The sequence below is a fragment of the Phascolarctos cinereus genome, unplaced genomic scaffold (genome assembly GCF_003287225.1).
Source record: "Phascolarctos cinereus isolate Bilbo 61053 unplaced genomic scaffold, phaCin_HiC Scaffold_9;HRSCAF=440, whole genome shotgun sequence".
In the NCBI taxonomy this organism is placed as follows: Eukaryota; Metazoa; Chordata; class Mammalia; order Diprotodontia; family Phascolarctidae; genus Phascolarctos; species Phascolarctos cinereus.
The window spans coordinates 6480149-6593904 of NW_027556402.1; the positions used below are offsets into that span (position 1 = coordinate 6480149).

General features: G+C 44.4%; 3 protein-coding genes and 1 long non-coding RNA gene across 5 annotated transcripts; 2 read left to right on the forward strand and 2 right to left on the reverse strand.

Annotated features, from left to right (window-relative positions):
- The first annotated feature begins 2198 nt into the window (after positions 1 to 2198).
- LOC110222976 (uncharacterized) lies at positions 2199 to 14631 on the forward strand. Its single transcript, XR_002328547.2, has 3 exons — positions 2199 to 3186; positions 3260 to 3484; positions 14033 to 14631. It is a non-coding gene; the product is annotated as an uncharacterized LOC110222976 (long non-coding RNA).
- An 8172-nt stretch (positions 14632 to 22803) lies between these two features.
- Positions 22804 to 81058, forward strand: USP53 (ubiquitin specific peptidase 53). Of its 2 annotated transcripts, XM_021008291.2 has the most exons (17): positions 22804 to 22909; positions 35007 to 35140; positions 35274 to 35659; positions 46668 to 46760; positions 51768 to 51902; positions 54156 to 54269; positions 54358 to 54440; positions 56090 to 56195; positions 56609 to 56755; positions 58871 to 59020; positions 60090 to 60255; positions 60752 to 60904; positions 62251 to 62397; positions 62720 to 63431; positions 65878 to 65954; positions 74588 to 74672; positions 75826 to 81058. In XM_021008291.2, the coding sequence occupies exons 3-17, from the start codon at positions 35516 to 35518 to the stop codon at positions 76727 to 76729; spliced, it is 3216 nt and encodes a 1071-aa protein (XP_020863950.1). In that variant the 5' UTR covers positions 22804 to 22909; positions 35007 to 35140; positions 35274 to 35515; the 3' UTR covers positions 76730 to 81058. The 2 variants fall into 2 exon arrangements, with proteins under 2 accessions (XP_020863950.1, XP_020863949.1); XM_021008290.2 differs by having other exon boundaries at positions 35007 to 35659.
- A 1781-nt stretch (positions 81059 to 82839) lies between these two features.
- ARLN (allregulin) lies at positions 82840 to 83683 on the reverse strand. The gene is made up of 2 exons (XM_021008351.2): positions 83415 to 83683; positions 82840 to 83037 (listed from the first exon to the last, which is right to left on the reverse strand). Coding segments are annotated over exons 1-2 (225 nt in total). The 5' UTR covers positions 83639 to 83683; the 3' UTR covers positions 82840 to 83036.
- Positions 83684 to 95557: 11874 nt separating this feature from the next.
- Positions 95558 to 102640, reverse strand: FABP2 (fatty acid binding protein 2). The gene is made up of 4 exons (XM_021008358.2): positions 102510 to 102640; positions 99562 to 99734; positions 97205 to 97312; positions 95558 to 95865 (listed from the first exon to the last, which is right to left on the reverse strand). The coding sequence occupies exons 1-4, from the start codon at positions 102574 to 102576 to the stop codon at positions 95815 to 95817; spliced, it is 399 nt and encodes a 132-aa protein (XP_020864017.1). The 5' UTR covers positions 102577 to 102640; the 3' UTR covers positions 95558 to 95814.
- Between the last annotated feature and the right edge of the window lie 11116 nt (positions 102641 to 113756).

A 113756-nucleotide genomic window follows, 5' to 3' on the forward strand; every position in this document is an offset into this window, starting at 1 on the left:
CCATCTTTTACCTCAATTCTTACCTAGACTTTGATTACTGAATGCGCACTGCCTCAGACAGAGTGAGACCTGAGAAAGACCTTAATCTAAAAAGGCCTGGGTCTCCCACTGCATCTGGGACCATCTGCAGTCATCCTGATCTCCATCTGCCATGGGACCCCAGTGGCTCCAGAGAAGAGAGTGAGGCTGATGACTTTGTTTTTGTTTTTAGGCAATTGGGGTTAAGTGACTTGCCCAGGGTCACACAGCTAGTGAGTGTCAAGTGTTTGGTCTGAGACTAGATTCGAAGTCAGGGCTGGTGCTCTATCCCCAGCGCCACCTAGCTGCCCCGAGGCTGATGACTTTGCACAACCCTGCCTCACTTAAATCTAATTCACAAGTCAAAGCATCCCCCTCCTGGGGTCATCGCTCCCTTTCTAGAATGAAGGACCTGCAACAGTAGCAACAGCAATCCATACTCTCCAGTAGTCCGCCCAGGGCAGCTGTCCTCGTGCCAGTAGCCTTTCTCTAGGACTCCCGAGCTCACAGGCACACCAGGCCAGCACATACGGTCTCCAGCCACTCCCCTGTGCCCTCCCCCCAGGCCCAGCCAAGCCTTTGTTTGATGATGGCCTCAGTACCACTCTGTCTGCAGTTGTTCTCTAGCCATATGTGACACCTTCCACATGGCCCTCCAGGGGGCCCAGAACAATACAAGTGATGGTGAGCCTGATAACTGGGTTCACAGCAGTTCATGGTTTGCTAACACTGGTCACATCCATTTTATTTATTTATTTTTGGAGGCAAGCAACTTGTCCCAGGGTTTGAACTCAGGTCCCCCTAATCCCCCTCTATCCCCTGCGCCACCTTGCTGCCCCTGCCGCATCCATTTTAAAATTTCAATTTGAAAGTGTCCCCAGTGCACAGCCAATCCAGAAGTCAGTGGCTCTCACAAATGGTAATGCTGAGTAAGAGAACCAATCCCAAAGTGTGCAAAGAACATTCTGAAGTTGCCAGCTCAGGGCAGGGATGTACCAGCAAGCTTGTTCATGCTGGCATTTCCTAACACTGCCACTTAGGAGAACTTACATGACATCACTGCATTTTTCCCTCAGCCACCACCATCTTTCATCTAGGATTGTTTTCGATCCTGCCTTTCTGCTGAAGAAGGCCTTTCCACCTCCACCCGATTTGTTCTGGGGGAAGTCTGGCCACTTGCTTTGTCGTGGGAGAGGAGGGATGCCAGTCCTCTGCCAAAAGCAAGAGGGGGACATGCATGCCATGGCCAATTAAAGGCGCTAGCTGTTCAGTCTACTTTGTGAGTATCAAGTGACAGAAGGAAACAATACAGAGAATGTGGTTTCAGCAAAATTAAAATTCATGAAAAAGTTGAACATTCCCCGAACTACTTTAATAATAGAATCCAATTATGCAAGCACAGCAAGAGATGAGAGCTCTGACGAGGTGAAAGAGAGCGTCTATCCCGTTCTGCCTTCCTTCAACACAGGAACTCAATTTCAGCACAGGACATAAACTTCCTTTGGCTTCTCCATACGAACTGTTATAACGGCAGCTGGAACATTCAGTACATACGGGCAGGTGGGAAGGAAGCTGACCGTTTCCACGAGGGTTTATTTCAGATTCATAAAGGAATGTGCTTATTATTCTGTGCTGGGTGATGTTTGGAAATCTAGTTCAATGACAGGGACTGCTAGGGGTGGGGGGGATGGAGAGGAGGCAGGAAATAAGACTGAATAAAGAGGTAAGGTGAAAACAAAATGTAGAGGTAAGTTTGATTTCACGCTATTTTTTTTTAAAAAAACTACTTGTCACTAAATAGAATTACTTGGAATATTTTTTTTTTAATTGGTAAAGCAACATTTCTTTAAGTATCTACTTTGTTTCAGGCACTGATAGAGTCTGTATGTTAAAAGACCACAAATGAAGTAGTCACTGAATTCAATGAGTTTATATTCTACCAAAGGAATAACATATACACATAATGAGTATGCACAAAATGCCTACAAAGTGAGCACAAGAAGAGGCAGCTAGGTGGTGCAGTGGATAGAGCGCCAACCCTGGAGTCAGGAAGATCTGAGTTCAAATCTAGCCTCAGACACGTACTAGTTTACACTGACCCTGGGCAAGCTGCTTTAGCCCATTGCCTCCAAAAAAAAAAAGTAAACACAAGGGAAGGGAGGGTGGGGTACTAGCAGCTAGGGGAAGCAGGATAGGTTCTTTTGTAAAAAGTAGCCTCTTTGCCTGAACTTTCAATAATCAGTGGATCAAGCTGCGCTGACTACAACATGCACAAAGATACCCTTCATGATGGCAGCCGATCAGATGTGCTGGTCAGTGAAGCAACAGGCATTTGTGAAGTGAGTTCTTCGTACCAGATGCTGTGCTAAGTGCCGTGGATACAAAGGCAAAAACAGTCCCTATCCTCAAGGCGCTCACATTCTAATTCATTAGCTCAGTGTTTATGGGCAGCTAGGTGGAACAGTGGAGGGAGTGCAGGGCCTGGAGTCAGGAAGACTCATTTCCTTGGGTTCAAATCTGGCCTCAGACACTTTCTAGCTGTGTGATTCAGGACAGGTCACTTAACCCTGTTTGCATCAGTTTCCTCATCTGTGAAATGAACTGGAGAAGGAAATGGCAAGAAAACACCAAATGGGGACACAAAGAGTCCAACACAACTGGAAATTGACTCAATGATAAGCTTTGTGCTCAGGCATTTGGAGGATGTTAAGTCCCTCAATGCTTCTGGTTTTGTGTGACTTGATGCTTCAGGGTTTGAACTTTAAGTGAACCACCCCCTTTATCGGCCACTGGGAAGAAGATCAGTTGCTAAGTGGGCCTGAAAGAAGAACATAACAGTCCCTGGAGCTTTTCTAAAACTTCTTTTCCTGGTTGCTATTCATGTCAGGGCTGTTTTGAGGCTTCTTTCAGAGAGAGCTGGGGGAAGACAGCTTGCCCTATCACCTACCCTGGCCACCATATGGACGTGAACAAATGAATGAATGAGAATGTACTTTTAAGTGCTTAGTATATGTAAAGCACTGGGCTAAGCCCTGGTGATATAAAGTGAAAAGTAAGACAGTCCTTATTCACATTCCGTTGGAGGAGACAACACATACTGAAGGCCTCAACTGCAAATTTAGATGGAAAAGTCCTACGGTCCTCAGAGTGCAAGCAGCAAAGTGGACGGTAAAGCATTTTCTTTAATATCGTTCCCACTGATCAGAAATGGATCAGTTTCTGATGTTGTATTGTTTTGCAGTGCCAAGGACTTTCATGGAGAAATCTTCCTCTTCTGAGTCTTTGACTGGGGCTAAGGCTGGGGGTGTAGTCCCCTCACAAGCAGTTGCCAGGCTGCATCTTCACATGGGTTGCTTCTTGACAAAATGGTGGCCAGAAACAGAACCAGTCTGAAGGAAGCTGCCACTCCTGAGGCTCTGGGACTATGTACCTAGCAGTGGGATATCTACTCAAAGGGTATGGGCATGTAAGTCGCTATTTTGTTTGTTTGTTTGTTTTTAAGAATTCTGCTTTCCAGAATAACTGATTCTCAAAAAATAAAAAACCAAAACCAAAACCAACCAAACAAAAAAAAACCCAAAGGGGCAGCTAAGTGGCACAGTGGATAGAGCACTGGCCCTGGAGTCACGAAGACCTAAGTTCAAATCTGACTTCAGACATATAACATTCACTAGCTGTGTGACTCAGGACAAGTCACTTAACCTAAATTGCCCCACCTAAAAAAACCCCCAAAAAACAACCCAAAAAACAAACCAAAATAAAACCAAAACCAGAATAAGTGGTTCAGTTCACAGCTCCAGCAAGCAGTGTGTAAGTACGCCCATCTTTCCTCTCCAACACTGGCTTTTTCCATTTTTGTCATCTTTGCCAGTTTCCTGAGTGTGAGGAGACACTGTAGAGCTATTGTAATTTGCATCTCCTTACTATTAGGAGTTAGCAGCAATTTTTGAATGATCATTAATATTCTTCATGATTCATGAATTATTTGTTCGTTTCCTTTGACAATGTATACACTGGGAAATGATTCCTGATCATTTTTACCATTTAAATCTCTAAATATCTTGGATATGAGACCCCGTGACAGACAGTTGATTCAAAGTTTTATTTCCATTTGATCTTTTCCGTTCTTATCCTCATTGTATTGATTTTGTTAGTGCAAAAGCTGTTCAGTTTCATGTAATCTAAATAATCTGCTTTATCTTTTGTGATCACTTCTATCCCCCCTTGGTAACTGTGAAAGGAACTTAAGACAATTTCCTTCCCTTCCCTTCTGTTCCCTTCCCTTCTTCCTCTGTCTCTGTCTCTGTGTCTATCTTTCTCTGTCTCTCTCTTTCCCCCCACCCCCACTGGCAATTTTTTTTATTAATTTATTTTGATTTATCAACAATCACTTCCATATGCTATTGAGTTGAAAATTTTTCTCCCCCTTCCTCCCCCCACCCTCCCCAAGACGGCGCACAATCTGATATAGGCTTTACATTTACATACCCATTAAACATATTTTCACATTAGTGAAGTTGTAAGTAAAAATTAAAACCAATAGGAGGAACCATCAGAAAGATGCTTTTTCTCCATCCTTTTTTCCCCCCATTTATGCTTTTCTTTTTCCTTTTTCCTTTCTCCCCTTCACTAGTGTTTTGCTTTTGACCACTGCCTCCTTCAGTCCCTTCCCCCTTTTATTATCCCTTTCCCTTTCTTCCCCTTTAGTCTTACTGCTGCTTCCCTCCTTCTTTCCCCCCCTTTTCTTTCCCTTTTCCCTCCTACTGCCTAAAGGGCAAGTTAGATTTCTATACCTAACTGATTATATTATGCCCTTCTTGAGCCAAATCTGATGAGAATAAGGTTCAAACAATGCTCCCCCTCCCTTCTTTCCCTCTGCTGTAATAGGATTTTGTGTCTTTTCCTGTAATGTAATTTACCCTTGTCTGCCTCCTCCTTTCTCAGTACATTTTCTAAGATCAGATTGATCCACTTATTTGGATCCATTTAACCCACTTGATTAGATTTTTTTTTATCATTACATCAAAGTCAACTAATATCCACCCTCTTTATGTATACTCCTTTAACAAGGTGTAATAACAATACAGTTCTCAAGGGTTGCAAGTCTCATATTCCCTTGTAGGGTTTAAACACACCCCCCCCATTAACAACATATTGTATCTTCTGTCCCATTTACCTTTTTAAGTCCTTCTTGAGTCCTGTACTTGAAGATCAAATTTTTTGTTGAGCTCTGGTCTTTTTATCAGGAAAGTTTGGAAGTCTCCTATTTCATTGAATATCCACCTCCTCCCTTGAAAAATGATGCTCATTTTTGCTGGGTAATTGATCCTTGGCTGCATTCCAAGCTCCTTTGCCTTACGAATATCATGTTCCATGCCCTGCAGTCTTTTAATGTAGAAGCTGCAAGGTCCTGTGTAATCCTGACTGTGGTTCCATGATATTTAAATTGTTTCTTTCTGGCTGCTTGCAGCACCTTCTCTTTCATCTGGTAATTTTGGAATTTTGCTATTATATTCCTTGGCATTGTCAATTTGGGATCTCTTTCAGGTGGTGATCGGTGGATTCTTTCTATGGTTATTTTCCCTTCTGGTTCTAGGACTTCCAGGCAGTTTTCCTTTATGATTTCCTGAAAGATACTGTCCAGGCTCTTTTTTTCATCATGATTTTCAGGTAGTCCAATAATTTTTAAATTGTCTCTCCTGAGTCGATTTTCCAGGTCGGTTGTTTTACTGATGAGGTATTTTACATTTTCATCTATTTTTTCATTTTTTGTTTCTGTTTGACTGATTCTTGCTCTCTCATAGAGACATTAGTTTCCATTTGTCCAATTCTAGTTTTTAACAGATTGTTTTCTTCTGTTAGTTGTTGCTACAGATGTGGGTTTGTTGACAATGTTGCCCTCTTCAGAATTTCTTTCTTGATCTTCGCTCTTCTCATAATATGAATCTATGGTACGTTTCTTTTTACTCTTGGTGTTTCTTTATTCCCTGGCCTTTAAAGAGATTCTGGTGTTGTGAGCCTAGGTCTTGGTTACTGGCTTTGTGTGCTGGGGCCTCTTATGCTGGCAATTGGAGGCTGTAGGTTTCTGGCAGCTTACCTCGTGTTGGGCTGGAATCAGCAAGGCTGGAACTTTCAGGCAATTCTAGGTTGCCTGCTTTTCCTTTCCTTTAGCTTTATTCAGCTCCTTTTAGATGGGTGCTGCAGGGTGTTTATCTGCCTGGGGCCCCCTGCAGTGTTGTCTCCCTCATTTCTGCTAATGCACCAGGAGATTCCTTTATGGTGGAGTGCCCAGGCTCCTGGTGGTTTTCTGAGCTGGTTTCCACCAGTTCCCCGCCCTCACTGAGGCACTCGGAGGTCCAGGTGTTGGTGTTTGCCTGCTCTACCACCTGGGCTTCAGGATTTCTTCACAATTGGAGGCTTCAGAGCTCCTACAGCTCACCTGGTGTTGGGTTGGAATCAGCAAGGCTGGGGGCTTTAGGAAGCCTTTAGGTTGTTTTCTTCATCTCCTTTCAGATGAATGCCGCAGGGTACTTGTCCGCCTGGGGCCCCTTGTAGTTCTGCCCACTTATTTTTACTGAGGCACTGGGAGACCTGTTTGCTGGGCTGCTGCACTGCTGCTCCTCATCTTTCTTCTAGTCAGGTGTTCCAGGGTCTTTTTTCTGGGGTGGTATTTTCTGGGTTTTCAGAGGTTGATAGGGGAGAGTGAGAGCGACTACCTTTTTACTCTGCCATCTTGGCTCCCAGAATCGGAAGTCTCTGTCTCTCTCTTACAATAAGCTCATATATCCATTTTGAGTTTGTTGTACTATATGATGTGCTATATATGTGTTATATAATTATCTTCAATGGTTGAAGAGAATTGTTGCCAAGCTATCTTTTATTTTTTGCACTAGTTCTTGTCAAGTAGGGCGTTCTCCAAGTAATATGTTCTCAGGTTTATCAGACACTTGATTTTTGAGGTCATTTGCTTCTGAATCTTCCTTAATCTTTTCCACTGATATACCCTATTTTGTTTAATCAATTTGATGGCTGTATTGTAACATAATTTGAAGCTTGGTGGCACTAGTCCTGCCCCTCCCCCAACTTTGTTCCTAACTTTCATTATTTCTCTTGGGATTCTAGACAATTGATTCCTCCAAATGAATATATTCTTGGACGTTTAATTGGCATACCATCACATCTCTAAGTTGATTTAAGTGACATCATTTTTATTATAGTGGTGTGGCCCAGTCACAAGCAGTAGTGACTATTGCTCTCTTCCATCATTCTATAGCTCTTTAAAGAATGTTCTGTAATGTTATTTGTCTTGAGTGTGTCTTGGCAGATTGCTTTCACATGCTTTATGCTTTCATAATTATTTTGAATGGAATTTTCCTTTTTATCATTGCCTTCTGGGTTTTGTTATCACTATACAGAAATGTTGATTTTTCAGGCTTTGTATTATGTTCTCTGCAGAAGTTACTCTTTGTCTTTTCTGATTCCTTGCAGGCATTATAAATAGTCATATCCTGAGTACATAGGCATTTTTTTCTTCTCTGCCATCTCATAACTTTACTATCCTTCTCATGTCTTATTAGCATTGCTAGCACTTCCAGAACTATGTTAAATAGCAACAGGAACAGGAGGCATCCTTGCTTTACTTCTGTGTTTATTGGTAAAGCTTGTAGTATTTCCCTGTTGCAATAATGCTAACTTTTATTTTTAAATGTATGTTTTTCTCATATTAAAAATGTCCCTTCTACACTTATGTTTTCCTATTTTTCTCTCTTGACAGGACACAATAGTGCACAATTTTGTTTTTGCTTGTCAGAGAGCATAATTGTAACTTTATTGTTTTTTTTCTTTTTAATTACCTGATGCATAGTAAATTTAGTTTCAGCTTCTCTTCTTTCTCTAAGAGCCTGGGGTGGGATGATGAGAATATTTCTTGTATATAGTAGTTTATTGGGGTTTTCCCCTCTTTTCACATTCTTTTATTTTATTGGGTAATTTAATCCATTTAAGTTAAAGTTATGATTGTTAGATTTCTGTTTTTTTCCCTTAGCTATTTTGCATTTTTAATCCCTTTCCTCCTTTAAGTCAGTACTTTGTCCCTACAATTAGTTGGGCTTACACTTTGACACTAAACTATTTCCACAGGCTTCCTCCCTTCACCCCCACCCCTCAATCCTATTTGCCTACCCATCCTAAGTTTTCTGAATTTACTTTAATTTCTTTTTATTCACTATTTCCCCCTCCACACACACACACACACACACACACACACACACACACACACACACTTTCCTTTCCCTTTCTTTCCCCTGACCAAGCCAAGCAAATAGCTCAAAATCTTCCCTCTCCACAAGCCTCTTATTTTAAGTAACAGTCTTTTGCCACACCCTTTTCAAAGTTTTCCTTTGCTTTGACATAATTTCTTTTCCCTTCCAGTCTATTCTGAATTTTATTTTCGGATTCATGTGCCATATAATTTCTGATTAACGTGTTTATTCATTTTCTTCTTCAATCTTTCTGTTGCTCATGAGAGTGAAGCTTAAATTTGAGTTTTCTTATATGCCATTTGTATGTTATAGCTTTATAGGTCTTACTCCATCTTCTCTACTTTCTGCTGTGCCTCAGACTTAGAAATGTCAATTCATAAATAAAGCAATGTCAGGAGAAAGCAATATGACGTGAGGATCACTCTGTGCCCCAACTTAGAAGAGCTGAGCCTGACAATGATCAGCCCCTATTCCCAAGGCTATGCTATCCTGTCTCTGGTGTTATGTCTCCCCTCCTGTTGCATTTTTACCCTAGTTGTTACTTATCTCCTATTTCCTTATTTGTACAACTTTCTCTTCTGTTATTCCCTGTTCTAAAGGGATTTAGTCCATGGATTACTAATTTGACATTTTCTCCTTCCTTTCCCCTGATTTGTTTTCCTTAATTATTTAGTTCTTTAGGTTTTTTTGGTCCCTTGATGATACATCTTGGTACTTTATTTTACCCTATAGATTCATCTTTCTTAAAGCATTTTTAAACAATAGCTTATAAATATGAGATAACTGGTTTCTTTACTTAATTTTTACATAAAAATTGAACAAATTTATCTCTGTGTGTGTTTGGTTTGGAGTGTGTTAAATAATCTGATCATCTCTATTTTTGACAGGAATGTCTCAAACACCCCTCTTTTGTTGAAAGTCTATTACTTTGGGGTGTTTTGTGACTAGACATAGCTTTGCAAGATGTGTCATATTGAGTTGTAGCTTGAATGTTGTGCTTTTTTGTAATATATTATTCCCTTCTTGTCTCTAATTTCTTTTGTCTGTGGAGTAATTCTGGGCTGTTTGATGGGCCTTTTATTCATATCTAAATGTCTTTCACTGGATTACTTGCATAATTTGTTGCATGATATTGGAACTGAGAAATTTAACTATTATAGGCCCTAGAGTTTGGATTATATTATTTTATTTATTTTTTATTGAGATGATCTGTAGATTCAATCACCTAATCAATAGTTTTGATCAATAATTGTTTTTTTCTATATTCAAAAATTAAAGAAGTTTCCTTATATTTTTCTTGCAGTAGAGTAGCTGGGTGTTTTATTTTCATCTTCTTCTGGGAGATTTATGATCCTTATCACTGCCCAACTTATGTTCAAGATCCATAGCTTTGGCTTATATAGCATTTGTATGTTCTTTTTCAGATTGTTGTCTTTTGCTACTCTTCTACCAAATTGTCTTCCGGTAGGATTTTTTAATTCCAAATTCTTTTTCAGGGCCTCTACTTTGGAGAGATTGTCTATCATATGTTCATTTTTCTCTGTTCTGTTGTTTGTGTTTTTTAAAGCCTGTATGAGCTCATTTTCAGACCACCAATTCTTTTCTTTAAAATTTTTATTTCTTAGGGGCAGCTAGGTGGCGCACTGAATAGAGCACTGGCCCTGAAGTCAGGAGGACCTGAGTTCAAATTCGACCTCTGACCAAACACTTGACACCTACTAGCTGTGTGACCCTGGGCAAGTCACTTAACCCCAATTGCCTAAAAAGCAAAAAAAAAAAATTCTTACTTCTCTTTAGAACCATTTTGGAGTTTCTTGGCACAATTCCAGGATCCCTAAGGAGTTCAAAGGATTTTTTAAGGCAGGTTTTTTGGATTCATTTCTCTCCATACACAAATATAATACTTATTGATAGTGTTCTTGGACACATTCATTCCTCTTCTCTTTCTGACATTCTATCTGATTGTAGGTTATAGTTTTATTCAGTTTCTCTCTTTGACATTGGTCAATTGCCTTAGGTTTCTCCTCTCATGCTTTGGTACCTCTTCTTTCCACTGTGCCCAGAACTCAGAGTTGTTGTACTCCCCATATTGGAAGCTCTGGGTAAAGGACTTGCATTATCTGGGTTGTGATCTTCTATCCTTCAGGCCACAATGCTTGTTTACCTTCTACCTGGTCCTATGTTGCTTCCTGTAGGATGCGCTTGGGGGGGCAGGGCAGCATTAAGATTGAATCATTGCAATAGGACGGATGGAAAGGGATCCCTAGAGCCATTGCAAGCTTTGGAGGTTATACCATTCCACCTAACAGAAAGAGAGGTTGGTGGGGAGGGCAGTAAGGACTCTGAGTGAGGGGAGCTGAGTATTCATTTTCTGATATTATTTCATAAGTGCTTCTGTCTTCTCTTGTTGATACATCTTTAGTTTTCCTATGAATGGTGCATCATCCCTTTGATTCAAGGAATGTTTTCGAATTTGAGCTTCCAAGACAGACCAGAGCTGGATGTACAGATACAGGAGTCATCAGCACAGAGATGACAATTAAAGTGACTACAGCTGATAAAGTCACCAAATAAGAAAAGAGTCCAGGGAAGAGCTTTGGGATACACTGACAGTCAGGGGGCATGACTTGGAGCAGATGCCAGCAAAGGAAACTGAGGAACACTTTATGATAGACAGGAAAAGGACCAAGAAAAAGAGCAATAACATGACAATGCCCAGAGAAGACGGATCCAAAAGAAGTGTCGAGTGCTATAGAAACGTCGAGAAGGTTGAGAATTAACCAAAGGCCGTTAGATCCAGCAATTACACAAATCTTGGCAGCTTTGCAAAGAGCAGTTTCAGTTGAGTGAACAGATCAGAAATTAGATTTCAGAGAGTTTAGAGGAGAGTGAGAAGAATGGAAATGGATGCAATTAGTATAGATCTTTTTGTAACAATTAGTGTATCATATAGAGCTTTTTATAGCAATTAGTATGTAGTCTGTAGCTTTTTATAGCAATTAGTGTATGGTATATAGCTTTTTATAGCAATTAGCATGTAGTATGTAGCTTTTTATAGCAATTAGTGTATGTTATGTAGCTTTTTATAGCAATTAGTGTACAGTATGTAGCTTTTTATAGCAATTAGTATACAGTATGTAACTTTTTATAGCAATTAGTGTATGGTATGTAGCTTTTTATAGCAATTAGTATGTAGTATGTAGCTTTTTACAGCAATTAGTATATGGTATGTAGCTTTTTATAGCAATTAGTGTATGGTATGTAGTTTTTTATAGCAATTAGTGTATGGTATGTAGCTTTTAATAGCAATTAGTGTGTAGTATGTAGCTTTTTATAGCAATTAGTATACAGTATGTAACTTTTTCAAGGAATTTGGCTGAGAAAGGGAGGAGAGATTTAGGACAATAACTGGAAGGGATGGTAGGATCCAGAGAGGGTGATTTTTAAACTGCTGAGTCCATTGGCTTTTTCTCAGGCCTTTCACTCCTTGATCTCTCTGCGGCCTTCAACAAAGTTGGTCATCTCCTCTTTCCAGAAACTCTCTCCTCCCTTGGCTCCTGTGATACTTCTCACTCCTGGAGTGCTTCTAATTTATCCACTTGCTCCATCTAGTTTCCTCTCTGAGTGTGTGTGTGTGCCAAGGCCATTTGCCCTCTTTTGCTCTGCATGTGAAGGAGTCATCTTATAGGGATGATCTGTGTGAAAGAAGGAAGGACAGATGGGGACGTAAAGGGGAAACAGAAGACGTGGGCATGGAAGCAACAATGATAACATCGAGAGTTCTGCTTGACCCCAGCCAGCCATTATCTCCTATGTTTATTTTAAATATACATTATTAAGGTCAATGAATAATTTCCAATCACCTTATTATTTACTAAGTTGATTTATTCTTTTCTTTTGCTCATGTAGTGAATTTCAACAAGGAAGTCAAACTTAAAAGCAAGGCTGGCCTGAATATTTTTGTCCTTTCTACAAAGCAATGTTCTCTCCAGGGCGACTTCCTTTGGCCTGAGTGTTTCAGCTGTGTTGGCCAGTATCCTGAGAGTAAAAAAACAAGACCATGTTATTTCACTATTGTATTTCTTAAAGGACTAATTTTAAAAACAAATTAGCCCAAGATGTGAGAGCTCTTCTGTATGTTTTGTAAGATTTAAGGTTGGTTAGGTTCCAAGGAGGTGGAGGAAAACAGTCTTGGTGAATTCCCAAACATGGCTATTTGTCTATAACATCAGGGTCCCAGCTTATACTGTGCACCATACAGAAAAAGAAAATAGTTGCTTCTAAGTTACTCTTAACTACATTCCCTTTCCTTGTTTATATGGCGTATTCATAGCCAATGCACACACAGATCATATTCCAAGTCCATCATTATAACTGATCAGAGATTGCTAAGTAAACAAAGCCTATAGATTTCTTGTAGGCACAAATATCTCTGTTCCCTATGGAAGAACTTCAGATTGTTTCAGAGAAAATTGCATGGCATGTAAAGAATGAAGGAGTTAGAAAGAAAATCTTTTCTAGCTCAAAAATACTATTCTCTACCCCATCTAAATGCCACGTCTAGAATAGTGGAAAAGAAACTTAAGTAGGAGCTACAGCAGCTGAGTTCAAGCCCCAGCCTGGCCACAAACTAACTAGTCGGGGACCTTATGTAACTGCACTAACCTCTCTTTCTCATCTGTAAAATGAGGGAGTTAGATTGGATGTTTTACTGTCCTTTCCAGCTCTAAGATCCTATGATTCTGTGATTTAGGTGGTGCAGTGAATAGAGAGCCAGGCCTAGAGTCAGATCTAAGTTCAAATCCGGCCTGAGACACTTACTAGCTGTGAGATCCTGGGCATGTCACTTCTCCCTGTTTGCCTCAGTTTCCTCATCTGTCAAATGAGCTGGAGAAGGAAATGACAAACCACTCCAGTATCCCTTCCAAGAGAACCCCAATGGGGTCATGAAGAGTTAGATATGACTGAACAACAAGCTGCTGCTACCTTTTCATTACTCACACAGAGCAGGGGTGAGGGGAAAAGGGAAGGGAAATAGCATTTATTAAGTGCCTACTATGTGCCTGGCACTGAGCCATGCACTTTCTAAATATTAGCTCATTTGATCCTAGACACAACTAGCCCAGGCCACTTGCCCTGATTAGTGACCTCCTACTTGTTCATTCCGAGCTGCTCTCTCCATAGGAATGTCTCACCAATTAGAGGGTTAGCTTCTTGAGATGAGGGGTTCTCTTTTACCTTCTTTTGTAGCCTCTGCACTTAGCACAGTGCCTGCTGCATACTGCACTTAATAAACGTTTATTGACTGACTCACTGACATGAGCATCAACTCCAATCTACGCAGCCTCATCTCCTCATGAAATACCAAGTACATACATCTAGGCCTTCTACTCTAGATAAATGGGTTTTCACTCATCATTGCCTTCCCTTTGCAAACCTACAATCACATTTCATTTTATTTTGCTTTTACTAATGCCTTCATCCTGGTCTTTGCAAAATGTTTTAAATTGGGCTTACCCAACAGGTCAGTGCATTTCAAAGCTCTATCTGGCTGATCTTGAGATTATCAAAATCACCATTCCAACTACTGTCAACCACATGCCATCCAGATCTGGTGAATACATGTCATTGTTGTTGTTTGTCCTTTGTTCAAAGAGGCCCAGTGCCATCACAGGGTGATGTCTTGACTTGAACTTGTACTGGATTAACATGAGACAGAGCTGTGCAGTTATCAACCCTGTTCTTTCCTCCAGAGTCATCAAAGTCCAGTGGCAAGACAAAAGTCAAGGTGACCGGAGATGGCCCAGGATATAGTGGATGACCTCAGCATCTCTGATATCTGACCAGGCTCTAAGCTCTCCCCAGAGCCTTCTTCAGCCGCCTTCATGGCTGTCAGAACAAATTATTCTCATCTGCCCATTCTGCCAGGGGAAGTGCTTGGGGTGGATATCCCCATTCTATGATGGGTTTGAGGCCCTTTGATTACCTCAACCAGCTATAAACTGTCTGCCAAGAAGGCATTATGTGGGTGTGGCTGCTGTTTATGTTAAAGCTTCTTGGAGCCAAAGGTGACGATTGAGTGCCAGGTGGACACCAAAGGTGGATGAGCAGCTGGCAAGCCCTCACACCGGAGGTGCCAGTCTTCCTGAACACTCTATACACCCCAACACTCATGGGATGGTTTGAGGCTAGAGATGAATGGCAAATGTACTGTCTAAAATTTTATTAATAACTTGAATATCATGTATGTGTCTGTATATAATACATTTATGTAGCCATTTAAAGTTTACAGAATAATTCCACAATAACTGTGTGTGATGGATTATTATCCCCATTTTACATATGAGGAAGTTGAGGCTAAATAATACCTATCAGCCGTGGTGAGTAAGTGGCACAGTCTTCCTGGTGCCAGCTAGGTGGGCTGGATAATGAAGGCATGCTCATCAAAATTCCAAATGACTTAAAACTATGAAGAATAGTTTACAGGATATGTGAAAGTAGCAGGATTCAAAAACATCTTGATGGGCTGTGATGGTAGGCCAGAACGAACAAGAGGATCTGTTCAAGACAAACAGCTGTTTAAGGACAGGATGAGGGAGGTCTAATTTAAAGCAGTTTACTGGGGGATGCAGGGGAGAAAGGAGACAAGGGTTTTAGCTGATCACCAGCTGGATATGAGCTGCTAAAAAAAAAAAAGCCAAGCAGTACGTGGGATTGTTTTAATAGTGTGGTGACCACATAAAAGGAAGCAATATTTCCACTGCTCTTTGTACCTTCCTCCAGTTGGGCCACACCTGATGTACTGTTTATGGGCTAAGAGACTTGAAGAAACTGGAAATGGTCAAAGAAAAGCAACCAAGATGGGGAAAGGAGTTTGGGGATATTTTAGCCTGGAGAAGAAAAGAATCATGAGAAATGTGGTCACTATCTTCAAACACATGCAGGGCAGAAGTTAAGACCTATTTGGAAATCAAGAGCTAGGGCCCAATAGATGAGGTTACACATAAGGAGGCAATTTTGTCTCAATATAACAGAGGAACAGCCTAGCCCTTAGGAGCGTGAGCAGAGGGCTCAGCAGATGACATTCCTCTGTGGACTCTGAAGTGTGTGAAGACCTTCTGTGGTGGTTCCAGTTTGCTAACTACATGGTAAAGAAAAGCCTCTTTGATTGGCTATGGAACCAGAGCTGGGGTGCATTCCAAAGGCATTAATCCATCCTTTTTGACCTGATGAATCCTGTCTGTCTGACTCTGCTAGGTAAGAGATAACACTGAGGGAGACAGGCCTAAGGCCCTCCCTATCTGAGGCCAACCTATGGCCCCATGCTCTTTGCTTCTATGTATTTATTCTTCCTGCTTTAACGTGAAGGACACTAGAGATGTCTATGTCCTTGTGAGCTTCAAAAGGTCAGGAGAATAGGCCACTAGGAAGTCTGAGAGAGTCCATTCTGGGTTCTGGAGCCAGCGAGTCAGCTCTCTGAGGCAACGTGATGAGCAGTGCCATTCAGGACCCAACTCATCATTAGCTGGAACAGGGACTCACCCAGCAGCAACAGTGCCTTGAGATGCCAGCTCTATGGGGCCGATGTTACGGACAAGCTGCCTTAAGTCTAAGTCTCTCCCCAGAGGCTGAGACTCTCCCACTATTTAGTGGATAGTGGGTCCTCCCAGCGCTGGTGGGAGTAGGAAATATACGTACTTTGTGTTTTGCTACCTGTAGGCATACTGTCCCCAGGAATCAAGATGACAAAGGGGAGAGTGTGCCCCTCAGGTGTGAGGAACAGAGTTATTTATACTTCTTGCTCTATCCTCACAGTAAATACTCCTTTGTAATAGCTAAGGGATATGAATTGGGGCAGCTAGGTGACCCAGAGAATGAAGCCCTGGGACTGGAGTAAGGAAAACCTGAGTTCCAGTCCAGCCTCAGATACTAGCTATGTTAACTTGGGCAACCTTGTTTGCCTCAGGTTCCTCATCTGTAAAAAATGAGCTGGAGAAGGAAAAGGCAAACCTCTCTAGATCCTTGCCAAGAAAACCCCAAATGGGGTCCTGAAGGGGCAGGCGTGACTGAAATGACTGAACACCAACAAAAATGAATTGGTGAAATGAAAGTGGGACATAAAAAGCGAGGCAAGCTTACTGGATTGGAGGCTCAAGTCAGTAGCATCAGAGCTGAGACACTTCTATCCCTCAGGGACACTCCTAGGACCCCAAGCGGAGGTCGCAACTAGCTTCATTAGTGAGTTCAAAGCAACTGCTACAGAAGAAAGAATTTTCCAGGGACCAAAATTGTCTCCTCCCCAAACAGAAGGAGTTGCTGAGCAATAAAGTGGTTTCCATATCTCTGGCAGTGTTCAAGATTAGATTACCATCTGTAAGAAAAGTTTCTATAGGGACTCTAGGAACTACATGGTATTTAAGGTTCAGTCCAGTCAATTCTAAGAGTCTATAAAAATAAACATTGCAACAAGAGGAAGAATCCATAGGTGTCTGAAGCATCACATTAACAATGGCAACAATAAAATTAATAACACATTCCAGGACTTTGTGCTTGCTTTCATCTGGTGACTTCAAAGGACTTTATAAGGTAATGCAATTTTGCAGATAAAGAAGCCAAGACACTGTGGAGAAAAATGGTGCAAGAGTAAAACGAGATTGCTTAAGTTCATATAGGTAGCCCAGTGCATAGACTGCTGGGCCAGGAGTCAAGAAGACATCTTCCTGAGTTCAAATCCAGCCTCAGACACTTACTGGCTGTGTGACCCTGGGCAGGTCATTTAACCTGGCTGCCTCAGTTTCCTCATCTGTGAAATGAGCTGGAGAAGGAAATGGCCAACCACTCCAGAATCTCTGCCAAAAGAAGAAAACCTCAAATGAGGTCATGAACAGTGGGACATGACTGAAAAATAACTCAACAATAACAACAAAAAAATTTATATAGCACCTACCAGGTACCAGGTACAAATACTATCTTGTTTGATCCTCACAACAGCTCTGGGAGAGAGGAGCTATTCTTATCCCCTTTTTACAGATGAGAAAACTGAGGCAAACAAAGGTGAAGTGACTTGCCCAGGGTCACACAGCTAGTGAGTGTCTGAGGTCAGATTAGAACTCAGGTCTTCCTGACTCCAGGCCCAGCTTCCTATGCACTGAAGTACCACCTAGCTGCCTAAGTGTTGGCTCTCTCATTGGAATGTGAGCCCCAGGAAAGCAGGGACTGTCTTATTCTTTTATTTCTATTCCCAAGGGCCTAGCACAGGGCTTCACACATAGTAAGCACTTAATATATGCTTCGTTTGTTCATTCAGTCATTCATTCATTCATAGAACAGCTATAGAGCACTCTTCCATCTTAAAAGCCTTGGAATGCTGTAGCTGGAATGGATTTGGGAGAGCTCTTGAGATGAAACCTGGCCCCTGTATCAATTCAACCCACGCTGTACTTGCTAAGCCTCCTTCCTGAGAGGTCAGTATCTGTCCTTCCCAGTCTGCTCTGATTCCGTCACTCCCTGGAACATCCTCGGCATTCTTAACACTCCCCAGCCCTTGAACTTTATCCTGTTCTACTTTATGGTAATTTCTGCATCACCGCCACCATCTTTCCCTTTCATTGTGCCAGTTGTTTGGTTTGGCAGCTCTGCCCATCACAAGCCAGTGAGACTGGAAAGCTGACATTAAAAAGAATGCTTTGTGGTAAAGGGTCTGGCATCTTAGCTCCCCACATCAAGAGACTGGAACAGTAATACATGGCCAAGGTCTGCATTCCCTTGAGAACAACACACATTACTCTGGGTGATCTGAGACAGAGTTTTGCATTAACATTAGTTCTGGACTGGGAGGCTACCTGCAGGTATAGACAGCACTATGCTGGGGTCAGATCTAACTGGCTTCTAAGAGCCTGATGTTAAATTTTCAGTGTGGATGTTTATACCTCAGAAATCTGCGCTACAATCAGGGCTTGGTTTTACAGACTTCAGAAAGTGCTAATAAAGTGAATTAAACTTAAAAATGTGTGTATACTTTTTTTTTTCCTTCTGGAGAGCCCAGTTGTTACACATTTACCAGCATACCATTGTATTCCTTTATAAACACTGTTTTAGCTCAGTAGGAGTGCAGTAGAAGGCTCAGGGAATGAAGTCATCACCAGGCTGCAGGCCTGGTGACTGGAGGCTGATGCTGATAATAATAATGACAACAAAAATAATAGTATACTTTAAGGTTCACAAAGTGCTTCATCCACTATCTTATCTAAGCCTCACAATCCCCCTGGCTGGAAGCATTGTTATTATAAAGGCTCTTGGGGTTCAGGTTTCTGGGGTGTTAAAGATAACCCCAAGATGAGTGGAATCACACTGTCAGAGAGAGAAGCAATGAGTCAGGAGATAAGCCTGGTTTTGTTCATTAGGTTCTAGTTAGCTATTTCCAGGTGATGCCCTGGTCAGCCATACAGGTCTGGAACTAGATGTTAGAGCTTGTGGTATATAGATACTTGGAGTCAAATGCCTAAAGGTGGTGTGGATGAGGCTTCTAGTAGATTATGAACTTTTTGGGTGCAAGGCACAGGACTACGCCTTGTGTCCCCCTGTAGTCTAGGATGGTGCCCCACACAAGGTCCTTCCTCACTTAGCATACTAAACACTTGGATAGATATGTTGGCCCCCTACAGATGGGTAGGTGATTTGGGCTTCAGGGCATGTCCAATTCTAACATGGAGCCAGCTCCTAGACAGGCCTTGGAATACTCCCAGTTGCCTAGCACAGAACCCTGTTGTGTCCCCTAGCACCCTAGCGATGGGGTAGCCTCCTTTGATTGGTGTCTTAAAAAGTAGGGAGCCTGAACCCATGATTCTTTTCAGCTGTGTTCTTTCTCTACTTCTTGTCTATTGAACCTGGCATGGATGCCTACCTGGCATGGTTCTGGGAGTATGTGGTTTGGTTCTGTTCTGGGTGGTCTGTTCTCATTTTCTAACAATACAAGGCACTAGAGGTGATCCTCATGGGATCAACAGTCGGGTCAGTAGTGAACTTGGAGCCAGGATTGTAAGCAGGGTGGCACAGTGAATCACCCTGACATGCCAACCCTGAGAAGCAGAGGTGTGTGGGATTAAAGACCTGGGACTCTGATCTGTGGAGTCACAGCTAAGCTATGAACCTAATCCCCTTCCCCACTCCAGAGACCGAAGTGGTGCAGGGGAATAGAGGACACAGCATTGTGTCTCCCCTGTGCTGGAGAGAGTGAGTTTGTACATCTGTGGTTATACCACTTGAAGTAAAGATTCCTTTGTAAAACATCTGGGGTTTTCCAGACACTATTCAATTAAGGCAGAGACCATAAGCTCTAAGTGCACGTCAAACTTTGCTTTAAATATCTCCAATGATGAGGAACTCATTACCTAAAAAGGCAGCCCACTCTACTTTCGGAAAACCAGTTGCTAAAACTTTCCCCCTGAAGTTGAAATATGACTGTCTCCACTGGCTATCTCTGGCTTCTAACTTCCTAGGAAAGTCCCCAAGCGTGCCCAAGATCGCAGAGCAAGGTTCAAAATCAGGAATCAAAATCATGGCTTTTGATTCCAAATCCAATGCATTTCCTTTACCATGCACTCATCTATCCCAGAAGGCAGCCCTCAAAGCAATGGCACAAGCCACAGAGAGGCAAATTTTAGGCTTAATATACGGAAAAACTTGTCTATACCTCAAGCCATCAAAAGGGTGGGGAGGGGATGCACTGTACTACTTTGGAAGGGCCTCCTTCCTAGAATTCTTCAAGCAATGCTCAGATGTGACTCTGGCCAAGTCACCAGGACCTATCTAACCCTCAGTTTCCCCATCTGTAAAATGGGGGTAATCGGATTGGTTGATCCCATAACCAATCAGAGATTAAATGTTTAACAATGGTTCTGGGGGGGGGGAAACAGTTCACATGACATGCTTTTAAGATTAAGCTTCATTGTTAACATTTTCTCTGACACTTTCTTAAGTCTAGACAACCAAGGAAACAACAAATCAAGGCCTGATTGGTAGCTGAATATTTAACAATTGGCTCTCCCGAATCAGAGCTATGGTTTTTCTAGTAGGAATGTATGGTTGTGAGTTAGACTATAAGGCAAGCTGAGTGCGGCAGAATCAATGCTTTTGAATTGTGGGGCTGGAGAAGACTTTTGAGAGTCCCTTGGACAGCGAGGAAGTCAAATAAGTCAACATTTAAAGAAATTAATTCTGACTCTTCATTGAAAGGTCAAATACTGAAACTGAAGCTTAAATACTTTGGCCGCATAATGAGAAGACAGGACTCATTGAAAAGGACTGGGAAAGATTGAAGGCTAAAGGAGAAGGGGAGAGCAGAGGATGAGATGGATAGATAGCGTCATGGAAGCAATGAACACGCACTTGGACAGACTTGGGGACAGTGGAAGACTGAAGGGCCTGGCCCGATGTGGTCCAGGGAGTCACAAAGAGTCAGACCAACGGAACAACAATCTCGAGTCCGGAGCCAGCTCTAACCCTCCCAGGTGTACCTCCCAGGGCTGTAGAGTCACAGCTAAACTATGAACCTAATCTCCTTCCCCACTCCAGAGACCGAAGTGGTGCAGGGGATAGAGGACACAGCATTGTGTCTCCCCTGTGCTGGAGAGAGTGAGTTTGTACATCTGTGGTTATACCACTTGAAGTAAAGATTCCTTTGTAAAACATATAGATAATATGAATAACATGCGTGGCAAATCTCAAAGTGCTATTTCAGTGCAGGCTAGGATTATAAATAAAATGGATCCTTTTTTCAGGTGTGGGTTGGGTTACGCTGCTGCCAAGGTCTGTTGCAGCTGGGAGATTTTATTTTCTCCACAGATCACAGCTGTGGAGCTGCTGGGGCACAAAGCCTGCATTTTAGAGGACGAAACACGGCTTCCTGAGGCGTCACTTTGTGTGGATCTGGTATATATATCTATACATTTATCTATGTACAGATATTTGTGTATAGGAACATGCACCCAATACATATGTGATATGCAATCTCCCACATTATTACACAAGCTTCCTGAGGGCAGGGACTTTCTTTGTATCCCCAGCGCTTAGTTACTTAGTTACTTAGTCTGGTTACTTAGTGAAGACTTAAGAAATGCTTGTGGAGTAATTGATGACACTAAGAAGGGACGCGACTTGCCCAGGGTTACGCAAAGGAGCAGCGAGCCCCGATCGGGAGCCTGGCAGAATCCACTGGAATTTGTAGTCTCAGCAATAGAACAATTCTGCTTCTGAAGAATCCCAATGAATACAATCAAAATGCAAAGTTGAAGGAGCTTGCTCAAGACGGACAGAAGCATTCTATCAGGGACGATCTTCTGCTGGTCATTTATGCGACGTGGTATGGTCAGTGCCAGGCTGGACTTAGAGACCGGCAGACCTGAATTCTAATCAAAGCAGCTAATGCGTGAATGCGTGTAAAATGCTCTGCGAATCTTTAAAGGGGTGCATAGATGCTGTATTATAATTGTCATTGCTTTAAAGCTTCGGGCTGGGTGACTATCCGGCAGCCAACAAATGTTAATAGCCTTGCAAACCCTAAAGTCATTTTTAGTTACTGATATATTGTTTCTCTTGCTGCTATTGTTACCCTGCCTCCGTTTCTTCCCCGGTGAAAGGGGTGCAATAGTATCTCTCTCTCCAGCGCTTTGTGCCCCCACCATCTGGAGGCGATAAAAAAAGGTGCCCAGCTTTCCCCAAATGTATGAGCCACGCGGAGGAACGGACGGCCCGGCTACCGCCTTTCCAGGCTCCAGGACTGGAGCCCGGGGAGCTGGTTGTTAAATGCTTGGGGTGAGCATTTGCACCTCGGAAGCCGCAAACTCGGCAAGCCCGAGGCTGGACTTGGTGTTTTGTTGTTGGTCTGCACTAAGTGACGGAGGAGGAAATGTGAACTGTGCAGAAGAAAGGTGGGAGCGTGGATCCGATCGTTAAACGTTTCCTTCCTGGACCGGCCGCGGCCAGGTCTACAGAGACCTGCCAGGGGTCTCTGAGCCGCCGCCCTCGGGTCCTCATTGCGGGGTGGGGGGGGTGTATGGGGGCCGGGGTAGAACCGTGAGGCCGCGAGGCTGAAGGGACCCGAGGGCGGCACGTCATGACCCTGCGCGTGCGCGCGCACCGCCCTCCTCCACCCCAGGGCGCGCGCTCCCAGAGCCCAGGGCGCCCAGCTTCCGAGAGCGAGCTGGGCCGTTGTGCGGCGGAGGAGGACACACCCCTACCACGCGGCGGCGCATCCTCTCCCTCCCCTCCCCCGCCCCCGACCACCCACTTCCTGACGGGTCCGCCCCAGACTCGCGCGGGGGCGGGCCTAGTGTGGGGGCAGGGGGGTGCGTACGTAGTCTCGCGAGACCTTCTGCGCGGCCGCGCAGACGCGGCCGGGAGGCCGCTAGCTGGGGGCAGGGCCGCGCGGCGGCGGGGGCGGGGCTCGGCGGCGGCGGGGGCGGGGCCCGGCACGCGGGGTCTGGGCCGCGCAGGTGTCCGCGCGACCAGTCGGCGCTCCCTCCAGCTTGGGGAGGAGGCGGCGGCGGAGGCGGCGGCGGCGCGCATGCTCCGGACGCGGCGGCGGCTTCGGCGGCGGGCAGTGCCCGGGGCGGGGCCCCTGTGGCGGCGAGGTGAGCGCCCCGGGAGCGGCGCGGGCTGGGGGCCGAGTTTGCGGGGGCTGTGGGGCCTGGCGGCCGCGAGCACTACTTAGGCGCCGGCTGTGTGCGCCGGGGGTGGGGGGCAGCGGGGAGACCCCCGCCCCTTGGAGCTGGGCCGGCGAGAGGGCGTCCTGCCGGGGCTGGATGGAAGCTGGCAGCCGCGGGGACGCCGAGGCGGAGGGCGCTCCTGGCGGGGGGACCGCCGGGCAAACACCCGGAGGCGGGAGATGGGCGGGCCGCGGGGCGGGAGAAGCCGGTCCTGCAGACCGAGAAGGGGCTAAGGCACCCGGCCGAGCAGGGTTATCGAGGCCGGACGGCGGGAGGCCTGGGTCCGCAGAGTCCGAGCGTTTGGGGCAGGCGAGGAGCTGCTTACACGCTTTCGTCGTGGGGCAGCGAGTGGCACCCGGCCCGGGGCCCGGGGGCCAGACATCCGGGAGCGGGGCGCTCCCGGACCTGGCGGGGCGATGCAAGCCCAGGATCGGACGCCTCCACTCGCGGAGCATCCAGCGCCAGGCAGCCCCTCCTCGAGGGGCTTAGCGCTGCCTTCCATCCACTGACCATCCCCTGGACCATCAGGCAGCCGAGCGCTAACGTGCCATACCTCAACCCTGGCAGAGCCGTGGGGGGCCTTGCCCGAGTCCCGCCGCTGGCCCTGGATGCCGGCCGCTGCCCAGCCCTCCACCAGAAGGCCGTGCCCGGAAGTTTTGAAAGGGAGAAGCAGTGCAGCCAAAGCAACCTGGAGGCAGCTGGGCCCACGCTTCGTTCTCTGCTGCCTTCCACACCCCCTGAAGGGAGGGAAGTGCCGGCTGCGCCCTGCCCATTGGAAGCACTCCCCGTTCAGTCCTGGTGATTGTTTCTTTGTAAGACACTGAGTGGGAGTGGGTAGAAATCTGGGCAAGTCACTTGCGGCAGGTTGAGCTCCCGGGCCTGTATGTGGTGTCCGACCCTCTGTGAGCCCATTTGGGGTTTTCTGGGCAAAGATACTGGAATGATTTGCCATGTCCTTCAGCTCATTTGACAGATGAGGAAACTGAGGCAAAGAGTTAAGTGACTTGCTCAGGGTCATACAGCTACTAAGTGTCTGAGGTTGGATTTGAACTGAGGAAGAGAAGTCTTCGTGACTCTGGGTTGGCCACTGTCCACTTTGCTACCAAACTTGAGACACTTACTAGCTCTGTGATCTTGGGCAAGTTTTTGCCTCAGATTCCTCAACTGTAAAATGGGGATAATAATACCTACCTCACAGGGCTTTTGTGAGGATTAAATGAGATGACACCAGTAAGCACCACAGAAATGATTATAGTACTATTGTGATAAATTATTACTAATAGTAGTAGTACTACTACTTCTATTATTTCTACTACTGCTGCTGCTACTACTACTGCTACTACTACTACTGTTACTACTACTTCTCTTCCTCCTCCTCCTCCTCCTCTTCTTCCACCAACACCACCTTTGAGTGCTCTGGGCAGATGATAACATATATACATTGGTAGAGAGAGTGACCGACACTGGAAATTCCTTATACTGGTGAACAGCCAGGTCTGGCTCTCCCGTCTTCAGATGTGCAGATTGCTTTCCAGGGTCGTGTGCTGGTTCATCTAAGTGTCTCTTTGCCTCTCAGTAATTGGAGTTTGCATTTCTTTAGCTCTCCTGGGTTTGCACAGCACTTAACCTGCATTATCCCCTTTGACCCTTACAACAGCCCTGGGAGGGAGGTGCTCTTATCCCCATTTTTTGAGATGTGGAAACTGAGGCTAAGAGCCATTACCTTCCAGACTTGCCCAGGAGCACAGTTCAGTAAGTGGCTGAGGCTGGATTTGAACCCAGGTCTTCCTGAGAAGTCCACTACTGTCTTTACCCACTCAGCTGCCTCAGTTATGAACTGTTCCTATTCATCTTTTCCTGGAGTACAGTTAATGTGCTCTTCCGTTGTTCTGCCATTGCCTAATAAGCATTGGACATCTCTAGTCTCCCACTTCATCGCTCTCACCCGAAGTGCTGTGATGGAGCCACTGGTGTATGTAGGACCTTTCTTTCGGCCTTGTCTTCCTTGGGGGGCATGTACCTCCTGACAGCAGCACCGCCACACTGTGGAGTGTTTTGTCATTTCAGGGTATGAAACTCAAATCCATTTTTAACTAAATCTAGTCATCTTATTTTCCATCTTTTTCAAATGTTTTTCTTCAGATGATAGTGATTAGGCAGATATATGTCTGTGTTTAAAAAAAACTGAAAAAAGATACACTATTTACCTTGAATTGCAAACTTATAATTAGACCATTTTAAATAAACACTGTGTGTGTGTGGAGGGGAGGGGGATAGACTTGATTTATTTCAGTCAGTTGTAGACAAAATACTTTATTCACCCAATTGACGATAAGAGTCACACAGCTAGAAATTATTATGTGTCTGAAGCTGGATTTGAACTCAGGTTCTTCCGGCTCCAGGGCCAGTACTCTATCCACTGCGCCACTCGCTGTCTCGAATATTGGTTGTTCTTGAAATGACTTGGGCCCACAAGCCCTTTTTCTAGTCCCATTACTTTTGCCTTCTCCAAGGCCATCATTGCGTCTTGCCTGGACTATTCCAGTAGCCTCCTAATTGATTTCCTCTGATGTTAGCCTCTCCTCTCTTTAATTCACTCTCCACTCAGTTACAGGAGCAATCTTCCTGAAGATCTGATCATGTCCCTTCCCCAGTGATGAACTTTTGGTGGCCTCTTCCCTTGCCTTTAGGGTAAAACAGGCCTTGGCTTGGCATTGGAGGCCCTTCTCAGCCTGGCTTTGGAAGCCCTTTCCAGTTTCTTTGACATTCTTTGACTTTATCGCCTGCCTGGGCTCCAACCACACTGGCTGCCACACTCTCTCCACCTTCAGCCTGACAGAGCTGACCCCCAGGCCTGGAAAGCACTGTCTTCTCACCTGGGCCTCTGCTGAGCCTTATCTGCTGGCAAGGTTTAACTCGGTGCTGCCACCTCCTAGGCCTGTCCTGACCCTCCTCCTTAGCTGTTACTCATCTCCACCTTCTCCTTGTATCTTCTGTCTCCTTATCTGAGTGACTTCATGTTCTCCCTCAACCTAGTTACATTTATGCCCATGGAGAACAGGGACTTTTCCCATTGGTCCTTGGGCCTTGCACAGAGCTGGCACGTACTTGTTAAATTAAATGTACTTACTTTGTTAGTAAGAGCTCTCTCAAGTGAATTGTTTTTTCTTTAGTAAAAGAATTGCCTTTAGCATTTTTCCTTCTCAGGCCCCAAAGACTATTCTTCAGCCTGGCATGTAAGCCTGATTTAGGTAAGACTATTTTCTAGTGATAAGTATTTCAAAAGTGCTGTCTTCAAAAAAAAATTATTTCGTTTAAAAAATTATCTGGGGTATTATAATTTATAAAATGAGTTGGTATAATTGACATCAGATCTTCCAGGTAAATACGTATTTTAGCTTTGTATAATATTCTGGAGCAAAATCCCAAGGACCAGATGGTGTGGAAATTTTATAGCAAAAAACCCCAAGAAGTTGAAATAAAGTTAAAATTTGATCTGATTTATTTTATGGGAATGTAAACAGTCAGCTCAGTTCGTTTGTTGCATATGTGGTCTTGCTGAAATAATTTGTGATCAGTTTTGGGCAGGAATTAACCTTACTAAAAGTTTTTACTTCCAAGCTAGATGTAAGGTAAAACAGTTTCTTAAGCTCCATTTAAAGAGTGCAGTTACTGAAATACTGAACTGGTCTCATGCTTAGGGCAGTTGCCTGTAAGGTAGTTCCCATGGCAAGGATCTGCCTCCGTGATTAACAAAAGTCATTTAGTTTACAGCATTGAGCATCTTGTAGTCTGGTGTGAGGTAAGACCTGTCATTGTGGGATGTGTGTGACTCTTGTGCTGGGCCTGGGCCCTGCCCATCCAGGTCCCTTCTCGTCCTCTTAGTAGAAGTCTCTGGATTCTTGGTGGTGTGTGTTGTCTGTAACAGGACTTTGAACATCAAGCCTGGTCTGATTGTGGTGAGGCACGGTTTCACAGTTCTGTCATTATTGACTTATTTGTGCTGGGGTGTGTGTGTTTGTGTTTGTATATGTGTATGTATTTTTGGTCTGGATCTGGCATGTTACATTTTTACAAAATAGCATTTTGTTGTATATTTACATAATTAATAGACCTTAGGAGTAAACAGTATTTTCTGGGTCATTGTGGGTATCCTTAGGTTACTTTTTAAAATTCTAAAATAATATGCTTTTGATGGCAAATTGTTTGTTTTACCATCAGAGGTTTTTTACAAGGCAGATCCTCTGTAAATCTCAGTGCATCCAGTCAAATGCCCAGCTCCCTGGGTTTACACTGACTATGGAGGCTAAGTTCCTTTAAGCTGAGAATTTCAATTCTAGGAACATTTCTCAAAGACATAATATGTGCCTGGGTGCAGGGCTAGACTGGGGTCCTCCAGGTGTACAATGGGGAGATTAAAGCATGCTGGCCCACCTTGATCAGAAAACCCAGCTAGGTTTGGGGAGGAGCTGGAGCAGAGGGTGGAATGGTAAGGAGCAGCTTTGTGTGTGAAGATTCCCAGGGAGGACGCTTAAAAAGGAGGTGGGTTAGTTGGCTTGGTGGAGAGTATTTGGGTAAACAGCTGTGGTTGGAGAAACAGAAGCAGGATTATGACAGAAATCGACTACAGACCACCTAGGCAGAGAGAAAACAGGTGATCTGGGGAAATGCCACTAGCCTGACTCCGGGATGGGGGTCAAGAAACGGGATTTGAGTTGGCTGGCCATCTGTAGGACATTCGTTCCCTCTTTCTCTTTCCTCCTCATCTCACTGTCTCTTTCTTGTCTTTCCCCCATTTCTAATTTTGCCTTCCCAGAGGGGAAGTTCTATTCTGAGTCTCATTCTTAGTGACTAAGCAGGAATTGGATGCTAGAAACAAGTTCAGGTAATAGCAAAAGAGTAACAACCGCACGACCCGATTCCTTAAGAATGCTACGGGAGCACAATCTCTGACTGACCTGAGCTTGGCCAGGAAAGATGAAAGGCGACAACAAGCTGGATTTCTTTTAAGCTACACTGGGGATAAAGAGAATAAGAGAAGGATCCGACTACTCTCCAGATGACTTTGAAATTTCAGGGCAGGAGGGACCAAAGAACTAGGGGAGTTGGGAGGAGAGAAAACAAGGAGGTAAGTCATGTATCTGCTCTGGCCAGAGCACATCAGGAGCCTTGGGTTCCGATGAAAGGGGCACCACGTTTTCGGAAGGACATCCGTACGAGTTTGTAATTCGTTCATTCCTTATGTCGAAGGAACTAGGATGTGTTAACCTGGAGGAGAAAGGACGTAGGTCATTGTGAGCTGGCTGCAAGCATGCATGCGCTGAAGATGTCTTTCTTGTTTTTGCAGTATTTACCTCTGTTGCCTTCTTGAGAGAGTCTTAGGTTGTTTGCTAGTTCTCTACTCTGTGTGTGTGTGTGTGTGTGTGTGTGGGTGGGTGTGTGTGTGTGTGTGTGGGTGGGTGGGTGGGTGTGGGTGTGTGGGTGTGAGAATGACCACCCAGATTTAATTTTTTTGGGGGGGTGTTGACTGCTAGGTTTCTTAGTTGACATAGGGTTTTGTGTACTCTTTTTAATTACTTATTAAATGGTTAATAATTGTTCATTTGCAGTATTTATAATCTTCACTCTGCTTTTCAACAATTTCAAAATAAAATACAGTTCAAAAAATGAAAAAGGTGCAGCTGCTTCCCCAGTGGAGTAGGGGGAAAGTAGGAGGGAGAGAATCTGAAAATAAAAGAAAATTTAATTTAAACTCTCTCTCTAGTCCCTCAGGCACAGACTGAGACGACAAGCTGGGTGGGAATGGGATGAAGTACATTCAGGTATCGGGTGTTTTCCTCAAATTTGAAGTATGTGATTTTGCGCTTTAATGAGTGCGTGAATTCTTTGATCCAGGTGCTCTTCCTGAGCTGCCCTTTTCTGAAATTAAGGTTTTTATAAGTGGGCATTTTCTTAAACGGGCCACAGTTGTGGAAGATTGTGTATCAAGAAAAGAAACTGCTTATTTTCTCCAGTGAGAGCAGTGACCATCTGGATTGTAATAGTTAAACTTTCTTCCTTGTTTCTTTAAAGAGTCACAGTGGTTTTTCTTGAGTAAATTATTAACAAGATTTTTATTGTTTTGCATTGAGGAACTGACATCCCAGCCAGATTAGGGTTCCGGGTAGAAGGGGAGTAGATTCCTTTAAGCAGAGACATATGAACATGAACTGATTTTACGTAATAGAGGTTTTACTCTTGTGATAATGTAGGTTTCATGCTGGTGGTGCCCAGGCTTGGTGGCTCTTTACCACAGTCAGCACTCTGTGCAGATCTCGGAGTTGGGCTTTCACCTAGGCTGGGTTTGTCCTGGCCCACATTTGAGAGTAGGAGGCCTATGGGAGACTGTCCTGTGCCAACCATCTCTGCCCCGCCACCACTGGGGTAACACTGAAGACTCTTGAAGTTGCCTCAGTCCCAGGGTTCATGTCAACTCAGAGACTTGTAAATTGAAGTGTCCTAATACTGTTCTTACTAAAAATTCCTCCCCTAAAGAGAAGTATTGGCCATCCATCCCAGCTTTGAGAGGCGACACATTCTTAAAGACTTGTCTAAAAATATACTGTTGCAAGTCCAAGCCTTGGCTTACCTAGGGCCTGATTCGGCTGCTGCTTTCCTCTGAGGACAGTGGAAACCTCCAGGGTGTCAGTGACAAGGGGGATGGAGGAGAAGCCCACAGCTTGGAGAGTGAGGCTGCCTTCTGGAGCACAGTGCCTTTCCCTGCGCTTTGCTCAGCCTAAGCGTGGGGGTTTTTTGTTGTCTGGTGTTTCTGTTGGTTAGAGATATTCACACACGTAGCAAAAACATTAATCCTACACTATCTTAATTTAATTTCTAAAGGATTAAGAAGGAGCCAGAGTTGCTTCATTTGACCTTAATCTGAAATTTTTACTGTTTTCACTAATAAATTGCCAAGCAAATGTTAACCTGGGGAGTCTTCAGATTTTCTCCAAGTACCAAATTGTTTGTTCATGTGAAAGAGAAATTTTATCGTAATGTTTTTATTTATAGTTTTATGTTCATCCTGTTTAACACTGTTAAATAATTTCATCCTATTGGTGATGGCGTGATTTAAAAAGTTGCCATTTATCATCCCATCTCCAGTGAGAATGGTAGGTACAGTGGAAAGACTAGTGGCCCTAGTCAGAGGACATGGGTTCAGCTACCCCTCTGATGCTCACTATATGACCTTGGGCAAATTCTTTTAGTCTCTTTGGGCTTTGGTTTCCTCATCCGTAAAATGAAGGAGTTGGACCAGCAGATGGTTTTGGAGGTGTCTTTGGGCCCTAGACATCCGATCCTTTGAATGGAGCTCTGCCTCTATGCTTTGACAGTCAGGCTCCATTACAGCAGTCACTAACATAGTGTTTACGGTTTTTTTTTTCCTCTTGGAATTTTATTGTGTCATATATCGCTTATACTGGAAGGGCGAGGTTTGGAAGCTCTTTGTTATACTGAGATATTCATTGTAATGGTATTTGTTTTTTCAGGAGGATGTAACCAGTACTACCTCTCCATAGAATCATTGATTGAGAAGTAGAAGGGACCTCAGAGGCCATAGTACAGTCACTTCATTTTTGGCAGATAAGGAAACTGAGGCCGAGATAGGTTAAGTGACTTACCGAAGGTCACAGAGCTAGTGTTGGAGGGGGTTTGGAACTTAGGACCTTTTACTCCAGTCACTGTTCTATCATAGCAATCCATTCAGTATGTTTTTCTTATAATGGAACCAAGTTAGCTGTAGGAAGGTGATGTTAAGGAAGACAAACCTGATCACAATACTAGCATGAGGAGAAGTTAGTCTTATTAGTATGAAAAGTTTTACTGTTTTGAAATCTCCTTTCAGCTTAAAGGATAAAGAAATGACCAAATAGTCTGATTGACTGAAGAATAAATTAAACCAAGCATTGTGTTTAGCAGGCAACTGTTAGCTTTTAATTCAGCGCCTTCAACTTTACGAACAGAAAAGATGATTGAGGCCTCAGTTACCCCTGCTTTTACACATGTGGGGCAGTGCTGTTATTACTAGTAATCGGCAAACAGAAAGGAAAGTGTATTACATAAACCGAACAACATTTCTGGGGAATTCATCATTTCAAATGTTAATGCTCTAGTTTTAAGTTGGTACTGGGAGAAAAAGGGTTCAAGGAAAAACAAAGTGTTGTGAATGCCTTGTCGATATCCACTCCAGCTTGGATGATGTTGGGATTTGTCCTTAAATATCAGACTTGTGACAGATTATTGGTTAAGTTGCTCCTGAATATGGAAGCTGGGGGTGGGGAGAGGTGGAGGGGAGGACAAGGGAGAAATTCTAAACAAATAACTGCTTCTGTGCTTTAAAAAATCCTAGACAGAATAATTGAAACTTAGAAAACAGAAAAATGACCAGGTTGATATTCATGTTAGGGATTTTGTGATTTGCAAAAGGACTCTATAATGTTCATTAGGCTTTGTTTAAAAAATGTAGTGAGGAGCAGCTAGGTGACACAGTGAATAGAGCACTGGCCCTCCAATCAGGAGGACCTGAGTTCAAATCTGGCCTCAAACACCTACTAGCTGTGTGACCCTGGGCAAGTCACTCAACCCTGATTGCTTAAAAAAATGTAGTGAACTCATCTAACGCACTTAAAATGTTACTGAACTTAACTAAAATTTGATTTACACAGATCTTTAAGGAGTCCACAGGTACGTCCAGGGCACCTCAGCAGTGTCAGGCTTTTTGTTTCGTATGTAAATATCACATGATCACATTACTAGATAATTTTTAAAAGAAATTTAAAAATTTTTAAACTGGTTGCCAGAGACTTAAATGAATGAATAAACTCAAAAGATTTTTCCTTTTCCACAGTTCATTCAGAAGCATTTATTAAGTACCTGCTTTATAGGTACGTAATGGAATGTTAGAGGAACTGGAAATACAAGACAAAAACCAAAGGGGAAGAATGTCAACAGGAAAGTTTGGGGTTTTGTCCTTTGTTCTTGAAGAGGACGGTGACATCAGGAAGGTGATTCTGTGACGTGCAAGTGCATTGGATTTAAGTGAGGGAGGGCTGTGCAGTCACCAGCCTCACTCTCTCCTCTGGAGCCATCTAGGACTGGAGATGGTCCACCGACAGGAAATTAAATATGAATTAGATGCAGAGTAATTTCTACCTTGTGCCGTGGCAGGTGAGATTGAGCTGTGAGGCAGGAGGATTTGTATCTTGGAGAAGCTGCTGGAACTGTCCCTGAACTTAATTAAAAAAAATTATGACCTTGATATCAGATTATTATTCTCATAGGATTTGGCTTAAGGAGGGAATAACATACACACTCAGTTGGGTATGGAAATCTATCTTACCCTACAGGAAAATAGTGGGGGAGGTCACAAGACAGCAGGGGGATGATAGAGGGGAGGACACATTGGGGGAGAGGGTGGTCAGAAGCAAACACTTCTGAGGAGGGACAGGGTCAAAAGAGAGAATAGAATAAATCGGGGGTGGGGGTGGGGGGATAGGATTAAGGGAAATACAGTTAGTTTTTCACAATGTGACTACTGTGGAAGTGTTTTGCATAACTACACATGTATAATCTGTATTGAGTTGCTTGCCTTTTCAATAAGGGTAGGTGGGGAGGGAGGAAAGGAGAGAATTTGGAACCCAGAGTTTTAAAAAGACATTAAAAAAATTGTTTTCACATGCAGCTGGGAAATAAGAAATACAGGAAATGGGGTCTAGAAATCTATCCTGCCCTACAGGAAAACAGAAGGGGGAAAGGATAAGAGAAGCGGGGCAGAGATAGAAGGGAGGGCAGATTAGGGGAAGGGGTATTCAGAACGCATGCCGTCTTGGGGTGGGGGGGAGGGATGAGATGGGGAGAAAATTTGGAACTCAAAATCTTGTGGAAGTGAATGTTGAAAACTAAAAATAAATAAAATTAAAAAAAAATAACTATCAGATTAAATGGGTATTCCCATGTATAAAGTAAATATAGTATTACACACAGAACTGTAAATTTCTGTTATGTGCAGCTTTTAAAATTTTAAGTCTCGATTTCAGTATGTAGCATTCAAAGATATCTGGCTTGTCTTTGATTCCTTCTGTCCTTTCTTCCAGTCTCTTCAATGCATTTTTGAAAAGTACTTCAGTGACCCACATTAGCATGAACTCTGTCACTAGAGTTTTCCTCCTGCGTTGGAGAAAAAGAAAAACAAAACCCTTGTAACAAGTATGCAGAGTTAAGCAAAACAAATTCTCACATTGACCATATCTGAAAATGTATGTCTTAGTCTGCGTCATGAGCCCATCCATCACCTCTGAAAGGAGGGGAGCAGCATTCTTAGTCAGGGCTCCTCTGGAATCGTAGTTGGTCATTGCTTTGATCAGAACAGTTAAAGGCTTTCACACTTGTTCATTTTTGCTGGGTTGTTGTAGTATAACTCATGCCCCTAGTTCTGTTTACTTCCCTCTGCATCAGTTCATTCAAGTCTTCCTAGGCTTCTCTAAAACCATCTCTTTGGTCATTTCTTATGGCATAATAATATTACATTAGATTCATATATACAGCCATAATACGTTGACCTGTTCTCACTTAGTCCATTACAAAGCTCTACTATAATGATGATGATGATAATTATTATTATTTTACATACGGGTCTTTTCCCTTTGTCTTTTCATCTCTGCAGGGGAACAGGCCCACAAGTGCAATGGCTGGGTCAAAGATGTGCGCAGCTTAATGATTTGAGGAATAGTTCAAATTTCTTTGCAGAATGTCTGGTTCTCTGGGATGGCTTGTTGATTGCTTCTTGCAGCACAGTAACAGCTCATTGTATCTGGGGGCCATAACTTGTTCAGCACTTCCTCAGGGGAGGGCCATCTGCCTTGTTTTGGGTTCTTTGCTACCATAGGAAAGTGCTGCTAAAAATACTTTGGTTTAGGGATGGACACTTTAGTCACCCTCTTCGCAGAATTCCAGGTTGCTTTCCACTGTAATTAGACCAGCTCACAGCGCCACCAGCCATGCCGTCGTGTGCCCGTATTCCCCCAGTGCCTCTGCCTTTGACCTTTCTGTTGTTTGTCTTCTTTCCCCATTTCCTGAGCGCCGTTGGGATTGTTTCAATTTATATGCCTAGCACGGTGAATAGTGCCCTGGTCTGGAACATGATCTAGCTCAGTCTCACATCTGCTTCGTGCTTGCCAGGTCACCACCCATGGCGAATCGCTTGAGATTTTAGTACTCCAGGTGACCGTTGTTCAGTCATTTCCAGCTCTCCAGGACGTGGTGGCCCATAGCACACCAGCACTGTCCTTGGGGTTTTCTTGGCAAAGATGCTGGAGTGGTTTGCCATTTCCTTCTCAGCTTATTTTACAGATGAGGAAACTGAGGCAAACAGATTAAGTGACTTGCCCAGGGTCACACAGAACTCAGGTCTTCCTGACTCCAGGGCCAGTGCTCCATCCACTGAGCCATCGAGCTGCCTGGTTCTAGGTAACTACCTAAGTCTGAATTGCAGACAAAGGGCCAAGTGGCCTTGGCGAAGGGTGCTTCTTTACCAAACCAGTGAATCACAGGTCCAGTCTTGAGGACTTCTGGAAAACTAAATTTATGCGCCAGTGTGCAAGGGCAGCATAAAATAGATTGTGTGAAATGTTGTTCTGCGTGTTTGCGTTTATGTGGAATAGGAATGTTGCTATTGACAGACCCTAGTGCCTGGAATCTTATCAAATGACCTTCTTATGTACATTGTCTTTTCTAATGAAACTGTGATTTGAACCCTGAAAGCTTGAAGTAGACAGGGAATAAGATTGTCACTGAAATACTTTCCTGTTTTGAATGGGGTATACTTTCATTTTTACAAAAACATCTAAATATCACTTTTAGCTTTTGTGTGTGTGTGGGGGGTTCCTTCTTTCAGTTCTGCTGTTGGCTTTGCTGTGTGAAACAGAATTCTCAGTGGTTAATGTTTACTTGGATATAAATGTTTTTATGTTTCCCTCTCTTGCAGATTGACTCCCAATGATGCAAAACATGGCCTCAAGGGCGATTTCGTGTGTGAAAGACAGACCCAAAAGGAAAACACGAGCAAAATTGATGGCCAGAGGCGTGACGCTGAGCTAGGATTCGAGGGGTTGTCATAGTGTGCGTTTTTGACCTGATTAAGATCGAGACATGTCTTTTTGCTGTTCTTTCCCAAATGCTCTCCAGCTGGATCCACTTGGCTTTTATGGTAAGGCCTTGTCATCTGATTAAAGCCCTGGTTTTTATTTTTTAGTTTATTTGAGCCTCCGCATTTCACGGGCGTTGTAAGAAGATTGGTAAACTCCCTTGATGTGCAAGTCACAGCGTCAAGAAGACATTAACTTGGAAACTCCAAAGGAAAAGGATGGTGGGCTAGCTAGCGGATCAGACTCTTGGGAATACCAGTGGACCGTTGAAGCCCTTACCTGTTTCGTCTTTGGGGATAGTGTGGAGAAATAGGTCACTGACCTTGCACATGGACAAATTGATTGAAACATGGCCTGGGTGAAGTTCTTACGGAAACCTGGGGGCAACCTGGGAAAAGTTTATCAGCCTGGAAGTATGTTATCGCTAGCCCCTACCAAGGGCTTATTAAACGAACCAGGACAGAACAGCTGCTTTCTGAACAGCGCTGTACAGGTGAGGCCTTTTTACTGATTCTTCTTGCGGGAGCCGCCGTGCATGTTATTCATTAAAGTTTGTGAAGTGGTTTGTGTGCAGGGTATCCCCAAAGTCTCAATGCAGTTTTAATGCTTAATAGCTAATAATAAGCTATTTGCTTCTAGATAATTACTTTTTTTTCGGCTATGAAAATTCTCAAAATTGAAAAATTCCCAAAGAAATTCTCAAAGCTGTTAATACTAGTGATCTATGAAAGCTTCAGACTGCACCAAGACTTTTGGGACACCTTATACATATATCATTTAAATACTTAACAAGAAAAGTCATGGTCATTATTTCTTCTCCCCCAACCTTTTTTTTTTTTTGAGAGCATCCTGCTCATCGTTTCTTATAGTACAGTAGTATTCCATCATAATCACATACCACAGTGGATGGTCATCCCCTTGATTTCTAATTCTTTACTCGCAGAAAAGAGCTGCTATAAATATTTTTGTACGTAGATGCTTTTCCTTTTTGTTTTTTATCTCTTTTGGGATATAGACCATGAAGTGCTATTGCTAGGTCAAAGGGTATGCATGATTTTGTAGCCCTTTGGGCATAGTTCCAAATTACTCCGCAGAATGGTTGACTCAGTTCACAACTCCACCAACAGTGCATTAATGTCTCATTTTCCCACATCCTCTCCTGCATTTGTCATTTACCTTTTCTGTTGTGTTAGACAGTCTAATAGGTATGAGGTAGTCATGGTCATTGTTTCTAAACCCGAGTTATTGATTGGGATGGCCCTTCTGTGCACTTTCTCTTCAATACTTCTGCTGTCTGTGCTCGGATTGGTGTCATTACATCCTTTGCTGACACAGTCTACAACTCTTCATAACCTGGTAAATGGACTTTGAGAATTAGCCAAAAAATCAGTCATCTGGAATCTGACCTACTGGGAGCCTTTCCAGATTCAGTGCAGTCCCACAAGGCTTTCCAGCCTGAAAGGACCTACGGAGAGCTTGCGCTCCCAACATGTGGACATAGAGGGCCCCTCTGTGCTGATGGAGGCATCGGAGGAATGCATGGATTAGTGAATGTGCATTTATTATGCATTTACTAAGGCCTCAGACACTCCCTAGCTGTGTGACCCTGGGCAAGTCACTTCACCCCATTTGCCTCAGTGTTGTCATCTGTCGGATGAGCTAGAGAAGGACATGGCAAACCACTCCAGTATCTTTGCCAAGAAAACCCCAAATGGGGTCAGGAAGAATTCAACACGACTGAAAAACAAAGCTGCAAATAGATGCAGATAGAGAAGTCAGACTGTTCTAGCTGTCAAGGAGCTCACATTCTGTTGGGAGAACCATCCATACAGAAGATTTTAGCAGGACCCGGGGTCCTTGGGGACAGTGACCAAGCTGATGGTGTGGCCTCTTCTTTCATGTCATTTGCACTGATCATAGCCGTTTCTGATGCTGAACCATTGGACAGAACTGAGGTCTGGTGACAAGAACCTTCTTTTCTGGGTCTCTAGGAGCTGCAGCCCTTGCAGGAGCAATGCCAGGGTGCACACCCCCGGGGGCTGCTGCTTCCCAGGGTGATGGCTGAGAGCCCTGGCCTGGAAGCCTGGCTGTTCCCAAGGCTTGGGGGCAGGTCCTGGACTGTCTCCATCAGGATCTGAGGGGTTTGTATTGAAGGTGCCGGTTAACTTGTCTTGGCACATGCTGCCTCCTGGCTCTTCCTCTGAGTGCCTGCCCAATGCGTGGCAGTCGGTGGGGACGACTGGCCCCTTGTCTGCAGGAGCCTTCTCCCCAATCCTGACTGTGATGGTTGGGAGGACCGGGCTGGACGCAGGACCAGTGGTGTCTAGGGCTTTGGGGCTCCAGGGTTTTGGGGTTCATTTGCCTGTTGGTGGCAGTTGGCCAGCAGTTGTGATGGGTGGTGATGAGGGAGGTGGCCTCCTCCTCTACAACAGTGATTTCTCCCCTCAATGATGGCAAAGGGGCTGAACTGGAAGTGGATGGTTTAGGGGATACTTTTATTCCCAGGACTTTTGGACTCAGGGCCCCAGGCTTTCTTCATCAGGGTCTGAAAGGAAATGATGGTCAAAGTAGAGGGATGTAGGGATGGTTCAGTTAGCTCGGCACATGCTACCTCCCTTCTCCCTGCCTCTGAGTGTCTGGCTGCTTCGGCCTGGTTGAAGACCTCTAGTGGAAGGTCTTAGAGACAGAGAATTTATGTCAGTTCATTTCTAAATGTATCCAGCAAATCTTTGTTAACAAAGAATACAAAAGGGAAGGGGAAAAAAGCAGCAGTTCAGCAAAGCTCACAGAAATCGAGTCCGCCATTACGTGGAGCGTCCACGTTGGGCGTCATAGTCATGGTGTCACGTTGCCTCTTTTCCTTCTTTGTTTGTGCAGGGTAGTCAGTGTTCACATAAAATGTTTTCGTGCTTTGCTGATTCTTCGTATGCGTTTTTTCTTCGGGTGCAGTAATGTTCCCATATGTTCCTAGATGACACTGGTTAGCCATTCCCTAAGAGAACATTGATTTTCTTGACTGTCACAAGATGAGCTATTTGGGGTACCTGTTCGTAGGATGGGAGCTCTCTACCTTTGATCTCCTTGGGGTAAACACCTAGAAAAGTCTGGGTCAAAGAGAATAGACAGTTGCTTTTTTAAAAAAGTGTAATCTAACTTATTTTCCAGAATGATTGGACCCATTAACTCACTGCTGAACAGTGCATTTGTGTGCTGGTCTTTCCACATCCCTCTAACGTCAACTGTTTCCATCTTTTGTTATCTTTGCCAGTTTGCTGGGTAGAAAGTTGAACTTGAGATGTTAAGATTTGCATTTCTTTATTTAGTGGGTTGGAGCATTCTTTCATGTATTTGTTCATTTTTTAAAAAAGATTTTTAGAGAGGTGTTCATGCCCTTTGTTAAATGTTTAGCACAGTGCCTGGTACATCTACACCTGGTAGGTGCTTAATAGATGCTTGTTCTCTTTCCTTCCCTTCCCTTTAGGTAATGGACCTTGTTCTGACATATTAGTGTTATTTCCCCATAGCTAGTGAAGGCAGTAATGCTTTCCTTTGTCTTGACTGCAGGTTTTTGTCTTGTAATTGTCTCCAGCTTTGTAATCCCACTAGGCACCTTTAACCTGAAAGGTCAGATCTCATTAGTTTAAATTATTTTGTTGTTCAGGTCTTTGGGTCAGACTCTTCAAAACCCCATTTGGGGTTTTCTTGGCAAAGATACTGGAATGGTGTGCTATTTCCTTCTCCAACTCATTTGACCGATGAGGAAACTGAGGCAAACAGGGGAGGTGACTTGCCCGGGGTCACACAGTTGGTTGCTGTCTGAGACCAGATTTGAACTCAGAAAGATGAGTCTTCCTAAGTCTAGGGCAGGCACTCTATCCGTTGTGGTGCCACCTAGCTGCCCTACCCTATTGGCATTCCCATGGCCTGGGAACCTTTGTCTCGGGACTCAAATCACCAGATAGTTTAAGGGGGTTTCAGAAGGGGAGGTTCAAATGTTGCAGTCTCAATTCTGACTGTATGTCATTGATAGTCAAGCAGAAGATGACGCTGCTGTTGCTTGAGATTTTGCTCTGACGTCTTGCCGATTGTTATAGAAGACCCTGTTAGCACTCACTCAATGTCTCTGGTCCTCCAGAGAGGCCATTGACCCAATTTATTGGCTACTGAACCTTGTCTCTCACTTTACCTTAATTTCAGTCGAGACAGTCTCTCTCTTGCCAAAATTACTTTGTATGATGTGTGTACACACACACACACACACACACACACACACACACACACACACACACGCATGCACATTGTCTCCCCCAGTGGAGCTGTGCTGAGTTCTGGGGACAGAAGTGGAGAGAGGAGAGCCTCTACTGTCCTGGAAGTCGTACTTGGTGATAAGCTCCTTGAGCAGGGCTTCTCCTTTTGGTCCTTGTCTTCCTAGTGCTTGGCACACAGTGCATGCTGCCCTTGTTGCTAGGTTGGTGGCAGGTTGTGGGAGGGGAAGAGCAGGTATGGCTCACCCCCATGCTCCCTGACCTTCGTCTGTGGGACGTGAGCGCAGCAGTGTGGCCCACAGTGGAGGAATTTTGCTCAAAACTGAGTGATGGCGGTGTGAATGAGGTGGGCACTTCAGAGCTGTGACGGGCTGGTTTTGTTTGTCAGGATATGAGAAATGTTTCAGCCGGACCCCAACATTGAGTGTTCATTTAGTAGTGAATATAGTAAGAAAAGCTTCAGAGCATGCCCTCCTCTTTTGTTTTTTTGGTTTTTACAACTTCAGCTTTAGTTATGGGTGAGCTTTGCAGCAGTGAAACAGATGCATTTGACTACTGGAAAACAAGCCCTAAATAAAGCCCCCTTTCTTATTGTTGCTTTTGGCTACATCTGTGAAAAGGAGGCTGTTCCTGTGCTGTCCCATTGGGAGAATGCAAATACTGAAGAGCCATATCAGCTCATTCCTTGGCACAGTGAACAAGGGAATGTAATGGAGTGTCTTGTCTCTTTGGGAAAACAGTGGGTGGCAGTCAAATGAAAAGAAATCGGAGAATTCTAAACCTAGCCATGGGGAAGACTTTCTCTTTTTTTCGGGGGGGGAGGTTGGTGGTATTTGGGGCCTTCTCACCCTAGAAAACCTGTGTACCTACATCCTGCTCACAGTGGAACATCCTTCCACCATGCCAGCCCCTTTTACCATTAGTGAGTTCCTCCTTAGAATCCAGTTTGGGGAAGGACCCAAGCCAGCCTCTGTTCCCCTCCTGGCTTACTTCTGACTTAGCAGATTTCAACACTGTGCCTCTGTTTCAGTCTCATCCTTAGCCTCCCTCAGTGCCTAGGGCCTCTTAACGCTGGAGAATCCACACACCCTGCAGCCTCCCTTCGCCATGACAGTCTGCCTTTCCCATCAACGACTGCCTCCTGACCTGAAGTCTCCATTTCAGGGGAAAGGCCCTGAGCTGACTTGTCTGCATTCCCATACCCCTGTTCCCAGCACCTCTTCCACCTTACCCTTTCCCACCTCCATTTAGCTCCTTTTTGCCCTTTAGTATAGTGTCTTCCTTCTTCCGTTAGAATGTAAGCCCCTTGAAGGCAAAGTCTTTTTGCTTCCATTGGCATCTCTAGCACTTATCATAGTGTCTGGCAATAGTAAACACTTAATAAATATTGGTTGATTGTCTGACCAGAATAATTGTGTGGGGTGAGACTCTCCATCAGAGCAAAGCTCTAAAGTGACATCTGGTTAGAAAAAAGGGCAAAAGATGGTACTTATGAGTGTGAGTTTGTCAGCCTGACCTGGCCTAGCTGTCAGTGCTGAAAGGTAGAAAATATAGAGACAAAAATATTGGCCTTGATGATCACCATTTACAGCAGAAGTGATGAAAAGTAGTTGGGACAAGATAACCCAGAAATGGTTTTCATCGTCAAACATTTGCTGTCTTTGCCAAGCAGAGAGATAGCAGTCAAGGACAACGGTGTTTTGGAATATAAACACATTTGTAAAATATGACACAGAAGAATGGCAAGAAGTTACCCATCGCATCACCCTGTAAAAGTATGAAGCAGTCCAGAGACCTCGGTGTGACAGGAAAGGGAGCCATGGTATCACCAGAAATGGAACATTTGTTAGCTTGTCTGTAATGAGTTTTGCAATCAGTGACTGTGGAAGCCCTGCATTTGGTACCGTGTCTGTGACCCCAGTCCCCAGTGAGCCATGGGACTAGTCTGGGCGGCCTTCATCACCCTCACACCGTGATAGCTAGTCACTCTGGTCTGGGCAGCCTTCATCACCCCCACACCTATGACAGCCGGTCATTCTAGGCTGGGCAGCCTTCATCACCCCCACACCGTGACAGCCGGTCACTTTGGTCTGGGCGGCCTTCATCACCCCCACACCGTGATAGCCGTCACTCTAGTCTGGGCAGCCTTCATCACCCCCACACCGTGACAGCCAGTCACTCTGGTCTGGGCGGCCTTCAGCACCCCCACACCGTGACAGCCGGTCACTCTGGTCTGGGCGGCCTTCATCACCCCCACACTATGACAGCCAGTCACTCTGGTCTGGGCAGCCTTCATCACCCCCCACACCATGACAGCCAGTCACTTTGGTCTGGGCGGCCTTCATCACCCGTTAGCCCGTATGATCATTTGTCCTCTGGAGTCACGAAGGGCCTGGGGTGACCACCCCACTTCTTAGGGCTTTCAGAAATTGTTTATCTTTTCTGTTCTCTTAGGGTATACTTTGTTCCCCTGGTTCTGCACATTTCATTCTTCATCAGTTTGTAAAAGTCTTCAAGGTGATTCTTTTTTGTCACACTGACACAGTGTAAATTGTTTTTCTGTTCATACCATCTTTCTTACACCACAGCACTTCTCCAGCGTCTTCATTCACCGCACTATTAAGCCATTCTCAATTGATGGGCATACCTTTAGTTTCCAGAGTGGTGGGGTCTTTTTTGCCGTTATAAACAAAATTGAATAAGTATTTTTATACATAAAAGACCTTTTTCTGTTTCTTTGATCATTTTGGGGTTTGACCCCAGGTTAAAGGGCATGCCCTGTTGAGTAACTTTTTGGGTATGATTGCAAATTGTTTTCTGGAATGGATGTACCTGTCCATGTATCCACATCATTATACGGGTTTCCTACAGCCTTTCCAATATTTATTGTTTTCCTTCTTTGCATCTTTGTCCATGTGATCTGTGGGAGATGGGATTTCAGCATTGCTTTAATTTGCATTTCTCTAATTATTTGTGATTTGTTTGTTTATTTTTTTGCTTTAGGCAATTGGGGTTAAGTGACTTGCCCAGGGTCACACAGCTAGTATGTGTCAAGCATTTTGTTCTGAGGCCTGAGTCAAACTCAGGTCCTCCTGACTTCAGGGCTGCTGCTCTATCCACTGCGTCACCTAGCTGCCCCTTAATTATTTGTGATTTGGAGCAGTATTTTCATATGCTATGATTAGCTTGGGTTTCTTTCCTTGAGCACTGCCAATTCAGATTCTTACACCATTTATCAGTGAGGAGTAGCCTTATTCTTTGACATTTGAGGGAGTTCCTTATATGCCATGGACATCACTCTGCACTGAAATCCCCATGCCTTTTCACACTGTTGTCTGGTTATGGTTCTCCTGTCTTCTACCTGCAGAGTTAATTTTTGGGACCCAAACATACGACTTTTATTGCTAGATTTACCCCTGTGCTCTAGCTTGGCAAGATCCTTTTGAAAATTATCTGTCTTGTTGTTAGCTGTCCCTCACTTGGGTCATCTGCAGATTTGGTGAACGTGCTGGGCCCAGCCTGCTCCATTGACTCTGAAGTCATTAACTTTTTGAGTCTGTTTACTATCTCTTATGTCATCCGCATATTTGATGAGCATGCCCTGTAGGCCTTCATCCAAGTCATTGATAAAATGTTACACAGCCAAGATCCCTGGTGGCACTCTGAGGAAGGTGCCTACTAATCACAAATGTTAGTCTGCTCATTCAAACCATTTCAGGTCTATCTTGTTCTGTTTTCACCTAGCCCATGCTAAGCTCCAATCTCTCTGTCTTTTGCACAAGAAATAGTAGGCCCTGCTTTAGCAAATGCTTCCCTAAGATTTGGGTAAACTCAACCTATACCATTTTCTGACCCTGAGTGCTCTCAGTTGAGTCTTTGGAGAAAGGCAGCTGAGCCTTGTGCGGGATGGAGATCTGAGGAAACAGCGACATTCTTGCCTTGGAATGTGTAAGGGCCTGAAGATAAGGGTGGAATGATGGCTTAGGAAATAGCTAATAGGCCCCCCTCCACTGCAGGAAAGTCAGATAAAGGAAAGTGGTCTGGGAATTGGAGCCAGAATGTGGTGGGAGCAATTAAGTCCTACCTGAGGACTTTACATTTTATCTTGGAGTAACAGATAACCATTGCTGACTTTTGGACCCAGGAGTTACATGGTTAGTTAGACCTTTGCCTGCTAGAAGATTCCTTTGGCAGTTGTGTGGAGATGGGTCTCGAACCAGGGAGACCAGTGGGGTGGCTATCACAGTGTGGGGGTGATGAAGGCTGCCCAGACTAGAGTGACCGGGTAGCATGGTGTGGGGGTGATGAAGGCCATTCAGAGCAGAGTGACTGGCTATAATGGTGTGGGGGTGATGAAGGCTGCTTAGACCAGAGTGACTGGCTACCACAGTGTGGGGGTGATGAAGGCTGCCCAGCCTAGAATGACTGGCTGTCACAGTGTAGAGGTGATGAAGGCCGCCCAGACTAGAGTGACCGACTCTCATAGTGAGGGGGTGATGAAGGCCTCCCAGACGAGAGTGACCATGTATAACTGGAAGAGAGAGGACATGTGTATGGAATTGGAAAGCAGACCTCACAAGACTTGCCAGTGAATGTGAAGGGTGAAGGAGGAAAACAGAGGCCTAGACAGTTCCAGGCTGTGAAGGATCCTGGGTGATGAGGAGGATGGCCGGGCCGTGACAGAAAGAGGAAAGCTTGGGGGAGAGGGGGAAGAGTCGGGAATGCATTGAATTTGAGATGGCAAAGGGATTAATTGGCTTCACTGGCCTGTTGAGGAAATGCTTCAAATCCATCACTTCCCTGTGCTGATGCTGGGGAAACAGTGATTGCTGAATTTGCTGTTCTGTGTATATTCTGGGACAAAATTCAGAAATGTTTCAGCCTCACTGTGGCAGAAGGTCTGGTAGAAACAATTACGCGCCCAGCCTCCTTGTCTCCCAGGTGACAATGCCGGTGGCCCCTGTGCAGCTAATCAGAGATCGGGCTGAGATCTTGCCTGTTAGCTCACTGTTAGCTCATTTCATCATCCGAGTCTCTTTGCAGCCACACTTTTTAGGGCTGTCACTTTCCCTTCTGGCATCCAGTGTGCTTCTTGTGAGCAGAATGCATTGGTTCCTTTAAAATTATTTTGTGCATTTCGGAATAGTGGATCTATTAAATCACTTTGTTCATTTGTTTCTGATTCTTCGTGACCCCACTTGGGGTTTTCTTGGTGAAGATCCTGGAGTGGTTTGCCATTTCCTTCTCCAGCTTGTTTAACACATGAGGAAACTGAGGCAAACATGGTTAAGTGACTTGCCCAGGGTCACACAGCTAGTAAGTGTCAGAGGCTGGATTTGAACTCAGGCCTTCCTGACACCAGGCCCAGCACTCTTTCCACTGGGCCACCTGGCTGCCCTATTAAATCAGTAAGATTGTATTAAAAAAAAGGCCTGATGACCTACTCTTAGCTTACAGTTACTTGGTGTGGATTCCTGGTCTTCAGTTTTCTTATTTGTAAAATGGAGATGAAAGTATTAATTTATCTGGGAAGCCTTGGCATCCGCATAACTATTATTTTCAAGTGCTTTGCAGTCCATTCAGTACTGTGTAAGTAATCCTAATGGAGGGTAAAGATAATGAGGTAAGGAAATTAATTCTTTTGTACTCTTCAAAGACAATGCAGTTTGCAGGGCAAATGCTTTAGCCAGCATTAAAAGCAAAGTTATCAATTGGAATATAAAATAATCAGAATAGAAGCTTTTTGTTCAAACAGAACTTGTAAACAGTCACCTGACTTTGAGTTGGAACTGTAGGATTAACTGGCTCATCTTGACTGGTGTGTGCAGCGGATGGAGTGCCGAGTTCAGATCCAGCTTCAGACACTTCCTAGCTGTGTGACCCTGGGCAAGTCACTTAACCCTGTTTGCCTCAGTTTCCTCGTATATAAGATGACCTGGAGAAGGAAATGGCAAACCCCTCCAGGATCTTTGCCAAGAAAATCCCAAATCCCAGACAGAGGGTTGGACACCACTAAACAACAACAGCTCGGTCATAGTGTCATTAAAAGCCCCGGAATTATTAAGGAAAATTTGAGACCTTGAAAATGTATTTTAAAAGTAATGTGTTACTTACCAAGATTCCTATGCCCAAAGTTTAGAAGGACTTCAGCGCACGCACGTGTACTTTTCTCCCTTGACAGAAGCCAGAGAGGTGCGTGGAGCTCCAGTTACTTGTCACTCACTGCATCCCACCTTCCCTGGCATTTACCCTTTTCTCCTTCAGCATGATAGTCGGGGTACCAGAAGTGCAGCGTCTTGGACTCGATGGGGACTTTCCTTGGCCACAGCACTGCCTCCTTTACCGTTCATACTCTGTCTCATATAGCATTGTTTTACATGAGGTGTCCTTCCAAAAATTCACATAATTTGTTCCTTTGTAACCTTTCCCCTACTGTCTTGCCTTTTTTCATATCAGACACCTTCACTGAGTAGCTAGCTTTTTCTTTTTAATGACTATAGAAATACTCTAATCTCTACTCATAAGATTCTCTACATAATCAACAATTGTATTCTTACCCATGCTTTTCAGTAATCTATGCCTGATTTTATGCTAATCTGGGAAAAAGTAAATAGTGATTTCTGTAAACTGAGCTTCTTATGTGAGTGATCTGCGATTGCTGTTGGCAGAATCACTCCCTTCATTGATGGAGATCCCTGCTTATCTGGGACTCCATGATTGAGGAAGAGGCTCTTTGTGAATGTCTGTGGTCACCCAAGGGCACCCTGTGAATGATGGGGAATTGTAATTCCTAGGCAAGCATCTTCTTCCTGTGGGTGCTTCATCTGTTCGGACAGATGCAGCGCCTGGCATGGAGAAGGCACCGAAATGCTTATGGGAATCCCGCTATCCTGCTGCTCGTGTTCATGAGCTGATTACTGCCTGTTGGAGCCCACTGCCTGCATACTCCAGTCGGCTCGGAGCCAGGCACCTGCCGTTGGGTAGGCCCAGTGCACAGGGGTCCTTGGGCCACTCACACCTGGGCCTTTGCTGCAAAGTGTCCCCAGTGTTTTGCTCCAGGTGTCTTTCTTGAGAAAGTGCTCTTTTATACCTCTTTTCTTATTGGTGATAAAAATAACAATAAATGATTTCGTAAATATTCAAAAATATTCAAAAAGTATTCAAACCCAAGCTGTTTCTTTGCAGAAAAAGTGCCTTCTAGACTCTTCCTCTTAATATCTGACTTTTTTCTTTTAGGTTTTATGGCAGTTGGACGTATTCCGTCGGAGTTTACGCGTTCTGTCTGGACATGTTTGTCAGGGAGAAGCCTGCATATTTTGTGCTTTAAAGGTAAACTCAATAATGCTTAGGAAAGTGGGGCTTAAGTGGTCATTGCTCTGTTTTTGGAGGAAATTACGGGTTTGGATAGGGTTCTTAATGTCTTTTCAGCTGTTTATCTTTGTTTAAGTGTTTGGGATGTGCTTTATTCAGTTTTTGAAGGGATATGCTCAGTCAAAGATGATAAAATAACAGAAATTGATACATATTCAGAAGGATTTGAAGTAATTTTGAAGCATCAACTTACTAATTTTCATTTAAAAACCTATGATGTTAAAATTCTAGCCGATTTGGAAAAGTTCCAGACTAGAACTCCTAGAGGTGGAAGTTACATTCAGCTTTCTTTTGATGAACAGCCAGAAAACTTGTGTCCTGTGTTATTTTTGTGTCCCCTGGCCCCTGTTGAAGTTTCCAGATGCATTTCTAGCTTGAGAATTGATTTGAAGCCATTTGCAGTTCTCAGCTTGTGGCCTCCTCAGTCAGCTCAAAGTGCTCTCTGCTGACTTACCAGTGATTTCTCAATTGCCAAATCGAATGGCCTCTTCTCCAGCCTGATACTTCTGGACCCTACTGGTCCGTAAGACGGGCTGCCTGTCCTCTTTAGGCTTTGGTGACGCTGTTCTGTCATGCTTCTCCGGTGTGATCACTGCTCATGGGTGTTCTCCAGGCTTTGTCCTGGGCCTTCTCTCTCTTCTCTGGACGTACTGTCTCCCTTGTGATCCCATCAGCTCCCTGGAGCTCAGTCTTTATTTCTGTACAAATGATTCCCAAATCTACTTGTTCAGCCCCTACAGGCCCTTGTGTTCAATTCAGCAAGCATTTCTTAAACACCCGCTGTGTGCCAGGCGCTGTCCTAAGCCCTGGGTGTACAGAGACAGTCTCTGCCCTCAAGAGGTTCGCAGACTAATAGAGGTATGCTCACCAGTTGCCATTTGGACAGCATACTGTAGACACCTCAGACTTAGCTTTGCCAGAGTGTGTCATCTTTCCCCACAAACCCTCCTTTCTTCCAAACTTCCCTATTGCTGTCGAGGCCACCGCCATCTTCCCGGTCCATCCGGACCTCCCCCTTAGGGTCATCCTTGATTCCTCATTCTTGTACCCCACAGATCCAATCTGTTGCCAAGTCCTGTCCTTTCTGCCTTCACATTATCTCTCAGAAGCATCCCCTTCCCTCTTCTGATACTGCCTCCAGCTGGTGCAGGACCTCATCACCTCATCCCTGGACTGTGGCAATAGCTGCCTTGGGGGGTTTGCCTGCCTCAAACCTTTCCCTTCCCGGGACCCTCCTCCATTCAGCTGCCCCAGTGGCCTTCCTAACATGCCCGTCTCCCCATGTCATCCCCGTTGTTACCTCCAGATCCTTCTGTTTGGCTCTCAGAGCCCTTCGTGGCCTGGTCTCCTCCTGCCTTTCCAGATGTCTGTACTTTACTCCCAACATTGGCCTCTTTGCTCTTGTTCTGTGTGTTTTCACGGGTGCCCCTCGTGCCTGGAAGGCTCTGTGCACTCACCTCTGCCTCGGAGCCTCCTTGTCTTCCTGAAATCCTAACTGCTTCCTGCAGGAGCTCTTTTGTGATCCTCCGTCCCCCTCATGGTCCCTTCACTGTAGATCTTGTAAGTCTCCTTTGTTCCTTGTTTTCTCCCCTGGTAGAATGTGAGCACTTTAGGGCTAGCTCCATGTTTTTGGATTTCTGTATCCCCAGCACGTAGCATGGTGCCTGGCACTTAGTAGGTGCTTCACAAATAAATGCTTCTGGACTGGCATTCAGGTGGGGATCATTTAATGTTGTTTCTGCTAGAATGTGACTAAATCAATTCATGGTTGTTAATTATGAAGAATGTAGATAAAATATAGATACATATCCACTAAATTCTGAATATTTGAGTCAGTTAAAATTGTAGAAACGAATTTAATCTTTAAGTTCTGATGAAAGTCTTAAAAAAAAGTTACCATTTTGGAACTGCTTCTGGAAGCTCTTTTTGAAAAGTCAAATACTCAAATAAGCAAGTATGTTTTAAAATAGTTTGGTTTAGTGAACAGCAAGTAAATTAGTCACAAAGTTATAATAACAGCAACAACCAGCACCACTTCAGTCCTTGAAGGCTCGGTGATTCTGCAGAGCCCTGCCCCCTCCCCTCTGCCCGTGGCTGGTGACCCAGGAGCTGGTCTTACAGAGTTGCTGGGAACACCTGCCAGGGCTGGGGCTTCTCTGGCACATGGAGGATTTGGGGAATAGGTCTACAAAGCTCTTTCCCTTACCAGTTGATCACACTTATTTTTGAATTACTTCTTTGGAGAAGAAAATTTCCTAAATAGTATCTTGTCCAGTCAAAATGCCAACCTTTGATGAAATTCAGCTTTCTCAACAGACTGTCCTCGATGCTGTTTTTTTTCTCAAGGTAAAATAAGTCCTCGCTCTCAGGAAGTTTATCTCCTAATAGAGTCAAGTCAAACTAACAAGCATTTATCAAACACTTATTGTGTATCAGGCACCATGCCAGTAAAGGAGACCAGATATACACCCGTTGCTATAATGCACATCAGAATGTGATGGAGCAATTAAAGGGGCAGGCGTCTTTCTCAGCTGCAGGCGAAGCAACATAGGCAGTGGGCTTTGAGACCCTCTAAACACCTTGAAGGCAGGAAACACTTTTGATTTATCTTCTTTGTGTCACACGTAATGATCACTTCAGGTTGGAATGAATGGGCAAGGTTGGGGAAGATGCCTTTCTAGGCGTGGAGAATGGGATGGGAAAGGGTAAGGGAAGGAGAGTGGGAAGGACAGGACTGGGAGCTGCTAGGCCATTTGGACTGATGAGTGTGTGAACTGGAGAAGTGAGAAGTAAGATGGGAGAGGTGAGCTGGAGTCAGATTGTGGAGGGCCAAGGAGGTCACAGTCTGTTTTGGAGGAATTGGGCAGTCATCATGTTTTTGTACAGGGGACAGATGGTACTAGAATAATGGTGGGATATGAGGAATCTCTGCCCACTCTTGGGAGGGAAGAAGGGTTATGAGGCCAGGTACAAGGTGACCAGGGCTTAAACTGGGGGAGTGGCTGTGAAATGGGGAAGGATGAGGGGCCCCTGTGATATGGCAAAAGTCGAGTTACTAGGACTTGACGGATGAGGAGAAGGTGGAGAAGGGGGAGTGAGAGAGGGGGAGAGCTGGGGCTGGGAAGGTAGGAAGTCTGGTTTGAAACGTGTGAGTTTGAGATGCCGATGCAATTAGGTCAGAGACTCAGCAGGCACTTGGAAGAAAGCTCTGAAGAAAGGGGACAGAGTGGGGTCCTCTCCTTGCAGGTGATCACTGGAGCCTTGGGAGGGGAGGAGAGAGAGAGAAGAAAGCCCAGCATAGAACTTGGGATGGGGCGAGGAAAAGGAGCCAGGGAGGGAGTCTCCAGAGAGGAGTGGGCGTATGTGCGGCACTGTGGGCAGGGCAGGGAGGCCAAAGGGTGAGCGGAGGCCTTTGGGCTTAGTGACCGGGGGAGGTCAGCTTTAAAAGAGGGCTGAGGGGGACAGGCACATCACAAGAATCTGAGGAGTCAAGGAAGTAGAAAGCAGATGGAGGCAAGCCTTGGCATTTCTGGGGGCTTGCCAGTGAAGGGGAAGAACAGAGAAGAAGAGCTTAAGGTTTTGGTTGTGTGTGTGTGTGTTTTTTTTTTTTAGGGAAAACCTGACTGCTTGTGGTGAGCTGCTGCTTCCAAGAGAAGGAGCCTGGGGGGAGAGGAGGGAGAGAGAGGCAGACAGAGACAGAGAGAGGAGAATTGATTGGGGATGTAGGAGAGATTGCCTGAATGATGGAGTTCCAAGATGAAGGTCGAGGAGGAGATACGGGGTAGCCCATGGTCCTCTGACGGGAGTGGGTGGGGGGATGTAGATTTCGAGGTGCAGAGGCACGGAATTGAGGGAGACGAGGAGGGCAAGGAGCTGTGATCTCAGAAAAGTAGAAATGGGGAGTGTGTCTAAGAGAGTGGGAGAGGGGAATGAGGCTCGGCTGGGCCCTGGCCCTGGACAGTGTTGCATTTCCTTTATGACATGAAACTTGAAAATGATTTTCTGTGATTTGTGTCTAGTAGATGTTGGAAACTTTGTAGTCTTCCATCAGGATTTCTCCACAACCCTAAAAATTGTCATGACTCCTCTGTTAATGGGCACGCACCTAAAACCGAAGGATTTAGTCAGGTTAGGTTAGTCGGGTGAGAACTTAGAAAACTTGTTTTCAAGCATCCCATCCAGTCATCTTATCTTCTGAACATTAAGACTTTGTTCATCTGTAGCCTTTTAGCTTGCAGTGCTGCCATCCCAACTTAGCTCCAGGCCTCTTCTGATAGGAGGTGTGCACAAAGTCAGCCTCAGGAGCCCAGCTCTTGGGTGTGTTTTTTCACTCCTTTTGCCGCAAGAGAAGTTCCCTCGCCTCCACGTCCTCCCCCCTCATTGCCTCTGATTTCCCATGAGCGTCTGCAGCTTCAGGCCACAGTCTGGGAGCACACTTTGTCTGTAAACTGTTATAGAAGTTAATGCCAACTTGGAAAAATACAGCTTTGAAGTTTCAATTCCTATGTTATTGTGCCAGAAATTTCAACTTTATTGTGTTAATATTTTTTCCCAAAATAAGAATTGTATATAAGTTATTACTCTAATTCACTTGTGAAGTAATAGATTTTGGAGAATTTTGTTTAAAAAAAGACAGGTATTTCTTGAAAGTTTTTTTTAATTTGGCTTTAGCAAGCTGGTCTGTGTTCATTTGTTTGTATGTGCTGGTTTTATGTTATTGTATCCCCCCACAGTGAATTCTGTCATCTTACTCAGATGGCTGTGCAGAAAAGTATCTTCGAACTTGTTATGTAAACAGTTCTAAGTTATAATATTATGCAGTGTTGTTCATAAAGAATTTCAGAATGAGTTTCCAATTTGGGATGGCTTTCTGGACGAGTTTTAGATTTCATTGGCTCCTGGGCCACATTTGAAATGAAGAGAGGGTTATTAAAGTCATCTTCCATTCTTCTTCCTGGGGACCAGACGATATTTGCACAGTTTCAGCACAGTCGAGAGAAAGCACTTCCCTCCGATAATATCAGGCACGCCCTGGCAGAGAGCTTCAGAGATGAGCAGCGGTTTCAGCTTGGCTTTATGGATGACGCTGCCGAGTGCTTTGTGAGTATTCTTCAAAGATTCCTGGCATAGGGGAGCTTGTGCATCTGTGCGGGTGCATGTGTGCATGCATGTGTGTGTGTGTGCATGTACATGCAGACGGACTCTGAAGTGGTCACTTTCCCAGAGTTTTTGAGGCAGCTACAAAAAAGAGATTTCTAACCCCACTAGACTAATGGAAGAATACCAGACCTGGCCGGTGGCTTTGTGGTGTCCTGGGCTCAGTGGAATGTGTGTGTAGAATCACTTCTTAGAAGCTGAGGGCTTGGACAGAATAGAACCTTTAAGGCCCAGTCTGGGTTCTGAAGTGCCTTGTTCAGTCGCCCTGACAGCACATAGAACCATCAGTGGCTGTACTGGGTAAATGGAACCATTTTCTTTAACATGGAAAATATGTTTAACAAGATTTTTAAAATAAACGTTCTTTTCAAAGACTTTCTTCAAGTAAGCATTTTAATTTTGCTTGTTAAATATATTAGTAACTTGAGAAACAGTAGATAGAGAGTGCCAAAGTCCTGGATCCCCAGTGAGGCCTAACCACATTAAAATGTAATTGGGAAATGTTTACCAAAATAAAAAAAAATGCATTACAAGATACATAATGTTAATTTGTGGTTTTCTAAGTCTGTACGTGGCCTGCAGGGATAATGACACCACCCTAGTCACCTCTCTGCCTTGGTAAAGGACCAGATTTTTAAAAAAATGTGACTGAGCCTCAAAATTTTCCTTCCTTTTCATGGAATCTGTTACTGCATCTTATTAGTTCCTCCTTCTTCTTGTCTCCTTATTCCATCTCTTCCTTTCCACTTCTGCACCTGTTACTTCAGGTCAGCCCCCCATCCCTGGATTTTTGCAGAAGTTTTCTAACTGGTCTCTTTGTCCTCAGTTTCTCCTTTCTATCTTGAGTACTGATATCAGATTACTCTTCCTAAAATAATCATTTTATTGTCACTGACCTACTAAAAAGCAGTAGCTCCCCATTGCCTACAGAGTAAGGTCTGAATTTAGCCGGGCGTCTAAGCACTTCCATGACTCGAGCCCAGTGTGATTTTCCTGACATAACCCTCCCTGCTCCCGCCAGTCTCCGGTTAGTAAACAGTGCAGTACTTTCGGTATTGCTACCTTTGCGCTTTTGTGGATCTTGCTTCCTGCTTCCTGAGATGCCCTCCTCCCTTTTCACCTGTCCAGAGTCCGTCCATCCCTCCCTAAGAAGTAAACAAGCCCAGCTCCCAGATCTGCTCTCTACCTTGATGGGCCCAGAACACATTTCACTCGGTTTGGCATTCTGAATGTGAACACCAGATACGATGTGCTCTGCAGTCCAGGTTATGCACCTAAGGAATGCTTCACTGATGTGTTCCTGAAAAGCTGTTGTTGTTGTTTTTCAAATCGAATGATTTAAATGCACTAGGAAAGGATTGGAGTAGAAAATAAGTTTCCTATCTTTAAACATGTGGTATTGTAAATCAAAGGATCTCTTTGTAAAGGAAATTGCCTCTCCCCATTTACCTGCTAAAATTCTTAATTTTCACATAGCAGAATTACTCAAAGTGAGAGCACCCATATTGAAGTATTAATGCAAATATCACTCTGAGACTTGACTCTTATTCCCAGCGGCCTGTAGGGTTTGCCCATGAAATGATTTTTCAGTTTGATCATCTAGTTTTTTTTCAGTATTTGAATGTTAGGGAAATAGGAAGCCACATTTTAATTTACAGTCTGGAGATCTGGTACCTGTCATTTATGGCCATGTAAGCAGATTGCCAAAACTGTCTTTTGACTATTTTTTAAAAGCTGTTCCACTTTCGCTTCACCTAGTTGGAGTCCTCATTCTCATTTATGCACTGCCCCCTTCATTTCTCTCTCCTCCACCCACACTGTCTAGTTCTTCCTTATGTGTTCTCCTCCTACCCTTAGAATATACCCTGGGGGCCCGGACTGCCCTGCTTGCTTGGATCTGTGGTCCCAGAACTTAGCAGTGCCTGGCACATCAGCAGCGCTTCATAAATGCTTTTTCATTCAGCCATTATTTGCAGATTTTAAAAAAGTAAATGACTGGGCAGAATTTGCAAGTGAGTTTTCTGAAGTATCTGTTTCATTCGATGCTGTGGATGACATTTCATTACATTGCTCTTAAGTAAATTCTTGACTAATAAGAGTTTTATTTTGCAAAGAAAAACTAAATTCTCTTAAGCTTAGTAACTGGTTTGATCAGATTTTCTCTCTTGTCTTTCTTTTTGCTTATGACCAAATTAGGAAAATATCCTTGAAAAGATTCATTTTCATATTGTGCCAAATAGTGATTCAGACATGTGCACCTCAAAATCCTGCATTCCTCATCGGAAGTTTGCCATGACTCTCTATGAGCAGGTAGGGTTGCTTTTGGGTATTTGGCGTTATGACATTTCCTCCTTCAAACTTCCACAGACTAAAAAGCTGCCTAACTTTTTGTCTGTAGTGTGTGTGCCGGACCTGTGGAGCGTCCTCAGATCCCCTGCCCTTTACAGAGTTTGTCCGTTATATTTCTACAACAGCCCTTTGGTAAGAAGCCGCTTGCTATCTCTCTTTCTCTCTCTCTAGTTGTTGACACAGGCATCAGTGTTCTGTTATGGCCTCACTGGGGACAGTTCGTATTGATGTTTATTATCTTATTCTTGTGGAGGGGCTGGGCCAGTGCTGTCATCAGTAGAGGAAGGTCTGGGTAAGGGCTCTCATCACAACCAATGGAAGAGTGGCACCTTCTCTGCAGCTGGGGCCCAAGAGGGGAAGAGATTTGTCCAGGGCCACTGGCCAGTGTATGTCAGAGTGAGGGCGGGGTGTGAACCCAGGGCTTCCTGAAGCCAAGGACAACTTTCTGTATCACATTGCTTCTCTTGAAGATAATATTGCTTAAAGTGAGAGGAAGTAAAAGGAACACAATTAAAATTAGTCATCTTGTACTTTTGGGGAGGAAGACATGAAATGAAAAAAAAACACATAAAGATGCCTTAGCTTTCTTGGGAAACTTAAAACCAATAATTCCCATCCTTTAGGGTAGAGGAACTGTCAGTTTCAAAACAAGGTGAAATTTTAAGAGGTGATCTGCTGTCCCCTTGGTGGCTGCTTGTGTGGGATGACTGATATAAATTTTATTTGTGCCTAACAGGTGTGATCTCTACTAGAGGTCCTCCATGGCCATGTAGATATGAATCTTGTGCTGAGGAGTGGGTAGAGTACAGAACATATTGGAGATGTAAAGCAATGTGGATTGATTTTCATCTGCATCTCTGTAATGGGAAAAAAGATGAGGTGCCATGAAGATCAGGACAGGAATATTTAGCCTACAGTGCTGCCCCAGGGAGCACCCTTAGGGAAAAAAGTGTCCATCTTTTTCATTATATCATCCCTTAGCTCCTGGAGGGAAAGAACAACAAAATAAATCACTATTTAATGTATTTAAAAAAAAGGCTTAACTGGACTTTGTTTACCTGACTTAGCTAACCCTTTAAGGTGTCATTGTCTGTACTGTCAAGGAAGGAGAAAAGATAGAAACAGCCAGTGTTGGAGTCATTGTGGAAAGACAGGCACACTAATTCAAGGGTGGTGGAGCCATTTAGGAAGGCAGTTTGAGATTGGGCTCAGAGAGTGATGACGCTATCAGCTTGGACCCTGGGCTGACACTGTCAGGTTTACATATCCCCAAAGCGGCTCAGGGACAGGATATTCCCGGGAATAGTCACAGCAGTGCTTTTTGTGGTAGCAGAGAACTGAAAAAAGTAGCTCTCCCTCAGTTGGGAAAATAGCTCAATAAGTGGAATGTGAGTGTGATGGAATAGTATTGCATGATAAGAATTGACAAATTCCAAGAAGCATTGGGTGATGTGTATGAACCGATGAAGAATGGAAAACTCAGGAAAACCACATACACAATGCGGTTTTAAGATCTTAAGAAGTTTTCTGTGTTCTTCAAATCACTGTTCTTATGTCGTAATTTTTTACACATTTTACACATTTTATAATGAAAATCAATATGAAATATAATTTCAATTTATAGAAATCAACTTGAGAGCAAAATTTTCAGGCAAACTTCTGTTCTTACAAAATAAAGGAGTCTAATTTTTGCAGCCAAAGCATTTTTTATTTGTGATTACATTATTTTGACTTTTTAAAGTCTGTAGTTCAGAATTGGAAATATTTCTTTTTGTTTGTAGTAATGAAGTAGAAAAAATGATTGAAAGACACGAACGCCTGAAGCCTGAAATGTTTGCAGAATTGCTGCAAGCTGCAAACACCACTGATGACTTTAGGAAATGTCCTGTAAGTATCCGTTGAGAAAGTGGGCCTGCGCTTCTGGTTCCTGAAGCTTCTCATTTATTTGAAGAAGCTTCAGATCTTTTAAAATGTGTGTGATCCGTCGCCACGTCCTCTACTGAAAACTTTCGTGGTCTCTTCTTGTGGTAGAGAGCCTGCTTGCCTGCCTGAAATGTTGCTACTTTTTAAGAGATTGATCTATCCTTGATTAACTTGCAAGTGATGAGAAATACTGTATTAGAAAACGAAGTTCCTTCTCACTCCAAAGTTTTGCCTGTTTATTAGCCAGTAATAGAAAGTAAATTTTCTAACTAAAATACTTCCAGGATGAACCTAACTTTTTATAATAAAACTTAATGTGTAAAATATGTCTGTTTGCTTTTATTTTATACCTTTCCCCTTTTTTTCTTCCCCTCCAGAGTAACTGTGGGCAAAAAATAAAAATCCGCCGTGTTCTAATGAATTGCCCTGAGGTCGTCACAATTGGCTTAGTTTGGGATTCTGAGCATTCTGATCTGACTGAGGAAGTTGTTCGCAATCTGGCAACTCACCTTTATCTTCCTGGGGTATTTCCATTCATGTCTTTCTATTAATGTTCGGTTCCCCCACCCAAAGTCGGAGGCATCACGGTGGAGAACAAGAGAGTGGGTATGGATGGCAGGCTTGCATTTGACGGTGGCTGTGCTGTGACGTGAGCTTGTGGCCCTGGGCACCCTGCTTCACCTCGGGGTGTTTTCAGGGAAGCCCCTTGTGATTGTGAGCTACTCAGTTATTTTAAAGGGCTCTTTACATTTGACACATTTGATTTTGTTTCCTAGATCTAACTTCTTTTGTCTTTAAGGAGACTTTTGGATGGTAATTCTGATATGGGGAGGTAGTATGGGGTCTGGTCTAGGGCAGTGGAGTAAGAAGCACTGAAGGGGTGTGAGTGAAAGAAGTGGTAAGAGGCCCTGGTCTCGAGAGAAAACTGGGTTGGGAGCCAAGTAACCAACATTTGATCCCCACCACGTTTGTGACCATGCTCAGGTTACTTCTCTCAGTTTCTTCATAGGTAAATGAAATAAAATGAAGGGTCAGATTGGACGGTCTTTGAGATCCCTTCCCATACCACTCAGTGTAGATGAGGGAGCCGTCCTCGGTGAAGTCCTGTAAGATCACAGACTGCACAGAGACCATGTAGTCTAACCCCCGTTGATTTTACAGAAGCGGGGATCGAGGCTCAGGAGGGAAGTGATTTTGCCAAGGTCCTGAAGGAGGCAGGTGGCAGCGTTGGGATGTTTAACCCCAGCTCCTCTGCCTTCTGAGCCTGGGCTCTTTCCTGCCCTACCGCTGCTTCCCCAGCATAGAGGGTCATGCCTCAAAGCTGGAAGGGACCTCCAAGGCCAGCTAGGTCAGCCCCCTTTCATTTTACAGAAAGGGAAACCAAGGCTCATGGAGGTTGATATCATTCAGACAGTAAGTGTCAGAGGCAGGGCTTGGTGCTAGATCCTGACTCCTGAGCCTTTGTTCTTCCCACTGTCCTTGGCTGCTCCTCGGTGAGAAGAAGAGGTAATTAAATCAGATGACCGTGATGACGTAATCTTGTGGTCAGATACTAGCAGTGCTAGGAATGAGTTATGAATAGCACCTACTGGACTTTCCCTTACCAGTCTTCCCTCATCCCAGAACTTCTGCTAAGATTATGGCACACCAATCCCTTATAAAGTTACTGTCTTAGTATTTTCCACTGCAACATTTTTGAATCAGTAGGCTAGCCAAAATTCATAAATACCTAATAGAAGTTTTCACTTATTCTTCACATATATAGGTATAATGCTTGTTAGGCCGTTTTGTTTTGAGATAGAATTTGGAAAATTGGACCTAAATTTTTAAAATTCAGTTAAACATATTAAATGCCTACTACATGTAAAGCACTGTGCTGGGTGATGCTGATAATACAAAGACAAAAACAAAACAGCCCCTGCCGTCAAGGAACTTACAATCTGCTAAATGGTTTCAAATCCATATAGTTTTTACCAACTGCCTCACGGACATGGGCAGGCCATACATATTTCTAAATAAGTGATTGTTTCATTAACTAATTTGGTCTCACCACAGTGACCCAACTCTTAACAGATAATATGAGTTGAAAAACATACGGGGACTAGAGACAGAGTCTACATTTTTAGAAAGTCTGCCTATTTGGGCAACATTTTCACTGTGTCTTTTCAAAATTTGTTCATTACTTCGCTAGAAATTTGGTAGCATAGCATCGATAGAATTAGAGCCGAAAGGGACTTCAGAGGTAATTAAATCAACCTTCCTCATTTTATAGATCAGGAAACCGAGGCCTAGAGGAGGGAAGAAACTTCTAACGTCATGGCCCTTGTAAGTCGCAGAGAGGGGATTTGAACCTAGGTCTTTCTGACTCCAAGTACAATACTCCACCAGTGCTGTCTGAGGGAACTTGCCACTTGGGGTTAGTGTAGTCAGCAGTGATAATGTTGTCACGGTTTGAGTAGTGACAGTACACTGTAGATTGGGGATAGGAAGATTTGTGGTGATTTGGATGGTGATGAGAGAAGGGAGAAGTCCTGTCATGGTGGGCGAGTCAAGGGAGGGATATAGGAAGTCTGTGTGGCTCAGTTTTTTAAAGCCATTTTGTCAAACCGCAATTACTAATGAGTAATCCATTTGTACAGTTGTTTTATAGGGTAACTGATGAAAATGCCAAGACTAGTGAGCTTCATCTTGTTGGTGTGATCTGCTATACCAGCCGACATTACTGTGCCTTCGCTTTTCATACCAAGAGTTCCAAATGGGTGTTTTTTGATGATGCCAACGTGAAAGAGGTAAGTTTTTGAAACTGGCTGGCTCCCTATGCCTGTAATGCTCTGCCACACTTTATTGTAGCAACATGTGCCATGCCTCAGGGAGGCAGGGGCCCAGACACAGGAGGTTGGCCTGTTGTCTACAGTGTTTGGAGATCTGAGGGGGACACTTTACAAAAGACCATTTCACAAGTCCGTCCTTGTGTATGTTGCTGCTGGCCCATTCACAGGAATGGGCTCATCATGTGGTAGAATGACTTTTTCTTTAAAATCTCTTCAGCTGATCCAAGATTTCATCAGTGTGATTATTCTCTTTTTGTTGACTTGGATTTGAACTTCTCCACATCTTAGAAAGTTAACTGGAGAAAAAAGCCTCCCGACCCAGCCAGGTGTCTGGTGATGTGGAGTTCTTGGAGCTGCACTGCGATATTTGTGGGCCAGCAGCAGCCATGCAGTCCATGGGCCTGGTTTCTAACCAAACGAGGTCCACTCTTACACAGCACGGTGCCCCTTGGCATTGACTTCAGGAGTGTAGGGTTCCCACTATGCCAAGGTGGAAAGGGAGGGGCGAGCAGCAGACTAAGGTTGTTGTGGAAGAATTCGGAACATAATTAGCTGGACATTGTAGACTGTTTTGAGTATGTGCTGCTCCCTGAAGCTGTTTTTGTACTGTCCCTACCTAGCAAACTGGGCAAATGAAATATTAATTAAAAATAATGGAAATAACATGTTTATTGGCAGTTCTAAAATTAAAAGCCCTGTAATTTCCTAATGGCTCCATTTATTTTTCTAAACAGATAATCCAGCTGATAATGGAGAACTAGGCCACTAACTTCCTTGTGACTTAAAGGAAAGCCTTTTCCTTTTTGTGCCCTTGACACGTTTTGATGCTGACAGCTTCTGGTGGGATGTGATGCACAGTTTTGTTTCAGGGCCTTAGAGGGATTCAACCCTGGAGAATGGGCCGACCAACCTGGGGAGGCGGGAGTGTCAGGTGCCTCTGTCGTCCCCTTGTTTTTTAGGGTCGTTAACACTCAGCTCATCTAATGACTGTCCTGTAGATAGATAATTTACCTTGAAACCTTTTTAGGTTGGGACTAAGTGGAAAGATGTGGTGTCCAAGTGCACGAGATGTCATTTTCAGCCACTGCTTCTGTTCTATGCAAACCCGGACGGTTCAGCCGTGTCTACCGAAGATGCTCTCAGGCATGTCGTCCACTGGTCCTATTACAAAACCGCTGCCGATGAAGACGCGGGTAATTTTTTCAGTGGCTTCAGGAACCTCGGGGTTAAGATTTGAGGACCAGAGTGCAGTAGGTGTTTAGTAGACTCATTGGGGTGCTAAGGACAGTGTGTCACCAAACGGCACTCTTGGAAATGATTGATTTGATTGGGAGCAGGGATTGTGAACATCTGTGAGCCATTCTTTTTAAAGTTATATGGAAGACTGAAAGGTAATTAGTGCCAGAAATTTGTAGAGATTGTCAAGGCACCTGAAGTCCCAACGCTAGAGATTGTGACTAGACCGAAGCCACCAGTCCCCTGCCCAGGATTGCTGCTGCTGAGGTTGCTGGGTTGGGGCTGGGCTGTGCACGTCTGCTTCAGAAGGGGTCACACTGGGCAGGGGAGGAGGGGGGAGTGTTTTAGAAACAGAAGCCAATGTTAAGAATGCCCAGAAAATAATTATTTTTTAGTTAATAGTTAACAGAGACAGATTCCATCTTTAAAAACTTCAGTGTTTCTCTTTCAAAGGTTTTGAAAGGCCCTCTACTCATAAACCAGAGAGTACCAAAGAAGATGGATATAGTCATCAGGCGAAGCAGAGAATCAGTCCGAAATTGCACGTCGATGATGCCGTGGCTTTGACGCGCGGCCCTGCCCTGGCAAGTGGTGGAAAAGGACCAGGTATGTGTGTGTGCGCATGCATGTGTGTGTGTGTGTGTGTGTGTGTGTGTGTGTGTCTATGAAATGCCATTTTTAAATTTGGAATTCAGCCCAATTCTTTCATGGAACCCCCAGCTCCTAGTGTAGACCCAACTTCCACATGCACATGAACAAGGATTCTGTGTTTCACAGTCTCATTATACTTTAATGTATGTGTTGTTCTTGAGGCCCATTTTTCATTGAGTGATGTTCTTTGAACCATGAACTCACCATTTTACGAGGTACCAGTGGGTTGCCAAACCCTGTAATCTGAATTGGGCCTGTGACATAATTTAGTGGACTCATGATCTCCGTGACAGGAGTGTCCCCCTCACATCACCCCACCCTTGCTGCCTCATCCTGTTCACTTCTTGTTCGTGTCTTTCCCTACATTGTAGGGCCTGAGACTTAGGGCCGAATGGGAGCTCAGAGCTCATCTTGTCTTCTCACTTTATAGAGGAGGAGATGGCGGGGGGGGAGGGGGCAGTGCCCACAGGCCCGGGGAGGGGGGGGCGCCCTGCCCTCTCTGTGTGGCTGACACCTGGGGTGGGGGAGCTGTCCCCACGCCGTGGTTCAGTAACCATGGATTTTTAAGACCCATCTCACGTACTGAGTTTGAGCCGGACTACGTTGTAATGTGGAAATCTCCTGAAAAGTGGGGCACAGTCAATGCTGTGGGGGACGTGGGTGCGTTAGAGCCTTTGCTTGTGCTTGGCCTGATTCTTATTGTGATCAGACTTGGCTTTGTTATCGTCTGATTCCACAGTCAGTTTTTAATCAGGACTGTCATTCATGTGACTTCAGTTTGAAGTGAAACAGTTGAAGGGTGCTGTGTTTAGTTCTGGGTGGGAAACCCCAAACCCTAAGCTTGATGGTGTTCCCCTTGATTTTGCCAGGAATGTAGCTCTTAAGTACCTTTTGAATGCACATTTGGCCTCCAGAGTGGTTAGTCTTGCCCAAGGTAGGAGCCAGACTTCAACAGTGTCTGTGAATGAAAGCTCCAATAACTTTTTCCTTCAGACTTTCAATACCTCATGCCTTTCTTATCTGATACTGGAGCTGTCTACAGTAACTCTTGGTGGCGTTCTGTCACCTTTCGAGGGTCTTACTCCGAAGACGAGCGCACTTTAGCGTTGGGCCACGCTCGTTGCAAGTGCTGGACATGGCTGGCTGCTGAGGCACACACTGGGCCGTCTAATTCTGACGCCTTGGGTGCTCTTAGGGCCTATACTAGTTTCAAATCTTTCAGTGTTAAGGTTTTTCCCAGTTTTTCCAATGGCTTAGGAAATACACGTCTTCCTTCATAATCAGAATGGTTCTTTTTCCAGTCAAACTTGGTCATAGTGACCAGAGGGACAAGCTCAAAGACATTTCCAGAGAATGTGCCCAAAGAGTCGCTGAGCAGAAAAACTTCCTCTCGTCCCAGAGAAGAGAGTTGGAGAGGGAGCAGAAGAGAGACCCTGGGAGACAGCGAGGTGAGCGACCAGGGCTGTAGCAGCTCATTGTGCCCATTAGGCCGCATTGTGAAGGTGCCCCTTCCCTGCTCTTCATGTCATTCTGTTGGTGATTCTCGGGGCTCACAGCCTGCTTTAGAAACCCCTTTGGGGTCGCACTGCCATTGGGTAAGCCGAGGCATTCTCCATAGAGGCCCCCCTGTCCGCCCTTCCCCCCGCAGCCAGACATCATAGGCATCAGACTCAGAGGTGCCTGCCATAGACGGCCCCTTCTTGCAGCAGACAGCACACTCGGTTTGCGTGTTAAAAAGTGACTGCCCAAAGCATTTTCTTTGTTTTTCAGATTTGTCCAACGAGGACCTGTCTCGCTTCAAATCTGGAGCACCCCTCACCGCCTCAGTGAATGGATTTCAGCAGCACGGCAGCCAGCCTGGATATTCTAGCCAAGGGAGAGGGTCTTCTCGCCATGAGCGAGCCATGCCCCAGGGCCGGACCTCCACACAAGCGCCAAGTTCAGTCAAACCCCAGCTGGGGGAGAAGGTGCCCAGTAAAGGGAAAGGCAGCAGTGCTGCCGGATATGACACAGACAGCAGCCAAGACTCTCGGGACAGGGGCAGCACCTGCAGCGGCGGCAGCAGCCGCAGTCGGGCCCGCAGCTGGAAACCAATGAGGGAGACGCTGAATGTGGACAGCGTGTTCAGCGATGCTGAGAAGAGACACGCCACTCCAAGGCACAGAGCAAACAGCAAATCCAAACATGGCCACGATCAGAGAGGAAACAGCTGGTCCAAAGAGGTGTCCAAGCAGAAGGGCCTGATGACCATCTATGAAGACGAAGGGAAGCAGGAGACCGGAAGCAGGAGTTCCCTGGACTCTGCTGGGAAAGGCCCCTTGGAGACCAAGGCTCCCGGGGACGGCGGGCAGATGCAGAGGACCGAGTCAGGCTATGAGAGCAGCGATCGGGTCAGCAATGGCTCCGCCAGCTTGGACTCCCCGCCCCGGGAGGGGAGCAGCACAGCGAGCCCCAGCGGCACGAGAGAAGCGCGGCCCGGCAGGTAATACACTGGGCTGGAACAAAGCTGCTTGGGCTGGTTCAGAGTATAGAAATGCAAAGTCATACTTTTAAAGGAGTTCTAGGTCTGCATATCTTTCATGTTCTGAAGCATTTATCCAAATATAGAGATAATAGTAGTTATCCCTTCCATATCACAACTGTCCCCATAGTGGTTTCGATATATTGCAAGTCTGCATAAGAAATTAAATGGGAATTTTGGGGGAGTTTTGTGGAAGCTGCAGACAAGAATGCCGGCAAAGCCACAGAACCTTTGACCAAATACTTAACCCGCATTTTACAATAGGGTACGGTAAACATCGCATGAAAGAAAAGAACAATTCAGACTTCTCTGGTACGAAGGGAGGGCTAAAAGTTTTACACCAATTTTTCCAGGTTGTGGGGCCGCTCCCATCACCCCCCACGATGTGGAAGGGATAACTGTATAATTCAGGATTAAAAGTCAGGATATCTGTGTTTGGACTAGCCAGCAGATCTGTAAATGTCTTTGGACCTCTTTCCTTACCTATAAAGTGAAGAGGACGCTCGGAGGTCTGTCCCTTCTCTGAGCTTCTGATTCATGAAGGCTTGGATGTCAGTAGCCGGTGAAAGCATCATTCAGCTGAACATTTTGAGAGCATTGGTCAGGAAGATGAAGTATCCTTCGTCCTGCATTTCAGTTCATTTTGAGAGCATCTCTACTGCGGTTGGGTTTTGGATTTTTGTGGGGAGATGTTTCATGTTGGAACAGCAGTTATCTTAGCACCTTTTTGTTCATTCCGAATAGCTGTAGTCTGTAAAGAGCCAGCAGCAGGTCTACTGTGATACATGGGGCTTAATAGTTTTACATTGGCAGTGAATTATTCCTTGCTTGTTTCAGTAATGTGAATTCTGTGATAAATTTCTCTGTAATATTGAAGATCTTGGAATTTTTTCTAGGGTTTTAAACAACAGATGTGAACTGGTTTCCTAAGTGAGAGAACTGACGTGCCCTAGCTCAGCAGTCTTGTCTGAGGGAGCTGTGGTTCTTTGCATTGAGACAAATTCCCTTCTCTTCACCTGTGACATGGAGGTGATGTCACTTGCACGATCTGCCTTCTTGTATGGTAGTGGGGAAAGTGCTTCTTACACAGAAACTATCCTTCAGCCTAGCCGGACTGACAGCCGAGTGCTCCTGCCATTTTCCTTCATGACTGCCTTGATTTCAGCCCTTGACTGGTCCGGCTTTGTGAGCCCATCAGTGTACTTGCAGGCTCACACACAGGCCATCGACGGCCGGGCACCATTTATCCTTGTCCTCCTGCTGGTCTTGGATATGCCGTGCTGGGGGCCTTGCCCTGGGTCTCTGAGCATCTCCTTGTCACCAGTGCAGCCCCTAGGCTGCCCACCCACCTGTTATCCCTAATCTTGGGACATCACTGGTTCACTTGCTTTTCTGAGGATCCGTCTCTGCGATGCTCATCTTCTGGTCCTAGGTAGTTAGAATGTCAGTATTGACATGTTAATGCTGAAAGATGCCCCCATCCCTGCAGACACAGAACAGGGTCTCATGGGATCCAGGTCTCTTGGGCCTTTTTCTTAGTTTCATCGGAGTCCTGGATAAAGTGCCAGGAAGTTCTCTGCGCAGGTGCTCAGAGCCTGTCCGGCACCACACTCCATAGAAATTGCCCTCTGCTGGCAGACCCTTGGAAAGCCTGGGATCACGCATGCCACGGCCAGGGCCTGCCCAGGCCTCAGGGAATGGCTTGTGGAGGGAGAGCTTGTTGGGGAGGACTGAAATAACTGAAGGGAGACTGTTGGAAGAATAAGTACACGTTAGCAAATCAAGTGTCATGCTAGTCATACATTCCTTCCTGCCTTTTTATCGAAATTGGCCATCATGTGATTGCTTTGTAGCTCATGAGTCAAAGGAAGGGGTCCTGCCACACGTTTCTTTTGAATCCTTTTTGGTCGTTTGTCAGAAAAAGCCGAGTGTTTCCAGTGCAGTTGGGGGCGGAGCAGGGGTGGGCATTCCTACTGTCCCCTGGCATTCCAGGACATGCCAGGCTGGCAGAAGAGGGCGCTGCTCTCTGTTAAAAGGTAATGTCTCTTCATCTACATTGCATCTTCAGAAATCTTAAAGGGAAACTTTTACTGTTAGAGTAGAATTACAAAGTCCATTTCTTGAGGGAGAAAATCCACAGCACCCCTGGTCAAGGTGAGGACCCTGGTTTTAATGCCTTATCGTTTTATTTGAAATACTTGGCATAGCACTTTATTTTCCATCTTCTTCATACATGTTCCATAGTAATCAGACTCCACTGTGAACAGTGTAAAGATTGAGTCATGTAATTCTGTTTTATTGGGAATATTGTTAAGAAAGATCTGAAGAAAGAAAATAACATGAATAAAAGAATTTCTTAATGCATTTGTATTCTTTTTAAGCCAGATGTTTTGTTTTATTTTTACAGTAACCAGATTCAGTCAAGTAAACCGAATGTAGACAGTTTGCAGCATAACTCCCGACAGTACAAAGACCATCTGGAAGGTAAGAATTTTATTTATTAGTAGCAATGAAAATCAAATGTCATGTTTATATTCATCCTTGAGAGTTGCTGTGTTCAAGAAAGCCATGCCCCTGCCCCCAGGCCTGGTGAGGAGTCTGCAGGTGGCCAGCATGGTGGTTGGGTGCTGGGCCTGTCCTCACAGCCTTGCCTGGCTGCTGCTGGTTCTGAGAATAAGCATTGATGCAGTGCCTGCTATGTGCCAGGCACTTTGCTAAGTGCTCTTTATAAATACTGTCTCATCTGATTCTCACAATGACCTGGTGAGGTAGGTGCTGTTATTATCCTCATTTTACAGTTGAGGAAACTGAGGCAAACAGAAGTGACTTGCCCAGGGTCACACAGCTGGTAAGTGTCTGAGGCCAGATTTGAACCGAGTCTTCCTCACTCAAAGCCCAGGGCTCTTGTGCATTGCCCCACCAGCTAGCTGCATCAGAGAGCTATCAGAGGAGGTGGATTTCATGTTTTAAATAAGATTGGAGCGTGTTAGAGTATAATTTCTTCAGATGTTTCAAGAGCTTAGATATAAACTGTGAATAATTTGTTTCATTTTATAAAAAGTGGCATATCTCATTTTCATGAAATATATTCATGTAAAAAGAAATCAGTATTCTTTTTGTGGGGCACTGTGGTTTTCACAGTATTTTTGGCTTAGTTTAGAATATTCAGGATGAAAGCAATATTAAGATTTCCACCTTCTTTTCCTATGTTCTTTTGTGTGATTGCTGAAGCTTTTGGAGTATTAATAAATTTATTTTTGACATGTCTTTAAAGTTCCAAAAAAACTATTGTGAGTAGTTGGGAGAGAGGAAATGACTTGGAATCCTCCACCTTTTTGCATAAGAGAAAGTCCTTACTCTTGGTGTTACAGAAATCATTGTCTCAGTAGGAAGGGAACTGAGAAGCTGCCTAGTCCAGTCTCACAGTCTGGAAAATCCCAAGGCCACATGTGGGATAGTGGCTGAAAGAGCCCTAAGCTGGGAATTAGATGCCGGGTGTAGGTAGGCCAGCCGCCCGCCATTCACTAGATGAGGAACCTTCTCGGCTTCATTTTTGTCATTATAACATGAAAGGGGGGAACCGGAGGAAAGGCTTTTCTAGCTCAGATGTTCCACCGATGTGTGAAGATCATCCCCAATGGATGTCCACTTATCCTCAGCCAGGACGATTCCTGGGGTACTCACTTCAGAAACCCTAGTTAGGTGTTCTGCATTGGCTGATTATACCAGTGGCATAAAAGGCTCACTTCTGTGTTTGCAGTATTGGAGTTGTCCCAAAAGTCAGGAGTCAGCTTTGATTATGAGGCTTTCTGTCTTGACTGCAGCAGGCAGCATGCTAGGGCCGACAGCTTCTCCTGTCCTCATGCCCTCATGAGAGAAGGAGGTCAAGGGCAGAGGAAACAGATGATTAAAGTGGCAGCTTTGAGAAACTTCCTCATCTTCCCATTATTGACGTTTTAGATACTTTTCTTGTGTAGAACCTCAGCGCCCAGAGCACATCAGCCTTTCTCATCCCCAGTTCACAAAAATAACATGTATGTTTCTTTACTTGGTTCAGTTATATTTTTTTTAATACAGAATGTAAGACCTTTTTTTCCCCAAAGAACATCCATCCCTTCTCTAGTTTTCCCTTTTCTTTTATTCTTCATTCAGAGTGAAAAATAGGTGTATTTGTTTAGACTTGAAAAAAAAAAGCCAAGTCCTGGATCTTGTTTCTAGAATTGTAGATGTTCATAGATATGCCACTGAATGTGATGAGACCTTAAATTGTTTGCATCAGATGATGTAATAGTGAGAGGACACATTTACATGAAGGAAATTAAATTCTTTTCCCACATTAAAATGCCTCACAGGGTCTAATAAGGTCCGATGAAGGTTTCTTTTGCTGAGAATCAAAGGAAACAGTTAAAAGGTTGACCAGAAATCACCCTAGAAGCCAGGGAGTTTGAGCAATAATCATAAACTCACTATCAGGCATTATTTGGCTCCTGGTTGTCATAAAAGAAGGGGTGCAAAGCTTTGGGTGGTGTTAACATTTCATTGCTGTACAGCATTTTTCTTTATTTGTATTTTAAAATAGTCTACACTCAGGCACTTCTACAATTGTGTGTTAACCTAATAAATTGTAGTGCAGGATTGCCCTCTGCTGATGCAGACCGCTGCTTCCCCATAACTTAATAGGATCTTTGAGAGTTGCTGTGGCCAAAATATGGCAGCCTTTGGCAGCTAGCCCATATGTGAGCATCTCTGAACTTAACAAAGCTGGTCCTTGGGCAAGAATTCCCCTGACATTTCCTGTCAAAATTTTAACGGATATAGGCCATTTCTTCTGCTAAACATATTGTTTGATGGGTAACAGACATAAAAACCATCACTGGGTCAGTCGTAGGCTCTCCACTTTGTCCTAGGACCTGCTCAGGCTTGCCTAGCTCACCCCCTTGAGTGCCCCAGGAGAGTGTGTGAGGATGACTGATGGTAAGTTTAGTTAGAAATTCTAAGCCCACCCTGATCCTGGCCATCCTTGCCTTGAGAATCACATTTTAAATGAGTTCTTCTGCTGGCCATTTCTATGTGGTGTAAGTTTCATGCCTAAGAAGCCCATATGAGGTCTTTCAGAATAGCGTTCTTCTTCTGCCATCAAAGGACACCCACCTTCCCGTCCAAATATAGATGCTTTGTCAGTATTGGGTGTTGACGTGTTTTTCTGCGGCATGCACTAGAATAGCTGGACATTGAGGGTTTGGCAAGGAAGAGATTGTACCAAGGAGCTCTCAGGCTTGATCATCCCAGAGAAACAGGAAGGTAGCATGGAAGCTTCCCCGCCTCCGCCCCTCAAAGGCACATACCAGTCTGTGTATATAACATTTGCAGGGTGGTGGTTGTTGTTTCTTAAAAGTGAGGAAGTTTGGGACTGACTGTCCTTGCTGCTACTATATAACACAGCTGTTTTTAACTTTGTAATATCATTTTTCCCATTTCACAAATGTGAATAAACCCATCATATTGTCCAGAGGGGTGCTTTTTTAAAGATAGAAGAGGCTTTGAAAATGTGAGGGGCTTCAGAAATGATTTTACCGTACTTGGAAGCCATCCTTGAACAGCAAGCTGTAGAAGTGTGTTTGGAAGGGTAGACAGATCACAGTGTTTTGTTCAGGGATTACTGTGTGTTGGGCCCTATGCCAAGCACCAGGGATGCAAAACTAGGCAGGCAAAACCGGCCCTGCCCTCTTGGAGCTTGCAGTGTGCTAAGGGAAGACAACCCATCCAGAGGAGCTGAGAGGCCACAAGGAAGGGTGCCCGTGCTGGGGGAGGTGCTGGGTAAGGAGAAGAAAAGTGGAGTTGGGAGGGAAGCGGCGCCTGGCTGGGGTGGTCCCTCCTGAAATTGGGGTTGTGGCGAGTGAGGCTTCAGGATGGAGGAGTTTAAAGAAATTGTAATAATAGCATTACTGTGACGTGTAGTTTAGAATTTCCATTGTTCTTTTCTTTAAAGATTGTTTTCTTATTGGGCCTGGGTTGGTTTTTTCTTCCCCTTTAAAACATTTTACCCATTTAGGGTGCTCTAGAACAGAATTTGCCGATTGAAAATGTTCATCTGCAAAATGAGGGGGGGTTACGTGAAGGCCCCTAAGGTCCCATCCAGCCCCAAACTTCTGGACTCATTCAGATCCCCCCTGGTCCTCTGGTCACACAGCAGCCAGCGCCTTTGTTCATGCCTGGAGTATTGCACCAGCCTCTAGGCTCGCTAGGTCTCCCCCCACCCCGTTCTAGGCTGCTCTCTACATGGCTGCCACCATGATCTTTGTGAGGCGCAGACCTGACTTTGTGACTCTGGAAACTCCAGGGGCTCCCTGCAGCAGCTGAGACAGAAATGTGTCCCTTTGGTTTAAAGCCCCTCCCAGCGTGACCACAGCCTGGCCTTCCCGCCTCGTCAGACATCTCCCTCCTGTTGTCTTTGCTCTGGTCACACTGGCCTTCTCTCTGTTCCTCCCACATGACACTGGACGGTCCATCTCCACGCCTTTGCCCTGGCCTTCTCCTGTATCAGGAGGGAACTGCTTAGCCCCACCTTCTGCCCTGAAGCCTTTCCTGACACCTCCCCCGCGAGGCCTCCCTCCCTAGCTGCTCTGAGTGTATTCTAGACTTCCTCACAATGTCAGCTCCTTGTTTCGTTCTCTGTACTGGTATTCTTAAGGCCCTGGCACCTGCACTGTTGTCTTCTGGGGGAGTCAGACCATGTCCTTGGTGACCCCAGTAGGTGCTCTGTCTGCACCCTCTGGAGGGTGGCGACTACAAATTCCAAGTCAGTGACAGGTTTGAAAAGTGATCTTGAGGGGCAGCTAGGTGGCGAAGTGGATAGAGTACCAGCCCTGAAGTCAGGAGGACCTGAGTTCAAATCCGGCTTCAGACCAAACACTTGACACTTACTAGCTGTGTGACCCTGGGCAAGTCACTTAATCCCAATTGCCTAAAAAAAAGAAAAAAGAAAAAAGAAAAGTGACCTTGAAGGCCATAAAGTTGGTCTTTACTGTAGCACCTGTAGCATGGCTGGAGGCGGCACTCACTCGGGCCCTGGGCTCGGGAGGCCTGGGTTCTTGGGGTCTCACACTGGCGTGGCCAGCAGCTTAGGCTGTGGCTTTAGCACCTTTCTGTAAAACTGGAGCGCAGCTGCCCTGCCGGTCTCACCGTGGCTGCTGAACCTCAGATGAGGTAAGGGATGCCACCCCAATGAGGCATCTGACCTTTGTTGGAAGTCAGCCTTCTGGGATGGCCTGCCGAGATCACCTGTGGGGAGCTTTTGTTGTTTCTTATTTTCTTCATACATGGAGCTGAAACCTGCTTCTACAGCTTCTGCATAATCCTCGGGGCCAGCACACAAGTGGGTAAGGACTGCAGTGAGGACAGGGGACCAGTTCCCTGGGCAGGGCCCTGGATTGTATAGTGAGGGCACAGGGACCCTCAGGGGAATCGGCCAGCAAGGCCCCAGCTATACGAGCAGAGAAGTGTTTGCAGGGAAGGTCTGGAAAAGTGGCTAAACAGAGCAGCTTGCCTAGGGCCAAGAAACAAAGGATTTAGTTAATTTTTTTGGACAGTCATAGCTTCATTCTTCCCAGTAACCTCTAGCCTTTTGATCTGGGCCTCTGGATGGGCCCTTGGCCATGGCGGGGAGACACACGATGTCTTCCTGCCCGTCCTACTTCCTAGAAGGGACTAAGTCTGTGGTCCTTTGCCCTTCTTGCTAGTAGCATTCTGGAGAATTTTGTGTGATCCCTTTAAAACCAAGCTAAAGCATGAGTCATGTGACAGCTGCATGCCTGAGAGAGGTGCGTGAGAATAACTGTCCTGCTTGGTTGGCCCCACCTAGGGAAGCCTAGTTCAAGGGACAGGGGACCCTCCCTAGGCCTCTTCCTCAGAACTCCAGTGCAGTCATTGACCCTTGTAGTGGCCTGATTACCTTGGAATGGGGATGACCTCTGTGGCTGAGCGATCAGCCAGCAGGGAATGGCACTGTGCCATGGGCAGGGAGTGGGGTGGGCGCTGAGGTGTGGCAGAAGATGGCGCTGCCATATCTGGGTCCCGGCTCTTCCAGATTCAGACTTCGCGCCCTCCCTCTTCATTCCTTCGGTGATCCCTGTTCCCCTTCTCCTTTGAGGAGGAGCCGCTCTGGTCACTCACTAACCTCCTGTTTCTGTGAGCTGTTAGAGGTTGGGGGGCCCGGCCCTTTGTCCAGCAGACTGTCTCAGTAGCAGGTCCCAAGAACAGGCCCTTTGGGATTCCCTGACTGTCCAAAGGCATGTTTGGTTTCATCTGACAGATTATTTCTTAGCCTTCACACACATACACGGTGTATTTTTTTTCTACATTTGGTAATGAAACTTTTCACTGAAAAGAAGGGTTTATTGGAGTGCCTTTATAAAAAGCATGTTAAAGCAAGACAGTGTCTGCTATAATAGACAGCTCCATCAGGCTGGTAAAATGTTTTAAAAATGTAATATTTAAAAGGATAAACATCAGCGAACAGGAAAATGCACTCATGAGACTGATAGGCTTTTTATAGTGTTGCTATGCCTCAAGAGGCAGCTAGGTGGAGCCCCAGTGGAGAGCATGCTGGCCCAGTAGACACTAAACTCCTCCCTCCCTCCCTCCTTCTTTCTGTCTCTCTTCTTCCCTTCGTCCCTGAATCCTCTCACATTTCTCCCTCCCGCCCCTCTGTCCTTTTTCTGCTATAACTCTTTGAAGGTGGTAGAAGATTCTGGCAAAAAGAAAAGTTTCTCTGAATGCATGGTATTTGGGAAGGTAAGATCCAGTTTTTGAAAAAACAGATTTGTCAGAAGTGAACCCTGACCTTAAGATCCAGTTGTCTGGCCTAATATTTAGGCTCTAAACTCCAATTACTGGATTCCCTGCAGACACTGGAGGGACTCAGCAGACAGAGGCACCACCGCTCAGCCGAGCTTTCTGAGGCATTGCCCTTAGGAACATTCAGTGTTTGCTGCATCGTCATGAGGATCGAGACCTGATCCCAGGCACGTGCAGCCCTTCCTCGAGGGGGTGGAGGGCTGCAGGTGTGGGGCAATGTCCGATTTCATCAGCGTTGTTTGGATGAAACGTCTCTTGGTTTTGCTTTTCAAGTTTCCATTTCAAGGGTGGGTCATGGGTAGAGGAGAGGGAGAGTGTAGGTAATACATAAACGTAGCGTCAGACACCGAGGCATCAGTTTCTCAAGTACGCTCAGCGTTTGGAAGGAGCACCCCCCACCCCCACCCCGGAGCTGGTCGGCCGTGCAGGAGCTGGGACTCTTTGGTTGGAGCTGCAGCTCACCGGCCCGTGTGCTGGCCGTCTCACAGCTGAGCACAGGCTGGCTGAGCCCGGCTGGGATAAGCGGGGCCCACCGACAAATGCCTTCTGTATCTCAGGATCGAGGCAGCAGCCTGACCTCGACTCCTTACTCCATCCTTATGCCACTGAGCCCGGCCCTTTGGTGGCCTGGGCCTCTGCACCCTCTTCTGACAGGTCTCTCGGTCCCTTTCAGCTGTAGATCACTGCACTGAAGAGCTCTCAGTACAGTTCAGGAAGCATTACTTAACTTCCTCTGATCCCAATCCAGTCCAGACACTGTGGATTCAAAGATCCGCTCCCTGGGGAGTGTGGGCAGGGGCATCTCCACTACACTGAGGAGTAAATGGGCTCAAAATGAGGACAGTCATGAGGGAAGGGGGAAGACGCCGGCTGGGAAGGCCTTCTCAAAGGCAGTGCCTGGGCTCAGCCTTCAGGAGAGCCTGGGGAAGTCGGAGGCAGGCATGTTTGGAGGCCCCGCTGTCAGGGCGGTGGCTCAGGTATTTCACGGGGCTAAGGCCCAAGCCTGCTTAAAATGACCGTTGGGGGCTTTAACAACATTTAATCCCAGGAAATGTGTAAAAAGGATATTTTGTTACTAGAAAGAAAAGTCTGCCTGTCGTATTCTGAACATGAATGCTACAGGTGGTCACTTGTTCATGAGCATGCTTCGAGACTCAGTTCACACTGGGTGATTTGGGGTGGGCTGCACCATCCAGAGGAGTCAGCAGTTTGGTGGGGTGGCCAGACAAAAACTGATGATGTCTCGGGTGCATTAAGAGGCCCAGGGCTTACAGGAGCAGGAAGGGAAGGTTCTACTGTCCTCCGCTCTCTTCAGAGCATAGCCGAGGACTGTGTTTGGCTCTGGACACCATGACTTAAGAAGGGCCATTGATAACTGGAGTCCATGCAGAGGAGGGCCACCAGGAAGGGCCCTGAGGTGATGTTCACTGAGGATGGACTGAAAGAACTAGACACAAGGGGCATCTGGGTGGTGCAGTGGGTACAGCTCTGGCCTTGGAGTCAGGAGGACCTGAGTTCAAATTCGGCCTCAGACACTTGACACTCACTAGCTGTGTGACCCTGGGCAAGTCACTTCACCCCAACTGCCTTACCAAAAAGCAAAACAAAAAGCAAAAAACTGGACACATTTAGCTTACAGAAGAGAAGATTGGGGGAGACGCACTAGCTGTCTTCAAGTATTTGAAGAGCTCTCTAAGATAAAAGAATAGAACCTGGTATAGAAGTTGCAAAAGGCTGGTGTAAGCTGGAGACCAGGAAGGATGCTCACAGTGGGAGCTGTGACCAGGTGGGAGGCTTCCTCTGCTTGGCCACCTTTCCTTACTTGTTAGATGTGCAGTCTGTGGGATTCTTTTGTTGTGTGCTTTGGCCTCAGTGGCAGCTTCTCCAGAGAGATCTGGTGGTAGGAATGGCTGACCTCTGGAAGGCACTTGAAGATTTAGAAATCATTTTGTACAGATTTCACGTGAGTCTCCTAACAACCCTCTTAGGGAGGCACTACAAATGATGCTTGTTTTTTGGCTGAGAAAACCGAGGTGCAGAAGACCTTGGTGATCGTGCCCATGGCCAAGTCCATTTTGGATCAGGGCTCTCCTTGCCTGGCTGGTCCTCTGCCCAGAGCCGTGCTGCCTCACCATGGCAAATGAGATCCTGCAGTGCCTTGGGGAGGCTCCCTGTGAAAGCTCTCCTCTAAGAGAAGGAAAAAAATGGAATTCTGTGAGGAACAGTTTTAAACATTTGGTGGGGTTTTGTTTTTGTTTTAGATTTGAAAGAAAACATCAGGATTTCAGAAGTGGCCTGTGGACCCCCTGATTTCCATCTACAAGTAGATAATCCTTTAATGAAGAGGTAATAATGGTGGAGTTGCTAAGCAATAAATCCTAAATGATTGCATGGAGAAATCCCTTTTCTTTAATCTTGCAGTGAATACAGTTCTTTATAAATGCCTTTTAATGTTTCCTAACAGTAGGTAGCCATGCAGTGTTCTAATCCCTACCTTTTGGCGGGAGGACAGTGCTGTTTTTTTTTTTTTAAGAGCAGGAAGTATCACCCGAGAGAACCAGTTACATATCATTTGCAGATGGGAAATACCCGTTGAGCCTTACCGTTCTTATAAGGGGAAACCCCAAACCAAACAGGCACATTGGGATGCCAGCTCCTTCTGTTATGGACTTTTTTTTGGTCTTTGTACTTCTATAGTGTCCCCAGCACAGTGCCTGGCACATAGTAGCTGCTTATTAAGGACATATTGATTCACCTTTTCCCTTAATGATGCTATGTTTGTTTTAATATTGCTTATATAAAGATTGACCTCTTCAATCACTGGGTTGTTTATTTAGCTGTAGGCCTCCAGCACTGAAGATTTACGATTTCCTCATTTCACTGCTGGTAGAGAGGGCTGCCCCATCCTCTGCATCTCGACTCTGAGAGTTGCCAGGGCTATGACAGGTTAAGTGACTTGGCCAGAGTCAGTCAGCCAGGATGGATGAGGAGGGACGTGGACCCCGGGCTACCTGAGGCCAGCGCTGTACCCATCACACCAGGCTGCCCTCTGGGCTTGGTTGTTGTTTCCTTTCTAGGCCAGATTTCAGCCTCAAAGAAACCTCTGACTTGCAAATAGTTTGTTTTCATTGATTATGACATTTCTGGGTCAGATGGCTGACTTGGGTAATAATGGAAAATTGTTAAGAGTCACTCTAGGCTGGTTTCCTCTTCTGTAAAGTGAGGTAGCTGGAGTGGATCTCTGAGGCCACCGATTCCCTCCCTTGTCCTAGTGCAAGGTCATCCTGTGGTCTTTATTAAGACAGCTAGACAACCTTTCTTTGGACTCATCAGAAATACTCAGCAACATTGCAAATTGTGTCTTCACTCTGATGTGAGGTATTTTAAATGAATGGTGTCTTAGAAAATAGACATGGGTTACAGCTCAAAGAAATCTGTAATGTGTCTGGAAGTGGTTTTTCCTTCATCCATATTTAATATTTCCTCCTTTATTTTTTAGATCTCATGTGCATGATAGCGAGAAATTTTTGTCCTCATCGAATCCACAGATATTCAAGGACCATGATATAAGAGAACACATCCCCCAACCAAATGAAAAGCAGCTTGAAAATTCAATGGAATGCCATTTTCCTGAAAGGCTTAATTCAGAAAGGTCTGAAAAAACCAGTCCGTCTTTGCTCAGTGCTAGGGGATCTGTCCCCTTTCACGTCCCTGATCATTCTGCCTTGGCAAAGTTAGTCGACAGCGTGAAACTTCCTTTGTCCCAGTTGTCGACACACGTGAAAACGGGCGAGAACTTTGCCCAGCAAAGTCTGGGGGAACTTTGCAGCTCTGCTAAGCAGGCTGTTGCCAGCCCCTCCAATAACGCTGGGGTGCTCGAACCTGCCACCAGCCAAAATCTGCCACCTCCATTGCCTCCAAAGAAGTATGCTAAAGCCATAGCAGTGTCACGGTTAGAGGAGTTCAGTCCTGAGCTGGAACTCTCAGGGAGGGGGAAAGCGAAGCCTCCGAGCCTCCAGAAGCATGCCATCAGTGCCCCTTCCCAGGTGGGGGCAGAGACAAGGCTGAAGGAAGCAGGCCAAGGGAAAGAACTTGGTGAGTCCAAACCCAGGACCCAAACCAGCCCTTCCACTGACTTCCAGACCCCTCTGGATGCAGCTAGTAAAGGCATTGCCCAGACAGAGCCATGGCCCAGCGTGGCACAGCCACATGGGATAGTGTCCCTGACCACCTACTTTTCCGTGGACAGCTGTATGACTGATACGTACAGGTTGAAGTATCGCCAGAGACCCAAGCTGTATTTTCCAGTGAGCAGTGACGTGCATGGAAACAAGCCTCTGTCCCAAACTGAAACGAGGCTGAAAGCTGTGTTCCATGACCATCTGGAGCCAGCCGATGTATAGGCCGGGCCTGCCGGGGGAGCCGCACTGACAGAGAAACTCCTGAGGGCAGCAGGCAGGCACTTCTCAGTCAGTCCACTCAGCCAGGAGAAGCACACCACAGTCAGCTGGTGAGATCTGGGGGAACCTTGGCGTTCCACGTCCGTTGACCCTGGTCCCTTTGCGTCTCTTCTTCCGTGTGGACGTCGGTTGTGTTCACGGCATTCGTGGGACTACTTGGGATGCACTGTGCTGCAGCAGCCAGTCAGTAACCTTCAGGGTAGTTAGCTCAATGTGTGTGCAGCTCACCAGCAGTTACACACACCTGATCATGCTGCCATGTGTCTGGAGCGTGGCGGGGCTAGTCAGTGTCTGCTTACGAGGAAGCACTTTTCATGGGTAAACAGCCAGAGGTTTCACCCACAGTCTTGTTTGTTTTTTGACTTCTGTGATAGTCTACTACCTATGATACCTTCAAGTGTCTTAAATAGAGGAACATGTAAATTTTATCCTTTGATAGCACTGGGGAGGGGGAAAGGCCTTAATTGTGAATGATTTTGACACTAAATTTTCAAAGTCAGGAACAGAAGGGAAGTAATCTCTGCTGCTGGGAGTTCCATTTTTGTTTCACTGAAAATCCATCACTGAGAATGCCTCTTCAGCCAGTAGCATAGATAGTGAGCCCATGAGTGTGGTATGCCATGAATGTTACTTCAGTCATGTAAGCTAAAAATACTCCTGTATTAGTCTTTAGCACATTTATACCTTGCAGTAGTTCTCTTACTTTTACGTGAAGCCTGAAGGTGGCATTTTTGTTTTGTGTTTTGGGAGCTAATAACCAATGCTAGAAAGTGGCACCAGACCCTTATTACAAGTCACCAATGAGTACTTTCCATGGCTGCCTGAATCTTTCCCCAGAGATTGTGATCTAAGCTTCATTTAGTAACTGGCCACCCAGCAAAGTGATGTGTCTGTCCTCAAATTTGGAAAATTTATACTCTTCAGATGGTCAATTGGAATTCATTGTTAATAAAGTATTATTCTGAAATGTTCTTTTAGTTTATGCAAACATTTTAAAGCAGATGTCTTCTCTTTCCAGCTAGCCTTTGCATAAAAAATAGAGCAATTTTCCATTAGACATAAAATGGCCTGGAGTTTAAAAAAGAAAAAGTCCAGTTCTTTTGCACTAAGTCAGTGGCCTTCTTGGGAGGTACAAGGGAGCTGTGTTTTACCAACTGTAATGAAACAGAACCCTAAAGATATGTGACTCAGTGTCCCTGCTTTTGTTTGCAAAGGGTCTCAAAGCCTGGAATTTGTGTATTACATGAGCACTACTGAGCCTCAAGCTGTGGTCCGTCCTGGTAACTCTTCTCCTGTTATTCTGAATGCACCTGTTCACCATGACCCACACTCCTTTGCTTCATCACTCTAATTGCTATCAAGGATCTTACTTCTTCTGTTACCTTAAGGGAAGAAGAATTGAGGAAGCAGCTTGTCAGAATGTCCAAGAAAGGGAAAAGAACAGGGGCTAGCTAGACTAGATTTGGAGAATTAAAGTATTTACCAATAAAGGAGATCCTTCACAAGCCAATGACCAGTACTTTATCTTTCTAGTATAATTCACAATCTGGTCTGTCCTTTCCATTGGTCACATGGCCAGGGATGATTCCTCAGCTGATAAGGGGGAAACCTCCAAGAGGGCTATCAAATCCTACTTAAAAAAAAAAATCCAGTTAATTAAAAGATGTGTTACTGCAAATAACTGAAATGGGAAATTGTCATTCCCTAGGTTTTCTTATTTTAAATTTAATACTTTTTCAAATTTACAAAGTAGATCTTTTTTTCTCCTGATCATAAGCATCTTAAATTACAGTATTTGAGAATATTCTGAAATATAGAATAATTTAATTGCTACCTTTTGATGTAAGAATGGAAAATAATTACTTGTAAAGCTTGTATGTTTGCTTGGCCTGACTTATGTTTGTCTTCCATTTATTATTCTAAAATTTCTCAAAGGTTTGAAATTCTTCTTGAATGATGGTTAGTTTATATCCTTACACAATTTAGAAAGACTTGAACATACCAAGTAAATTGCATTTTATCCTTCCTCCAAAGCTGTATTTTAAAGCTTTCAGTACTGACATTTGTAAATAGTGTAAAGTTTGTAAAATTCTGTTTGAAATAACAACGTATTTAACTTTGCTGCTTGCATAATTGTAACATCAGCAATAATAGACTCATTTCAAAAGATTCATTAATGTGTTTTTGGGGGAAAAAAAGTCTGCACAGAAGACTGGTATTGTTGCTTTCAACTTGACATCATTCCTGATTTCCAGATATTTGAAAGGTCTTTGATACTGGCACTTTATCAGCGCTGAGTATACCAGCTCTTAAATGTCAATAGGTTATTTCAGGTACTACTTCAGCTCCCTTAAATACGGTCCATTTAGTCGGAACCTTTGGTTTACAGCATTTACTGAATGACATAGCAATGGTCAAACTAGAAAATGTCATTACCTTTTATATTTGAATGTACACTCCATATGCAGGCAGAATTTCTAACTGCTAATTTATCATGCACATTTTAAACTTTTGATTTTACTTCTAGGGTGCCTATTTTTATAAGTTTTGATTTGATTATGAAGTTTTCATGGTAACTTTTGTAATGTGTTTAACAATTCTTGTAATGAACAAAATGTTTTAAACTATCTTTAGAATGCTGTATTTTCCTGGGAAATCATTTTCTTCTAGTTCAAAATTGTTAAATGGTAAACACCTTTTAAATTAGAATTGTGTGGACTTGTGTTCTTAATATGTATTAATTGTGGTTTTTTTTAAACACAGGTTGTTTGCTTTTGTGCGAAATGTAAACAGTTCAAATTGTCCATTGCTGGACAACTGGACTCTAACCGATAGTTATTTTTCAGTCACGTCAGATTCTTTGTGACCCTATTTGGGGTTTTCTTTGTAAAGACACTGGAGTGGTTTGCCATTTCCTTCTCTAGCTCGTTTTACAGATGAGGAAACTGAGGCAAACAGGGTCACACAGCTAGTAAGTCTCTGAGGCCGGATTTGAATTCAGGAGGATGAGTCTTCCTGACTTCAGGCCTGATGCTCCATTTACTGCACCACCTAGCTGCTCTTAACTGATCTCATCACAGCCAAGTAATATAGAATGGCTTATTACAGGTAGCCACAGTTATGTTCTCAGTGGTCAGCTTGCCACCCCCGTTGCTTATGAGCCATCAGAGCAGGTAGTAGGCCAGGGAGCACCAGCACTGCTTTCCAGGGATGTTAAGAAAGGTCACAAGGAAAGTCCGCTGCCATCGGGCCAGTTTACTGGAATAGGGACTGTGATCTCCATGCAGTTCACTTCCAGCTCTGGGTGGGGCACAGGAGTGGGAGATCTGATTTCCTCCATTAAAATACTGCTGCTTTTGAATAGCTTATTCCCTTTCCCAAATGCAGGCATGTTTAGAATGAAGGTCAGCACTCACTTGTAAGCTGAAGAATGTCCTTGAAGATGGTAGGGAGAAACGAGATAAAGAACAAGAAAAGGAGCAGAATCCTCACAGAAGAAACTGCACAGGAGACTGAAATAAGAACAGTGGCTGGGATAGAAAGAATTTCCCATGATTTCATTAAGTGTCACCAAACGGTTCCCTTTCTGGGCATCTTAGAAAGAGGGCAACAGGACACAATGCATTTTATTCTTATGCCCCCAGTATTCCAGAAATCCAAGCATTACACAAACCTTAATCAACTAATAGAAACTTTAAACACATAAAGACATTTGGAGGTTTATTTGTTAGTGACTTCGTCATTCAAAAAGAGCGGATGCCAAATGAGATATCTGTTCAAGCAACCTATTAAACTAGATTGGTTCTTTTGACTTAATTATCATTATTGGTAACAAGTCTATGAAAGGGATTGTTTTCACATTTAAAAACACTGGTTCCCCCTCTCTCCACCCCATAACAATCATCTGTTGAAAGATGCTAACATTTCTTCATTTTTCACATGCCTGAGGCCTTGAGTGATGTCCTTGTCAGCGGCTGGGTTTCAGACTAAGAACGGTGAGAACTGCATTCCAGGAAGTCATGGCACGTGACCACCTATGTTAAGCTCAAAACAGAAAATGGGATTTGGAGTGAGATGGCAGAACTTGGGCCGGTTATCAACCTGAAAAAGTCAATGAGGAGCTAATGCTGAGATTTAGAGACCTCTGTCCTTGAAGAGTCATTCTATTTAGAGAAAAAAAGTAACTGCTTAATACTTACTTAATGTATATTCATTAACATTTTCCTGCTAATTCTCTAAGACCCAACGGAAATTAAAATCTTTTAAAAATTACTTATTTTTAGCGTTTTTAAATGTTGGATTCTCTCCCTCTAGTCCTTCCCCTCCCTACCCATGAAGAAGGCAAGCAACATATCATTAAATTGAAAACTTCAGAAAAGTTTCTAATTTAAAAAAAAATCACCCTACCTCCTGGGAAATACTTAATTCTACCAAAAGCAGAAAATAATTTTTCATTATTAAAGGATCTTGCCTTGGATCCATGTAAGTATGTAATGTTTGCCATAAACTTGAGGCTTTTTTTGCCTAATTCTACTGTAAAATTTATAGTTGGAAGGGAAAGGCCTAGAGTTTTATCCTGTTTAAACTGTTCATCTATTCCAGGGCTTTGTAATCATTTTTTCTGTCAGGAGTCTTTGAAAATGTGATAGAGCCTCTACCTCTTTTCAGAGGTCTAAATGTGTATTTCTCACACATACACACACAATTTGTGAAAAAGTTAATGAAAATAATGTCGATTTTTCCTCACTCAAGTTCTTGAACCCACTGACCCAGACCAAGACGCTCTCTACAGATAAACCAAGGCTGAGAAATGTGACTGATTTGCCCAAGATCCTATATATAGGTCCTTATCGCTCACTAAGTGCAGGAGTTCCATTCTCCCTCACTGGGCCTCTTAGAACAGGGAAAGAAGATCCTCCTAACCACTGCTCCCCCAAGCCAGTTACTCCTACACTTCGTCTAAAGTGGAATTCCCGCCCGAGCCCAGCAGCACTCTGATTGGTCCTGTATCATTTCAGTGTAAATTACTTTATCTGCCATGCCTGACAAAAGATGCAGAAAGCAGAAGGGCTGGGAAAGGGCCTGGGGTGATTATAACTCCGTGGGGAGGGACTCCAGTGAATGTCCAACCAGCTTCCCTATCATGTAGTAGGCCCACCTCGGTTTCTGGTACCTGTAGGCAAAGCTTCTGCCAATCCAAGCTTCACTCCTGACCACAAAGCTCTGAAGAATGTTCTGTGGTCTCTCCCAGACCTCCTAATTAATCCTTCAATCTGCCAAAATATTCTTCCTAAGGTATGGGGCTGTCACTCCCCACACCTAAGCTTAAGAACTTGACGACTCTACATAAAGAATCCCACCCAACCTGGATAACAGCTATCGTCCAGGATTGCCACCCATATCCGACCCATGTTCAGGCCATCTCTCCATCCCCCCAAGCCTGAGATGTGTTCTCTCTTCTCTGGCCTCAGAATCCCTCTCTCTTAGCACCTCAGTACCACCTTCTTTGTGCAGTCTCGTACCCCCCTTCACTCCCTATTCTATCAGTCGCCTGAGAAGATGTATTTATTGAGTGGAATGTAAACTCCTTAGGGGCAGGCAAGTACAGTTTGGCTTTAGGCCCTCAGCACACCTGGCAGCCCTTTCTACAGTAGGCCCTTCATAAGGGTGTGGGATGGAACTGATCCTCACCCATCTCTCCCAGTGACTCATCTGTTTGTGGTCCGGGCCCCTTCCCCTGTCGGCCAAAGGCCTTAGGCAAAAGGGGCCTTTTCTACTCCACGGTGGTGGTCCCCACCTTCTTCCACACGACATCACTGAGGGCGAAGGTTTCCCTAGCGGACCGAGCAGCTGTGGGGAGAGGTGCACTCTGCAACACTCAGTTCTATAAACTTTTAAGAACTATACATGCCAGCTACGCTTCTGAGCAGCTTTACCATCAAAACCCAAGCCGCCAACATCTGTCTGTCCTAGGCACCACCACCACCCACATCGTTCGAGGGCCAAAGTTTATGCTTCCATCAGTAAGCGCGTCATGAACACACAAAAACACGTTTCTGCATTTTTCTTCCAATAGCAAAGATTTTATCTTAAACACCACTCCCCGTAAAGACGCGTCCAATGACAGAATGGCTCGGCTCCACTAAGCGCTTCCAGCCAGCGGATACAAGTTATCATCGCTCCGCAACAATGTAGCGCCCGGAGGCCTCCGCGGGCGATCCCGGCCCGACTCTCGCAGTCCCCTCGTCGGTCTGCAAGACACAAAAGCGGCCGGTTCGGGAGCTTTCGAGCAGCGCAGTCACCGGGGCCCCGCCACAAACCGCCCGGCCTCCAGAAGCGCTTCGTTCTGGGGGGTCCCGGGAAACCCTGGGGAGCAGAGCGGGCTTCTGCGCCCCGAGCCACGCACCGGGTCCGCGAGTCCTCCGCACCACGACCGCGGCTCCCTTAGCCCACTCCCGGGCCCAGCCCCAGCTGCGGGCGGTGTAGGCCAGGGGTGAGCGAGAGCAGCTGCCGGAGAAGGCGCCCCGGCCCCGGCCCCTCCTCGGGGACCCCCCCGCAGACACACGCCCCGCGCCGCGCGCCCCACCCCCTCCCCCGGCATGCCCCCCCGCCGCGCCCCCAGCCTTACCACGGCAGCAGGTAGACGAACACGAATAGCGCCAGGTCGAAGAGCAGGAAGAGCCACAGGTCGAACCAGTACGAGTGCTTGGTGAGCTCGTGCTGCGGGCACCGGGGCTCCCGCTTCTCCTCCTCCTCCTTCTCGGGGCCGCCGCCGCCTCCGGCCCGCACGCGGGGCCCGGGTCCTTCAGAGTCTCCCGAGCCCCAGCCGCGACGAGGCTCCGCCGCCGCCATCCTCGCCCTTCCGCACTGCTCCCTACGGACTGCGCAGGCGCGCCAGACTGCACAGGCGCAGTGGGGGGCTCTAGCGTGCGTACGTGACGGGGCCCCGCCCTCCCGTCTTTCCCCGCCTCTGGGGCCCGCCCCGTCCCTATGGAGAGAGCAGGGCGAGCTCCAGGTGCTGCTGATAAGAATCCAGGGTTCAGGATTGTCAGACACTAGAGTCCTGTCTTGGGGCGGAGGAGAAAAGAGAGGGAGACAGAGGAGAAAGGAGAGGGGGAGGAAGAGAGAGGAAAAAAAGAGGGGAGAGAGAGAAAGAAGAGAAAAGGAGAGAGGAAGTGAAAGAGGAAAGAAAGGGAGAAAGAGAAAAGAGGAAAAGAGGGAAGAGAGGAGAAAGGAGAGTGAAAGAAGAGAAATAAAGGAAGATAGAGGAGGAGAAAGTGAGAGAGAGAAAAGAGGAGAGAAAAGGAGAGAGGGAGTGAAAGAGAGAGGAAAGAAATGGAGAAAGAGAAAGAGAAAAGAGGAGGAAGAGAGGAAAGGAAGAAAGAGAGAGAGAGAGAGAGGAGAAGGAGGAGAAGAGGAGAAAGAGGGAAGAGACAAAAAGAGAGAGGGAGTGAAAGAGGAAAGAAATGGAGAAAGAAAAGAAAAAGAGGAGAGAAGAGAGAGGGAAAAGAGGAAAGAAAGGAGAGAGGAAGTGAGAGAGAAAGGAAAGAAAGGGAGGAAGGTAGAGGAGAAAAAGAGGGAGGAGAGAGAAAAGGAGAGAAAAAAGAGAGAGGGAGTGAAACAGGAAAGAAATGGAGAAAGATGAAAGAAAAAAGAGAAGAGAGAAGAGTGAGAGAAAAGGAGAGAGGAAGTGAAAGATAGGAAAGAAAGGGAGAAAGAGAAAGAAAAAGAGAGGGAAAGGGAGAAGAGAGAGAAGAGGAGAGAAAGGAGAAAGAAAAAGAGAGGGAGTGAAAGGGGAAAGAAAGGGAGGAAGATAGAGTAGAAAAAAGAAAATGGAGAGGTAGAGAAAGGAAACAGGTAAGAAAGAGGGGATAAAAGAGAAAAGAAAGAAAGAGAGGGGAGAGAGGAAAAAGAGAGGGAGAGAAGAAGAAAGAAAAGGAGAGAGGAGAGGAAAAGAGAGAGAAAATGGAGTGTAATGAAGCTGTCCCCAGGCCCTTTCCCAGGAACCCTGAAGCAACAGCCTCATTCAGCACAACAGACCCCAGTTTCTTGCACTCCCACATATGCAATCATAGCAAACAGACTGCTAGCCACTCCATTCCCTGGGCTGGTTGAACCTGTACATAAAAGCTGCTACATGACTGAGTGGATAGAGTGCTAGGCCTGGAGTTGGGAGACCTGAGACGCTTGTTAGCTGTGTAACCCAGGGCAAGTCACTTTACCTTATCCTGCCTCAGTTTCCTCATCTGTAAAATAGGAATGAAATGCCTTCCTCCCAAATGAGACTCATTAGATTGTAAGCTCCCTGAGGGCAGGGACTGTCTTTTCCCTCTTTGTATCCCCAGTGCTTAGCACAGTGCCTGCACATGTAGCCCTTAATAAATGCTTGCTTCCCTCCTTCTTTAGTTTCTTGAGAGCTGTTGGCCAGAGAATCTCTCCACGACTGAGGCAGAGGGTAGAACAGAAAGAACCCAAGCTCTGGAGTCAGAATGTGGGTTCTTTTTCCCACCTTTTGTGCTTGTCATCTTATGACTTTGGGCAAACCACTCACCCATCCTGGTCCCATCTTTAGAACAAGGGGGTTGGACTTAAGGGCTTTCTGGCTCTGGATCTGTTTCACACAGTAAGTGCTAAGACATAAGATCTCACCTTACTCCTCTTCCTGTACACTGTTGTTTGTGAAGGTTTTGTTTAGTTGTTTGAGTTGTGTCCAACTCTCCATGATCCCACTTTGGGGTTTTCTTGGCAAAGATACTGGAGTGGTTTGCCATTGCCTTCTCCTGCTCATTTTACAGATGAGCAAACTGAGGCAGCAGGGATAAGTGACTTGCCCAGGGTCACTCAACTAGTAAGTCTTTGAGGCCAGATTTGAACTCGGGTCTTATGACTCCAGGCCCACGATTCTGCCCGCTACACCACCCAGCTGCTCTTTCCTGTGTACTACCTTCCAGTTAAACTGAGTCACTCTCCATGCTGTCCCACTGACCTGCCAAACCCAGCTCAGTCACCACCTCCTCCATGCAGCCTTCTTTAGGCTGCTGTCAGAGTCTGGTATCTCGCCCTCTTTATACTCACCTCAATCCCCCATCAATCCTACATGTGTACGTATCTGCCTCTTCTCCCCGTTAGATGACCAGCTTTTGGAGAACATAGTAGATGTTATCTATCTTCATATTCCTAACACCCAGCACAATGTTTCGTACCCACTGACTATTTAAAAATATTGATTGATTTCAACTGAATGAGCCTACATCCTATAACCAAGCCCTACTCACGTGCCTTACCAATAGTGCTTAAGTCTGGATCTGTGGAGAAACAGAGGCATTTGTTTACTCTCCCTACCCCTTTCCTCTCCATGACTACTGGAGAATTTGAGCGTTGGAAGGGATCCCAGTGACCTTCAGAAGATTGGGGGGAAATGGGATTAAAAAGCCTGAGAAGGATGGATAGAGAGTGTTAAGTAGATAGCTGAGGCCCCTGAAACAAAGGGCTGTTAGTGGACTGGGGTGGATTGCAAGGAGTGAACACAAAGGGGAGAGATCTCTGAATGCGAAACAGAAATACTTGTGGAGCTGGTTCTGATTAGCCAGGGCTGATCAGAAAGGAGTTAGCAAGCGCTGGAAGTGTCCTCTGGTGTTACTGACTGTTGAGCCCTGAATCAGCCTGGCTTCGTCAAAGCACAGCCTGCCAGACTGACTTCTGGCCCCTTCCAGACAAGAATATCAGCCTGCTAGATCAGAGGAATGTTTGAATTAAGTATAGCATGCCGAGATGTCAGCAAAGTGTCAAACCAAGTGTCTCTTACTCTTTCATAAATGAGATGGGGAGATCATTAGGCTGTGTGAGAGTTCCTTTAAGTAGATTCAGAACGGGCTGAATTCTGAACCCAAAAGGGAGTCTTCAGTTCCAGTCTGGAAGAAGGAGAGTGCCCCAGAGATCTGCCCCAGGTCCTGAGCACTTCAATCGATCAAGCAAAAACCCCCCAAATGAAGAATCCAACCCAGAACATTTATTTGGCACCTACTGTGTGCCAAATGCTAGGTATACAAAAGAGAAAATGAAACATTCCCTGCCCTCAGGGAGCTTACAACCTACATTTTAATCAATGTTCACATTGATAAAATGCTATGAGCAATAGGAAGGAGCTTGTGAGGGGGCATATTTCAATTCAGGGTAACGAAAACTTTCCAACTATTAGAGTGCTGCTGAAGTTAGATGTATGCCTTAGGAGGGAGTGAGCTGCCCCTCGCCTGAAGCACTCACTGCAAGGACTTCTTGTCAGATTCAGATTCAGATTCATGTCGGACCGGATGGTTTCTGAAGGGCCCTGCCAGCTCTGGGATCTACAAGTCTTACTTTTGGTAATGTTAGGGAAATAGAGAGGATCTTTAGGAATCATCTTGCTCAACACACTACTGTTACCGAAGAGGAAGCTGAGGCTCAGAGAAGGTTTCGTTATTTAGTCTGACTCTCAGTGACCCCATTTGGGCTTTTCTTGGCAGAGATACCAGAGTGGTTTGCCGTTTCCTTCTCTAGCTCATTTTACAGATGAGAAAACTGAGGCAAACAGGGTTTAGTGACTTTTCCAGGGTCACACAGGTAGTAAAAATGTCTGAGGCCAGATTCGAACTCAGAAAAATGAGTCTTTCTGAATTCAGGCCAAGCGCTCTATGCACGATGGCGCCCCCAGCTGCCCTGACAACAGGAAGGCAGAAGAAAGGAGGAGGCACCTGATTTTGAAAGGAAGAGGAAGAAAACATAGGAAAAGGTGACAATGGAGAGAACTGAGGATTGGGAATAGGCTCCTGAACAGCTAGGTTCCCAGAGTAAGGCCCAGGAGGTGGAAACACAAACAGCAGACATTTATGTACACCCCTTGAAAGTCTGCAAAGCATTTAACCTGCAGGATTCCATCTGAGGCTTGCCACACCTTGGTGACATGTTTCCTACAGGCCTTTGAGTCCCCATCTCACACATCAGGGCAGACTGAGACAGGGAGGGGACATTATTTGCCCACGGTCCTATTACTAGGAAGTGGGCAGAAACAGAATGTGAGCCCAGGTCGTCTCACTTCTGCTCATTTGCATCAAATGAGATTATATTTGTAAAGCCAGTGAAGAGGCAAGGAGCTGGGAAACTGGACTTTTGCATTGAAGAAAGAGTGAGATGCCCAATAGCTGGTGCTTAATAAATGCTTATTGTCCCTCCCCCAACACACACCACATGTTATTCTATAATTGCTGGCGATTTGAGACACTCTAAGAGCCACTCACTGCCAGGTACTGGAAGGAAGGCAGTTGACACAGATCCTGCCTCTGTGGTGGATTCTGAGGTCTCCACACCCCACTCCCTCCCCTCCATTCATGTCCTGTTTGAGAAAAGTGGGAGAATAAATGGTGACCAACCAGAGAGGCGCACCACCGGGACGAGGGAAGTGGTGACTGGTGAAGATAGGAGAAGGAAAGGAAGGGAAGTCTGGAAAGAAGAGTCAAAGCTGGGGAGAAGGAAAACACCCAGTAACTTTGTCCTCATACTTCACAGGCCGATGGCCTACCAAGACCAGACAACACTTGGTGCCCATCCTCTTCTTGATTGAGGCAGGGTTTCCCTGACCACTCCTGCCCCAGTGTCATACACCGAAGCCCTTCCGTGTGGAGCTGGGAGCTGACAGTAGCTCCCATGGGGGCCACGTCATTGCTACTGAAGACCCAAGAAAGAAGATTCTCCTCCCCCAAATCCTTGGCACTGGCAAGTGGTCACCATCTGAAAAATAGAGAAGTGTGTCAGTGGAACTGACTTTAAAGAAGAAACATTATTATATTGTTTATACTCCTACCCCAAGACCATGGGGCCTTTCTATCAGCTGAAACTTTCTAAGTGTATTGCCTGTCTCTATTAGAATGGGAACTTGAGAGCAGGGGACCTTCATACTTTCCTATTTGTATCTCCAGTGCTTAGCACAATGCTTTACTCATAATAAGTGCTTTATAAATGCTTTTTCCCTATTCTTTTGTTTATTCATTCATTCATATGTCTTAAGCAGGATTTGAACTTAGGACTTCCTGACTCCCAGTCCTATGCCTTACCCACTCTACCACATTGCCTCACAATTCTTTTTGTCTATAATGTTATTGTAGCAAATGATCCTCCCATTTGAGCCACCAGGAAAAATAAAATGTGTCCATCCTCAGGTATGACAAGTGAGTCTGGTAACTGGTGAGGCTCAGCAGAGTTGGAGGAAGAGAAGAGGACTCTGGGATTTCTTTCATTGTCCCACCTTTGGAAGATGGTGTCCAAGGTCTGGAGGGAGCTAGAGACTGCAATGAAAGGGATAATCTTGACGCTTTTAAGGAAGAATTCTTTTGGCTTTAATTCTGGAGAGCCTATGATTCACTTTCATCTGGCTGGAGAAACTTCAGGCTGTTGGAAGAGGACTATGGTACAGGTCATGAGGAATACCATCTGTGTTCCAGCAAGAGGCAGCAGGCTGAGATGGGACCTGGCCTGAAGGGAAAGCAGGAGAAAAAGAGAGACAAAAAAAACCCTGGAGATTTACATATTTCTTTGGTCTTAATGAGTTATCATTCAAGGATCTGTTTAACTTTCTTTCTTTTAATAAATCTTTCTCCTGCAATATGGTGAGTAAGGTGCTTATGTATAGGGAATACTCTCAGTATGAAGAGGATGTGTGTAGATGGGATACTAGGGATATAGCGTTTCCCTAGTTTCCTGGATGGGACCCATGAGCCAATGGTGAGGGAATCTACCAAAATGGCCACAAGCTTTTGAGTCACGAGCAATACTTTAAATATAACAGGAAAATCCTGCCCGCAGACATTCCATGGCAGAAGGAAATGAACAGACTAGAGCTTATGAGGTATTGTTGATATTTTTTTAGGGAACAACATTCTTATTTGTTGTTGTTTGGTTGTTTTCATTTGTGTCTGACTGTGACAACTTTTGGGGGTTTTCTTGGCAAATATACTGGATTAGTTTGCTGTTTCTTTCTCCAGCTCATTTTATAGATGAGGAAACTGAGGTAAACAGGGTACTTACCCTGTGTAAGTCACTTGACTTACCCAGAGTCACACAGCTAGTAAGAGTCTGAGGCCAGATTTGAACTCCAGAAGACGAGTCTTCCTGACTCCAGGCTTTGCACTCTATCCATTGCACCACGTAGCTGCCCCGAATACTCTTATCACCCTCACTAACTTCTGCCTACCCCTCAAATTCAGAAATGTATCCAGCAATGTTTAATTCTGGGCAAAAAGTACAAATGTTCCCTTGACCCATTTGAGTTATGTATGGGGGCTGTAGGCAGGCTGGAAAGGAATTCCTCTAGAATGCAGCTTCCCTGAAGCCCACCATTAGACAAGTTTTTACTCCACCTAATTATTCAGACTAATGAGGTGCTAAACTTAGTTGTTTTTATATAGCTAAAGGGACCGCAAGTTCTGACATCCCATTAAATATTTCAGTGCCGTGGAGAGAAACTGGCCATCTTAGTTACATCTCTCTGCTCCTGCCTGCCTATTTGAGGGACCAATTCTGAAGAGGACTCATCTATGAAATTTTGATTGGTTTTTCCTATTATCTCAATGTAAAGGTTTCTCTGCCTAGTCAGGGACTTCTCTTAAGAATACAAGTATTGGTTGTGGGCCAAGATCCCCTGAGCTCTCCCCAAAACCCTTCTGAAAACCTTTAAATAATGCCATAAAACAATTCCTGGAGCAGCAGAACCCACAAAAGGATGGGGTGAATAAATTTTCCAATCAACCACAACTTAGAAGGTCCGCAGCAAGAGTCTGTTGCACCGGGGTGAGAATGGAGCACAGTCCAGTGCAAGCCACACACAACCAGAAACAGCCTCTGGGAGCCACTGAATCAGCAGCAGCGTCAGCTGCTTCCAGAACTCTCAACTCACAGATGGGAAGGGAGTCAAACAACTGGTCAAAAGGAGACTACAAGGTCTCTTTGTTAGTACTGAGGCAGGACTCTGTTGCTTTGCCCATACTCAGATCTGGGTCACAGTCCTGAGTGGCAGTCCCAGGGCAAGGAGGGGCACTAGCATAGCAAAGCTTGTGGCTTCAGTGGAACAGGGACCCTCCTCAGACTTCCAGGGCAGAAAAGAGTGCTTGCATTCACTCACAGACCAGAGCACAGGCCAAGAGAGGAGGAAACACCTCTCCTTAGATCATACAGATCCCTGGAAGTACCTTGGAAAACAGCTGTACCAAATTCCTGAAGCTTGGGTCAGTGCACCCACCGCCCTGCAAGCACAGCCACACTTAAACAAAGAGTTAAAAATCAAGAAATAAACTGGAAAACTGAGCAAACAACAGAAAACAATTCCAATGATAGAAACTCTGAAGGACTTTCTGGTGAAAAATGTTACCCATCCCCAGAGTAAGAACTGATAGTGTCTGAATACAGACTGAAGCACACTTTTTAAACTTTCTTTATTTTTCTTGAGTTTTTTTGTCTGTTTTCTTTTACAGCATGACTAATATAGAAATGTTTTGCATGAATACACACGTATAACCTAAAAAAATGAACACAAGTGTTACCTGTGTTCATCTTCATCTATAGTTACCTTTTATGTCCATTCTCAATTTTCTTCCTCATATTAATCTAAGTGTTTGGTCTTCACGAAGCCTTATTAAATAATAGTAGGCTCTATTTTACACAATTATGGGGAAAGTTTTCTCTTTATTTCTGGCCAAATTATTTGAAGAGAACAAGTTACACTGTCCACAGTTAAGAGCATGTGACCTTGAATCTGGGCTGATGGCTTGTGAATAACTCCCACACTCTCTCTCTCCTCTAGCTTCCTGTCATTCTTTTCCTTTAATTCTAAAGGATTGGAAGAAAACAGGGTCATGATATTAGGGCTGGAAGGGGCCAGAGAGGTAGCCCAACCTTACCCCCTCATTTTATAGTTGAGGACACTGAAATTCAGATAAGCTAAGTTATTTGCCCAATGTTGTAAAAGTATTAAGTGGCAGAGACAGGGTTTGAACCCAGTTTTTCTGTCTCGAAATCCAGCATCATTTTAGATACTACATATATGTGTGTGTGTACATATATATATATACATATATATATATATATGTATATATATATATATGTGTGTGTGTGTGTGTCTAAAATGTACGTGTATATGTATACACACACATATATAGTTATATAGATATAAACATCCTAGACACCGATAGATAGATAGATAGATAGATAGATAGATAGATAGATAGATAGATAGACAGACATAGATATACAGACAGATAGATGTTAAGTACTTATTTTGTTCAAGGCCCTGTGCTCAGAATGAAGATTCAAAGATTAAAAAAAAAGGCATAGTCTGTGCCCATGGGGGTTTACAAGCAGGTTAAATCTGATCTTACCTAAACATAAATATGTCTGCAAAGGAAGGTGTGATGAGAACAAAGAAGAGATCCAAAGCATTTTGGGAGAATGTAAGGGTGAGGGGAGAGAAAGAATATTGTCAATTGATTTTGGCTTAAGTCAATTATTGTGATTTCTCAAATGCTTATTAAACAGTATTCTGTTTAGGGCACTGTCCTAGGTGCTGAGAATGCAAAGACAAAACAGTCCTTACCCTCAAGAAACTTAGATACTCCTGGAGTGTAAGTCATTCACACAGATAAGTAAATAAAAAGTATACACAAAGCCAATACAAAGTTATTTTTAGAAGGGAGAGATGCATGGCAGTCACATAGAGGCAGGCCATCTGTGTAATTATGGAAGCAGGAGGTGGCATGTCCTATCCATGGAACACTTAGCAGGTCATCATGACTGAAAAAGAAGGTGTGAAGGGGTGAAATATGCTGCAAGTCTAGCAAGGTTGGTAAGAGCCCAAATTGGGCAGAGATTTAAATGTCAAGGAAGTCTTTGAGTAGGTGATTCCTGAGCTGAACCGAGAAGGAACTGGCAGAAATGAGATGAGAGTGTGTTCCTGATGTAACAGTCATCATAGCAAGGCTATGGAGCTGTGAAAAGCCTGGGAGTTGTGTTTCTTCCCAGCCTGGGAAGAGATGAGACTAACAAGAGGTAAGACTGGAATGTGTTTTCCTTATTCACGTGGTAAGTTACGCTGAATCGACATGAATCTTTATACCTTTCTTAACTCTGTAAGTGAGGCAGTCGGGAAGAACTAGCACCTTTGGTATGAGGGCTTGCCAAGCCCTTTCCAGGGCTGCTCATCCACCTTTGGTGTCCATCTGATTCACCCAACTCTCACCTGTGTCTCCAAGAAGCTGTAGCATGTACAGTGGCCACAACCCAGAAAAATCATCTTGGCAGGTGGGCTAAACCAGGTTTAATGTCAGGCTTAAGCGACAGGCCACAAACCCATGTGTGAGTTAGGGGTGTCTACCCCAAGCATGGGAAGACTTCCCCCAAGGGGAATGGGTGGATGAGAACAATTTGTTCCAACAACCATGGAGGTGGCTAATGCAGGTGCTATGGAGCACTTAGAGTTTGGTCAGACAAATAAGACGCTAAGGTCATCCACTGCATCCTGAGCCATCGCCAGTCGTCCTGACTCTTGTCTTGCTGCTGGACTTCGATGACTCTGGAAGAGAGAGTGAGGCTGACTACTTAGTACAACTCTCCCTCACTTAAATCCAATTCACACTAGAGTCCAGACATCACCCCGTGATGTCATTGGTCCTCTTCAAAACAACGACAAGATGACCCCTAAAACATTGGGATTCTGAAGCAACACTCCTCTCTTTCCCCATTAGAATGTAAACATGTGATTATTACTTAGCCTCTTCCAGATATATATTCCTTTCTAGCTTTCTCTTGTCTTCTATCTATGTTTGTGCCTCAAAGACTCTATTCAGCTCTCATCTTTTCATCAGGATAAAAGTGATCAAACTTTGCCCTACATCAGACCATACTGGGAGCCCTGAAAGCTTATAGGTCAACAAGCGAATCGACAAACATTTATTAAGCACGTAGATATGCCAGGAATTGTACCAAACAATGAAACCAAATACAGGGAAGAATATTCTTGCCACTCAAGTCCTTGGCTCTGCCATATGGCTAAACATCAGAAACTAATATGATTTTGTCAGTGGAAATGGCATTAAAGAAGAGGCAGCACCATCTGCTTTGCTGCTGTCTTCTAAGGACCATGGGACCTTTGCATGTGAGTTGTAGGTGAAACTTTCCATGTGTTACCTCCTCTACCAGAATGTGAACTTTACAAGAGGGTATGGTGATTGTGGTGATCTTGGGGCATCATCCAAGTGTGAATGATTCCTACTTCATGAAGGTGGGCTCATGAAAGAGGGTCCCTCTATGCTTTCTGGGGTATTTTCCCTTTTTTTTCAGCATCTACCCTAGTGTTTATTTAAAGCAATCACACTTCCTTTTCCTAATGGTGCAGAGGGGACTCAGGGTCAAAATAGGATAGAAACGATTACCTATTTTTTCCTTCACTTTCTTCAGTCTAAGCCTTCTTTGCCCTAGAACAGGCCTACACAACCTACTATCCCACTCTCCACAATGCATGGTTTTGCCCCTTCTTCAAGCCTGTGAAGCACCCCCTCCATCTCCCCCGCAGCTGAAGAGCTCACTTCATACTTCCCTGAAAAGATTGAGGCCACTGAGAACTCCATCTTCTCTCCTACTCACCTCACATCTCTCACATATGTTCTCTTACTGCCTCTTCCTTCAGCCCTGTCTTGCATGAATGGTTGGTTCTTTTCCTTGACAAAGCAGAGTCTTCTCCACATACCCTTCATTTTAAACTTTCTATCTTCTCAGCAGGATGCCCCCATAATCACTCCCACTCTCTTGCTAATCTTCTATCTCTTTTCACCCCTGCATGAACACTAAGGTTTAGACATTGGCCCACTTACTATTCCTTACACATGACACTGTCTCTTATTCCCATGCCTTTGCATGCTCCTTGTGCCTGGAGTATTCTTCCTCCTCTCTCTCTTAACTTCCTTTCACACTTCAGCTCAAATGCCACATTGGGCAGGAGGCCTTTTCCACTCCCCCCAGCTGCTAGTGCTTCCCCTATGAAGCTAGGGCATCACCTTCCATCTACCCTGTTTGTATCTTGTATGTGATTTTCATGGATCCCCCATTAGAATGTGAGATTCTGAGGGCAAATCCTATTCTTTACATTCTCAGCACTTAGGTCAGTGCCTAGCACACAGTAAGTGCTTAATAAATGCTTCTTGACTGACTGAATGGATTTCAGGTGTAAGAGGAGAGAACTTGCTTTTCCCACTCCTCTCATCCGTTTGACCCCCCCTCCCTACAGGTGTCAATGACAGCTTGCAGTATAAGCACATGGCTGGTGGTGCTGTGTGCTTGTCTGATAAGCCCGAAAGGAGTCCTTAGGCCCTTAGCAGCCTTCTGTTGCTTGGCTGTTTCCCTCCCAGAGGCCACGTAATTAATGAATAATCTGAAGAAACGAATGTTTCCAGCCTTAGTAACTCCCTTGTGAGTTCCTGGGAAGAGATGCCATTTGGGTCAGCCTGGGGAGGATGAGTAGGAATTCAACAGGTAAAGAAGGAGAGGGAAAATATTGTAGTGACAAGGAATGGAATGAACAAAGGCCTGGGGTTGGAAGAGGGTAAGGGTGCATTTAGGGGGAGAGGGTGTGTTGGTATGTAATATGTGCACCTTTTTCATTTGTTCATTCGTTTGACAAACACATCAAACATTCACTCTGTATAAGACTCTGTGTGTTTCTATGTCACTGAAGTCAGGATGAAAGGAATTTGGCTGTCTTTATTTTCCTTTAAAAAAATACTACATGTTCTAATATGTCTGAGAGCATGCATGCAAAACATAGTCAATCCTAATTGGCCTTTGCTTCTTTTCCTTTAGTGAGACTGAACATTGCAACAATCGGTTACTGGATAGAGGAGAAGGAATCTAGGAATAAGTTTATAGTTGAGTTGATGGGTAAAAACAAAAACAAAAACAAAAATAAAAACCAGCTGCTTTGGAAGTGCTTTGGGTCACGCTCCCCAGAGTGATTTTCAAGCTCTTTTGAAGATTCTCTTGGCTTCCACGCCTTGGTATGTATAGCTCTGAAAGTTAACAAACATGAAAATGATGCTTGTTAAAATTTAACCAGCGAGATGAAAATCAATATTGATCATAATTTCTAAAAATCAGTCAGTAGTAAATACTCTCTTTTCATTTGGCAGTAGTACGTCACAAAGAAAAGAGAATTTCTTTTTTCATTTCTTAAGTTTCAATTTCTTAAATATGTTAATTTTCTTCTATGCACATCCAAAGAAAGAACTATGGAATTTGAATACAGATCAAAGCATACTATGTGTATTTTTTTTTCTTTTGAGTTTTGTTTCTTCTTTCTGATGGTTCCTCCTATTGGTTCTAATTCTTACTTACAACATCATTAATGTGAAAATATGTTTAATAGGAATGTATATGTATAGCCTATATCAGATTGTGTGCTGTCTTGGGGAGGGTGGTGGGAAGGAAGGGGGAGAAAAATTTTATACTCAAAAGCATATGGAAGTGATTGTTGATAAATCAAAATAAATTAATTTTTAAAATCATGAAAAAAACATAAATAAATAAAAATTTCTTAATTTTCTTTTCTTTCTTAAATTTTCTTTAAAATTCTTAAATTTTCATTTCTTAAGAGATAGATGATTTATATTCATTCATTTTATTTAAATATTGATCGATTTGCCATCCCCTTAATAGGCACCTGCACTTCAAAATACCTTGATTAGGAAAGGAAAAAGGAAACAGGCATTTATTAAACACTGACTATGTGCCAGGCATCATACTAAGCGCTTTACAATTCTTGTCTCCTTTGAGGTAGATGTTATTATTTTCCTCATTTCATGGCTGAGGAAAATGAATCAGACAGAGAGTAAGTGACTTGCCCAGGGTCACACAGCTAGTAAGAGTCCTGGGGCCAGACCCAAGGAATGAACCAAGTTTTGACAGGAATCCTGCATTAACTCATGCTTATTATACATTAAGCCATCATTTCATTTGACTGTTGGATGGCTTCACATATCCTGGGCTTTGTCAGTGTGGGTGCCCTTTTGATGAGCATAGATCCCATTAGCTAAAGGTCCTGAAGAGTTGTCGTGGCTGAAAAAGTCATCCTTTTGCATTCAACTCCAAAACGAAACTCCCTGAGTCAATTTGGTTGATTCCCAAATGACCAATATGTAGTCATGCCAGACCCATATGCAAAGACTCCCACAACTGGCAGGGCCTGTCAGAGCTTGGCCCTCACTGACAGGGCCCTGAAGACCACAGGGTTACTATCCCCAAAGAGGAATCGGAGAAGGCTTTTTCTTACTGTGTAATCATGAATAATAATACAATTCAGTTGTTAAGACTTTATTCTCTCTAGGGTATCATGATTTTTAAATAACTCACCTGGACCATTTCATCCCCTACAATTTCTCTAACGGTGTTCAGTTCATTTCCATTATCCACTCGTTTGAATTTGCCAACAAGCTTGTTCCCTTCCAAATTCCAGTTCCCCTACACATAAAGCAAATGCATTTAGGACACTTCAGAAAACAGCATCCTAAGCTTATTCCAGAAATTGAGACAGCCGCTCGGGTTCCCTGCCCCTGGAGTGTAATTACGAGATCAATCAATCAAAAGGGATTCATTAAGTGCTTCTTAGGCGCTAAGCCCTGGGAAAATGAGTACAAAGAATGAAACATCCCTATTCCCAAGAAGCCTCCTGCTAATGGAAGACAACAACCAACATATGTAAACACATGTGTACACGTATATACATATACACCTATATTCAGACATATACATGTGTATATATGTATATATGTATATATATATATATATATATATATATATATATATCCATGTACACATATATCAGTACAAATGTAAAGTAGATAAATAAAAATAAATATGAAGTAGATAGATGAAAGGTAGCTGTAGGGGAGGGCACTGGCATCTGGGGGAATCAGGAAAGACTTCATGCACAAGATGGTGCTTGCGCTAAGCCTTTAAGAGTAATAATAATAAGCAGCATTTATAGAGAGTTTTAAGGTTTACGAAGACTTGCAAATAGTAGCTCATTTGATCCTCATAATGACCCAGAGAAGAACATGCTCTTATGATTATTATTATTAGCCACATGTTATAGATGAAGAAACTGAGAGAGATTAAGTGACTGAGCCAGAGGCGCACAACTAGTTAAGTGACTGAATCCAGATTTGAAGTCAGGTCTTCTTGACTCCAGGGCCAGTGTTCTATTCACTTTCCCACTCAGCTAAAGGAGGAGAGGTGCTTTGTGAGACAGAAGTAAGGAGGGAGTGCTTTCCTTGTATAGGGAACGGCCAGTCCAGAGGCACACACAGGAGATGGAGTGTTTTGGGTGAAGAACGGAGAGAAGATCAGTTTGGCGGGATCACAGAGTGGGAGGGGGCATAATGTTTACTGAAGGTGGAAAGATAGGTGGGGGCCAGAGTGTATAAGGCTTTAGAAATTAGACAGAAGAGTTTCTATTTTATCCCAGGGAGAACCATTTAGCATCATCAGTGATGCTAATGTTCACTGTTAAGGTTCATATTTATGTTACAGTAATTATCTTTCCTTCTCCAAGTAAAATAACGGAAAGGCAAATAGACTTCCTGGAAAATGAAAGCAGAGTTCTTTTCACATACTCTTGTGAGATGAGCAGTGGGGTATCCTGGAAAGAACCCTGATCTGGAAATCAGGGGACCTGGCTGTGAGTCCCCGGTCATGCCCCTTTCCTGCTCAGTATAATAAGGAGGTCAGCCTAGATGAGCCTGCCAGGTATGGATACCTAGGGTTCAAATAAAGCTGTGAGGCACCTGACAAGATGCAAGCTGAGGCTCTCCCCAAGTCTCTCAATGCTTTCATTAATGGGTGGGGTTCTCTGAGTGGCACAAATTGATAATGTTTCCAAGAAAAGACACTCAAGAATCAAATTAGCCAAAAAAGAAAACTTAAAATGGAAACTAACCATTCTGAGAATTTAAAAAAAATGCAAACAGCAGTAAAGAATAAGGTCTCATGAGCTTAGCTGTTTACTAATTAGAAAGAAACATTTGACTTGACAGAGCCAAACTTGGGATCTCCCACAAATGAGGGTTCGTCCTGCCTCATTAGAGAACATGTGGTATTTCTTGATAGATACAACAACAGAAAGGGGAACAAGGAAGTGGGATTCCTTGTACCAGAGGGTGAGTCCTCCAAGTTCTCCTGCTTCTCAGGGTACATGCTTCATCCCCTCAGTAGAATGAATGCTGTTTGAGGGCAGAGTTTGATGTTTTTGTCTGTATCTCTGGTCCTTTGCATAGTACCTGGCACAGAATAGGCACTCAACAAATGTTCATTGAATTGGAGGAGATAAGTATGAATTATTGGGTCCCAAAAGTAATTAAATTCCAAGAGATCGTTGAGGTTACCATGATCATGGATCCCAGGGTGGGAAGAGGACAGGGAGAGCATTACTAAATTACAATGTATGTTAGGAACAAATGACCCTGGCTCCCACCCCTTCTGTATCATAGATCCCTTTTTTCTTAAGGTAAGATGGAGGCAAAATAAAATATTTGTTAATTGAAACAAGTTAAATTTTAAAAAGTGAGTGAAAGGGGAATAATGAATAATAGGGCTGGGCAGACAGGTTGGGACTGACTGTCAAGAGTTTTGAAGGGGAGTAAAGGGGTTTGTGGGAGTTAGTTCCATGTGGTATAGAAAGAAGGGAATGATTTCAGGAAGAAGCGATTTACGTTAAGTTGTGTTCCATCGGCCAAGCTGTAGAAAAAGTCAACTCCGAACTCAAACTCAATATCCAGAGTTCGGAATGTGCTGGATTCACGGACAGCGATCTTGTCTCCTGTTTGGGTAATCGTTATCTTCAAGTTGTCATGGGCTGCCAGCTTTCTCTTGACCACATTGATGCCTGTGAGATCAAAGACGTGACAGTTCCCAACTTTAGATTCCATGGATTTGCATCCTGGCAGGCTTCCCTTGTGAGGTGAGGGCATTCTAACCAGTAAAATAAGCACATTGATTTCTGATAAGAAGCATCCTATGGTACCCCAGAGTGTGTGTGTGTGTGTGTGTGTGTGTGTGTGTGTGTGTGTGTGTAGGTGTGTGGGTGTGTGGGTGTGTGGAGAGAGGGAGAGGGAAGAAAAGAAGGGATATGGGGAGAGAGAGAGGGAGAGAGAGAGAGACAGAGATAGAGAGAGACAGAGACAGAGAGAGACAGAGAAAGTATAACCTTGGAGGGGACAGTTGGCTGCTCAGCTATCTTTTCTGTGCTCCACTCTGTTCTCTCGCCAGGCTCATCTGTTTACAGCTGGAAAGCCTTAGAAGCCATCAAATCAAGCCTCCTCATTTTACCAGCAAGGAAATTGAGGCACACACAAATCAAGGAACTTGCCCAAGGTCACAGCCAGGAAGTTACTAAGGCAGGATTTGAACCTGGGTCTTCCTGACTTGAAATCCAGTGCCCAACTATTAACCAACAAGGTGAAATCAATTCACTTCTGTCTGTGAAATTATTGAGTGCCTACTACATTTCAGGGCTCTCTGGATGGCGTGGGGAGAGAGGAAAAGCTTGACTGAGATGTGGTTTCTGTCCTCCTAGCTAAGTGGCGTAGTGGATAAAGCACTGGGGCCTGGCGTCAGGAAAACCTGAGTTCAATCTGGCCTCAGACACCTACTAGCTGTGTGACTCTTGACAAGTCACTAAACCTGCTTGCCTTAGTTTCCTCATCTGTAAGATGAGGATAATAGCAGCACCTACCTCTCAGGGTTGTTGAGAGAATCAGATAAGACAGTATTTGTGAAGCCCTTAGCACAGTGCCTGGCACATAGGAAGCCTTTAATAACTGATCGTTTCCTTCCTTCCTTCTCCCCTCCTGGAGCTGTGCTGGTAGAACAGGACGCCCCATCCAGATGACTCTGATGCACCCCTTTCTGTGGTAACGGTCTTGGGGAGCTGCAGAACAGAGTGCTGTGAGAGAGGGGAGGGAGTGGGGCTGAGGTTAGACGGGGGATCCAGACACATTCTCCGGAAGAGGGAATTAATGGCTTGGGCGTTAGACGGTGGTGAGGGATATTCCCACTGTGCCCCAAAGGCACAGAACTGAGAAAGCCAAGGAAAGGGAAACATGCATTAAGTGCCTACTATGTGCCAGGCACCAGACTAACTACTTTGCGAATACCTCGTTTGATCCTTACAACAGCTCTGGGAGGTAGGCACTGTTACTATCCTCATTTTACAGATGAGGAAACTGAGTAAGGCAGAGAGGTGAAGTGACTTACCCAGGGTCACACAGCTAGTAAGTGTCTGAGGCCAGCTCTGAACTCAAGTCTTCCGGACTCCAGACCCAGCACTTTGTGCATTGAGCCACCAGCTACCCCAGGATGTGTTCAAAGGGCAGAGAGGAGGGTTGGCTTTGTCTGCTGCATAAATTATGTGGAGATATGACACATGGAGACAAGGCTGGGAACCATCGCTTAAAACAATTAGACGGTGCTCGAAGCTTTTGTTCCCCACCCCCCTCTTCCGGTAGACAGAACATTTCATTCTTCCTAATATAAGACTGATTGAGCTGCTTCCCATCCCTTGAATGAGAGATATAACCAGGACAGAGCTTGTGGGCTTTGGCCCAGGGTGCTGACATCTGAGGGAGATGCTACATGGCTCAGTCCTGTTCCCTTACCTGACTCTAGCCCACCAAACCCAGGTCCCATCACCATGGTGCCCCTCCCCAAAGGATTCACCTTTGTCCTTAAACAGTAGAGGGGCACACACCAGTCTCTCTGAATGTTATTGCACTTATTTGTCTAACCTGATTCAACCACGGTTAGCTGCCTCCACTCCACCCCCAATCAATTCTTTCTGCCTCAGGTGAAAATAATTTTTAGTAATTGCATTGCCCTTATGAGTCTCATTCCCTTTTTATCAACAAGAGCCCACCATCAAAATTGCAGATTTGAGTAGAGTTAGAAGTCCAATCAGTGAGAAACTAGATAAGAGTTTTCTCTTTTGACCTCAGTTTCCTCTTCTGTAAACTGACTGGGTTGGATGAAATGATCCCTAAGATCCCTTTCAGTTTTAAATTAATGATCCCTTCCTTCCTTCCTTCCTTCCTTCCTCCCTTCCTTCCTCCCTCCTTCCCTCCCTTCCTTCCTTCCTTCCTTCTTTCCTTCCTCCCTTCCTTCCTTCCTTCCTTCCTTCCTTCCTTCCTTCCTTCCTTCCTTCCTTCCTTCCTTCCTTCCTTCCTTCCTTCCTTCCTTCCTTCCTTCCTTCCTTCCTTCTTTCCTTCCTGCCTTCCTGATTTCTTTCTCACAATATTCTTGTCTCCTTCCAACTATTACCAGGATCCATTAACACCTAAAAGAGCTAAAGAGCTGATGGCATTTTGTGAACTCTTGGCAACTTCTTGGAGTCAGGAAGGGTTGGGGCTAGCAGGAGCCCTGAAAATAAATAACTGGCCAGCAAAATCTACCCTCCTGAAGAAATCAGCAGGGAATTATAAAGATCAAAGTTTGATATTGTCCTTAGGTGACTTGGAAGCAAACAATGGATAGATAGCACCAGAAAACCCAGTAGAATGATTAGCAGAAACAGGCTGGATATCTCACAGATCACCAGAAAGTTTCTCAACAGTCATCTGGCCTCCTGGCTCAGCAAGGGATTTGCTGTTAAAGAATAAATTCTTACCCATTTTTTCCATGAACTTGTCATAGTTCTCACTGCGGTCCACCTTCCAAGTGCCGTCAAATGCCATGTTTCTCAGTGTTCTTTCCCTCCTTGGCCAGAGATTCAAGACTGGGTTTTGAGGAGCATTTATTCTTCTGCTTATCTGTGAACCAATGTGTACAATGATGTGGCTGTCTAAAGTCCAAGATTTCATGAAGCTACATCAAGGCTAAGCTTTGGGGTGGTGCCTTCTTTGAAAACCCCTCCCAAAATGGTCTCTTGAAACTTCACTCATTTGCAATGCAGGGGAACATATATTTCTGAAAGAAAATCAGAATCTGAAGGTCCATTTATTTCAGGAATTACCACTTGTTTGGAGAACATCCTGTAAGGATGTGTGCGTGTATGTGTGTGTGTGTGTGTGTGTGTGTGTGTGTGTGAGAGAGAGAGAGAGAGAGAGAGAGAGAGAGAGAGAGAGAGAGAGAGAGAGAGATCTGGTGACTAGATCCTCTTCCTCCTTTTCCACAGCCTCCAATCCTAAGTGAGGCCAGTGATTTCCAAGGATCATTCAAGGATGATTGGCATAATCTTTTATGGATGCCTTAGGTAGATGCTTTGAGACTTGAGAGCTACTTTGGGAGAAACTAGAGGGTTTTATCATTAGTATGTGACTTTTTTTTTCTTTTTGGTGAGGCAATTGGAGTTAAGTGACTTGCCCAGGGTCACACAGCTAGTAAGTGTCAAGTGTCTGAGGCTGGATTTGAACTCAGGTCCTCCTGACTCCAAGGTTAGATCTCTATCCATTGCACCACCTTAGCTGCTCCATCACTGGGCTTGGAGCCAAGAAGGCCTGGGTTACAGTTCTGCCTCAGACTAATTGTGTCACTAGTTGCTCATCCTGAGCAAATACCTTAACCTTTCTGGGCCTCAGTTTCCTCCTCTGTAAAATGAGTGGGTTGATGTAAGTTTCTCTGATCTCTAAATCTGTGCTCCTGTGCCCCATTGAGGCAAATTTCTGAGGGAAGAAGGACATTGCCATTTTTTGTCACCATATGTGAAGGTAATGTTGGTGATGGGGGCTGTCTTGGAAATCGAGATGTCTGGGATGAAGGCTCCCTCCTCAAACTTGTGGAAGCTGTGGTCTAGCAAGGTTAGAACCAAAGGAATAACTTGAAGAAGGTCCTTGGGCGGCTACTGAATCATACCTACTATGATGGAGGGAGGCTCATGCCTCCCACTAGGCTTGGAGCCCCCTAGAGGCATTGCTCTTTATTACACCCAGTGGTGCCCCATGCTTCACTGGCAGGCCCCCACGGGACGGTTATCTTGGGCAGGCACCATGGTAATGGAAAGAACACTTGCTTGGAGTCAGAAAACCTGGGTTCAAATCTGACTTCTGACATTTACTGCTTTTGTAACCATGGTAACATGTGTTTCCAGTGATGCTGTGTGGCATTAGGCCAGAGCTCACGGTGATGTTTTCAAATAAAATTCTGACTAGGAAAAAAAACCCCAAAAACCCAACTCATTTGTAAAACAAGGGGGTTGAAGGATCCGTACAACTCAAAATCTATGATCCTATTACCCCAGGCCAGTCACTTAACTGCTCGGAGTCTGATTTTCCTCTTCTGTAAGATAAGGGGTTTGGGCTAAATGATCCCTAAATGATCCCTAAGGTTCCTTCAAGGCTTAAAGAAGAGCATCGTCTTTGGGTCCCAAAACAGCATCTTGTCAAAGAGGGATGTTTTTCTGCCTCCAGATGTGGCCACCCAAAGTCAGAGCCGTTGTATGGGAATAGATATGTTTTATTATTGTATTGTTGTTTGTTATTATTATTATTATTATTATTATTATTATTATTTTTGGCTAGGCAATGGGGTTAAGTGACTTGCCCAGGCTCATACAGATAGTAAGTGTTATGTGTCTAAGGCCAGATTTGAACTCAGGTCCTCCTGAATCCAGGGCCGGTGCTCTATCCATTGTGCCACCCAGCTGCCCCAAATAGATACGTTTTGCAGTATAAATCAGATAAACTTGGAAAGGAGACTGTACTGGCCTTTCCACTCCCTCTGCCCCTCCCCAAGGTAATTAACTTGTAAAACAAGCCTTTACTATCAGAGGCTTGTAAGATCAGCAGTTAGAGAAAAGGCAAAGATCCCTGTATTTACTAAACGAAAAGTAATTTGCTCTCATGTTTTTCTGCTGGGTGGTGACCAGAGCTTTATTATGCCAACATGCCACTTGGGCAAAGGTTTGAGGGGTGGCATAGTGCTATGGCATCCCTGCATCCTGTCACAGTCTCTAGGGAAAGACAAGGGGGCAGGTCACCTATGGGCCAATGGCTTTGTGGCTGGGTTTCACAAGCTAGGGAGCAATTCATATTTTGGGAAAGCTTCATTAATTTGAGGTGTTATGGTTAAATGTCTTCATTCTGAAGGGAATTCCCAAGGTTTGAAGCCCTCCTTCTATCAAGGTTGCTTCTGTACCTGCATGAATTCATGATTTCACCAATACAGACATGCCCTTCTTCTGGTGCATTTTGCATTCCATCCCATGAGCCTTCTCATCACCAGTGATTCCTGTCCATGTCTTTTCATAAACATTCCATAGAGAAAGTGTACTCTAGTGGAAATAGCGTTGATCTTGGCATCATTAGGAGCAATCGAGGAGCAGATATGGCCACTGGTCCTTAGTAACCCCTCCCTGAAAGGTTGCCTAATTGACAAAAAAGGTGTCCCAGAATCATAGAGTTAGAAATTTCAGAACTTTGGGGGTTGAGTCCAACCACTTTAGTCTATAGGTGAAGATCAGAGAATTTAAGTGACTTACCCAGAGTCACAGAGCTAGGAAGTGTCCAAAGGGGAATTTGTACCTGTTTTACAGACTTCAAGGCCAGGGCTATATTCATTATACCATATAATCTCTTCTTCTAAACATCAATTAAGAAGTCCCATTTGCATAGAGAATGATTGGGTCAAACAACAAATCATAGAAACAACGAATAACTTCATCAAAGAGAGTGACAGTAATGAGACAATGTGCCAAAACTTCTGAGATGCAGTGAAAGCCATTCTTAGGGGGAGGGGGTTTTATAATTAATTTATTTTTAGTTTTCAGCATTCACTTCCATAAGATTTCGAGTTTTAAATTTTCTGCCCCTCCCTGAGACAGCGTGCAATCTGATATAGGTTCTATGTATACATTCCTAGTAAACATATCTTCACATTAGTCATGTTGTAAAGAAGAATTAGAACCAATAGAAGGAACCACCAGAAAAAGGAAACAAAACAATAAAAGAAAAGAAGAGGGAAAAGAGTCTGCTTCCATCTGCATTCAGACTCCATCGTTCTTTCTCTGGAAGTGGACAGCAATTACCATCATGAGTCTTTTGGAGTTGTCTTAGATTCTTGCATTGCTGTGAAGATTGGTTATTATTCTTTTTCTTATATGCATTTTATTAATTTATTTTGATTTATCAAATAATAATAATAATAATAATAATAATAATAATAAAAACTTCCATAAGCTTTTGAGTTTTAAAATTTTTCCCCATTCCCAGTACAGCCGCAATATGATATAGGCAATACCTTCCTATTTAAGCATATTTTCATGTTAGTGATGTTATAAGGCAGAATTAGAACCAAAACATAACAGAAGAAAAAAATAGCAAATAATATGCCAAGTTTGTTAGGGGGAGTTTTATATCTCTCAATGCTTACATGATTAAAGTAAAGAAAGAGAAGATCAATGAATTGGGCATGCAACTAAAAAAGCTAGAAAAAGAACAAATTAAAAATCCTCAAATACCAAATTAGACAATTTGAAAATCAAGGCAGAGATTAATAAAATAGAAATTAAGAAAACTATTGAACTATTCATAAACTAAGAGCTAGTTTTATGAAAAAAGACACCCCATAAAATAGAAAACCTTTGGTTAATTTGATGAAAAAAAAAGAAAGAAGAAAACCAAATTACTAGTATCAAAAATGAAAAGAGTGGATTCACCAATCATCCAAACTACTTGGTACTGGTTAAGAAATAGAGTGGTGGATCAGTGGAATAGGTTGGGTACACAAGACACAGCAGTCAATGACTATAGTAATCTACTTTTTGATAAACCCAAAGACTCCGGCTTCTGGGATAAGAACTCACTACTTGACAAAAATTGCTGGGAAACCTGGAAAAGAGTATGGCAGAAACTAGGCTAGACTAACATCTTACACTGTATACCAAGATGAGGTCAAAATGGGTACATTATTTAGACATAGAAAGTGACACCATATGCAAAGTAAGAGAGCGAGGAATAGTTTACCTGTCAGATATGTGGAGAAGGGAAGAATTTATGACCAAATAAGAGAAAGAGAACATTATGAAATGCAAAATAGATAATGCTGATTACATTTAAATTTAAAAAGTTTTGCACAAACAAAGCCTATGCAACCAAGATTAGAAGGGAAGCAAAAAGTTGGGAAACAGTTTTTATAGCCAGTGTCTCTGATAAAGACCTCATTTCTAAAATATATAGAGAACTGAGTCAAATGTATAAGAATACAAGTAATTCTTCAACTAATAAATGGTCAAAGGATATGAACAGGCAGTTTTCAGACGAAGAAATTAAAGCTATCTTTAGTCACATGAAAAAATGCCCTAAATCACTATTGATTATGGAAATGCAAATTAAAACAACTCTGAGGTACCACATCACACCTATCAGATTGGCCAACGTGACAAAACTGGACAATGATCAATGTTGGAGAAGATGTGGGAAAATTAGGACACTAATGCATTGTTGGTGGAGTTGTGAACTGATCTAGCCATTCTGGAGAGCAATTTGGAACTATGCCCAAAGGGCAACCAAACTGTGCATACCCTTTGATGCAACAATACCACTACTAGGTCTGTAACGCAAAGAGATCATAAAAAGGGAAAAGGACTCACAAGTATAAAAATATTCATAGCAGCTCTTTTTGTGATGGCAAAGAATTGGAAATTGAGGGGGTGCCCATCCATTGGGGAAAGGCTGAGCAAGTTGTGGTATATGAGTGTAAAGAAATACTATTGTTCTATAAGAAATGATGAGCAGGTGGACTTCAGAAAAAACCTGGAAAGACTTCCATGAACTGATGTATAGTGAAGTGAACAGAACCAGGAGGACATTGTACACAGTAACAGCAACATTGTACTATGACCAACTTTGATAGACTTAGCTCTTCTTAGCAATACCATGATCTAAGACAATCCCAAAAAATTCACAGTGCAAAATGCTGCCAACATCCAGAGAAATACTATTTTTTCTCTCTCTGTTTTTCTTTCTTTCTTGTGTATTTTCCCATTTGTTCTGATTCTTCTTTCAATAACATGACTAATGTGGAAATATGTTTTTTAAAAAAGAATTCCCATTTGCAGCCAGTAGCATTATTTACAAGCCTTGGCTTATTCTGGACTTTGATTTACTGACAAAATAGTTAAAGGAAGCTGGACTTAGAATGAATGGACTGGTTTTGATTCTTGACTCTGAGAGTCTGTGTGGTATAATAGTAGGGTGGATCTGGAGTCAGAAAGAGCAGGGCTCAAATCCCACCTCAGATACTTAAAAGCTGTGTGACCCTGGACAAATCACTTCTCTGAGCCTCAGTTTCTTCCTAGGTAAAGTGAGGGGGCCAGATTTGATGACCTTTAAGGTCCCTTCCAGCTCTAAACCAATGACCCCTAATTTTACAGATTTGGAAACTAAGTCTCAAGTCATATAACTAGTAAGTTTCAAAAACAGGATCGAAACTAAGGTTCCACAATTTCAGGTTCAGCACTCTATCAACCATACCAAGCAGCTGCTAATGTCTGTAATACATGCTTCACAGGAGGCAATGCTTGTAAAGTACTTTGCAACCTTGGAGAGCTATATAAAATATTGGCTCTGTCTAAAGATGGCTCTATCCAGCACAGTGAAGGGCTTACTCCAGGTCTTTTAGTGTTTTGTGGAGATCAGAACAACTCTTGGACCTTGTAGCAGTCGGTGTAGGGAAAGAGCTGGATTAGGGGTCTCTGAGAACCTGGGCAGAAATCTTTCCTTGGCCATTCACTGCCTTTGTACCCTTGGATAAGTCACCATCTCCTGAGGCCTCAGTGCCTCACCTGTAAAACTAGGGGGCTGAACTGGATGGCCCCTTCTCACTCTAAGTCTAGAATCCTATGATCTCTCAGTCTTAATTTCTTGATATGTATATAACCAGGAGCTCAAGCTCATTTGCATAAGGCTTTCCTAATTGGTGGAGATTGATAGCTCAGTGCTCCATGCCGGCATGAAGGATGGAGCTAGTGAGACCTTGGAAGAAGAAAGATCCATATTCTTCTGGCTTTCAGCTTCAAGAGAGAAGACAGGAGGTTTGAGGTCCTCTTTAGGAAGGGGTCCCTGAAGGGGGAGAAAGACTCTGGGAAGAAACCAACATGTTTATAAGATAAGGTCAAAGTTGTTCCATCAGAAAATACATTTTCTTCACCTTTCTATCATCCCCACATACCCTCAAGCTATAACTCTATTTTTTTTTAAATTAAATTTTATTTTCAGTTCTTAATTCTCTCCCTTCTACTTCCCTCTCCCCTATTGAGAAAGTTAGAAAAACAGAATCCTATATGTCTTAGAAATGAGACCTTTATCAGAGAAACTTGCTGCAAAGATTTTCCCCTATTTCTTGCTTCTGTTCTAATTTTAGCTGTATTGGCTTTGTTGATGAAAAATCTCTTTAATTTCATGCAATCAAAGTATCCAGTTTATCTGCTATGAACCTCTCTATCTTTTGTTTGGTCATGAATTATTCCATTATTCATAGATTGATATATTCCATTAATTTACTTATGATGTAACCCTTTATGTTTAAAGCATGTACCCATTTTTGAGCTTAATCCTTGGCATATCGTTTGAGATGTTGATTTATGCCAAGTTTCTGCCAGACTGCTTTCCAGTTTTTCCAACAGTTTTTATAACTGAGCTCTTGACCAATTACAATGTTAATAGGTAACATTATGTAATATTATATGTGATATATAACACTATAATCATGATGATAATTATTAGTACTATTGATGGAGATCACTAGGTTCGTATGATGACTACATATTCAGTACCCCATCAGAAGGCTAGGTGGTGTCTTGGAGAAAGTGATGGGCCTGGAGTTAGGAAAATCTGAATTCAGACTGGGCTTCATACACTATCTGTATAATGCTGTGCAAGTCACTTACCTGCTGTCTGCCTTAGTTTCCTCAACTGTAAAATGGTCATAATAATAGCACCTCCCTTCCAAGGTTGTTGTGAGGATCACATGAAATAATATTTGCAAGGTGCTTAGCAAAGTACCTGGCACATAGGAGCCACTGTTCCCCAGATCTACAGTTCCACTGGCCTAAGCCAGTCGCTTGCCTAGAGATCTGTAGCTTCAGGATTCAAAGCCTGGAGTGGCCCTACTGACTTCAATGGGTGTTGGCCTCAGGCTGGTCTTCTAGGGCACCTCAAGGTTGTCCTGGCCTTGTCCTGATTTCCTTGTTCTTTCTCCTACTGGTAGGTCTCAAGTGACCTCAAATGGCCTTGGCTTCAGGATCCGTCTTCTTACACTGACCTTTCTGGGACAGAGGAGCTCAGGGACATTTTCTCCTTAGTTCTGTTTCATATGTCCTTCTTCTTCATTGCTAATAGGCTTATTATATCATATTTATTATATTATATATAATATATATAATGTAATATATTATATATAATACTTATAATATATATCATATAACTTATTATATTATACTTATTATATAGGCTAATAGGCTATATATATAATAGGCTAGTAACTATTTTCACTAATAATAGCTAGCATTTATATAGCGCCTGCTCTGTGCCAGGTACAGCCAAGACCAGATCACTGGGGCCCTCCTTTGTAGACCTCCTGCCTCACTGCCACTGAGTCATTACCAGCTGCTCTTTGAGTCTGGACATCCAAACAGTTCTGAATCCATTAGACTGTATCGTCATCACATCTGTATCTCTGCATCTTCTCTACAAGAATAGCTTGAGTTATTCTTATAAAAAGTTTGCTAAAAGCTAAGTAAACTACGTTCCTGACACTCTCCTCACTTGCTAGTTTAGTAATCCTGTCAAAAGAACCGCTAGCTGGTACGGTGTATAGAGTGCTGGGCCTGGAGTCAAGAAGACGCCTCTTCCTGAGTTCAGATCTGGCCTCAGACACTTACGAGCTGTGTCACCCTGGGTAAACCATTGAGCTCTGTTTGCCTCAGTTTCCTCATCTGTCAAATGAACTGGAGAAGGAAATGGTGAACCCCTCCAGTATTTCTGCCAAGAAAACCCCAAATGGGGTCAGGGGGAGTCAGCCATGACTGAAAGTGACTGAACAACTCTGCTAAATACCTGGGGATACAGACAGAAGCAAAAGATGATCATTGACCTGGAGGAGCTCAAGATGAACTCATAACCTGGTACTTCTCAATTTCAGAAGCAATCATTTTATCCAACTGCGTATAAGTCTGCCAAACACTAAACATGAAGGAATAGCAGGATAGTGACCTCTCCTGGGGCCATTGTTATCTGAGCTCCATCAAATGTAAAATGAGAAGAAAAAAATAACAGCTCCTATTCATTTAGTGTTTAAGGATTGCTACCCAGAATTCCCTCTAGGAAATCCCCAAAGAGCTAGGTAAGAGGGTCCCCAGCTCCCACACAATCAATGGCACGTAGTTCCAAGGTATCACTTAAGGTAGAGGACTTAGGACAATCATCTTATTTGCTTGTTACCCCTTTTTGCTAATAGAGTTCTCTGCTGCTTTCCCACATGAGACTTGACCCTACCCAGCTCACCCCAGCCACCATGGAAATGTGCTGACCTATTTCGTAATTGCCAGAGACTTGCAGACTCAGCTCGGAAGCAGATAACTTGAAGGCTCTGTGGCAATGTCTAGAGCTGGTATAGAGATAGAAAGGTGCAATATTTGCTTGCTGAAGAGATAATTCCGTCTTACAAATCATGACCTTTGAAAGACAAGTCAAGTTCCTGAGTTGAACGTGTCATTCAGACAACGACGTTTGCTCCCAAGTAGCCTCTCTTTCCTATACAGCAGAACACTGGCATCCCTCTATTAGAGAAATGACCTAGGGCCTTGAGCTCAAATGGAATTAATAGTTTCTCCAACAATCTGGGCTGGAAGTAGATGGATGAATATTTACATAAGGGGTTGAACAGGATGGTGACCCCTTTTGGACTTTGTATCTTATTGATTGAGAAGAAAATAGATATCTCTGACACCTATAGGTTGGTCCCACCATTTGGGCTGGCCTATGAAAGGGGGGCAGTCACTGAGCCCTCGTGCCTTTTTTACCCTTTTCATTAAAGATTAGGAGAGGCTAGCTGAGATACATTCACATAGACTTCCCTTGACTCCCAGGAGTCACTAATGATTGCCTTGGAGAAGCCCACCTGGGATTTGCATATTACCCTTAGCTGTGAGATCTGAGAAGAGATTTCTAGGATCCAAGTTCTGGGATTTGACATTCTAGGGATAGAAGGAAAGCTTCTAATCTAGAGAGTAATGTCTACCACTTAGAGAGGAAGGACAGTTCCATAGCCCAGCATTCTAGCAAGAAAGGCGGGCCTCCATGGGCAGTACCCACCTTTTGGAAGACTTCCTGGAGGGGATGACAAGACTGTGACAAGACTTCTGAAGAACAGAGATGAGGAAGGTGGGCAATTCAGGGATGCAGGATGACCTTTACATCATGTGTTTCATAGCAAGCAGTTTGCTGTGAATGGGGCTTAGGACATGTGAAGGAGAGCTGAATGGAGGCAGCGTGGTAGATGATTGGGAACCAGAAAATCTGATTTCAAATTCTGTCTCTGCCCTTTACTGCTTGGGCGATCTTGGTCAAGTTGCATAACCACCTTGGGTGACCTTCATTTCCTTCTGTGTAAAATGAGCAAGTTGGGCTCAATGACCTCAGAGGTCCCTTGCAGTTCTAAATGTATGAGCCCACAATCCCGTGAGATGAGTCTAGAAAGGCATGCTGGGGTGACATAGCTTGTAGATGGTCTCAGGTGGCAGGCTGACAACACTCTTTTAGCCTGACTTAAAGCATCAAAAGTAAATTATTAACAACCTGAACCGACTAATCACCCCATCACTGATAGAGGCTACTACTCTACCTGCCAAGTTGTGCCAAAGAAATAACGTTCCAAAGATTGCACAGAAATCCCTGGACTGCAAGAAATGTCCTTCAGTCATAAAAGGCAGCTCAGCATTTTTCTGTAAGAGGTAGGAGACGTCACAGGAGCACGGGGTCCTAGGCTTAGGGTTGGAAGGGACATCTAGCCCAACCCTCTCATTTTACAGAGGAGAAAACAGGCCCAGAGAGGCCCAGAGTCACACAGAGCCAAGATCAGACCCACGTTCTCTGACTCCATCAGGTCTGGTTGTGCGAATGTCAAAGTTAGTGTCTCTCTGCAAGTATGGAACAGGGACTGAGCTGGTGAAGGCCACCCGGGGAACAATTAATCTGTTCTTCCTTTTGCTCCCTAAGGATCTCTTCACAGGATGTGAAAGTAACAGGTTGAGAAATGAGGTCCACTGGGACCTCGGGGGATGTTTCTAAGGCTCTGTCCTTTGGTTCATGGGAGACGGTTCAGTTTTAGATGAACAGGGAGACAGCGATTCTCTGAAATGAGAATCAGACTGTCTCCATCTGTTTACCCACGGGCAAGCCATTTCCTCTTTGAGCCCTAGTTTCTTCAACTGTAAAATGGGTACAACAATACTTGTACTTATAAGCATTGTTTGGAAAAAATATCTATAAATGTGAACTATTATTAATTGAATGCCCATGGGCAGGATTCAAGTGGTCCTCCTCCTACCTTGCCTACAAAGATACCCATATCTCCCCAGTCCTCAGAAACCCCTCACTTTTTCTGCCCCTCAGAGGTGGCTTTGTCTTCTAGGTAAAGCCTCCCCATGTTGTGCGTGGGAGGAAAGAATTTGCATGAGGATCATTCTGGTCTCATCATTTTTTGGTGGCAAGGTCCAAAGGATCTCCTCGGAGACTTTCTGCCATTTAAATACTTATAGGGCTTTTACTAGACAGATCTCTTGGCAGGGGTAAAGGCAGAAGGAGAATAGAAACACACAACAAAACAAAATGTGGTTGAGAACGAAAGCCAGAAACCCTAGGCCTCCCCAACGCCTTCCAAAGAGCAGGCCTCTAGACTTTGTGGCTCATGTGGTAGTGGA

What these genes read in the sequence shown, in the direction of transcription:
- USP53 (XM_021008290.2), top strand. Translation starts at nt 35,516, where the DNA reads ATGGCCTGGGTGAAGTTCTTACGGAAACCTGGGGGCAACCTGGGAAAA. An exon ending in ATTTCTACAACAGCCCTTTG is followed by an intron (nt 54,441 to 56,089) that starts GTAAGAAGCCGC and finishes TTTTGTTTGTAG; the next exon opens with TAATGAAGTAGAAAAAATGA. An exon ending in ATGACTTTAGGAAATGTCCT is followed by an intron (nt 56,196 to 56,608) that starts GTAAGTATCCGT and finishes CTTCCCCTCCAG; the next exon opens with AGTAACTGTGGGCAAAAAAT.
- ARLN (XM_021008351.2), bottom strand. Translation starts at nt 83,638, where the DNA reads ATGGCGGCGGCGGAGCCTCGTCGCGGCTGGGGCTCGGGAGACTCTGAA.
- FABP2 (XM_021008358.2), bottom strand. Translation starts at nt 102,576, where the DNA reads ATGGCATTTGACGGCACTTGGAAGGTGGACCGCAGTGAGAACTATGAC. An exon ending in CAAGTTCATGGAAAAAATGG is followed by an intron (nt 99,735 to 102,509) that starts GTAAGAATTTAT and finishes TTGATCTCACAG; the next exon opens with GCATCAATGTGGTCAAGAGA. An exon ending in CCGATGGAACACAACTTAAC is followed by an intron (nt 97,313 to 99,561) that starts GTAAATCGCTTC and finishes CTTTATGTGTAG; the next exon opens with GGGAACTGGAATTTGGAAGG.